The following is a 144,179-nucleotide window of genomic DNA, read 5'->3' as shown; positions in this document are numbered from 1 at the left end:
TTAGAGAGTGGAGCCATCCTTTGACTAGTCCAACTTCTTTTTTTGCCACTTCAGACCAATCATGTGCCGACTTCTTCATAATCTACATGTTATGACAGAAGAATAATCCTACTTTTATTACTCATGTGAAATCAAGCTTTTTATTTTTATACAAGGCAGTTTCCTAAGAATGTAATCATCAAAAATAAAAAGCTTTCCAATGGGCCTAATTCCAAGAGAATTTTAAAAGCAGTAGTCACAGAACCAACAGAGACACAGAACCACATGGCAAATAAACCAAATGTACACACGTATATGGTCTTAAAAAGACTGCAATTGATATGCATTAAAATCATTAATATATCAAGTTCAAAGTGTGGGAGAAAAGTATAAAACCACACAGGATCTTATGACCTGTCTGCAGGAAACAATTCTACTGGAGCCCAGGATTAGCTGAAAGAGCTTCCTAGGACAGATGCATTTTCAAGTGTGCCAAGAGGGAGACTACAAAGAAACTAATTAGCCCGTTGATCCTGTCTTATCAGGAGCATTGCGAGAAAGACTTAATTCCCCAGATAGATATTATGGAGAAAGAATTATTCAGGTGACAGATATGAAAAATCTCATTTTCTGTATTGCAGTATCTGTTCTGGACTCTCAGGAAGCAGGACCAGGTAGTTTGAAGCAGAGATACAGAAGAAGGATCGATTTTCATTCTGAAACTTTTCAGTCCCAAACAGTATCCATTAGCTTTCATTTTTGCACAAGATGGCTTTCAGCCAATGTGCATAATCCGATGTTTGTAGCACATCCATCCTTACGTAACTGTCAGCTTTGATTTCATCACCTTCCTCCTCATTACATCCACTTTTCATCTCTATAGATTTGTCATTCTGGATACTTCATACAAATGGAATCATATAGTATGTGGTTTTTGCTTCCAGCTTTTTAAACTTGTTATAATATTTTCAAGGTTTATCCATGTTGATTCATCTATGATATCCCACATTTCCTCAAGAATCTGTTAACTTTCATTTACTTGGTTCTTTTGTTTTCTCCATTCTTCGAACAGTCAGTCTTCTGGTTTGCTGGGTTTTGTTCTTTAAATTCAAATTGTTGAGGCCTCTAATGCATTTCTCATTTTGATTATTATACATTTCAACTCGAGAATTTGGTTCTCTCTCATAAACCAGCTCACAATTAAGTTCATTGCTTCCCTGGGGCTAGTAACCTCTATCTTCATTGCTGATCATCAGAACTTGCTTTATTTTTAAGAGTGTCATTAGGTATGAAGTCTCTCAACCTTTTTTTTTTATAATTGTGAAACTACTGTACAGAGGGGTTACAATTACATGAACAAGGTAATGAGCACATTTCTTTTTTTTGGGGGGGGGGTCCGGTTGTGGGGCCTGAACTCTGGGCCTGGACGCTGTCCATCAGCTCTTCAGCTCAAGGCTAGCGCTCAACTACTTGAGCCACAGCACCACTTCGGGCTTTTTTCTTTTTGCTTATGTGGTGCTGAGGAATCGAACCCAGGGCCTCAGGCATGCAAGGCAAGCGGTCTACCACGGAGCCACCTTCCCAGCCCCATTAGTACATTTCTTATCAAGCATTTTGCCTCCTCCTTTGTTTCCCTTTACCATCCCTTCCCATCTCCCCCCATCCCCACCCCTATCTCCCCAGGTGCCCCCCTCCCCCCCCCCCGTGCCAAAGTTGTAAAGTTCATTTTTCGACATAACGCTTGTATATCTCATTGTTGCAATGGGTCCACCTGTATCCCTATTTCAACAATTTGTTTTTTCCCTTCCCCTCCACAAATTATACCAACATCAAATACAGTGAAAACAGGGGTTATACTGTGGGGGAGGGACATACAAAGCAACAAAGAAATCATCTTATAAATATGTTAGAAACAATAGCAAGAAAGAAAAACCATTTGAGTCCTTATCTTGGGGTTCATTTCATCTAACATCAACTTATCTGACCGTTTCTGTTTGTCTCAGACATATACTAGTTATTGAAAATAAGGGAAACCATGGGACTATGTTTTTGCACCTGGCTTACTTCACTTAACATAATTTTTTCCAAGTCTTTCCATTTCCTAACAAATGGTGCAATGCCATTCTTTCTGATGGAGGCATAGAATTCCATTGTGTATATATACCACATTTTCTTGATCCATTCATCTACTGAGGGGCATCTGGGTTGGTTCCATATCTTAGCTATGGTAAATAATGCTGCAATAAATATAGTCGTGCTGGTAGCTTTAGTGTGGTCTTGTTTGTGATCATTTGGGTAAATGCCCAAAAGTGGGATTGCTGGGTCATAGGGGAGCTCTATGTGGAGTCTTTCGAAGAACCTCCATACTACTTTCCAAAGTGGTTGAACAAGTCTACACTACCACCAACAATGCAGTAGGGTTTGAAGTTCCTCAACCTTAACAGAAAAAGATAATTTCTTTGGTAAGATCTTCAGCTTTCTTTTCTTATGGCCGGCTCTCTTTCTGTGTAAAACCTCTATACCACTGCTGCAGAGCTGCAGTAGATATAGTTGTAATCTTCTCTCAGAGTGACACTTCTGCTTCATACATAGCATGCTGGGCAAGAACAATAGCCTCTGGTCCTCTTGGCTTTGCTTTGTCAATGTGTACTTTCTTCTCTAGAGAGCTGAGATGAGAGCAAGTGGATACCAATATTCTTGACTATTAGTGGGGCTGAGAGAAGGAAGGGAGCCTTAACTTCTTGGCTGCATTCATCTGGAATTTATTCTGTGTAATATGAAGTATGAGAGGTCATGCTAGGACAGAGCTCTACCACTTGAGCCACAGTCCCCAGCTCTGGGGGTGTTTTGTTTTCATTGTTTTAGAATTTTTGTTGTTGTTGTTGTTGTTAGTAATTTTCACCAATTACTGTTATTTCCCTGGGGAGCAGATCCAATGATCTCTTCAACACTGCCATTCTGGAATTGGATCTCTGGAATTTGCTTTTGATATTTTAACCTAAGAGGGGAAACATAGTCGAAGTTTAGTTGGGATCCAGAGAAAAGAAATAACTTGTAAGCAGAAAAGAATCTCTTGGTCATGTTACTTACCTCCCAGGATTTTGTGGTCTAGTTCACTCTGGAGTTAGACCATTTCCTGGCTGAAGTAGCAGCAGCAAAACTACTGGCAGCAGCGTCTGACAGCCCAGCACAATTGTGAGGAATGTAATGTCACAGCCAGGTTGTTCCCAACCAGGGAGAAGAAGGGAAATGAGCTTAAAGGAGAGAACGAAAAAGTAGAGTGGATGCGAGTCGTGGCAGGACATGAGTCTGGGAAATAGGAGAGGAACTGCACAAGGTCAGAATCTGGGTCTGTCAGGCAGTAGGTTTTGCCTGTAAAATATTCACTTGCGCACTTAAAGATTGTAAAGCAGTAGCATCACATAGTTATACTCTAAAAACTTCCACTAAAACAATGGAAGCTTTCTCTGCTACTAAGTCAAAGGTGGAATAAAGGGCATGAAAAACAATCAAAATATAATTATCTTTTATTTTCTAAGTATGGAAATTAATTCAGTCCAACAGCTAAATATTAGCTGATTATTTATAACATAAAAATTAGAAAAAATATTTAGTTCATGTTGGCATGCCTATAATATTGATTACAGTGTGACTATTTTAAAAATATTTTTCATATAGAGGAAAAACAAGTCAAAAATCCAATATGTAGGAAATGGTGCTGTAGCTCAAGTGATAGAGCGCTTGCCTTGAGCTGAAGAGCTGAGGGACAGCGCCCAGGCCCAGAGTTCAAGCCCCACGACCGACCAAAAAAAAAAAAAAATCCAATATGTACAGTACAACTAGTGTGTGTGTGTGTGTGTGTGTGTGTGTGTGTGTGTGTGTGTGTGTGTGTGTGTGTTGTGGTACTGGGATTTGAATTGAGGGCCTTTCACCCACTTAGCTTGCTACCAATTGAAACACATATCCAGCTGGGCGCTGGTGGCTCACGCCTGTAATCCTAGCTACTCAGGAGGCTGAGATCTGAGGATCGCGGTTCAAAGCCAGCCCGGGCAGGAGAGACCGTGAGACTCCTATGTCCAATAAACCACCAGAAAATCGGAAGTGGTGCTGTAGCTCAAGTGGTAGAGTGCTCGCCTTGAGTTGAAGAGCTGAGGGACAGCGCCCAGGCCCAGAGTTCAAGCCCCACAGCCGACAAAAAAAAAAAAACCAACAACACATATCCAGCCCAGCTTCTTGCTGGTTATTTTGGAGATGGAATCCTGTAAACTTTTTTCCCCCAACTGGCTTCAAATTGTGAATTTCTGGATCTCAGCCTCCTGAGTAGCTAGGATTACAGGTTTGAGCCACCAGTGCCCAGCTACCATTGATGTACTTCAAATGTACAAATGCATAGTGAAAGATCTGGAAGAATAACAGTACAAATAGCTTCCAAGGCATTTTACTGATGCCAAGTACTTCACATACATTATTCTGTGTTATCTTTACAAGAGGCCTTTTTGATTCCATGATATGATGCTGCTTTCTAATATACATGACAGGATTAACAAGCTACATCTTATGGAGGACCTCTATTATCTATGGGTCATGTTCGCTTAAATGTATTTACTAACTTTCTACAATAAGTGCCTACTATTTACATGATAGAAATAAAAGTTTAAGTCCATTTTTTAAATAGGCTAAGAACAATCAAACACATTCCACATGGAAATAAAAATAACATCTATATCCCAGTCTGTACTTCTAGCAATCAAAAAGATAGACTTTCTTTTCTTTTAACATAGAAGTTCTAGTTGCTTGGAAGTGTTTACAATTTAAACTCATATTATTTCCTTTTCCTGGAAAAAATGGTAACATTAAAACTATAAAATATTAAACAATTGCTGAGCTATACTTTAAAAAAAATTATAGGAGGTCAGGGAGATGTCGCTTAGAAAAAAATTAATAAAAGGCAATTCATCTCAGCAGACATTCTTCTGTAGCCCTTTTGGGATACACATACTGGGGGTAAATGCCAAGGGACATAGAGAAAAAATAGATCTAGTGTTGGACTGACTATAAGATAGTTCTTATTAATACTACAGCAAATTGACATCTTAAATATCATTCCCTGTTACTAGGAAATGGTAGAAAGCTTGTTAATTGAATGATGAAAGCTAAATTCAGAAAGATGAAAATTTGTGTTTTGTAGAAAACTTCTCCTGAGTGGAGGTCTTTGAGATTGGACAGATTATCTATTTTTCTGAGATACAATTTATTTTAAGTGAATTTTTGCTTTTAGGTAGTTTTGGTACCACAGATTTTAATTTGTCCTTCAAAAAAAAGTGAAGGAGCACTGGAAATGTGGCTTAGTGGTAGACTGCTTGCCGAGCAGGCATGAAGTCCTGGGTTTGATTCCTCAGTACCACACAGAAAAGGCTGGAAGTGGTGCTGTGGCTCAAGTGTTATAGAGCACTAGCCTTGAGCATAGAGAGGCTCAGGGACAGTGCCCAGGACTTGAGTTCAAGCTCCAGGACTGGCCAAAAAAAAAAAAAAAAGTGAAAGAAAACAACCAACCAAATGAATGTGTGTGTGTGTGTGTGTGTGTGTGTGTGTGTGTGTGTGTACACAAACAAGAGAGCAATGGGCAGTGGGGATGACAGGGAATCTAGTAGTTAGGAAAAAGTTCATTCAGGTATAGAGGAAACTATGACGTGCTTTGTTTTCTTATCAGGAAGATGGCACATACTCCAGTAACCAGGCAACAGATGTACTCGCATCCCTCCCTCCCACTCTCACCTCTCCTGCCCCATTTATAAGCACAGCTTTATAATGGGGGATCTTAAAAGTTAAGGAACCTTGAATGTTGAGAAAGGAGTCTAAGGAACAGAGGGAAAGGTTGACTTGCATTGTCAGACTGGTTTGACAAAACTGTATCATCTGCATATAAATAACTGCATAGAAATCACTGGAAGGCACATTTAAAAAAAGAACAAACTTTCACATTCCAGTCATGAGAGCACAGATAAGCACCCTCAGATATAAAATGACACAGAAAGGCTGGAGATGTAGCTCAGGTAATAGAGTACCTACCAAGCAAGTAGGAAGCTCTAAGTTCAAACTCACCCAAAACAAACAAACAAAATATGCCAGGTGTTGGTGGCTTATGCTTATCATCCTACTCAGGAGGATGAGACTTAGGGGATCATGGTTTCAAGCCAGCCTGTGCAGTAAAGTTCATATAAGATTCCATCTCCAATTTACTAGCAATATGCTGTACTGAGGGTATGGTTCGAGTGATAGAGCACCAACGGTGAGCAGGAAATCCAAGTGAAAGATCAAGGCCTGAGTTCAATACTTGGCACCAGCACATTCTCTCTCTCTCTCTCTCTCTCTCTCTCTCTCTCTCTCTCTCTCTCTCTCTCTCTCTCTCTCTCTCTCTCTCTCTCTCTCTCCTCTCTCTCTCTCTCCTCTCTCTCTCTCTCTCTCTCTCTCCTCTCTCTCTCTCTCCTCTCTCTCTCTCTCTCTCTCTCTCTCTCTCTCTCTCTCTCTCTCCCTTTCTCTCTCCCTCCCTCCCTCTCTCTCCCTCTCTCTCCCTCTCTCCCCCTCCCTCCTTCATCCCCCCCCTCTCACACACAAACACACATACACACACAGATACAGAAGAAAAAGTGCTCAACACATTTAGTTGTCAATTAAGGTACTATTTTATCCCTAGTGGCTAAAATAAAAAACAAAAAAAACACTAAGAAAAACAAATGTTAGTAGGAATGCTGATAGGTATATAAAGTGGCTTGCATGCATTCAGAGAATTGTTTTATTATTCCTTTAAATTCCAACACAATATCTACCCTATGACTGAGCTACTCAGTGTTACATATTTAGCAGAATCGTGAAAGCATATGCCTGCAACAAAGACCCATGCAAGCATATTTAAAAGTCATGTTAGTGAAAGTTTACAATGAGAAATAACCTAAAAATCACCCAAAGGTAAGTGTCTTAAGAAAATTATAGTGTGGTCAAAAAATGGAGTACTATCCAACAATAAAAAGAGAACAAATATGTGACAGATACAAAAACATACAGAAATCATAAAACCATGCTGGTACACGATTTTATTTCCTGATTCCTAAGGTGTCAGAAATCAGCATATGGTTGTGGTTGGGAAAAGAGTAAGTTGATATGTCTGATGCGGTTATATTGTCATTTATTTACTAACCATACTTATAATTCTTATAATAAAATGCTCTATTCATCAAAAACTGATTGTGAGCCATGATGAACAGGCATTTTAATTTAGAACTGTTGACTTTTAGTATATAAAAAAAATTTCTCAGAATTTCAAGGGCTGACACTGATAAACTTGACAAGATGGAAGTGATTTTTGTGGGCTGCTCCTCCCCAAGTAGCATTTGCTATTATTACCAACTGGAGAACTGAAAAAATATACTTAAAAATAAATAAGACCGTATTTCACAACCTATTTTTTTTTACTCAGTATGTCCCCAAACTCTTCTCCTAAGATGACATATAGCTCTACTTCCATTTGTTTAAAATGACCTTTAAGCACGTGACTTCTCAGGGCTAAGGATATAACTCAAAGATAGAGTGTTCACTAGCACACATGAGGCCCTGAGTTTGATCCCCAATATTGAAAATAAGTTATTAATCAATGAATGAACAAATAATAAATATACAACTTCAATGGTTTTTGCACCAGTTTATTGTTTACCAGGTTATATCCAAATTGAAGATATCACCTGATGAAAAAACAGTCAAGTAATGTCTATGTGACCAAACCATAAGATCCTGAAGAAAGAAATAAATGACTCCAAATCTCAGCATCAAAAACCAGTTATTTCAAGGTGGTCATGATGGCTCATGCTTATAGTCCCAACACTTTGGAAGCTGAGATAGGAGTATAAAGAGTTAAGCATGGACTAGTGTGACCTCATCCTCAATTAATTAACTAGTTGATTAATTAAAGGCAGTTATTTTCCCTACAGTTTCCAAGGGTTTCAGATCTAGTGCAAAGTCTCTCATAAGCATGCAGTCACCCAGGGTGTAGCCTTTGAGGACTTCAGTCAGCCTGTAAAAGCCATTTACTTCTGTGATTGTTGGAAGCTTCAGTCCCCTTCTACATTTTCTCTCCATGGGGCTGCTCACACATGGCTCCTTCCAGTGTGAGAAATCTAAGAAAACAGGAGAGTCTCCAAGAGAGAAGCTCCAGTGTCTTTTGCAATCGAATCTTAGGAGGTCCATCCCACTGCATCTGCTGTATTCTATTGGTCATACAATCCAATTTAATCAATCCTGGGAATGGATCATAAATACCATGTAACAGGGGCTTTGGGACCCATCTTGGATACTGGTTCCCATATACTATTAGCACTTAAAACAATGAAGAAGCCCCCTAAATATTTGCTATCTTGGGCTGAACCAATTAGAGCCTAGCAATTCAAATTAGGTATTGTAGCCAAGACTTGGATGGATGGATGAATTTGAACTGATCCAAGTTAACTTGTCTCATGTTGCCCAATACCTGAGTAGAGTTCATTAATTCTACTACAGTCACAAAGGAACTAAGAGAAATGAATGTGATATTTCAGCTAGTGGCAAGGTGACTGAATGTGACTATAAAACATGTGATTGACCAGACAATATGTTAATGATACAAGGGTTGTTTCACCCAATCCTTCATTTAGAATTAGACTGTTCTCCAAACTGTGAGTGGCGAGAAGCCAGGTCTCAACCTGGCATGGCTCCAACCAATCATGTTTTTTCTTCCTCCATCCCTGGCCCCACTCATGCTTGAGCATTGTGTGTCCTGGCCACTCTTCAGCTTCTCAAGTAGATCTGACTAAAGATAGTAGGGCTGGAAGAGCGCTGGAGACAGTGTGGATTTTACTCAAGGCCCTTTTCTGCTGTTTCTCCCATCCCCTTCCATGCCCTGGTAATAGCAAGGTGCTCAGTGATCCACATCATCTGGTTTCAACGCTCCTGTGCCTTCTTCCAGGAATGTCATTGCTGGTCCTTTTCTGCTTGACAAACTCCTTTTCACCTTTCAAATGTCTGCTTAAACACTGTCCCTTCTAATGACATTTACCTGACTCTCCAGGGCCTGCTTTGACTCTATAAAACATAAGGAAAGACTTGTTATTTTCTTCTGTGGCTTATTAGTGGACCTTGGATTTGTTTAAACTTCCCAATCATTCTTAATTACTCAATGGCAATTATTTTCTTACATGAGGGTAATTTCCTTCCAAAAGAATGAACTCCAACTTGAAGACATATCTTACCTCTTAACCACCTTCAGCCCTCACACACGCTCAGTGCATGGACTATACTAGATACCCAGTAAACATTTCAGCAAGGGCAACTGGGGAACAAGGAGCTGCTTATCTAGGTGTCTCTCACTAAGCAGTGGTTTGAACGTAAAACCACAATTTATGTCCTATGTCCATCCATTTGTGGGTGTTCCATTCCTCAGGTGCTATACCACCTGCTGGCTACCTGTCTTTACTACTTCCTGTGGGGATCTTGGCCTCTCCTTCTCAAGATGTTATGTGCCTAATAGCTATTCTCAGGCCTCTGCCTTCTGAAGAGTTCATTCTGGTGGCATGGAGAGGTCTATTAGTGGGGTGTGGTAATGAAACAGAGAGGAAAGTATGCTACTGAATGAATTGTCGAGCCATTTTGTGCCAGGTAACGAGGATATAACACTTCAGCTTGCTTTAAGGTTTGTATTGTTCAGGTCTTGGCAGGGAACTGGCTTTCTCCTAGATAATTCAAACAGATGACTTACAGAGAATTGAACAAGAGTGAGCAAACCAAGAAAGCTCAACGAGACTGCTACACCCAAGTCACTACAGTCCTTAAGGCTCAAGGGACCAAGGGAGGAATTAATATTACCTGAGCCTTGTAAGATCTAGAAATCCTAAAAAGGGGTGGTCACGTGTCATTCATATATAAGGCTGGGAATGAAGTGTCTCTGGCCTTTCTCTTGCTAGATCCTCTGATTGGCTGTTAATGTTACCAATTGGTTCAATCAAAATGGCTCTGGATGGGAGTGGGCCCTGGAGGGTACAGCCTGCAGGGTTTAGCTCCTTGGTACACAGAGCAAGGTAGAAACAGCTAGAGAAGGGATTGAGATTACCTCACATGATGAAATTGTACAAGTATACTTCTCAAAGGCACATAGTAGGTGCTCAAGAAATAGCCATGGTTAGTACTATAGCTCTAAGTTAGAGTTACCTGCAACTTCCTGGCATAAGCACCTCTAGGCAGCAGCCAGAGGGATCTGTTGCCAAGGCCTTGCTTGTAAGGCTTCCTTTCTCCATTCTGCTCAATCTCACAGCTGTTTCTCCTGACATCAAGGTATTAATTATCCTGTCTCTGTTCTCATCAGGCTAAATTAGCCTGTTTAACCTATTCCCAGGTTGGCAGCAAGAAAAAAATAGTAATTTCTAAGCAAGGTTCTTTAGAGAAAACTGTCCATCTGGGCATGGCAGATCCCTTTCCATATGGTTAGCATCAAGCACTTCCCTTCTTTCTCCTTTCTAATATAGTGGAACAAAATGGCCTTGCTAATGACAATGGTCTTGTGTTCTAGTTGCTGCTGTAGCATCAAATATATGAGTTCATCAGAGTTGAAAAATGTTTTCTTGTTTGTTGGTCGTGGGGCTTGAACACTGGGCCTGGGTATTATTCTCCCTCAGCTCTTCAGCTCAAGGTTTAGCACTCTACCACTTGAGCCACAGCACCACTTCCAGTTTTCTGAGTGGTTTATTGGAGATAAGAGTCTCAGAGGGACTTTTCTGCCCTGGCTGGCTTTGAACCGCAATTCTCAGACCTCAGCCTCCTGAGTAGCTAGGCTTACAGGCATGAGCCACCAGAGCCTGGCTTGAAAAATGTTTTAAAATTTTTTTACTTCACCACTGTTCAGCTCACTGTTCAGGCCTGCAGCCTTTCTTCTGCTTTGCTTTCATTTCTGTCACTCGTCCAAGGCATCAGAGAATCTGATGCTCTCTGCCCCCATTACTGCATCAAATCACTTCTGCAATCTCAGTCAACATTCCTTTCTCTCCCTTTTCCTTTTGTCTCACTTGGGTATCTTGTCACATTTCCCATTCTTCTTAACATTCATGCTGGAAGGCTGGCCCTTTAGTCTACACAGCCAGCAATCAAATAGTTCCTGCCCTTGGAGGAAACAACCTGATTAAGTACTGTGAATGAGATAAAGCCTTTGTTTCTTTGACTCCTCTTGGCCTCTGGTTTATTGCTTAGTGCCCAGCATTTCTGAAGGCTGAATGTGATCACTAACCTCCTCATGCAGTACACTAGCTTGTATAGTTAGTGTGTGCTGCAGGAAGGTCAGTGACTTGGGTATGGCTTAAACAAGCAGAGAACTAATGATTCCAGGGCAGGGCTTTACAAAGAAATCTCTCCTTACCATCTTGAGATAGAGGTAAGGTGAAGCAAGATGAAAATTCTAGTTCTTGGGGGTTGAGGTGCCAAATAGCTGAAAGTAGCAGCAACAGTTCTTGGTGGGCCTCAAAGGGACAGTTCTCTCACTTTGTGCATAGGAAGATTCCAAGAGTAGAGGGCTTGATGAAGATCAGGAAGCAAAGTTTTACTTTTCACAACTGAGTCATAGATAGTTCCCTAGGAACACAAGACGCCACTGTGTCCAGGAGGCTGTGAAGAGGTTAATTTGTACAGTCACTTCAAAGGTATTTTTCATTTAAATATTTGTTCTTTACAGGAAGTCTAAAAACAAGTTCATGTTTTAGAAATCATTTGCTTTTAATAAAATGAAATCATAGGCACTAGAATAATTCTTCTCAATCTAATCAGTATGTTGATCTCCAATGAAGAGAAAGATACTGGTGTGTGTGTGTGTGTGTGTGTGTGTGTGTGTGTGTGTGTGTGTGTGTGTGTGTGTGTGTGTGTGTGTGTGTGTGTGTGTGTGTGTGTGTGTGTGTGTGTGTGTGTGTCTGAGCTTTTTTGTTCAAGCCTAGTATTCTATCACTTGAGCCACAGCTCTGCTTCTGGCCTTTTGCTGGTTAACTGGAGAGTCTCACAGACTTTACTGCCCAGGCTGGCTTCAAACTGTGATCCTAAGATCTCAGGCTCCTAAGTAGCTAGGATTGCAGGTAGGAGCCAATGGTACCTGGCTAGATATACTTTTAAAGTTTACTGGAATTCTTTTGTGTGTGGCTCATGTAAAATAAGATGAATGCTGAGCACTTTTTATGCAACACTGTAATGGCTCAAAGAGAGAAACTTAACACATGGGCCCTGCTCTTAAAAAATTAAAAGTCTCGGGGCTGGGAAGGTGGCTCAGTGGTAGAGCGCTTGCCTTGCATGCTTGAGACCCTGGGTTCGATTCCTCAGCACCACATAAGCATAAAAGAAAAAAGCCGGAAGTGGTGCTGTGACTCAAGTGGTAGAGCGTTAGCCTTGAGCTGAAGAGCTGAGGGACAGTGCCCAGGCCCAGAGTTCAGGCCCCACGACCGGACCCAAAAAAACAAACAAACAAAAAAATTAAAAGTCTCTATGAACAAAGTTCAAAAAGTACTATAATAATTTTAAACCAGATATGACTAATGTAGTAATAAACCAAGATGGTTCAAACATAGTTATAATTTGCCTTTGCTCACAGGATAGTCATTAGGATAATTAATGAGCTTAAATAAACAAAATTCTTAGAGAAAGAAATAGAGAGGTCAATAGGAAAGGACCTACTTCCAAATCTCCAAACTTTCTCCATGAAAAAGTTCTACCATATACTCAAGGTATTAAAACAAAGACAATACTACCATTAAGGTATGAAATTTGAAAAATAAAAGCTACTCATGAATTACCTAGTATTCCTGAGTATAAAGTAGTATTAAATAGCAATCCTGAGAGTTGGTATAGTTATCCCAAGAGTGGTTAATCTAAAAATCAGCTTAAAGGAGGTAAGAACTAACAATTATCTATTAACAGAGAATGATCAGTTGTGATATAGTCAAACAGCAGAATGACAATAGTAATGAAAAGACAATTCACAACATAAAAGTATCTCTAAAAAGTTGATCAAGAATACATATGATTCCATTTATATGATTTTCTAGAAGAACTAACACTAATATATGATTGCAGAAGTCAGAACAACTCTTATATGGGGAGGGATTGATTGGAAAGGCATGAAAGAATTTTCCAGAATAACAGAAAAGTTCTCTATTTTTACTGGGATTGTGGTTACCAAATCTAAAATTACAATTATAACATCTTTGCAGATCACTGAGTATCAAAAAAGTAAATTATGTTTTACTTGCTGGATCTTACTGTTAAATGTCACTTACTACTAGAAAATATCTAGTAAATCGTAACTCTTAAAAATCAGTACACACCATTCAAAAAGCAGATATAAAAGCTTTAATTCACTGTGGGTACTTCTCTGACCATTCTTTATATTAGATATAACCTTTCACGTCTCCACATAGACAAGTCTTTCATAAGACAGTATTAATGGACACTGCACATGCATTCAGCACATGTACGGCACCAACTTTTCCTTTTAACTAATGGTATCTAACATATAGCATGAACTGCTAATACAAACACTGAACTTATATACATGTTAGGAAGTTTAAATAAAACAAATTTAAGAAGGCTAAATACTATGAAAGTTTACATATTATCAACTTTAATTCTACACATCATATCACAGTGACAACCAATTACAATAAAATCACAACTGCTTATAGATGAGAATATGTTCAGATTCTAACATCCAATTATTTTCATCTTCACATTAACTCCACACCACATAACGTTACATTTCTATACAAATTAAGACCAGCTTTCAGACTGTATATCAAACTTCTTGAGTACTAAGAATTACTATTTTAACTATGGCTACAAGACAATAACTTTAAATTCCCTGTATTTTATAGAGACATTACTCCGTTTATTACATAGAACTCTCCAGTGGTGGTGTCTGAAAATAATTCAAAATGTTATGCTACCATTCTACATATTTCATACAAAGATGAAGTCATTGTCAAAACATTAGAAATAAATATATTATTATAAACCCTACAAAATACTGCCAAGGGAAAAAAAAAGTCCTAGATGATTTAGAAACTAAACAAAACACAGCTGGATGCCAGTGACTCATGCCTATAATCCTAACTATTCTGGGATCTTAGGATTGTGATTCGAAGCCAGCCTGGGCAGGAAAGTGTATGAGACTCTTATCTCCAATAAGCTACTCAGAAAAAGCTGGAAATGATACTTTGGTTCAAATGGTAGAGTCCTAGCCTAGCAAAAGTAACTCAGGAACAATGCCCAGGCCAAGTTCAAGCCCCAGGACTGGCAAAAAAACAAAAACAAAAACAAAACAAAACAAAACAAAAAAGCCCAACAACCCCCCAACCCTAACCAAATAACCCCTCAGAAACAGCTATTCTGTGCAATCTTCCTGAGTCAATTTTCGATTGGAATAATTAAGCCAGTACTATATTGGTTTAATATTGGCAGTTCAGGAGTCCTTGAACATCTAGTTCACATCCTATAAAATTCTGAAAAGACTTCTATATGCCCAATTAATTATACAACAGAAAGCTGATCATGTTTTGTATTAAAACCTATGTGAATTTCAAGCACAGCCTTTTTTAACAGTGAATAAGGGATGGAAATATATGCATAGCTGTACGCAAATCACCATTAAACACAGGAACAAAATGCCATCTGAGGCATATTAAATAAGCTCCCAAAGCCAATTCAAATATATTTATTTTCATTTATTTTGATACAGTATTGGAAGGGACTGCACATAATTATAGAGACTGCTGCAAATAACACTTGATGCTAAGTGTTCTACTTTATCAGGCATGCACAATAGTTACCTTTTAAATTTTCTCATGTATACATCTTAACACATATATCTTAAGCTATAAATATATTTTAAAGGCTTTAGTAATTTTCAACCAAATTGTGTTAACTGACCTATAGTGAAGTAGGGAAAAACAAAAATTTCTTCCTTTATCTCAATACTAGATGGCAATATGACACCTTACTACACAAACTGATAAACTTATTTAATGTATGTCATCCTTAAGATTTGAAATTTGATGAAATCTTATCACTACTAAATAAGACAATGATTTCCTGGCAGCAGTCTGTCCACCACACACTTACAGCATGCCAAACCTTGGGTTATATAAGACTGACATGCTGGTGGCTACAGATGACAATGATCGAACATATCAGTCTCTTCGTTTTATTCTGGATATCTTTATTTTGAAGTTTTTCTTACTATAAACAAAGAATAAAACAATCTTTTTTTTACATTGTATAGGAGATAACTGATATTCACCTTTGTTGTCTTCCAGTGTGTGGCAAAGCAAAATACATTCCAATTACATTAAGAAAATCTGGAGTGGAAAGGGAGAATAGTTTGTTTTTCCATTTAAGAAAGCATTCTTGTCCTATAATCATAAAAACTTTACAAATACAGATTGCTTGGTTTAGAGTCACTTATGGCTTAAAGTACTGGATCTGAAAATCACTTCTGCTAAAATAAATACATGTGAATAATGCATAGATTGTAAATCTAGAAAATCATGCAATAAACAAATATTCTTGTGTACATTAGAATCTTGGTAAAGAGTGTGCAGGAGTGAACCATAAGTATTCCCACTTTTTACCAAGAAGAGAATCCCGCAAGATCTTTGCTTTTTGATTGCTCGAGATCAGTCTGTCAGATAATCTGATATTCTCAGGTTGGTAAGAATAATGTCTCAGGACACTTGCAATAAGAAACTGACTTGCTTCAAGTGCAGTAAGTCTGTCTAGGCAGAAGAGATGATCATGTAACCCGCTGCAGTCAATTGGGAATACTTGACTACCTAGAGTATCAAATGGGTAAATGCTTACAATGACCCACTGGAAAGGTATACTATATTGGTACACTGAAAAATTCTATCTGCCCTTGAAATTGGAGAATTGTCAGGATAAGGTCCACTCACTATTCCTGGTTTTGATATGCCCCTACAACATGAGAATTGAACTGAACTACAATGATTGTAATATCATCTCTGTACATCCGAGCAAGCTCTTCAGGAAGACTAAGCATTTTGGAAAGACGCTCATGATCAACAGTCCCAAACTCGTTGTTGCCCACAGCATGGCGAATGAGATGGGTTGCTGCATTCTGATCCTCAAATACTGAGGACATCTTGGCTCTCCTTTCTGTTAAAAGGCCATGCATCTGTCCCAAAGTTACCTTGTAGCCACCAACAGCTATCGGCTGTTGGTGATGCATACCCGTTAAGTACTCACCCACAATCCTAACCACATCCTGCCTATGCATAGTCTCCCACAACCCATCAGTAGCCAACACCAGAAATTTGTCCTGTGGCCTTAATCGGTGGTAAGTTACCTCTGGCTCAGCAGTGAGATAAGGAGGTGTGTGGTAATTAGGAGGGATAAACTTGGTGTATTCATTGTCATTCAACTGGTCTGGGCCAGATTCTATCACTCTCTTTTGAAGGTCAATGCTCCATTTGAACTTTACATCTCCAAAAGCCCTAAAAGGCATCAGCAAGCCGAGCAGCCGATCCTGTTTCACTACACTCTTGGCCTCATTCTTTGGGTGTTCTAGTTTCAGTCGTTCTATTTCTCTTTCATTCTGAGCATTGTGGTCATTAGAAAGTGTGACTGCTGACCAAGAGCCATCCTCTTCCTGCACACCCAACATGGCTCTGCTATCCCCAGTATTGGCCACATGAAGGTCAACACCATCCACATGGGCCACACAAGCAGTGGCCCCAGAAAATGCCACCCGAAGCACCAGGTAATTGAGGAAAGAATTAGGATCACCAACTTGAGCCTCCAAGGAGATGTCATTATCAAGTCTCTTGAAAGCATTAATTAAAGCCTCCTTAACATCAATATCACTTGACTCTCCGGTGTTGAGGTCTATAAGCTCTTGCCAGTAAGTCCTCAGGCTGTTAAAGTACAATTTCGATGCCTCCTTACTGAAATAATCGTTGGGATGCTTGTGCCACTGAAGGATGGGCAGCAGTGCACGACCACTCTCCACTGCATTTTCAATCTCTAGCAAAGTCTCATGGGGTAACAAAGAGACAGCAATATAATAAAAGAGTCTTTCACTGACTGCCTGGGAACAAGCACAGCCCGCGTGGCCATCGAACACCCCTAAAAGCATCCCTCTGGTCTGCAAGCAGGTTGCTGCGCTTCTCCGGTCCTCAATGGGGGCATTTGCAGGTAGCTGATTGCTATCAAATCCAAGGATGGAACTGACGTTTTTGCCATCAAATTCTGGCACTTTGAAACTGTATTCATTAGCTTTAAGGATGCTGTTGACTTGTGGAGGTGTGAGGTAAAACTTCTGTGGTGTAGAAGCATATCTCCTTCCTTGGGTATACTGCCACCAGCTCTCCTTTGGCCTACAAAAGGTAGCATATGCTGGATGGGGTGCGTATCTCAGGCGACTCTGAGGAACGTAGGGCGGTGAACAGCAGAGATGTTTGTGATGGCAGTAACATGCAGTGCCATAGATTCTGCTCAGTTCACAGTTACGGATGAGAGGGAAAAACAGTTGCGTCGGTGCTGGCATGGCATCAGAGAACAGCGGCAGGCTGGAACTCCTGACTGGGATTCCTAGAGAGCAAATTGAGACAGATGTACACAAAGAAAACAGTTACACTTTGTATTACTTAACTAGTTTTGTTTTCTAGAAAACACAGACAATCTACATACCAAGCCTTGGCGCTAGGAGGACCGATATTTTATATACACATCATATATTATTTCTACAGGCTATTTTAAGAAATTTCCAATGATTTCTGGAGCTAGGATTGAACTGTACTTAAATTTCACTTTTGTCTTTTCTTTGTATTTCTTAGTGCAGAAAAACTGCTCGGAGAGTACAAAAGATTTGGCAGGGGAAGGCTGAGGAGGTTATATAACAGTATGCCGCAGCGGTCTACCTGACCAAACACTCCTCCCCATCTAATCATTTTGTTTTGGTTTTTCTTTAGTGCCACTCCTGGGCTGGGAACTTAGGGCCTAGGTGCTATCCCTGAGCTTTGTGCTCAAGGCTAGCATTAGGCTAGCATTCTACCACATGAGCCACAGCTCTACTTCTGGCTTTTGGGTGATGAATTGGAGACAAAGACTTTCCTGCCCAGGCTGGCTTTGAACCATGATCGTCAGATCTCAGCTTCTTGAGTAACCCCAAAATTACAGGCATGAGATACTGGTACCAGACCTCACCTAATCTTTTCACAAAAGGTGTTGGATTTTGCACGGGCACTTCTCCCATTAATGAAGACCATGGGATCAATTGTTGGCATCTGATTACACATGTCTATCACAAAAAAGTGTCCACTGTATTCTCAACAGTTACATATTTATACATTATTTATAGATTATATACACAACCACTGTATTAATTTAATTTTCACTACAACATATACAGAAAACATTTTTACACAATAAAAAATTTAATATTTGGGCTGGGAAGGTGGCTCAGTGGTAGAGCGCTTGCCTTGCATGCTCAAGGCCCTGGGTTCGATTCCTCAGCACCACATAAGCAAAAAAAAGAAAAAAGCCGGAAGTGGCGCTCTGGCTCAAGTGGTAGAGCGCTAGCCTTGAGCTGAAGAGCTGAGGGACAGCGCCCAGGCCCAGAGTTCAGGCCCCATGACTGGACAAAAAAAAAAAAAAAAAAAAAAATTTAATATTTATTTCTTGTACCTCAGTGGGTGGTCTTACAAAGCCTACCTCCCTAGAACATTGTATCAACTAAACAAGCTAGGAAGGATAGGTTTGTCACCAACTGTCCAAATAATCCAGGAAAAATCATCCTGCCTCTCCTAAATTTTAAGTGAATTCATGAGAGCAGATGCTAAGGCCTCTTCTAGACTTAGGCTTTTATGGCTTTTTGGAGTGAGGCTTTGAAATAAAATGTAGATTTTAATCATTCATTACTGAATTTTAATCATCACTGCTCTTTGTGATTAAAAAAGTATGCACATAGCCCTAAAATTAGAAATTAAGTCTAAAAATTATTTTATTGGCTACCATTGCCTCTGTTTAACAGTCATCAGAGAAATATTATTTTCATTTATCATAGCCTTAAGTAGAATTCACCCCTAGAAAAATGTTTTCTCATACACTAAAAAAGGTATTGTTCTGCCTTACGAAAGAAATAAGGAGATGAGAAATAACAGCTTAAGGTTTGGAATATAAGTATTGCATTATAATTATGGTTTTTTTTAAAAAATCATATGACACAAAGCAATTTGCTGGGCATTCATGAATGAATCCATATCATTATTTCAGGTGATATATGAAATGAAAAGTCTTCAATAACATAATTTCCTGAATTTTTAAGATATTAAATCACTGTAGTCATTTAAATTATACTTTAGAAATAGTTTAATGAAGAGGGCTGGGCTGTGATCATAGCCCAAGTGGCATTGAACTTGCTTAGCACCACAGACAAAACAAGAAATGCTTTAATAAACAGAAAAGGACTAATGAAAACCATTTGCATCTTAATATCAAATATTTTTCCAAATGCTGAACATTAAGAAAAAACTTTAACATATACCACAGAGTATTATCTACACAGTAAATAACTGTCCTATCCTCTTTTTTTTTGAGTAATTTGAGAAGTGATAAGTGGAAAATAGGGAAAATGAGAAAACTAAACAGTACTCACTGATTCTTGTTTGTTTTTTAATAAGCACTGGATAAGCCATCCAAACAAAACCTCTTTTGGAAGTCGCAGAATAGAGCACTATTTTAACTGAACGAAGATGGCATTTGTTTACAAAAATTAAGACAAGATCAGGCAGTAGAAAACAATGGCTAGAATCTTGGAAATAGGAAAGCACTCTGAAATTCAATAAAAAATATAGAACTTCCAGAGGAACATGGATCTATTAGGACTAACCACTTAAATAATAGCACTTCAAACTGAATACCTGAAAGTCATCCAAAGGTTAAGTCTACATGACTGGGCCAGGAAATGTGCTCAGTTGGGCCACATGACATTGGCATCCAGATGTAAACCTTTATCTAACTTCTTAGGTTTGCATATAAAAGACACATCAATGTATTTTATGCAGTGCCATAAGGGTTTTACATTATTAAAAATATAAGATGGATTCAATCTTAATGCAAATTCCTCATAATTTTTATCTGTTATTTGTCCTTACTTTAAAATTAGGATGGAGGTAAGGAGTTGATAGATACTAACAGTTTCATTACATGGCACCTAATCAAGGAATAACAAGTACAGAAAATCTACATTTTCCTTAAATTCCTTTATTCTGACCATTTTTCTGATTTTGTAAGTGGCTGTAAAATGAATGAAATCTTAAGCAAAAGAGCTCATAATTCATGCAGCAGGTGCTTTGAAAAAAATTCAAGCACTGAAATACTCAGCTACATTCTCTCTTCAAAGAACATACTCGAGATTAAGGACAAAAAAAAAAGCAAAGAGTAAATGTTTTAAACTAGATCTTCTCATTTATTTAGGGGCCTAGCATACACAAGGACTGAGAGGCATCTAGCTCCAATGCCATTAAGAGACAAATTCTCAAGGAAGTTGAAATTCATGAAAACTCTCTGCTCTGTGGTGGTTAATGAGCATTGTATCTATATCAGTAAAAGTAATATATTCTCCCCATCAGACCAGATATCTGTAGAAGTCAAGGCACTTTCAAAGGCTTTGATAAACAATTAATGGGCACTGAAAAACTTTAGAATCTTTCTAAATGCCCTGTGATTCAACAAGAGCCTCCATGGAATAAAAACTTTTGCTGATAACCTTGCTAAAAACAGATAAGGAAAAAGGCTCTTCATTAGGCAATAAGAATAAGAAGGTACAATTGAAGCAATGCCATGTTATTTCTAACCACAATTCCACCCAAAAGTTCCAACCTATGATCCAAATATAGCCATATCATACGCAGCATCTCAATACTAGGCATATCTGGCCAATTTGGCCAATGACTAATAAAACTGATGTGCTGCAATCCAGAAGGAGCAACGAGACTCATCCATTCTTATTGATGTGCTCTGAAGAGCCCGTGCCAAGGAATCATTCTACCTCATCAATAAACCCACAAACCAAATTAAGTAGAAAATGCTAGCAGTGCAGTTATTGCAGAGCTCTTTAGCCTTGCAAAAGAACAGTAAGTAAAGGGGGGGAAAGTCCAGTTTATGTAATCTGATTGCCTTAAGCACCCTCCATAAAGATTCTGCGATTTTTTTCAGCATTTTCTGGAAATGCCTAGCCATAGCACAGATCTCCTATCTTTACATGAACGAACAAACCAGTTCACTTGAGAAAACACAAAGCACCCAGCCATCACTTGTTTTTCTTTTCCTTTTTTTAAAAAATCAGTTTCTTTCGTCCCTACCTGAAAAAAAAAATCGCACTTAACAAAGCATCAGTACCATCCTGGTCCGGGACGCCTTTGTCCCTTTTTTCCTACCAATCTCACTTCTTCCTTCCATGCCGACCTATCTCAAAGCATCCGCACACAAAAGCAGCCACCTCCTTCCTGGGTACCCGTGGCGGGTGGCGAAGTTGCATACCTACCAATTCGTCTGGGCCCGGGACACACACACATTCTCCTGTCATCACAACACGGAGCCGACAACATCCACAACCCGCGCGGACAGCAGCAGCGACAGCAGCACCGACCCATTGAAAGCAAGGCAGAAGATGCTCATTAGAGGCGGCGGCGGAGGCGGAGGCGGCGGCGGGAGGCGGGGCGGAGGAGGGGCGAGGCCGGGTTCCAGCGGGGTGAATGGGAGGGGAGGGGAGGAGGGCCGGGAGGAGGGAGAAAAGGGTGGGAAAGAAGAGGAAGCCAAACAAACCAACCCACCCCGCCGCACGGGCGGGGTCCGGGCGCGCGGCGGAGGGCGCGCGGGCGGGCGGGGGTGAGCCCCGGGCCCGCGGTGCAGCCCCCGGGCGCGCAGCATCCTCGCCCGCCCCGCCCGGCAGCGCAGATCGGGAGCCAGCGTGTGGCAGGCTGCCAGCCGGGCCGCCCCGGCCTCGGGGATGTGTGCGGGGAACCCTGCGCGGCCGTCCCGGAGCTCCCGCTCCCGCGGGTCCCCGCAGCGCCCTCCGCGCTGACAGCTGGCGGGCGGGCGGGCCCCGAGCCCGGGACCCGAGGCCGGCTCGGCGGGCCGGCCCCCTCCCGGAGCGCCTGGCGCTCGGGAAGCCGCTCCCGTCCCCGCCGGGGCCGTCGGCGCACGCCCCGCGCACGCCCGCGGCCGTCGCTCGGGACGCGCCCCGCGCACCCCAGCCCTGAAGTCCCCCCGCACAACTTGGGACCCGTGGAGGAGGATTCCGGACCGGGCGACTAGAGGCGGGGACATGGAATACCAACCGGGCACGGAAGACAGACAGCCGCTTTTTTCCCCCCCAGTGAAGTGGCGGCGGCGGCGGCAGCGGCACCACTAGGCTCCTTCGCGCAGCCCCACTCGGCTCCCCGGAGCGCCGCACCTCGCCCCCGTCCGGCCCACTCAACTCCCCGGCCTCGCCGGGCCACCACCCTGCCCCGCCCGCACGTTCAGGCCCCCGGAGCTTCCCGTGTCCTGATTGGGTGCGCTACGGAGAGTGGGCGGGGCTACCGCGAGCGGACCGCGAGCGGGCGGGCGGGGGCGGAAGAGGAGCGCTGCGCCTCGCCAGCTTTGTGACGTCATGGGGGTCAGACAATCTTTTCCATTGAGCGCAGGCCGCCCATTGGCTCCCCGAGCCCGCCCACGTGACTTCGTCCAGTTAGCGGGTGAAGGTGGGTCCGAGCGGTGCCTGGGCTTTGATGTGACCCGCGCTGCGAAGGCGTTGGTTGTGTTGGCGGCTGGCCAGGGAAGGACGAAGCGCCTAGGCTGGTCCCAGAATTTTTGCGCGCGTAGGAACGTAGGGGCGGGCTACTCCCCTGCCTAGTTGGCTTCTGCGGATGCTTGGCACCTCGGCGGGCACAGCGTGGTGTACCAGGCAGCTCCGAGGGGCCCGGCTCCCCCGCGCCTCGCCGCCTAGGTATGTGCGGACTACCCCAGGCTGGACCTGGGGAGGGACTGACTGCCCACCGACAGGAAACGGAGTTCCCTGCCGTTACTGCGGCCTGCGATGTTAGGCATGGCAGAGGATTCCAAATGTATTTTCTTCATTCATTCGTGACCAGGTCGCAGATTATAGGAGCAGGTCCCAGCAAAAGAAAGTTTGGTGAGGAAGTGTGTGGTGACGTTCTCTGACGGACTTTGAAATCGCTGCTTTCCCCTTTGTCCTGGCAGCCTTGCACAAGCGAGAAGGGCACTGGACTTGGTGTCAGAACGCTTCCCATCTATCTCAGTAATGTGAGTCATTTCCCATCTTTAAGATTCAGTTTCCACAACTGTGAGATAGTTAGGCTTAGGGCGGCAGTGGAAGTCACTGAGAACTCTGCCCTCCACCCACATATGCTCCCTCGTTATGAGATTCAGGTTTCTGCACTTACCTGCATCCACAGATCCCCAAGTGGAAACATCTTCCTTGTTCCTTTATGGAACAAACACTCTTAAAACTTCCTTGGAGATGGAAATCAGGTAGATTACTTATCTGGATAAGCTTGATCGGAGTTAACCTTATGTTTCTGCTTATTAGCTAATAAAGTTTAAAAAGTGATGTGGGCTAGATAAAAAACGCTCATTTATTAAGCTAGGTGCCAGTGGCTCACGCCTGTAATCCTAGTTACTCAGGAGGCTGAGATCTGAGAATCACGGTTCAAAGCCAGCCCAGGAGAGCTAGCTTCCCCACCAAAAAAAAAGCCAGAAGTGGAGCTGTGGCTCAAATAGTAGAGTGCTAGCCTTGAGCAAAAACGTCTGGGACAGCTCCTAGTCCCTGAGTTCAAGCCTCAGGACCGGCACCAAAACAAAAAACCCAAATCTAGTCATGTTGACACTGCTGTGAATTTTTATTCTGACTCTTGATTTTCATGTCATAAAGGAAGAACTTGATATCCCCACACTGATTATACATAACTTCTAGGTCTTCCAGGCTACCTCCTCTGTTTTCTAAATGAAGAGAAGTGTTTCTTTACCCATTCCCAGGGAACTCTTGTAGTTAGTCTAATGACTTTCATCCTCAACTGTATGTGTTCCTCTGTTTCACTTCAACTCCTTTCCTGCTTCTCATAAATTTGCAAGTGCTTTTTATTTTTCTTCACTTTCTGTTATCTCACATATCTGGTTTTTTCTTGTTTCGTGGAGGAAGCATAGGATGGTGTATCACAGAGATTAAGAGCCAAGCTGAACTCAAGCTGGTTGGGTTGAAGTCTCTGCTGTGCATCAGTTCTCTCATATGTAAGATAGGAATAAAAACTAATTCAGGGCTGTATTAAGGGAGTTGCTAAGAAAGGTAGTCAAGTGTTAATAAATTACTAAGAAAAAAAGAAAATACTTTGTATTAGCTATTATTGTTAGAAATGGGTCAGGCCAGTGTTTTAGATTATGTTTGCCTTGTTTCATAGGAAAGCATGAGGCAGGTCTCTAAGTGCAGTGTGTGTGTGTGTGTGTGTGTGTGTGTGTGTGTGTGTGTGTGTGTGTGTGTGTGTGTGTGTGTGTGTGTGTGTGTGTGTGTGTGTGTGTGTGTGTGTGTGTGTGTGTGTGTGTGTGTTGGTCGTGGGGCCTGAACTCTGGGCCTGGGCGCTGTCCCTCAGCTCTTCAACTCAAGGCTAGCACTCTACCACTTAAGCCACAGCACCACTTCTGGCATTTTCTGCTTATGTGGTGCTAAGGAATCGAACCCAGGGCCTCATGCATGCTAGGCAAGCACTCTACACTGAGCCACCTTCCCAGTCTGCTAATTGCAATATATTTTATATGCAATATATTTTATGTGCAATATATTAAGTGCAATATATTTTCAATGCTAATGTTACTAATAGAATGGAGAGTCTTAGAATGTTAGGCTATTAATTTACATGAGGAGTGTCACCTCCTAGCTCCAGTTTTGCCATCATGGAGACCAGTTAACTGAAGCTAAGAGTAAATTATTAGTTTCTACCTGAGGACCCTGAAAAATGTAATAGATTTCTCTGTTGTCTTTAGTCTACCAACATTCTCTTAACGGTTATGAATAATAAACTTCAAAATTTCTACATCCATAATAAGTGACCTCTTGAAAGTTGTTATATTAGTGGGTGCCAGTGGCTCACACTTACGATTCTAGCTACTTAGAAGCTGAGATAGGATGATCATGGTTCCAAGCCAATCTAGGCAGAACAATCTGTGAGACTCTTATCTCCAGTTAGGTTCAAATGGTAGAGAATTATTAGCCTTGAGTGAAAAAGCTAAGGGTAAGTGTGAGGCCCTGAATTCAAGCCCCAGTAGTGGCACAAAAAATATTTTAAAAAGACAGTTGTTACTTTTAAAATATTTTAAACAGTTGTTAGTAGCATATACTCAAGCCCCTGTGACATATTGACAATGCCCTTAGAGTTTTTCTTTTCTTTTTTTGATGACATGAACCCAGAGCATTGGTAAGCACTTTTATACCCTGAGCCACACCCTAACCCTTTTTGCTTTAGTTGTTCTTTAGATAGGGTCTGTCTCAGATCATGATTTTCTTACTTCTGCTTCTTGTATAGCTGGTCCTCACAGCACTTTTAATTACTTTCAGATCTCCACAGGACATTCTAAATTGTCCTTACTATAACCAAAACGTTGTTGTTGTTTTTTTTTATACCAGAATAGCCTTGCATTTCCCATCTTATTCTTCTCGCTTCTGAATGATCTGGGTATTTCTGAAAAATATCCAGGCTCAAAAACACTGGTATTTGTCACCACTAAATATAGTCAAAGGATTTGTCATCAAGATTCAATGTCAAGGTATTTCTGGAATCAGAATAAAGCCTCCCCAAAGAGGTAACTTTGAAGTAATCTTGTTTAGAGGTGTAAGTTCTGCTCTCTAGTTGCAGTTACATGATTCAATGATATTCATATTAGAAATAAGGTGCCAGCTCACCGGCAGAGGAACCAACTTCTGGTACACTGGAGAAAGTTCTTTAGTTCCCAACCTTGATTCCCTTCCAGCTAGGCCTTGGTCCTGTTGCCAGAAGGACCTGTACTTCAAAAGTGCAGTCATCACATAGTCACATGGCCACCGCCAGGGAGGGACCTGCGGCTTGCTGCTGTGCTGCAGAGACTTTTTATTATAAGAATACTTAGTGGAAGGTGTTGAGAAGTAGCACTGAAATAAAATTATTAGAGAAAGGCAAGAAAAAATGTTTTCCAAAATAGTACACACCATAGGTGCTCAGTAATGAATAAATGAACTCATTTTAAATGTAGAATTAAGTGTGAATGCTTTGAGACTATTTCATGAATAAATGAATGAATATGTCAGCTTTTATTCCATTCTTTAAGTTTTCAAATAGGTATGTCAGAGTTATATTGAACTAATTAAAGGTGAAACGCGTAAAAAAACTTTTGAAGCTAAACTGTATCTTTATAATTTCAAGATTTCCACTAATGCTTATTGGGTGGTAATCAGAGATGCATTTTTGTATAGCTAGGTTCATCACCAGTGAGCAGCAGCCGTTCTTGTCCCGACACTGCAGAATTCAGGTTATGGTTAGAACCAATTGTGGTTTGTAATGGCTTATTTCCCTTGGAAAGAAGATGATATAAATCTTTTTACATGACTACCTAATGTTTTCAGTCTGTATCCTACTGATAAATGGTACAAAATGGACAATGGGATCTACTAAATGCCAAAGTTAGTGTTCAATTCAAAATGCTACTTTTGTTTTTAGGCAGTATTAACTGGAGAAAGCAAAGTTCAAGGAGGTAAAGAAGAAAGTGAATTAAAGAGGAATGTCAAAAATAGCTATTGGAGTATAGTCCAGTTTCTCACAGGAAAATGGACTCAGTAAAATCAGAATATTTATAGAATTACTTGAGTACAATATCATGATTGTGATTTTTAACCCTTAGAGTATCTTGGTTTTGTGATATATGAGTTGATAACACAAAGACTTGAAATCAGATCCTGGCTCTCAATCTTACTAGTGGATAATCTTTCAAATTTTACTTAATGACTTTATTTTTTTCAATCTGAGGTACATTGTAACAGTTGGGGATACCATAAATGAAATGCTGAGTGATGGCTGGCAAATAATACCTCATGTTAGGTAAGTTAATTTGCTGCTGCAAACTAATGGTTTGAGACAACACCTCCTGGCCTTAATTCTTCTCCATATTTGACAGGAGTCTGAACAGGCTGCTATGAAGCATCAGCAGGGCTGTGGGTCTTTTGGATTCAGTAGAAGAGAATGTTGTGGAGGAGGGGGGGGGTTGGTAGTTTTCAAAAACTGCCATTTCTTCTTTTAAAAAAAAATCATACTACACATCAGTTTATTTTTTATTTTTTGTTTATGTGGTACCAAGGAATTGAACCCAGGGCCTCATGCATGCTAGGAAAGCACTCTACCACTGAGCCACATTCCCAGCCCCTGTCATTTCTTCTTTCGTGACTCCTTCCTCCATTTTACAACTAATGGATTAGCATCTTTGAATCATCCTTTTGACTCCTTTTGGGAGTTTTTATTTAGAATATATAATTGTTTTGTTTCAGTTGACCCAAAACTTTTCAGTGAATTTGTTAGGATATATTAATTATACAAAGGATTTCATTGTCCGTCCATACATTTAATGTGTGGATCTAATGTATTGATCAAATTTACCCCCTTTATAATGCTTTCTTATTCGCCCCTTTTTTGTAATGTTAACGGATTTATTATCCTGTTTTTATGTATGTATATAAAAATCATATTGACCATATAAACCTCTACTTTTGCCTTTTCCTTGCTTTTTTGTAATGTTAATGGATTTATTATTCTGTTTTTATGCATGTATATAAAAATCATATTGACCATATAAACCTCTATTTTTGCCTTTTCCTTGCTAGTTTCCCACCCACCAGTTCCCCTTTTACATTCTTATCTTTTTTTATTCCTTCTAGTTCTAATACTGAAGCTTGAACTCAAGTGGTATGCGCCCCTAGTTTCATAGAGCTGCTCACAACATGGCAGCTGGTTTTCCCCAGAGAAAAGAGACTCAGACAGAAGCTACCATGTGGACATACAATCTTGAAAGTGTCATACAATCCCTTCTGAGGTATTGTATTGGTCACACAAACCAGCTTTGGAGGGACTTCCAGGAAGGTCTGAATTCTAGCTAGAAGGACCTATTGGGAGCCTTTTGGAGACAGCAAGCTGGTCCTGCATGATGCTGCATTTACAGAGGCATTGAATTCCAACAGGCTCAAGTATGGTACCCAGGGTTGGTTTGATTCCTTTCATCTTGAGGACTAGAAGAATAAATATCCTAAGTGGAAATTTCTGTTTCAGGTCTTCTTCCTCTGAGCCTGTGTACAATGATCAGATCTGCTACCGTTTTATCTCTACCAACTTGGTGTAGTCACACACACTACCAAAGGGAAACCCATAAATCATAAGCTAATACTAAGCAAATAAAATAACAGCTAATATAATAACCCTTACCGCCTCTGGATTTCTTAGTACAAGAAACAATTGGGTATAATTTTACTTCCTTGTACTTTTTAAGTTTAGGGGAAATGTATAAAGGTTAAAAGTATTTCCACCCCTCATAAAGGGGAAACCTACCAAGATATTTTTAAGGGATATGATTTTACTGCATTGCTGAACTACTGCCAGATTTTGTCAGGGAAATAAATTAGAAAATGTTTTCCTGGTTTCAGGGAACTGCTGGGCTCGGTGTTCAGTTTTAGAGCACAGATTCATGACTCACCAATAAACAACCTGGATAAATGAATAAAGATCTCATTTGCTTTTGGCTGTCACCCTACCTTTTGATGATTTGTTTTATGCTTCTGGAAATTATATTTTCACTTGAAATATGTACAAATTGATGTCACTATCAATGTTTTGACACAACCCCAAACCAGTTCCTTCCCTTGAGATTATTTTTTCTGAGCAATAATGTTTACTAATTGTTATGGATTCAGTTTAAGGTCACTGCTGTGTGCTTGTGGCATTTGCATGTTCTTATAATTTTCTTTTCATCTGCAGATGTAGGTTTCCAGGGCCTGCTGCCATAGGCCAATTTGCAAATACATTGTTGAGTTTTGTCAAGAAAAAGAAACTTCTTGATACTCAACTGACTTACAAACCGATTTATTTCATAAATACTCTTAGAGTATGTGGTATTCTGTAAGTAGAGAAATGAGTAAGGCCATCTTTGTGCCTTTCAAAACTTGTGGTATAGTTAGTTTCTAGACACATATTAACAGAAATAATTAGGAAACTAGGTAAAGAACAGATGTTATTCACAAATACTAAAGGAGGAGGAGGAGTAGATTAATGTCTGCCTATAGTATGGAGAAGTATCAACAAAGCCTGCCTCCTAGACTTGGTATCTCCATATGTATGTCTCAGGATATGAATAGAATTTTTTCTGACATGTGGTAAAATGGGAAGGGGAAATGACTTCTAAAAAACAATTCCCATATACTAACTTCATGATTTTAAAAATTATTTAGCCTGAAATGATGTTACATACATTTGTGTTCTACTGTGTTTTTTTTTCTTTTTACTTCATGAAGTCATGATGCTAACACACATTATAATGTATTTTCTCAAATTGCAAAATGAAACTTGTCAACCTTGCCTTTGTCTACTCTTATATATTCTTTCATTTATTGGTTCCTCAAACCCAGAAGATTGGTAGCATGGGTTACATGTGAAGTCAAAAGGTACCCAGGCAGCTATAGAAAGAGGTTCTCGCTACTGGCCCCCAGCCACTTCATCACATCTGCATGAAGGAGAAATTACTTTGCAGGAAAGGAAAAAGTATATATGTGCTTGTCTTTTACAACTTTGGAAAGCAACTTTTGAGTGCTTTTCTTGAATGTGTTGGAAGGAGCACTCAGGAAAGGTGAGAAGAAGAGAGAAAAACTGTGCCCACGGTGGAGAGTGAAGTGGGTGGGGAAAGTTCTGCTGCCAACATGGGAATTGGTTTGGGGAGGATTTTCTACCCACCTCCCTCCATAAAAATCTTACTGTTTAGATGAAATTGGGCTTGGTGAATGTGAGCCTTCCACTTGTGTTAGATTAAGAAAAAGAACCTTGGGGCTGGGAAGTTGGCTCAGTGGTAGAGCGCTTGCCTTGCATGCCTGAGGCCCTGGGTTCGATTCCTCAGCACCACATAAGCAAAAAGAAAAAAGCCGGAAGTGGTGCTGTGGCTCAAGTGGTAGAGCGCTAGCCTTGAGCTGAAGAGCTGAGGGACAGCGCCCAGGCCCAGAGTTCAGGCCCCACGACCGGACCAAAAAAAAAAAAAAAAGAACCTTTGTATATAGGGCCTCTTCCACCTCCAGTTTTTCACAAGGGGAAGGAAGAAAGTTTTTGGATCTGTGTGTCAAAACAAGTCAGCAGAAATAGAATCTTTAACCCCATCATGCTGAAGTCTGCCTGTGCCCACGTCCTCATTGAACTCAACCTACAGTAGCAAAGCTTTGCTGCATCCATTTGCACATGAACTCTTGAACTAGATCCCTAGTTTTAGGGTATGTGTCACCTTTGAAGGGAAGGGATTCAAGGTGAATTAGTAAAAGAAAATATCAAAAGGATGCGTAAAAATTTAGGAATTCTCTACTTGAACTCTGGGAGCAGTGACCTTACAAGAACCTGTCCTAAGTTCCTCCCAACATAAGCACTTCTAGGACTGTTTAAATATCTCCTTGCAAACTTGCCAGACAACATTGTAAATAAGAGGCATCACCTCTCTTAGGCGCTTGGTTCCTAAAAGTACACTGAGGTTAGGCACGTTCCATTCAGTTCCTTGGCCCAGTCCATACTATTGTCAAGCCACAGCCGCCTATTCTGTCTACAATGGCTAATAATCCTTCACAGGGCTCTTGCAAACAGAAGTAATAAGCATGCACTAAACCCAAACTGCTATTCTTCTTGCACTTTAATTTGGGTTACTGCTGTTTCATTTCTGGAATAAGTGCCATCCTCCTGTGCCCTTTTTTCTGATGTTTATTGTCTCCTGCCTTTGAGTCTAAGGAGTCCCAATTCATGTGGACTAATTGGTTCTTTCAAGTTCCTGAAACTGCCAAGTAAGGTGCTTCAGGTCTGTAATCTTATCTACTTGGAAGGTAGTGTTAAAGTGATCATGGTTTGAGGCCAGCCCAGTTCCTCTGTTCCCCCAAAGTATTTTCACATACATACTGAGACCAAAGAAGGACACTCTTAGGAACAGAAAGGCACAATGTCTAGGTGTTATCTGATCATACAAAATATTTATTGAAAGGAACTCTAGGACATACAAGTTTTTTTTTCTTTTTTGCTGTTTTTGTTTTCTTTTTGTTATGTTTGTTCATTTATCTCTCTTCGGGAGAGTTAAGAGGAGGCATAGAAATGGAAGGGCAAGGGGTGAACAAATGAATTAGTGGTACTCACTAGACACTATGTTGAAAATGGACTATACAACTTGTGGGTGGGGTGGGAGGGAAAAACTGCAAGAGAGAGAAAAAGGGATGCTGTTGTCCAAAAAGAAATGAACTCTCCCCCCGCCCCCGTTTTGTTTGCCAGTCCTGGGGCTTGAACTCAAGGCCTAGACACTGTCTCTGAGCTTCTTTTGCTGAAGACTAACACTACAACTTTGAGCTACAGTGCCACGTCTAGCTTTTTATATTTATGTGGTACGGAGGAGTTAAACCCAGAACTTGATGCATGGCTAGGCAAGCACTTTACCACTAAGCCACATTCCTAGCTAAGAAATGAACTCTTTACTTGACTTCTGTAATTAACCCTTCTGTATATCACCTTTTTTTTTTTTTTTCGTCGGTTGTGGGCCTGAACACTGGCCTGGGCACTGTCCCTCAGCTCTTCAGCTCAAGGCTAGTGCTCTACCACTTGAGCCACAGCATCACTTCGGGCTTTTTTCTTTTTGCTTATGTGGTGCTGAGGAATCGAACCCAGGGCCTCATGCATGCAAGGCAAGCACTCTACCACTGAGCCACCTTCCCAGCCCTGTATATCACCTTTATAATATAAATAAAAAAAATTTTTAAAGTTTTTCAAGACTCCATCCTGACCAGTGGTTGAGTGCACTGGCAAATGCCTATTGTCTTCAACCACCAGGGAAAGCATAATCAGGAGCCATAATCTCAGCCATAAAGTGAGACCCTCACCTCCAAAACAGCCAAATGAAAAAGGGCCTGGAGACATGACTGAAGTGGTAGAGTACCAACCTAGTACATTTGAGGCACTGGGTTCAATCCCCAGTATTTACCACCTCCCCGCAAAAAAAGTTCCTTAAAACTTAAGCATATGTATGTGAACAGAAAATGTTCTAAAGTTTATATAGGATATCCTTATTTTGATTGTCATATGCTTAAGCAAATTAACCTAAAAACTTAAACATATGTACATGAACAAAAAATGTTCTAAAGTTTATATAGGATATCATTATTTTGATTGTTATATGCTTAAGCAAATTAACCCAAAATATTTCTAGGCAAACTGTATAGAGAAAGAATATTTGGTATTTATAAACATTATAAATTCTATCAATAGTCCTCAGACTTCCTTCTCCCCATGACCTTTAGCATCTCAGCAAGTCTTAACAAGAGGAGGAGGGAGATAAAGAGGGAGGGGGTGGAGAAAGGGAAGGAAGGAAGGAAGGAGGGAAGGAAAGAAGGAAGGAAGGAAGGAAGCAGGGAGAAAAGGGAAAAAGGGAGGGAGAGTAGGGGAGAAAGGGAAGAGAAAAGAGAAGTGGCTTCATAGGTGCAGTCACGATCTGATCTGGCACACACAGGGGTGTCAGAAGCCTGTCTGCCCTCAAGTGACCAGTGGAATTGTTGGAGAGAGAGACAGAAACTAAGAAGGCCCTCTTTATCCCTTTTCATACACTGCTGAGAAGCACATTTGTAACTAAATTAAAAGGAGGAGTCACAAGGTTACATCCCTTCTTTGGAAAAGGAGGAAAAGTCCAGTTGACCTAACCTGAAAGAGTATTACTTTTAGTATTAATTCATCTGGACTATAACCATTGGACACCTGCTGTGTGCCAAACATTGTTCTGGGCACTAGAGATAAAACAGGACAGTGACCCTTGGCAGGGTCACTTGCAGCCTGGTGGGAAAACAACACACAGAGTATTCCACAGGAATCCCATAGTGAACCAGGCCCTTCTAGCATTGGGTTGCCCTGAGGGTGGGCTTGGGGCCTTATGCACCCTGAGCATTGTGTTTAATATTCCTGCAGAGACTTAGAGAGAGAGAGAGAGAGAGAGAGAGAGAGAGAGAGAGAGAGAGAGAGAGAGAGAGAGAGAGAGAGAGAGAGAGAGAGAGAGAGAGAAGTGTTGTTATACTGATTACCAAAGCAGTAGCTTCCAGTTAGAGCAGAGAGTATGGTTGACCTCTCAGAAATGATTGCCATGGCTGTGAAGATCTATTTTTGTCCTGCTTTCTCAAGTTCATGTTCTTTGTGATAGCCAGCAAGCAAAATACCACCCTGCTGCGAGGTGTAATAGAATAAGCTCCATATTAGCCATGATACTCCAGCCTTGACATGCTGAGAAGCAAACTTTGATTTACCTAATGGAGTTTTGTGCTTTAAACATGAGGGTGACCTACCTAGGGCTTTGCTCTTTAATCTAGTTAACTTTGAGTATATCTTCTTAAGCTTCTTTGCAAATCTGAATAAAGGTTGGCAAGCTTGAATGTGACCAAAACCTGGGTACTGGTACTTGTGCTAGGAAAGCCAATGACCTTCAGATTTCTGTCAGTTGGTAGAGGAAGGTTAGTTTTAACCTTAACCTCACTTTTACCTCTTATGAAAAAAAAAAGAAAAAGAAAAACAACTGTGTGGTAAGCAACCACATGATGTTAGGTATTGCATTTCAACTATGCAATGATAGACGGAGTCAACATTTCTTTTCAACTCTGGATGTGCTATAGTAAGTAGTTAAGAAGTAGTGTTTTCTCACATACCTCCCACAGATATATTCATTAATTATGTTTGGTGAAGATTAGCTTTATATTGGAAAGATCTGGCAGGTATCATTGTAACAATCATTAATAATAGTGACTATTGACTGCAATGTTCTTCCTGAGGAGAAGCAGTGTAGAGCTAGATTAACCTCTCCTGACAAAAAAAATCTAGTCATAAGAGACCCGAGTCATAAGAGACCAGAGACAAATTCAAATTGTGGGATATTACACTATAGAGGGCAACTGGTTTGGACCCTTTAAAAATGTCATTGTTAAGTTAGGTAGACATGGTGATGTAGCCAGTCATCCCAGTACTGGGAGCTGGGATCACAAGTTCAATGACAATCTGGATCACATGGTAAGACGCTGTCCTAAAACAAAACAACAGTATTTTGAGGTTTTTAAGATAAAAATAATATGTGAGAATGCTCTAAATTAAAACAGAGCAAGGAGATGTGATGGCTGGATGATTGGTAGAATTAAAAATGATCATAAGGTAGCCGGGCGCCAGTGGCTCATGCCTGTAATCCTAGCTACTCAAGAAGCTGAAATCTGAGGATGGCCGGTCAAAGCCAGCCTGAGCAGGAAAGTCTGTGAGACTCTTATCTCCAATAAACCACCAGAAAACCGGAAGTGGTGCTGTTGCTCAAGTCTGAAGAGCTGAAGAGCGCAAGGACAGCACCCAAGCCAGCATTCAAGTCCCACTACTGACCCCCCGCCCCCCAAAAAAAATTGATCATAAGGTGAGTAAGCAGAGGAAGGAAGAAAATGAGAAAATATCCACAAAGGTCATTTTGGGGACAGTTGGAGAAATTTTTTGTATAGTTATTTTATTAGAAAATACTTTAGTACTGTCATTAAATCCCTTGGATCTGGTTATGAAGAATGGATGCTTTGTTCTTTGAAGATACCAGTGGGTGTAATACAATATGATAGATGATAAATGTGAAATACACCATGATGTTTGAAACTCAAATCATTCAAGAACAATTGAAAACATACATGGAGAGAATGACAGAGAGAAAGAAACACATGGCAAGTTATTAGTTGGTAAGCCAAGATGTAGGGAATATGTGTGCTCACTGAATTGTTCTTTCACAGTATCTGTAGGTCCCAATGAGTTCAGAATGGTGGAAGGAGACAGGAAAAGCTTATTTAAAATAAATGATATATCTCTTTATATTACCTTTATAATGACAAAAATTGAAAGAATAAATTATAGAAATCTATAATAAAACCAAAAGAAGTAAACAGACAACGTAGGTGGAATCCTGGAGGAATAAAGCCCAGGACAGTGGTCAGGACTCTGGAAAGGATCTCACACATGTATTCACCAATTATCTGACAGTGGGCTGTATTCCTCATTTCTCTATTCCTTTTTTAGGGTTGTGTGTCAATGTGCCACAAGCTGGGTGGTTTAAAACAACTGAAATTAGTTGGATGCTGGTGGCTCATACCTGTAATCCTAGCTACTCACCAGGCTGAGATCTGAGCATCCCTATTTGAAGCCAGCTTGGGCAAATAAATCTCTTCTTCAATTAATCAGCAAAAAGCCAGAACTGGAGAGATATGGCTCAAGTGGTAGAGTGCCAGACTTGAGTGAAAAAGCCAAGCCAGAGCACAAGGCTCTGAGTTCAAACCTCAGTAATGGGAAAATATATGTATATGTATGTATGCATATATAGAGAGAGATACACATGCATAATATGTACATGGTGGAGATAACCACTCCTTGCTTCTCGCCTCTGGTGGTGGCAGCCATACTGGTACTCCTTGGCTTGCCACTGCAATGCTTCACTCTGCTCTGTCCTTAGACCATGTCACCATCATGAGTTCCTGAACTTCCTCTGGGCTCCCTTCAGCTCTGAGAGTCTCAAGTTCTGAGTGTCCATCTACTCACATTCCTAAGAGATACTTGGGAAGAGAGAGGTTCAGGTCACTATAAAGCAACATGGCCTTTGGAAGCATGATCATCTAGATCTTAGCATAGTGAGGGATTTTATTTTGCTTGGCAAGCTGTCCTCTTTGTCTTCATTTTTGTTTGTCTAAATAATTTTTGCTCAAAATGTTTTCTAGGCTGAATTCCCATCCATCCTGATACCCCATAAACTCACATCAAATAAAATGTTAACATTTGAAAAGTAAAACCACAAATGGTTTCACATGTTGAACAGACCACCAGCTGAAGCACATTTACAAGAAAAAATCAAGACTCCTCTCTCTGACTGTCCTTCAGGGCAAAAAAAAAAAAAAAAAAAAAGCAAGATGAACAGAGGACGTTCCGTAATGAATAAGGGCAGCGTGTCCCTTCAAACAATCCTGAGCACCTCCTGCCAGGCCAGCTTTTGAGCACCTGGAGGAGGAGAGCCTTTGAGGCCCTGGGGGAGGCAAGATGGGAGAGAGATAAATGGGGATGAGACTCTGTCCACTCTTTCCTGATGTCCTTGTGCTTCAAAGAGAAAACTGGGTCAAAGCCAGGGAAGTGGGAGAGCGATAACATGTTCCCAGAAATCCCAGAAATCCAGGCCCACAGTCCTTAAAGTGATATACCTGCTACAGAGATGCCTCTGGCCCCTCCTCTGTTTCCTTTCTTCTGACCTCCGGTGGATACCAGGAATATTACCCAAAATAGAGAATGGTCCCATTTGGCAATTCTCTAACTTGGGAACAGTGAGCAAAAACCACAGAGAAATGAAATCCTACCCAGAATTAAATAGTGCCATTTTCTCCAACGTTCAGAAATTATTTAAATCAACAATTTGTAATTGAATTATAATGTCATTCTTATGCAAGACTGTTCTGTCACTTGCTGCCAACGCTAGGTAAAAAATACTGGGAATTCACACTGTCATTATTATTCTGGTCTTTCCTTGTCATTCCTTCAGTGGGAGTTATGGGTTTGTCAGCCTTCCTGTTATTGCTTCTTATTCCTATTGCCTCTTTTTAGTCGCTGAAAATTGCACTGTACTTGGTGGAGGCCTAGAGGTGATTTCCTTCAGCGATGTAGCAGCTGCATTCTTTATGGTTGTGTGTGACTTTGCAAGTAATCTCAATATCTTTTTATTAAAAAAATAACTCAGTGCATATGTCTCAACTTTTTTTTAGTGCATGTAGCTCTCAAGGTTGTGAAAGAATTCACTCATGTGAAGTAAAAGCACATACCTCAAGAAAGGGGCTGCCGTGACGGTGATAGAACACAGCATGGTCAGGAAGCATGTGATGATCAGCAGTGATTCTTCATGGTCACAAGTGTGGCACAGGGATTTATAATGTACAAGAAGGGAAGAGAAGACACCAGGTCTTAAATTTTATATATATATATATATATATATATATATATATATATATATATATATATATATATATATTTGTAGATGTTGGTGGAATAATAAAATTATAACATTTCAGTATCAGAAGAGAACTTAATGATTTATTTTGTGATTCAGTTATAGATGCTTATTCCATTAACCCCTGTCCCCTTTAGATCCAATTCCACATGTCTTCCACTATTCTTCCAACAATGTATTAGTTACCTGTAGCTACATAACAAATCCACGCAAAGTATACAATGGGTTGAAACAGCAGTCATTGAGTAGTTCCTGATTCTGGGTGTGCACTGAGTTCAGTTAGATGGTGGTTTTGCTGGTCCCATCTCAATACACTTGTGTGGTCCCAATCCAGTGGCCCCACACATGCACCTGGTGTATGGCTAACAGTACAAATAGGCTGTCTGCATCATATAGCACATTTTCCCCTGGGATCTAGAAGCAGCAGAAGAAAGCAGCTGCCAATGCACACATTCTTCCCAAGGCTCTGTGTCCCTTTTGTTCATGTATCCTTGTCCAAAACAAATCACATGGCAAACTTCACATGCCAGGAAATGAAGAAGTAAGGCTTCCTTTGTTGCTGGAAAGGACAGCAACATAAATTGAAGTGTGCATACATTTTTTAGATGGTCCTGTTAAATTGGCCAGACTAGTGTCCAGTTCACAATCCTCCTTCCCCAGTCTCCAAAATGCTAGAATTAGAGACGTGTACCACCTCACCTTTATTTTTTCTTAGTTTAGAAACTAGACTCCCATACCAGTAGCTCCAGTTGGTTCCCCCTGGTATTAAGTCTTGCCTGAGAATGGAAAGTAAGGAGATAGTTAATGACATGAAAGACTAGAAAGCCTCCTTAGGAATGTGAGAATTCATCCTAATGAAAGAAAAGGAAGTTGCCAGATTGTCCAAGGATGTAGCACTCTAAGTGATGCATACTGTCTCCTTGTAGCCCTTACCCTCAGTCTCCAGTCCTGTCCCCAGGGCCTGAGAAGAGCCTTCAATACAAGAACAGAACAGGATTGCAGCAGTGTTTCTAGGGAAGATGGGGAACGATCCTCATATGGATGGTGTAGAGGAGTAGAGGCATGGGGCTGCACTGAAGCTATCTATGGACCAGGTGTCACATGAGAGAAGAAGTGGGCTTATGGCAACCATCAGCCCCAGGGTGGAATGACAGGAGGAACAGCCCCAGCAGATCAAGGAGAGGATTCACTCACAAGTGCGTACCTGGTACTTCCCTTAAGGCTTCCTAGAAGGAGGAGGAATAAGTTCTATAGAGAAATAGTTTATGGTGACCACTGTCTTCATCGTATTTTTAGCTCCTGCAATGATAGTTTAAGGAACAGAGGTTAGAGTTGTTCTCTTGGGACCATCCCTACTTTGTAAACTTGGCTTCAGGCAAAAGTGTCACTGATAGTTTCGATGTGCCTTAAACTTCCCACATAGGCTATGTTTTTCTTGTCTATGTTGTTTTCAGAAGCTGCTAGGAAAGCCAGCTAGCTGCCTGACAACCAGACAGAGGACATTGGGGGCCAGAGAATGCTGCATCCTCCCCTGTGGGGTGGTTATCACTAGTCCTGTGGGATGATGGGCTTGGGTATAACCCCTTCCATTAAGGAAAGGAAATTCCTACTCCCTACCAGCTCACTGCCTTGGTGACCAGAGTAAACTTGAAAGGTCATGTTCAGGCTGCTCTGGTCACAGCCCTATACTGAGCCTGCAGCTGAAAAAAACCTAAAATTTGCTGTGGGTGGTCTGGGTGTAGTCATTTCACCTCCCTGACACTATTTATATGGATAAGTACCCTAGTTTGTAAGTTGTTAGGGAATCAAATGAGAATGACCTGTAACCAAACAGTTTAAATCAGAGCATAGCAATATAGTCAGCAATATTTTTCAGATGCATGTCTTTAGTATTAAAAAGTAGATCTGAATGAATGTTGGTAACCTGCCCAAAGTATCCCTTCCAAAACATATCCCAGGAGCCAATGTAAATCCAGACCTCTCTGCCAAATGTCTTGATACTAGAACCCAGTATAATGAAAAATTGATGCTTCCAATCTAGTGAGCCAGAGGCTCTTAACATCCTATCATCAGAAAAGAGAAAGGAAGAGGAATGTGGACCATCACATAAGAAAGGTTAGACAAACACTTAAACCAAAAGGGATGGATGAAAAATAAAGGAGGTTGACAACTAGACAGCCCCCTTTCTTCTTGCTAATAGAACCTTCCTTCATTTTTTTTACATTCTTCAGAGGCTGAGGAAAAGAGCCCTTCTGAAGTCCTTTAAAAAAGAATCTTTATTCTTCTGAGTGTAAAGAAAACTGATTTGGGGCTGGGAATGTGGCTAGTGGCAGAATGCTTGCCTAGCATGCATGAAGCCCTGGGTTCGATTCCTCAGTACCACATAAACAGAAAAAGAAGTGGCTCTTGGCTCAAGTGGTAGAGGGCTAGTCTTGAACAAAAGAAGCTCAGGGACAGTGCCCAGGCTCTGAGTTCAAGCCCCAAGACTAGTGAAAGAAAGAAAAGAAGGAAGGAAGGAAACAAAACCAGATCTGGGCACCTGTGGCTAATGCCCCAAATCCTAGCTACACAGGAGGCTGAGAGTGGAAGGATCTTGGTTTGAGGTCAACTATGGAGGAAAAAATAATGAGCAAAAAACAAAACAAAGCAGGACTGGTGATGAGGTGTGAGCGAGAGGTGTGAGAGAGAGTGGGGTGGGGAGGAGAAGAGGAGGAAGAGGAAGAGGAAAACACCCGAGGTCTCTACTAAGTGTGTGCTTCCTTCTTACATTCCAGGAGGCATCTGTTGCTAAAGCCATCTTTCTGAGGATGCCACAGCAAAAAAAAAAAAAAAAGAAAAAAAAAAAAAACAAACTTGGATTCCTGACCCTATCATGAAACCATTAAGCCTCCGAGCCCAGAAACCGGGTTTGTAACTCTTACTGTTATGTGACATAATAATTCTTTATTGCTCAAGTCAGTTGAGTCATGGTTCCTTTTACAATCAGAAAGATTCCAAAGAGACTCACTAGCTACGATTTATTTGTTTACTTTTTAATCAGTTAAAACACTCACGTGACTATCATCTCAGCAGTCAAGAAGCTGAGGCGAGAAGGATGGTGAATTCAAGGCCAATCTATATAATAGGATCCTGTCTCAAAAAAGACACAAGCGGTGGTGTAATTCAGTGGTAGAGCACTTGCCTAGCTGCCGGAGGCCCTAATTTTGATACCTAACACTTCAATTAGAAAAGAACTATTATGTTTGAAATTACTTGGAAACACTTCTCGGCATTATGTCTGAGTGGAACCTACCTCCCACCGGAGGCTGCAGAAGAACAGAAATGGCAATGTGCTGTGGTCAGGCACGGAGCTTGCCGGGATTCAGAGCTTGAGACAACACACCTTTTGGTCTTCCCACCTAAAACTTTCCTCTTCTCTGTCTAGCCTTCACATACACACTGCAATCCAAGTTAGCACCAGTCTTGACCTGAAGTGGCTCCCTTTTAGCTTCAGGAGAAGCCCAAGCTCTCCAGCATGGCATTCTAGGCTCTTCTAGATCTGGTATCATCCCTACTGATACTTTCTCATATCATGAATCCTTTATCCTTTAGCCCCAGGGCCTTTGCTTAGGCTAATCCTACCACATAGAATGTCCATTTCTCCCATTTATGTTCCTTTTGTTAAACAGTGTCCTAATAAAGCTGCCTGTCAAGGTCTCCTTAATTGCCCCTCCATCTTGTCACAATGTTTCCTCCAGTGTGTCCCCACAAAACTGGGGAGTTAGCTCAGTGGTGGGTTCTGGAGTCTTGGCACTTGAGGGTATCTTTCCAAGACTCTGGCTAATTAATTATTTAAATACCTTTATCTCCGCCCTCCCCCCCCCATTCTTAGTTACCTGCTTACTTGCCTGTGTCTCCATCTAGCTGTGTCCCCACCTTCAGGCTTCTGATGATCAGTTTACTCAGCAGAGTTCCTGGTTCTGGTAGCATCTGTAACTGATTCCTGAAGGAGTCAGTGAACTCTTTTGCCTCTAGTTACTTTTTCTTCCAAATGGTGTGACCTTGGGAAAGTTATATAACCGACATGTGACTGTATATCTGCACTTATAAATTGACATAATAACTGCTACTTATAAAGGTTATTAGGGTAATGTGTAGGGCTGGGAATATGGCTTAGTGGTAGAGTGCTTGCCTAGCATGCATGAAGCCATAGGTTCAGTTCTTCATTACCACATAAACAGAAAAAGCCAGAAGTGGCTCTGTGACTCAAGCAGTAGAGTGCTAGTTTTGAGCAAAAGAAGCTCAGGGACAGTACCCAGACCCTGAGTTCCAGCCCCAGGACTGGAAAAGAAAAGGTAATGTGTATTTTTTAAATGGTGGTATGGTGGGGGATATGAAAGAAGAGCAGTATCCCATAAATGGCCAGGAGCAAGCCACATAATAATAGTAGTAGTAATAGCTAAAACCTTTTCAATAGCTGTCACCTGCTAAGTATTTTGTACCACTATCCACGAACTCTTCCCATGGTTTCAAGGCAGCAGTGGTGCTACCATAACAACAAAACTGAGGCTGAAGTACTCAACCAGTGTATGAGAGTAAGCCTCAAAGGCCAAGCATTGGCATTTTGGCACCTATCTCTGGAGAAATGGAAGCTGCTCTCCTGGTCTCAGCCATCTTCCTTTGACACCAATTCTTAATAACACAAATGAGAGCAGGCAGGTACTGTGGGTACTGCAAAGACCAGAGGAGGAAAGCAAAGCAACCATCCAAAGAGGTGGACACAGAGCAGAAGAGAGGAAATGGGATTCAACCTTGGGCAGTACAAGCCAAGCTAGCCCCAGGGAGCTAATCCAGAGAGCTGAGGAGAGTGGGAGGGGTGGAGGCTGACAGGCAGCTAGGCGGGTGATGGACAGTAACTGAGATGCTGCTTTGTAATGTGATGAGGAAACGGGAGGCCAAGGCTATTTTCAGCAGCTCTTGCTAGAGCTTTTCATGGGCAGAACTCTTGTCCTCTTCTTTATGGTCATCAGAGGTGAGGGCACCAGTGATACACAGTGTACACAACCCTGTGTATGTGTGTGTGTGCACACACGCACATATATGAAACTCTACAAAACCTCTACATATATCTTCATTGGTGTTTTTTTTTTCTGTACTCGAGATTGAATTCAGGGCCTTGTACTTGCTGAACAAGTACTCTGCCCACAAGTCTTCTTTGAGTTTGTTTTCCAGATAGTGTTTCATGCTTATGCCCAGGCCTGACCTAGCACCATGATCCTTCTGTATCTGACTACTGAGTAGATGGGATTACAGCTCCTCAGGAATCCTTTTTAACTTCTTTCCTAATATCTGTGAGAAAAATGGTGGGCATATTGCATTTATAGACTCTGGGGTATAGATCGGAGCCAATGAGTAAAAACTGGAAAAGAGTAGTACTTGGACACACTAATAAACTGGTCCAAAGTTCCAGATCTGTTTTTAGTTCAAAACTGTTTTTTTTTTTTTTTTTTTCCTTTCCATCTAGAGGTATCTTGCTTAAAGGCTAGGAGCCAACCTTCACACCTGGCTCCCCCATTTACTTCCTATATAAACGTAATTATCCTCCCACATCTGAGTCTATTTCCCAGCTATGAAGTGGAAAGGTAATCATCTTACCTTGTGGGTTACAGAGAACATGGAAAAGGGAAGTGTGGCAGCAGGGACTAGGGTCATTCTTCCTTTCAGTCTGTCTAGATGCTAATGCATTGCAGTTCTTCCATAGGCTATTGACTAAGATGCCTTTGGATAGTGAAAATAAAGGCAATTTGAGGCCTTCTAGAGCCAGAATAAAGGGGCACAGAGATATGTGGGATTTTAGAACCTCATTTCTGTGTACCTCTGGCTGACTTTTAGGCCTGGTGCCATTAGGAGGGTCCTCACACGTGGGAATCAAGTGGGTGAAGCTCTGTGGGGATTAGGACAGTCCCAAACCACACTACCTCCCATGCCTCCGGAGACTGGGTTGCACTGTTATATGATGTAGCTGTCCCCTACAGGATACAGCCCATGGCTGTAGGACAAAGGAGAAGGAAATTGATTTGAGGCCTCTGTTCTCTAACTTTATGTGAAGACTTAACTCAGGACCTTCTGGAAACAGGATGATTCTGGGTTCACTTGGCCAGTTGTTTCCTAGAATCTTCTAGCAGGAAGGTCCTCTGGATCATCCAGTCCATATTCTCCAAAGCCTGAGAACTAACATTCCTTTTCTGCAATCCCTTGTCACAGTGAGCTCTCAGGGAGCAGAGTCAATACCCCAGGATACCTCAGAGCCTTCCACCTTAAAGTCCTGGGTAATTAGTGTCTTCAAGAATGTGGGAGAGAAAAACTAGGCAAGGAGCAGCATCAGAGAAAGGAACCTCATCTGTTATTATCTTCTATCTGCAGAACTGACTAAGCAAAATTATGAGTCAGCCTAGGGTGATCTTTCTTCTGATTCATGAACCTGATTGTTCTGTAGCATTTGATTTAGCCAATTAATCAAATGTGTACAGGCTCTGATTTTCCTGTACAAGATCTCCATAAATGGCCTAAAAGTCTGTGCTTTTGAACTGTGTGACCTTTCATCGTGGCCTTTTGTCCAGAGTTTAACTGCTGCTTTTAAAAGTGATTCCTGAGAAGCACTATAATAAAGAATGAGGCTAGCCGGGCGCTGGTGGCTCACGCCTGTAATCCTAGCTACTCAGGAGGCTGAGATCTGAGGATCGCGGTTCAAAGCCAGCCCGGGCAGGAGAGACCGTGAAACTCCTATCTCCAATAAACCACCAGAAAACCGGAAGTGGCGCTGTAGCTCAAGTGGTAGAGCGCTCGCCTTGAGCTGAAGAGCTGAGGGACAGCGCCCAGGCCCAGAGTTCAAGCCCCACGGCCGACAAAAAAAAAAAAAAAAAAAAAAAAAAAAAAAAAAAAAAAGAATGAGGCTAGAGTCTTGCCCACCCTTATCTGTACTTTTATCCAGCAGGCTTGTTTAAAAACCTGTCCTTCTACACCCTTCTTCAAAAACTTTGCTTAGCTTTGTCTGATGGAAATGCCAAAATGTTTTGCCAGTTTCCAAAGTGGCTCACAGAGAAGGCAGGGTTCTGCTGCTTAGTGTTGGAAAGCGGAGGAGCCCCACATGACCCATAACTGGGTTTCTCTGGCTTAGCACACAACCTTGTAAGCTGTACAACCCATGTAAGTGATACAACCCTCTGGAGATGAGCTTCCTTCTTCCATGCCCTACCTGGGGGATGAGATGGTACGAGGTCTGACAGAGGCTTTCTAGAACCACAAGCCATCAATTGAAGGGTGTTTGAAGTTAATATGCTGCTGTGGCTATCTGTCCTTGACTGAAACTAATCTGGAGAATTTTATATTCCCTGATTTAAAAAAAAACTTTTGTTTCCAAGTTCAATTGTTTGAATTCCAGTGGCTATGGGACAAAGCCTCTGCTTTCCCCTCTCACTCAAAATATAACAGTATTTCTTGGCGAGAAGTCTAAATTGTATCTGTGTACCCACTAGAAGCAAAAGACATTTCGTGACACCATGTCCTTGGGTTTGGAAATGATTGTCCAAATATGTCTTTTTCTCTGTGAAGTTTTGCCCCATCAAGTTGGCCACTGTGATGATCTACTCTCCTCAAAGGATGTCAGGCACTGGACTAGATTTCAGGAAGCAGGCAGAGCCTTGGAGAGGAGGAAGCTAGGAGGACTCTACCTTATGGACCAGTTCATTCACAGGGTCATAAATATCCAAACTAGAAAGCAATCTGGGCCAGACTCCTTATGTGACGATAAGAGAATTATGACAAAAATAGTAAACAAAATAGGTTCATTAATAACTTAGGAAATTACTTGGGAAAAAATGAGCTTTTATGATTTTGAGGCCAATTCTCTTGTCATTACATTATTAGTATGATATCTACATCTTCAATAATAGCTGCTGATTATTGACCAGTGAGTATATGGAGATACTGTGCTAGGCTATTTACATATATTCACTCAATTAACTTCTGCTTAAACCAGCCAGGCAGATATTTTACAGATGCAGAAAACAAAGCTCAGAAATAGTCATTGCTTTCCAAGGTCAGGGTGTTGGTATTTAAATCAGCCTACTAGAGTATAAGAAGGGCTGTGTGTGTTGTGGCTGTTGCTGTTGTTTAGATACAAAATCATACCTACATATTTTTCTTTCTTTTTTTTTTTTTTTTTTTGGGTCCGGTCGTGGGGCCTGAACTCTGGGCCTGGGCGCTGTCCCTCAGCTCTTCAGCTCAAGGTCAGCACTCTACCACTTGAGCTACAGCACCACTTCCGGCTTTTTTCTTTTTGCTTATGTGGTGCTGAGGAATCGAACCCAGGGCCTCATGCATGCAAGGCAAGCACTCTACCACTGAGCCACCTTCCCAGCCCCATATTTTTCTTATTCTTACTATTAATTTTTTGTGCCAGTATTGAGGCTTGAACGCAGGGCCTCATACTTTCCCATAGCTTTTTTGCTCAAGGTTGGCACTCTACTACTTGAACCACAACTCCACTTCCCATAGCTGCATCTTTAAAACTATTTAGAGAAGAAAAAAAATCGCCTTATCTCAACTCTCTCAGAGTCCTAGAAAACAGACTCTGGGTTGAATTGTCCTATAAAGCTCATTTCAAAGTCTAGCCTATCTTTCTGATGAGGGTAACTGAAATGAGGACTCTGAGCTCCAATGCCCTTCCACATACCAATGTTGCAGAATTCAGGCACAAATGAGTCATGAGAGAAATCTGTAGCTTTTAGAATAACTCATTTCCTCACTGCTCAGCAGCAAACATTGAAGCCAGCTACTAAAAGTACTTTTTGCCCTGTAGCATTGCTTTTAACATAATGAAACCAACCTTTGTTGCCCCTGCTGGAGTTTTCATTCTGAAGATGTCCACCCTGACGTTTCTCCTCTTGCTTAGTGGGAGTTAGGATGGGAAAGGCACTATGCCTATGTTGTCAGTTGCCAAGATAAATTTAATCATTTTGCTCTTTAATCTCAACATCTCAGCCACATTTTTTGCCAATCTTCATTAAAAAGCAGAATTCCCCCAAAGTCTTCCCATACTTCCTGTAAGTTAAGTAGCATGACTTTTTAAACTTTGAATATGGATTTAATTATAATTCACATGATCAAGATGTTAGTATTATTTCTCAGAAATACTAACATGTCTAACATACTAACTTTACACTAAACAATGCTAGGAAGAAATATCTCCAAAGCACCAGAATAAGTTCCCAAAATGTCCCCAGTACAAAATTAAAAGAGAGCGGACAACAGTTTCTTGAAGGGGTAAGTAAGGTCCTTCAAGCTCCAGTGGAATTTGGATGAAATTGAGAAGAGTAAAAGAAAGAAAAATAAATATCTTAGGGCAATGAGTCACAGTGGATTTGGGTTGGAAACAGAATGTAGTGTATGATGTTGCTCATGAAGAGGATAGTGGTGTTCATAGACACCTGTGTTTTTATATATCTGTCTTCCTCTGCCCCTCACCCAAGTCCTGGAGCATGCAGAAGGTCTTAGAGAAGCAGTTACACTCACATGTTCCCCAGCATAGACTTCTCCCAGTCTTCCTGCTGGCCCTGAAGCGGCCTGGGGTAGGATATATGATTACGCAGTCAGCTGGCCAGCCTGTGAGCTGGTGCAGAAGTTGGGGCTTCTGAAACTCCAAGGATTCAGGGCATATGTGGAGTTTTTTTTTGTTTTGTTGGGGGGTTTTTTGTTTTTGTTTTTTTTTTGTTGGTCGTGGGGCCTGAACTCCGGGCCTGGGCTCTGTCCCTCAGCTCTTCAGCTCAAGGCTAGCACTCTACCACTTGAGCCACAGCGCCACTTCCGGCTTTTTCTGCTTATGTGGTGTTGAGGAATCGAACCTAGGGCGTCACACATGCAAGGCAAGCACTCTACCACTGAGCCACCTTCCTAGCCCCACGTTTTTTCTAGTCTTTTGGGCCCTGACACTGCATGTGCGTGCTCTAAGAACTTGTGTTGACTTCTTTTCCTACATGTACTCATTTGTTCATTGTCCCTATGTACTTTCTCCCTTCCACTCTCAAGGGCCACAGGGGACATGTGCCCAGCCACAGAGAGTGTGCCTTCCCTGTTATGGTATAAGAATTGCTCCAGGTCTCATTTCCTACCCTTCCCTTGTTTCAAACCCTCCCTTGTCTGGGATTTCTAGCCACAACCTTGTTGACATCACTCCCATATTCTTCTCCCTTTCTGACTTTCATTTGGGTTCTCATCAATGCAATACTGTGGCTCTACTCCTTCAGCACTACACTCAACAGCCAAAGGTAACTGCTCTTGGGACCAACCCAATAGCCAGGCTTGAAGTAGGCCTAGAGCCCAGGCCTCTGAGGTGGGAGGAAGGTGTCTATTAATAGATATCTAAGTTCTGTTTCTGTAACAGCGGGTGGCATTGCCCTCACCTCAGGCCACTTTTAGTATCCTTGGGATACTAAAGCTTTGATATCTATGTGTGTGTATGAGGGCTTTTGCTCCCTCTTTTGCTCAGAACTATTACAGCCCCAAAAGCAGCTCTCAGTAAAGACTGATGAGAGGTGGGGAGTCAACACCCCAGGTATATCATCCTGAGGGGTGGGTTTCACACATAATCTCCCCTGGGATAAGCTATGCAATATGTTGGTTAATAATCCTTATGTTATTGGCTAACCTCTTTTCTCCATTATGCTCCTACTTCTTCCGTGGCCCCTGAAGCTCTCACATAAACAACCTGTACTCAAATCTCTTTCTCAGAGTCTGGGGGCATCTAAGTAAACAGTCTTGAGATTTGTTCCTGGTGGGGCCTGAACTAGAAAGGATAAGTAAGGCAGACTCAGCACAGCACTGAGAGAAGTGCAAAGGACCCTGAGAATAATTGCACCTAATAGGCAAGAACACTTTCACATCTCTCTTAGCAACTTTTACACACACAGTATATTCTTTCCTATAGTTGCCATGATATACATTAAATCTTTGCAGCTTATTCTTCTTGTGTTTGACCAACATTAACCTAGCCTACCTACCTCCCAACCTCTCATGACCACTTTTCTAGTCTCTGGTTCTAGGGCTTTTTTTTTTTTTAAGATAATTGCTATTTTAAAATGTTTCCATGTTCTTTAAACTGTGTGTGTGTGTGTGTGTGTGCACACGCACTTACACACACACACACACACACACACACACACACACACACACACACACACACACACACACACACACACACACACACCAGTACTGGGGCTTGAATTCAGGGCAGGAGCACTCTTCCTTAGCTTTTTTTACTCAAGGCTGGCACTCTACCATGTGAGCGCCTCCACTTTTTTGGTGAATAATTGGAGATAAGAGTCTCCTGGACTTTCCTGCCAGGCTAGCTTCCTCAGATCTTATCCTCTGAATAGCTAGGGTCACAGGGGTGAGCCACTGGTACCTGGCTTATGGCAACATGTCTTCTGGATAGGCATCAGTGCTGGGAGGGCCCAGTATACTTCTGCCATTCCTCTGCATTTACCTGTGTCTGAGCCAACCAGGACTCTTTGCTTTATGATTTTGTTTGGTTTCTTGTGCAAATACCCTGACACTTGGAAGTTGCCCACAACACTTCCGTTGGTATTTCCTTGGCAAGGATTTAGTCACATCTAGCTGCAGGGGCCAGATGCAAAAGGAGTCATAATTCTGGAGTGGCCAAGATATCAAGTACCAGAACAGTTAGTGTTCTGTTATAAAAGTAGAAAGGGAATAGAGTTAAGATAGATAGTTAGCAGTCTTGGCTCAAGTCTTGCTTATTGCCTGAACTTTGATTATTGAGGAAATTACAAGTTACTTTGTGATGTAGGATACTCAGCGTCATTCTGCTGCTAGTTCACAAAAGTGCTAACTTTCATATGAGATAATATACTCTCCATTTACTCCTTTAGAATGAATTTGGCACTTAAATAATAAGGACAATTCAATGTAGGAATGGAAGTGTAGCCTGTAATCCTAGCCCTCAGGACACTAAGTCAGGAAAATCATTCATTTGAGGCCAGCTTGGAAAGTATAGAGTGATGCTGTATCAAAAAAAACCCCGATAAACAAAAAACAAAGAAGGAATGACTTTAGCTCAATGAGAAAGCAGTTGCCTTACATGTGCAAAGTCCTAGCCATCTCTAGCAATACAAAAAAAGAAAGATGGAGGCAGGGAAGAAGGATTGGGGAGAGGGGAGGAAAGATGGAGGGAGAGAAGTAAGGAAAAGAAGAAAAGAAAGAGAGGGGCTGGGAAGGTGGCTCAGTGGTAGTAGAATGCTTGCCTTGCATGCCTGAGGCCCTGGGTTCGATTCCCCACTACCACATAAGCAAAAAGAAAAAAAAGCTGGAAGTGGCGCTGTGGCTCAAGTGGTAGAGCGCTAGCCTTGAGCTGAAGAGCTGAGGGACAGCGCCCAGGCCCAGAGTTCAGGCCCCACGACTGGACCCCCAAAAAAAAGAAAGAAAGAAAGAGAGAGAGAGAGAAAAAAAAGCCCAGGCACTGGTGGCTCACACCTATAATCCTAGCTACTCAGGAGGCTGAGATCTGAGGATCATGGTTCAAAACCAACCAGGCAGGAAAGTTCATGAGTCTCTGATCTCCAATTAACCACCAGAAAACCAGAAGTGGTTCTGTGGCTCAAGTGATAGAGTACGCCTTAAGCTGAAAAGCTTAGGGACAGTGCCCAGGCCCAGAGTTCAAGCCCCATGACTGGGGAAAAAAAGAGAGAGAAAAAAAAGGGAGGAAAGGAGGAGGGAAGGAAGGTAGAAGAGAAAGATGAAGAAATAGAGAGAAAGAGAAAAAAGAAAGAAAGAAAGAAAGAAAGAAAGAAAGAAAGAAAGAAAGAAAGAAAGAAAGAAAGAAACTGAATCCTGAAGCTTCTCTTCCGTAAAGGTCAGTTTTCTCATTTGCAATGTAAAATTTGACACGTCTTTGGCTAAGAGGAGATACTTAGAACTATGCTATCAGTGATTTATGGATTTATGTTTTTCCGGTTTTATTAGTGGTATTCTACATTTTAATCTAAAACAATGAGACAGCTAATAATTGAGTCACTGAACCTGTACTCTCAGGTTGAATGGGAGATGTAAATCCCAGCCCCAGTAATCAGTTTCTCACTGTACGTTGCAAGGAACAATGCTGCCTTCCCAGAGATTTCATGAGGATTAAGTGAGAATGTGTGTGTGTGAAAGGACCTTCATTTTCAAAGTATATCCCTGTTATAAGGCTTTGGGGCTGTAAGCAGATATCAAAGGATTTGATGTAAAGGATAAAACACAATAGTCATTGTGCTGGGGAGAGATTAGAAATAGAAGAGCTTCTTAAGTCTTACATGAATCTCAGAAGTGGACAGGTTTGTTTCTGGTATTTCAGGTCACCAGGTAAGAATTCCAAGGAGTTTAGAATCACCCCAAGCTGTCACAGGAGAGGATCTATGTCCATCTCCCACTAGGGAGAAAGAGAGGAGGACCTGCAGGGGCTGGGCTTACTCAGTGACCCTGAGCTGGGTTTGGATTGCAGATATTGCCACTGGACTATGAAATTCCAGCCCCAATGAAATGGAAGTTCACATACGCACCCTAAGCTTAGAGGGGACAGTACTGGAAATAAATGAATGAGTCACATAATGAGCTGGGAGTTAAAGAAAAATGAGATCAAAGCTAAAGGTGGCAAACAGAACCAGGGAACTTAAGCATTTCTAGAGAATATCCTCAAGTACATGTAGGCCTTATTCAGGGCTCATCTCTGAATCTTGTTCCAGAGAGTAAACGACTTTTGGTGTGTGCCCTGGACCCAGACTGAATGGTTTATGTAATGCACAAATGTATCTTGGAGCGGAAGGAAAAATTACATGTGGAACCCAACCCGCATCTGAACTGTTCCCAAGGGGGATGGGAAGGTTCACTGCTGAGAGACACCAGTGGGGCTGTTCCCCACACCAAGTCACAAGGTCACATGACAACAGTCCTGGCCCTGTCTGCATGCTGCACGTTCCAAAAACCCATGGTTCAGTTTCACTTATAAAACATCTTAAACAAGATTTAAAGGGATAGTCATGAAATGTACCCAAATGTATTATGTTTTGTTTGATACAATTTTAACTTTTGAAGGCCTTCCAACCAAGTTACCTTGCTTGGGAACAGAGAGACCTGAGAACAAAGTTTCTTGCTGTGTCTAAGCACATATCTGAACTTTATGTAATGTGTTATTTGTGATAGTTATGGCTCTGCACTGAACATTTAATAAAACCCAGGCCAGCATGCAGCCTGGGAGGAAATACTCAGAGGAGTAGTCACTACCTCTAGCACTTCCAAGATGAGAGTGGAGGTCATGGCAGATGGTGAGGCTCATTTATCCTGTTGTCAGCATAAGGGGATTCCTCTCATGGAAGTGAAGACCTCAGACTCCAGCCACCACCATTTTACATTTAAGCCATGTGAAAATACCCCCTTGTTCTGACTCCATATTGCTCCATCAATTTGCTAGAGTAATAACTAAGAGGATTAAGCAACAGAAACGTGGATTAGAAGCCCAGTATTCAGGGATCATTTTGTTAGAGCTGGCTTCTGCAAGATAAAGTAGAAGCATCTGTTTCAGGTCTCTCCTTGTCTTAGAGATAGCTGTCATCACTTCCTGTGTACATCACCTCATTCTGTGGATGTCATTCTCTGTCCGCATTTCTACTTTTTGTTAGTATGTAGGTTACATTGGACCACATTCCAATCTAAAGGCTTACTTAACTTGATCACCTCTGTAAACATTTTATCTCCAAATAACTTTATACTGAGATTTTTGGGATTAAACTCTGACATCATGTTTTAGGGAACACAATTCAACCCAGAACATTTGCTAAGGAATCTTCTAGAGATATTTTCACTTCCCTGAAGATACTCTTACACGAGAGAACATGAATGCCAGGTTACGGGAGCTCTTCTCACTAGCTGTGGATGCCTTGTGTTGATGAAATAAAAATAAAACCTCCTGCCCTCCCAGAAACACTCCACAAAAGTGCAGAAGAAAGGAAACAATTTTATAACTGAATGAGCATTAACACAAAATACAGTTCACATCCATGACAAAGATAGAAAGAAATGTCACAGTTATATAAGATCAAGTAGACACCACTCATTCCATGCATGTTCTGAAGATAAGCAATAGCAAGACCTTCATGGCACCATTTGCCGCACATAATTCATAATTAACACTTCGTGTTTGGAGAAACTGCTTTCTTTCTCTCATTCTCTAAGATGTAAAGCTACAGAACTCCTTTGCAAGCTCTTCAACTCAGGCAAGTCTTCCTTCAGGATGCGAGTCATCTATTTGAAAAGTAATGGTCAAGAAAGAGAAGCCCTTGCAGGGAGCTGATGGCTCGCTCCTGTAACCCTACCTACTCAGGAGACTGGGATGGGAGGGTCATGATTTGAAGCCAGCCCAGGCAGGAAAGTCCATGAGACTCTTACCTCCAATTAATCACAGAAAAAGCTGGAAGCTGTGCTCAAGTGGTAGAGTGCTAGCCTTGAGAAAATAAAGGAGCTTAGGGACAGTGCCCAGGCCCAGAGTTCAAGGCCCAGGACTGGCAAAAATAAGGAAGAAGGAAGGAAGGAAGGAAGGAAGGAAGGAAGGAAGGAAGGAAGGAAGGAAGGAAGGAAGGAAGGAAGGAAGGAAGGAAGGAAAGAGCACCCCTACATGCCTGGTCCTAGAGGAGATGGGGAACCTACATTTCTATTGAATTATTTGTTTTTATTTGTACCAGTCCTGGGGCTTGAACTTGGTGCCTGGGCCCTCTCCCTGAGCTTTTGTGTTCAGGGCTACTATTCTACCATTTGAGCCACAGCTCCACTTCTGTCTTTTTGCTGGTTAATTGAAGATGAGTCTCATGGACTTTACTGCCTAGGCTTGCGTCAAACTATGATCCTCAGATCTCAGCCTCCTGAGAAGCTAGGATTACAGGCATGTGCCACTGATGCCTGGCTTGAATTATTCATTTTGAATCAATTACTTTTTTTTTCTTTAAGACTTAGGATTTATTTTTTATTATCATACATTCTTTGAACACAGGAAGAAGGTTCCATTGTGACATTTCCGTACATGTGTACAGTGTACACATCAACCTCACCCTCTCTATTGCTCTCTTACCTTCTCATCCTTCTTACAACAATTTCAACAACTTTCATTGTTCTGTTTTCTTTTTTAATCGATTTGTTCTTTATTATACTGCAATCTCACTTGCCATCATTCTATTTTCATAGTCATCAATAAATTCCTTTGATCATATTGAGGCAGAGTATTTAACTTTTGGTATGTTGTGGCCTATTTTTCAAATACTACTTTATTTGGTCTGTTTTAGTTCTGTTTTTCTTTATTGTGTTTTTGTCCTATTGTAAAATTTTCATGCTAAATTAAGCAAATACTTAAAAATAATTCAACATGCAGTTACTGAAGCTATCATTTTGCATAAAGGAGAGTTTATGGGCCATACCTGATGTGATTAGGAAACATTCATACAATATTTGAAAATGCAAAGGACTAAACAGTATTACAACTTGGCAGGTCACTTGCTGAAATGCCATGTTTACTTGAGACCTAGTAGCACAGGCCCTTCACCAAATCCCATTCCTCCATTTCCTGCTATGTAAGCAAAATTTTCACTCTTTGTGAAAATTACCTTGTATTTCCCTTCACAGCCCATTTTTTTAATTCTACTTTTCCTTTTACACTTTTTTTCTGTTTTTCACAGTCTTACACTGGGCATTGTGTGCCCCAAAGCCTTTTGTTTGTAGCACAAATTCCCAACTAGAGTGTTAGGGGAAGGGAAGGATGGAGTCTGGAATGGACTACCTTGGCAATCAGAAAAAGATACATAGCAGAAATGATGCAAAGGAACAAAGAAGGCTGTAGTGATTGGGCTCACACCTAGAGCCAACTAATAGGAGCTATCTGGAGATGTCAGGAGAAAAAGCTCCAGTCCCTGGAGTCCTATAAGAGAGCCAGCAGATTCACTGTCCATTATGCCACTTGGCTTTAAAGGAAGAAGTATCTCAATGTCTTATGGTGGAGGGTAAACATGGTAATGCATTAGGGGTAGAAAGTGAAGAGATACTGAGTCTCTGATGTACTCGACGTGTCTTCAGAAAAAGGGCTGTCAGAGCCAACCTCCTTCCTGGTGATCTTTCAGAGTTACTGTGATGTGTAGCAGGTTAAGTGTGCCCACTGAAGAGACTACTTTGATTTAACTAAAAGCTCTAAGAAAATGGCTAAGTGACTTCAAGTGATTGTTATAAACCATACATATAAGCTCAAGATGTGCCAAAGGGAGAGGCAGAGCTAGCTCTTCTGGAGCACTCAAGAGGAGCTTTTTGTCAGCCATGTTGTGAGATAAACACCAAATCTGGGTAGAAGTTGGCCACACACCATTGAAAATTTCCTTTTTAAATTGTTATTATAAAGGTGATATACAAAGGGTTTATAGTTATATAATTTCGGTAATATATATCACCCTTTCCTTCACTCTCTCCTAGTTTTTCCCTCCCATCCCACCTACAAGTCGTTTAGTTCATTTTTAGTATAGTGTCTAGTGAGTACCACTACATTGTTGGAATTTTCAAGATGAAAATTTGAAGTGTGAATTTATATCCACTATCATTATCAATAAATCAAGCTGTAAGGGAATAGTATACCTTGAAATATTAGCATATAATGATATGAAGCCATTGTTGGTTATCAAGACCTTGCAAATGAAACATCCAGAGCATGATTAATAATAGTATAAATTTAATAAGTGCAAAGGAGGATGGATAATGTTAATGTAAGATCATTTTGAAAGTCGTATTTCATCTTTAACTCTTTGTTTTTTGTACGTTTTATTAATACCTATGGACAACTGTAGATGTGTACAAATTTATATATACATATCACAAATCACTGAGAGTTTTGAGTACTTTATAGGACAGGGCAGTGGATCTCCAGTGAAGACATATGTGTGTGTGGGGGGGGATGTACACACACAGTGGGGTGAGGGCAACAGTCTTGAAAATACTGAGTTCCTACCACCAGAGCTGTACAAACACAGATAGATAGACAATATAAATAAATAGACAATCGACAATCACTTGACTATATTGTAACAGGGGACATAAGTAAGCCTTGAAGAATCAGACTGGTTGACTTTTGAAGACTTTTCAACCTTGAATTCTGAATTTTCAATGTGTGTCTATGCTTCCAATGTACTTTAGTTAGCTTCGTATGTGGCGTTTCTCATTCTGCCTTTCATATATATTGACTTACATTGATGTCTTGTCTCTTTCGTTGGATTACGTTCTTTGAGGGTAGAGGTTTCCTTGTATTTATCTTTGTACTCCAAATTAGTGTAGGCATTCAATAAATGCTTGCTAATTTAAATTGTAACTTGCTATTTTGGATTTTTGAGACAGGTCTTATTGCTATTCAGCTCAGAGTGGTTTCAAACAATTCCATCTCAGCCCAGTGCTGGGAAAAGGGCATGTGCCCCTACATCCTACCTGTAAAATGTCTTTTTTTTTTTTTTTTTGGTCACTTGTGGGGCTTGCACTCAGGGTCTGGGCGCTGTGCCTGAGCTCTTTGTGCTCAAGGCTAGTGCTCTACCACTTGAACCACAGCTCCACTTCTGGTTTTTGAGTAGTTAATTGGAGATAAGAGTCTAACAGGGATTTTTCTGCCTGGGCTGGCTTCAAACTGCAATCCTTAGATCTCAGCCTCCTGAGTAGCTAGGATTACAGGAGTGAGCCACCAGCACCTGGCTTAAAATGTCACTTCTAATTAAGCAGAATATTCTCTCACATGGAATAAAATTATATATCAAATACAAGAGGAATTAGTGCAGAAGTTGTTTGCAGGCTATCTCCTTACCTCAGATGATTATTATTTTCATGGTACTGGGATTTGAACTCAAGGCCTTACACTTGCTAAGGCAATATCCTACCCCTTGAACCATGCCTTCAGCCCAGCGTTTTGTTGGTTAATTGGAGATGAAAATTTACATATTTTTCTGACCAGGCTTGCATCAAGCCCAGATCCTTCCACTTTCCGCCTCCTGAGTAGCTAGAATTACAGGCATGAACCAGTGGCTTCCAGTTATTTTTTATTTTTTTATTTATTTTGTCGGTTGTGGGGCTTGTACTCTGGGCCTGGGTGCTGTCCCTCAGCATTTCAGCTCAAGGCGAGCGCTCTACCACTTGAACCATAGCACCACTTCCCATTTTCTGGTGGTTTATTGGAGATAAGAATCTCACGGACTTTCTAGCCCGAGCTGGCTTTGAACTGTGATCCTCAGATCTCAGCCTCCTGAGTAGCTAGGATTACAGGTGTGAGCCACCGGCGCCTGGCCCAGTTATTTTTGATATTGATATTTTAGATCATGTTTGGTACTGAAATGTGCCACCATTACTAAAATTTTGTCATGGTTCAAAGAAGATAGGACTGCCCTTGATCACAAATAAGTCCTAGCCTTGTGTAGAGTTTTTCCTCACCCAATGATAATTAATCTGCATGCATTTATTAAGCAGTTATGCTCTATTTAGAGCTAGGTTGTCTCTGTGATTATTATATAGCAAATAGTAATGTGGTTTCTATTCTCCAAGAGCCAGAGTTCAGGCCAGGACATGAAGAAGCCAGAGCTAATTGTGGAAGCAGAGAATTCTGAAATCCTAGGTACTATAACATTGTAAGTTAGTTCCGACAGAATGCCGAAGGAGTCCAGGGATTGGAGGTCTTTGCAGATCAGAGGGCTTGGGGAGAATGGCTCTGAGCAGGCTTTAGGCCACTGACTGCTTATTTAGCTGGGGAGAGTGGAGTCCCAGCTGAGGGATCAGTCTTCTTTTTGATCCATCTCAGGTATTTTTGGTCTGGAGTCTGGTAAAAATGTAGGTCGCAAATCAGAAGGTTTCCTCATTAGAATGACCAGTTACAGCCTTTGAGTGCTTCCATGATAAAGCCTCAAGCTCGAGGCTTTTATCTATAAATGTTGGGGTGATATCAGCAACTCCTTCTAGCTAGAAAAATCTGCAATTGTATGACAAAAGGTAATTTTCCAATAGAAATGGAGTCGGGGAACTTGTACCGCTTGCCCGATGGTTTTGTCGAGGTACAGCCTGAAAGGAGGAGCTCAGCCTTAGAGCTGTGGCGAGGAGAATGCAGCTCGTGGCAAAGGTGGAAAGCTTCACGACAACCTGAGCAGCCAGGTGGTTCTGGTGGGGCCTCCTGTCCGGCACTGAAGGTGTCTCCAGGGTGGGTGGCCTCGGTGAAGGCTGGTGTCACTTGGCTCTGCAGTAACTACAGTACTGCTATGGAGCAGAGCCACCGAGAAGATCAGTTTGGTTTTGTCCTTTGGTTAAACCCATTTCTGCTGCCAAATCACAAGCCCTTATGGCAGAGGCCATCACACTACCTGGAAGGAAGCTTTGCCATCAATAGATCAGGGGAGCAAGCGACCACGAGCAAAACAGAAATCGGACAGCTAGGACACAGGTGAGCTGTAGGACTTTTCTGTTTGGTTATCAGGATGAAGATGCTACATAGGTAACCATAGGAGACATGTGTTTTAGCTTGATTGCTTCAGTTAGCAAATACCAACTGAGAAACTGTTCATCAGTTCGGGAATTCAACAAATTTACATTGATGTTCCAACACACCAGTGGACAACCAGCAAATGATTATGACACAGGGTGCACTCCCGCTCTGGACCACGTGGTACGCAGAGGAGAGACTGAGTCTGGCAAAGTCAGCTGGACGGAGGCTGCTTGTGGCTAGCTCAAGAATCCCAGGGAGTCTGCCATCTGTGATGTGAATAGGTTGTCTCCTCTGAAACACATGTTGGAGTTCAGTCCCCACTGTGAGTGAGTCTGATTAAGGTGCTTATAAGTGGGGCCTTAGGAAATTAGAGTTAGTAAGGTCATTGTACTATCATCCCCATGATTGAATATTGTTTTTTTTAAGAGGAGGGAAAGAAATCAGGACACTCATACTTACTGTCTCTTACTACATAATGCTCAGCATGACCTGAGGATTCTTCTATCAAGTAGACTATCACCAGATGCTGCCTCTTAAGAACCTGCTCTGGTCCGTGTGGTGTGCAGAGGTGAGACTCCTCCTGTGGTAGACGTTTCAGCAGTTCTGATGGGGTGTAGAAAGAAAAACTTGGAGAGAGCCAAGGCCTTGATGACATGGATGAGTGCTTGAGAACACACAGCTCTTGAAGCAGCCCCAGCACCACCTGGTGATGGCTAGAAAAGCAAATTCTCAGGCTTTGCCAGCTGAATCAAGCTACAGGGGTGAGGTACAGCGGTCTGCTTTTTCAGCAGACCAGCTGAAGCTTGTCTGATGTTTGTGGAAGTCTAAGAGCCATGGGCCCTACACACTTATCTCAGCCAGTAAATCTGCTTTATAGTTTCAACTGGTTTGAGTTGGGTCTTCTGTTTTCTGTGTCACTTGCACTTTGTACCAGTAAGGACTAGTTCAAGTGAAACTTTAGTTGTGTGTCTCATTGTCCCTACGAATCTGCTTAATGTTGGCTGAGCTCTTGCCTCTGGGTATAAACATTTAAACATAAGTCCTGTAATTGTAGCCATGACCAATGACTCGTCTCTCCTCCCTCCTCTATCTCTGAAAAACACTGTTCTATTTACCAACTCTGTACCTATGAGAGCAATGAAGCATTTGTCCTTTTGTGAGTGGTTTCTTGCCTGTAGCATCATGTCTTCATGATGTATCCATGCTAAAGTATGTATCAGCACTTCCTCTTCATAAAACTGAATGATATTTCTCGGTATGGAAATTCCACGTTTTGTGGATCTATTCATCAACTTGATACTCGGGTTGCTTCTATCTCTTGGCCATTAGGAATAATGGTATATGCTCAAGTCCTTGCTTTCTTTCAGGGAAATGCTTATCACAAATCCATGTCATAAATCCTTTCTTACTCCTTACTCCCTACTCTTGCAGTGAGGGGTATTGAGTGCACTGAAGTTGGTTCTGGGTACTTGAACATTTTCTCTTGCTTTCTAAGCCTCTTGTGGTTACTTTATATCCTGTTATACAACTAAAAACTCAAGAATTATTGCTGCTCACTCCCGAATGTTCTCTTAAGTGTGAGTCATAGGCTTATCTCACACAGGAAGGGAAACTCTCAAGCACTTCTGAGAATGCCAAGGGCAGGGCCCTGGAAAGGGCTTTATATGTTTTTTTTTTTAATTTGTTCATTGATCCTGCCAAATGAGGACTTTTTAAATTAGCATACACAGGTTTTATAAGCAGGGAGTGTGGCTCACTGTGACATTTCCACACACATGTACAATGGTCCCAGACAGCCTTATTTCCTCTCCCATTCTCACCCCTCTCCTCAGTTCTTAAAAAAAAAAAAACTGCAGGCCAGGCACCAGTGGCTAACGCCTGTGAATTCTAGCTACCCAGAAGGCTGAAATCTGGGGCTTATGGTTTGAAGCAAGCAGGAAAGTCCATGAGACTCTTATCTCCAATTAACCACCAAGAAACCAGAAGTGGAGCTGTGGCTCAAACGATAACGTTCTAGCCTTGAGCAGAAAAGGTTCTAGGATAGCACCCAGGTTTTGGATTCAAGCAAAAAACAAAAAGCAATTCAACAGGTTTCACTGATCTGCTTTCATATGTGCAGACAAACTATTCCCACCAGAGTCATCCTTTCATCCCACTTACTAGTCCACCCCCCACAAGAACCCTCCCCCTTTGGCATCATTGATTTTTTTAATGTGGATTAGTTATACCAGGGTATGTTTATCTTCTTTTACAGGTGAGGAAACAGCTTTAGAGAAGATAAATAACGCATCTGAGGTCCCACAGCCTGGAAGTGGAATCCAACTAGCTCTGTCGGTCTGCAGAGTAATCCCCTCATCTTTTCATCTTGTTCCAGTTTCAAACAGAGAATAAGTAAATCATAGCGTACTGGTCATAAATGTTTTCCCCAGAAGGGGAAATACCAGCATGTACCATACTAGTAAGAAAGAGTGGTCAGTGTTGAAGCTTGAACTTGATAGGGACCTTGAAGAATAAGATAAGCAGAGAATGTTCCTAGGGTGAGGACTCTACTTTAAGGTACAGGTAGGGAGAAGGTAGTTAGTATAAACCAGGAGACAGACAGAGTTTGGGCCTTGCTGAGGAAGTAGAAGGTACCTTTTAGAGAGCACATTATGCCATAAGTTTAGATTGGAGGGTTCTGTGCACATTAGAACAGAACTGCAAATCCATACTTACAAAAGCAGCAGAGCATCATGCTTACAACAGAAAGTTAAACATGAACTTGAATTCATGCCTTATCTTAATGTAAAAACCTTGAGCAAGTCATTTAAACACTTCAATCTTGTGTTTCTCATGGACAAATAGAGATGACAGCACATATACTTGAAACATTTGCTGTAAGAATTCATGATAATATATGAATGAAGTGTTATTCCAGGCCTGGCTCATAGATCTCAACCAATCTCAGAAGTGGTAGGTGTTGCTGCCAGCCACATGATTATCCTTTCTAGTGTGTGAATCTACAGGGGATCACAGGGTTGGCTGACCCTGCGTGCCATCTGGGAGACTTTTCACTAACACATCAGTCTATATTGCAGAGGGTGACATTGGAGGTGATGGGGACTATAAGGAGTCCTTACAAGTTCCTAGGAGGCCAAACTTACCTAGGAGGCCAGAGAAGGTTTGGGGCGCTGGAATGGAGAAGGAAGAGGGAACAGAGCTTGTTGGAGTATGGGAGTAAAATATTGGAAACATGCCCACATGCTTCCTAGTGAGCCAGTGGTAGATGACCAAAGGACTAAACTGAGAAAGGAAAGCTAATTATCTGGGGGCATAGGTAAATGGACATCACAGCAAGGCTTACTTACAGTCCATTCTGAACATGTTGAGTTTGGGATGATGATCGAACATTGAAAAAAAATAAGATCATTATGTGTCTGTACATGGGGGGTGAGTTGGAATGGATACCAGATTACGAAACAAATTCAGAATGCCTGGGAGATGGAGCCCAGTAAATGTAGGCTTAGCTTGAAATGAACTGACAGTACTCTTTATGTTTGAAGCTAGTCTCTGAAAAACAGAGCATTTGTTTCATTGAGGAGGAAGCCATAGAGACCTGAATACCACAAGATCCTGTGTCGCCTTCCTTCCTTTACCTAGCCCATGGAATTTCTCCACTGGACAAAGTGCCAAGTGGCTGAAGGAAGTCAGTATTATAGAAAGTTTCACATTTGCCCCTGGGGAGCTCTGATCTCTTGCCTATATATTCTTGATTTGTCTGCTAATTTACACAAAATTAATACAACAATAGTGATTCTCATGCTAGGATGCTGGCAACACTGCACATTTTACTGGAAATTCTTTGAATGGATCTTAGGTGTTAGGATATTATTCAAGACCACTGCCATACATATTTCTTGAAAATGTCCATGTGAGTTTCCCAATACTTCCATTGTGATGTATTATTTTTTTAATGTAAAATGAAATTCATTTGGTTTAGCAGTCATCATGTGGTTTTATCCTCATTGCTTTTTAGAACAAGTCTCTCTCTCTCTCTCTCTCTCTCTCTCTCTCTCTCTCTCTCTCTCTCTCTCTCTCTCTCTCTCTCTCTCTCTCTCTCTCTCTCTCTCTCTCTTTTTTTGGTCAGTTGTGGGGCTTGAACTCAGGACCTGGATGCTATCCTGAGCCTCTTTGTGCTCAAGGCTAGCTCTCTACCACTTGAGCCACAGTGCCACTTCTGGTCTATTCTGAATAGCCTAATGTAGATATGAGTCTCATGGACTTGCCTGACTAGCCTGGCTTCAAACAGTGATCCTCAGATTTCAGCCTCTGGTACCTGGCTAGAACAAGTCTTATTTCAGAAAAAATTACCTATTACAAGTTATTCTTCAAATAAAAGTTTTCTTTTGATTTTGAATCAACACTGTAAATCACAGTATTGATCATTTCTCAAAGGAACCAAAATATCCAAACATGACCCATTTATTTTAATAAAGTGACATGCATCACTACAGTAGTTGAATTCTCAATGTGAGTCCTATCATACTGTATTCAGAGTAAAAGAAGATTGAAGTGAAAGTCTTCGAGCAATGCAGTGTCTTCAAAAGTGCCTTCCACATAGGAAGGAAGAATGGAAGGAGAGATGTATTCTGCTTTCGTTTTAGGGCTACAGATGTCCAGATTCAACTTGGCTGTTGGAATGTGACCATCACTAACTTTTCTGTTTGCTATGGCTGCCTTACCATGAGCTGGCAGCTCAGGTGAAAGAGAATACAATGCTTATGGAAAAATGTTTCAGCATTATAGAGTTTGAATAAGAAAAATTTAACATTTCCCAATGGTGGGCCTTCTCTGTGTTCTCATTAGACTTGACCCGTCTCTAGCACAGAAACATGGTGCTGTTTTTGTTTACATGAGGAAGACAGCACAACTGTCTTGCTTATATTCAGATTCTCTGTATAGTTTCTGAGTCAAATGAATGTGTACACAATACAAATTTGAATATTTCATTCCATGAATGATAAGCTGGTTGACTAGTTACATGGAATTCTGAGATATATTTTTTATTATCTCAAATAATGATTTACATTGTCTCAGAATAACAGAAACTTTTGGAGACAATTAATTTGATGAAGTAATTTAGACCCACACCTGGGAGCTATGCAAACTGCTTAACTTGAGCCCTACCACCAGAAATTCTGGCAATATTTATCTTTCATCTCCCCTCCCCCCCACACCCTGGTTCAGGGGCTTGAACTCAGGGCCTGGGCACTGTCTTTGAACTTCTTATGCTCAAGGCTAGCACTCTACCACTTGAGCCACAGTGTTACTTCTGGCTTTTTCTGAGTGTTTGATTTGAGGTAAGACTCTCACGGACTTTTCTGTGCAGGCTGGCTTCTAACCACTATTCTCAGATCTTGGCCTCCTGAGTAGCTAGGATTATAGACATGAGCCACCAGCACCTGCTGTCATCTTTTTTATAATGGTCATTTCAACAGGTATGAGGTGATAGTTTACTGTGGCTTTGATTTATAGCTCTCTGATGGTTGATGACATTTTTCAATACTTGTTGACTGTAATATCTTTTGAGAAATGTCTACTTATATCCTCTGGCCATTTTCTAATAAGAGGATTGTTTTCTTACCTTTGAATGTGTTCAAATTCCTTACATATTTTGATATGAACCTCTTAGCATATGTATGGTTTGAAAATGTCTTCTCCTATTTTATTGGTTGGGTCTTTACTGTACTGATTGTGCATATGATTTTAGATTAATTTAATCTCATTGATTTAATTTTGCTTTGTCACTGCTGCTTTGGCTTCATACTCAAAAATATCTTTACCCAGTTCAATATTATGGAGCTTTTCCTTATGTTGTCTTCTAGTCTTACCATTTCATTCCAGACTTAAATTTAAATCTTTAATTCATTTTGAGTTACATTGTCCAGTTGTCTTCACACTATTTAGTGAAGAGATTATCCTGTCTCCAAGTGTGTCTTTACTAAACATCATTTGCCTGTTTAAAGCCTGAATTTATTGTTGGGTTTTCCATTGTATTCCATCGGCCAATGTGTTTGTTTTTAGATCAGTATCAAGCTGTTTTGATTGTAGCTTTGCAGTAGATGCTAAAATCAGGTAGTGCAATGCTTGCAAATTTTTTCTTATTCAAGAGAGCTTTGGCTCTTTATGGTTCCATGGGAATATCAGGATTCCTATTTTCTATTTCTGTGAAAAACATCATTAGTGTTTTGAAAGGGATTGATTTAAATCTGTAGATTTCTTTGTATGATATTATGAGCATATCAATAATATTAATTCTTCAAATCCATAAACACAATATAGCTTTCCTATTTTTAATGTCTTCTTCAGTTTCTTTCATCAGTGCTCTATAACTTTCAATGTAGACATCTCTCTCCTCTTTGGTTAAATTTATTGTTAGCTTTTTTTTTTGCTATTGGAGCTTGTTTTTTTGTTTCCTTTTGCAGATTGTGTGAGTACACAGAAGTTATACTGATTGTCACTTCTGCCTTTATATACTGCAACTTAAATGAACTTATTAGTTTTTTGTGGAATTTTTATACAATAATGTATCTGCAGGGCTGAGAAGGTGGATTAGTGGTAGAGTGCTTGCCAAGCATGCAGGAAGCTTTGGGTTCGATTCCTCAGTACACAGAAAAAGCCAGAAGTGGCTCTGTGGCTCAAGTGGTAGAGCGCCAGTCTTGAATAAAAGAAGCTCAGGGACAGTGCCCAGGCCTTGAGTTCAAACCCCAAGAATGGCAACAACAGAAGAAGAAGAAAGAAAAAAAGCAAGCAAGCAAGAAGAAAGAAACAAAGAAACAAAGAAACAAAGAAACAAAGAAACAAAGAAACAAAGAAACAAAGAAACAGAAACAAAGAGAAATGGAGGAGGAGGAGGAAGAGGAGGAGGAGGAGGAAGAAGAAGAAAAGAAAGAAGAAGAAGAAGAAGAAGAAGAAGAAGAAGAAGAAGAAGAAGAAGAAGAAGAAGAAGAAGAAGAAGAAGAAGAAGAAGACGAAGACGAAGAAGAAGAAAGAAGAAGAAGAAGAAGAAAATGTACCTGCAAACAAGGCTATTTTATTTTGTTCCAATTAGGATCTATGGCTTTCTCTTCCTTAAATTTCTCAGGCTAGGAATCTAGTACTGTACTGAAAAGAAGTGGCAAGAGAGTGTAGATTTATCTTGTTCTATCTTAGAGAAAAGACTTTCAACTTTTCATCATTAAGTAGCATGTTAGTTGTAGGTTTTCATACATGGTCTTTATCATCTTGAGGCACATTACTTCTGTACTTTGTAGAAAGTTTTTAAAAGAGTGTTTTCAGTTTTGTGAATGTCTTTTCTATATCTAATGAGATGGTTATGTTGTTTTTCTTCCATTTGTTGAAGTAGCATTTTACATCCATACATTTGTGTATGTTCAAACATTCTTGCTCTCCTGGGAAAAATCTCCCCTTGATTGTGGTGAATGAGCCTGTTAATATCCTATTTAACTGGGTTTGCTAATGTTTTCTTGAGGGCTTTAGCTTCAGTGGTCATCAGGACTTTTTCTTTTCTTATAATGTCCTAGCTTTGGGATCAGGAAAATGATGACCTCATAAAATGAATTTAGAAGTATTTCATATGTAGTTCTTTTTTGAAAGCTTAAAGAAGAGTTAGTATTAAATAAAAGTTCTTCAAATAAAACCTGGGATTTCTTTAAAAAGATAGAACCAGCGAACCTTAGCTAGACTAAGAAAACAAAAAAGAAAGCTTGCATAAGAAATGAAATGACAAAAGAAATTAATAATAAAAGAAGTCTTCCTTTGGGCTGGGGATGTGGTTTAGTGATAGAGTGTGAGCAAAAGAAGCCAAAGAGCAGTGCCCAGGCTCTGAGTCCAAGCCCAGGACTGGCCAAACAAAAAAGTCTTCCTTAGAAGAGAATCTCATTGCCTAATGGCTTCCCTGCTGAGTTCCACAATTTTCCTCCTTCTATTATTCAATAGTTTCTTTCACATGGAATCCCTTTTGTAGCATTTAAATACATTTATTTTTACCTTATTATCATTTGATCATTGAAAAAGAAGCATTAACACTTAACTATACAGAAAATAAATAAAAATGAGGAAAATAAAGCATTAAATTGTAGCTAGATAAAAATTATCTGTTGAAGGCTTATAAACTGAATCATGTTTTTTCATTGGTCAAAACAATGAGAACATACATAACTATCATTCATTTGAAGCTTTCCTCTTAATAAAAGGATTGAAAGAGAAATGTGGAGTGCTTTTTTTTTTTCATTCTAAATGAGACATATAACAAATCTTGGAGGAATTGATTCTTTTATTAGTTAATAAATTCTATGTTCACGTAGTACCCATAATGCCCTGGTATGTGATGGCTGTCCACATCACATCCCAGTTGGAGTCACATGAGTTCTCCTAGTATATGTGCAATGGCCACCCAATCAAAATAGGTGAAGATTAAACTATAAGAAGGGTAGAATTTTGACATAAAGAGATCTGAAAATAATGGGGAAGGAAAGAAAAAGTTTTTTGTGTTGTTGTTGTTGTTATGGGGCTTAAACTCGGGGCCTGGGCGCTGTCGCTGAGCTCTTTTGCTCAAGGCTAGCACTCTACCACTTTGAGCCACAGTTCTACTTCCAGTTTTTGAGTGGTTAATTGAAGATGAGAGTCTCCTGGGGACTTTTATTGTCTTCCAACCACAATCCTCAGATCTGACCCTCCTGAGTAGCTAGGATTTCACGCATGAGCCACCTGTACCCAGCTAAAAAAGATTTTTTAAATTATGTATGTATTATTTATTCATTATTTTTGTGCTAGTTCCTGGACTTAAACTCAGGGTTGCTCCGTGGTAGTGCTCTACAAGTGGAGTCACAGCTCCATTTCTGGCTTTCTAGGTGGTTAATTGGAGATAAGAGTCTCATAGATTTTCCTGCCTGGGCTGGTTTTGAACCACAAATCCTCAGCTGTCAGCCTCAAGAGTAGCTAGGATCACAGGCATGAGCCAACAGCACCCAGCTTAACTTTTTTCTTCAGTATGCCAGAAAAAGGGGGAAATAAGTACCAAGAACTTTTATTGGGCTTGAAATTCTGTAAGATTATGAAGCAGTCAACTGACATGGATCACAAATGAACGCTGTCTCAATACTGTCTTCAGATAAAGCAAAAACTGCTTGGGATGAAGGAGAGAAGACATTATGACCCTCAGCGAAGTCAAATCTGATTAGACCATGTTTTCTAAGGAAAACACTTAGTTTCTGAGGCAACATTGTGTGTGTGTGTGTGTGTGTGTGTGTGTGTGTGTGTGTGTGTGTGTGTGTTTGTGTAGCCTACTTCAGCGGTAGGAAGCAGTGGCATAGGGCAAATGACTAGAAGTACTAGATCCATGGATATTTCCTCCTGTCTTGTTCCATAATGTCAGCCCTTGTTGGCACAACCCTTCTATTTACCATACAGTGCAGTCCTATCTGTACCCACTCTTCTGTTTCTTTCTTTTTTATTTTTCTGAAGGCTGAGTATGACTTTGTCTGCATGTGCTGTTTCAAACTTGTCTAATCAATATCAGACTAAGGCTCTCTCCTTTCTTTAGAAAAAGCCATCTGGGATCTTTGATTCTGTCAGGGAGCAACTTATAATGCAGTCACTCTCCTTTCAACACTTTGCCCAGGCAGTCTCCCCTGCCAGGAACTGAAAGGCTTTAATTTTGTGAACCATCAAAGCTTTTTCCTCTACATGGTGTAGAATAACCTTCTCTTTTCAGGTCGAATCCAGTAGCCTCCCAGACCTGAGGATGTCACCAAATGCCATGTTTCTGGTGTGCAAGAACAAAGAAAAAGCCATTCAAAGCTGAGCTACATATTACATAATACCTTGTTAGAAAATCTACGACCCATAAAACACTTACCTACTCTGTGAGGTTTAAATAAAGCAGAATGGCATTCTTTTTTTAAAGAACTGCTTTACAGTTCTCTTCCTGTCAGAATTCCAATTATTCTATGACTCAGTGGGTATGTGTCTAGATTTTTTTTTTAAAAAAGGAGGGGGGGTAAGAATATGAAGAAGTTTTTAGAAGAAGTTTGTAAAGGAAAAGTTTAACAATATAGTTCTACATCAAATACATACACACTTTATTTCATGATTTGAAATAAAATTTCAAAATAGTATTTTAAGAATTGAGCCTTACTGTATGAAGGATGAACACTGTCCTGGGCACACTGGAAACACAGTATCTCATTCCTGTCAAGGAATTCACTGTCATAGGTTGTGAGGACACAGTGTTACATTTCACCTTTCTCAAGCAGTAAGACTGATTCCTTTTCCAATGGATACATTATGTATAGAGATTTTTATTTATTTATTTAGCCAGTTCTGGGGCTTCAACTCAGGGCCTTGGGATTGCCCCTAAGCCACATTGTGCTCAAGGCTAGTGCTCTACCATTCTGGCCATGGTGCCACTTCCAGCTTTTTCTGTGATTAATTGGAGATAAGAGTCTCATAGACTTTCCTGCCCTGACTGGCTTCAAACCATGATCCTCAGATCTTCGCCTCCTGAGTAGCTAGGATTAAAAGCATGAGCTACCAGCACCTCATTAATACATTAAATTTTAAAAAATAGTTTTATTATCTTTAGGTACAAAGCAGTTGCCAGTCAACAAAACAGTTTATGAATACCATGCGTCTTGATCAATGTCACCTCTTTTGACATTCTTACCCATCCCTGCCAACCTACCCTTCCCTCATTTTTAATTTTGTAGGATGTGCATTGCATTTCCTGGTGTTTATTTTGTTAACCTTCGAGTTAGCCTTTTAAAGAAATTATACTGTTTGCATTCTCTCTTGAATTTACCCTATTTCAGTTCATGCATTTGAGTGCATTTGCATACCACCTAAAGTGTTTACTTACATATTTATAAACTAATTCTAGCTTCCACATATGAGAGAAAACGTGTAGCCTTTGTTTCTCTGGTCCTGACCTCATAATTTTTTTGTTTTTGTTTTCCAGGTCCTTCCATTTCACGATTAAGGACTTTGAGGCTAAAAAAAATCAGACAGAAAATGTTAAAACTGCATGTGTCTGTGTCTATGTACACGATTCATCTTTCCTCATTTCCCAACTTTTGCACAGGCACATTTGAGTTTCACCTGTGGTGGCTGCTGCTCATCTTTTCCATCTCCACCTTGTCTTGGACCCTCGGCTGGACTGTTTTCCCCAGGACACATTCATTGGACTGTGTGCAGATGTAAGGGGCTCATCGTTCACCTGGCCCAGAGAAACTCCTATGTGATCCCTTCTCTCACTGTAGTCTGCAATGAGGTGGGACAAAGGCCACTAAAAAGGGTGCTCAGGACACAAACTGAATGGTTACATGCCACTTAGACACATGAGTGACTGAACTTTGAAGAAGTGAGAAACTTTCATTGTATATTTATTTCTACTTATTGATATAGAAAATGGGTTACATACTCACAGTAGAATATTATTCATTTGTACAGAAAAACAAAAATAAGTCATTCGTAGGAAAATGGTAGATCTGAAGATTACCATTCTGAGTCAAGCTCAGAAAGACAAACATCACATATTGTTATTGGGTTTTTTTTTTTTTTTAATCAGGTACAATCTAGAGCTAGGATAATAAGAACAAGACATGATGGAAAAAGAAGGACTAGTTTGGGAAAGAACTAGTAAGGGGTAGGAGAAGAAGAATGTGGTGGGATAAATATGTTCAAAGTTTGTTATGTGTATCTGCCTGAAAATAACATAATGAAATCCACTAAAACTGTTGAAGTGGAGGAGGAAAGAGGAAGGGAGGTTACGTAAGGATGAAGGGGTGAATATATTCATGTATATAAATGTCACAAGGAAACCTTTTGTTCAATTATGCTAATCAAAAGATTTTTCAAAACCACATCCCTGTGATTTGCATGTGTGTGTATGTGAGAGAGAGGAGAGAGAGAGAAAGAGAAGCGTTTAGTGCATCATCCATTTATAATCCATTTGGTACTCTTGTCTTCTCTCTACTTACCTTTTTCTTGCTCCTATTTTTTCTTATCCAATTATTAATCTTTCATCTTTAGTAATCAAATCAAACTGTCCTTAGTATGTCTGGGATTAAAGTTTCCATGGTGTTGAAATAATAATAAATAATCAGATTCGATTAAGTAGAAGAAAAAGGTCAACCAATGTTAACTTCTTAGAAAAAGCTTACTGGTAAAATATTTCAGGTTTTTTTTTTTTTAATTAAACATCTGTTTGAGAGCATGGCAACATTGATCTAAAGACCACACACACACACACAGCCCCGTAGGAATTGTGACAGACGTGGTTATCTTATCTTAGCACGAATGACCCAGCAGATGTGAACATGACAACAACCCTCTACCGAAAAGGAAGTCAACCAATGTCATTAACTTTGAAATCAATATTAGTCTAAGCCCTTAGCCAACTCCTTTGTTTGAATGGCCCTTTGGCTTATGGTGGACAGGCACGGACCTTGTAGAGCAGTGTCAGGCAATTACAGCAGGCCGGGAAATGGACTGGTAGTTTATGACAGGCCTAGGCTTCCAAAAGAACTAAGGTTTCAAAACAGCTTTTAAAAAAACACTCAACTACAGTGACAACAGGGTTATACCATGGGGGGAGAACATGCAAAGAAACAAAAAAACCACAAAGTACATACAAGTTCATTAAAAAGAACAGCAAGAAAAGATAAAATCTCTTGTGTCCCTATCTTGGGGTTCATTTCACTTAGCATCAGCTTATATGGTCATATATACATAGCTTTTGACCTCTTGTGCTTGTCCTAGACATATACTAGTTATTGCAGATAAGGGAAACCAGGTGACTGTGTTTTGATTCCGGTGTCCTGCATCTTGTATATATTCTTCTAATTTGGGGAGGGGAAGGGAAATAACAAAATGCTGCAATAAGGATACAGGATGACCCATTGTAACAATGAGATGTACAAGACACTATATTGAAAATGAAATTTACAACTTTGGGAGGGGAAGGTAGGAGTTGGGGATGTGGGGAAGAAAGGGATGGTGGGGGCAAAACAGGAGGGATAGCAATGCTCGATAGGAAATGGACTCATTACTTTGTTCATGTAACTGTGACCCCTCTGTACAATAGCTTTACAATTATATGTATATAAACACTCTAGGGTTGGGAAGGTGGCTCGGCGGTAGAGCGCTTGCCTTGCATGCATGAGGCCCTGGGTTCAATTCCTCAGCACCACATAAGCAGAAAAAAGCCTAACGTGGCTCTGTAGCTCAAGTGGTAGAGCGCTAGACTTGAGCTGGAGAGCTGAGGGACAGCGCCCAGGCCCAGAGTTCAGGCCCTATGACCGACAAAAAGAACAAAACAAAAACTCACTTTAAAAACTAAAAGTAACATTCCTTCCTGGTTTTGTGTGAGCTACTTTGTAAGATTCAGTTTGGCACTTTTCTTCCCCCATGCCAGTGCTTATCCCATTGGACTCTGCAAATCTATTCAGAGGCTACCAGCAGAAATGGCTTCCAGGCAATTCCACCTGGATCTAACCAGAAAAATCCAAGCTTCATTGTGCTATGTGTTGCAAACTGGGCTTTGGCATACCCATTTATTTTTTAATGGAAGTGGGGCACTTGGCTTGGACGGGTTACAAATCATTGCTTTAGGTTTTGCCTGGAGTTCACATCTATTCTCAAGAATTCTGGTCTCACCCACCCTGAGATGTTCTCATCTGAGCCTACATCACATAGCTTTCCCGAGCCCCCGCTCACAATCCCCCTCACACTCCTCCACCTCCACTTGCTTTGCTGCGTGTCTCACCGACACCTCCTCGAAATACCCTGAAATAGTATGTTATCCTGCCTACTCTTCCTTAAGCCATGACATCACCATCTACCTGATTATCCAGAGAACTCTGAGCCTACCTGCTCCCTTTCTTTACTCTTCCCACACCCAGCCAGTCATTTGCCCTCATTTATAAAATGTCCCAGCTATCCCTTCAGTGTGTCCTTCCTCTCCATCCTCACTGCCACTGTCTTGGTAAGCCTGGTTATTTCCATCGTCTCCAATCGGCTCTCATGTCACTCTGCCTGGTGGTTGTCGATCTGTTGTTGTTTTCCTTCTAAAATACGGTCAGAGTCATCATAGTTCATATTTAGTTTTAGAGTTGTAATGAACAAGTTGCTTTTGTGTGCACATTTAAATCCTACATTACTCCATCAAGATGACATTGTTCATATTCTTGTTCTTAGGAAGCCTTATGAAAAGTACCTTGACCAACAAGTGTTAAAAAGTCATAGAGCTGAGATTTGAACACAAATCCAAAGACTACAGTTTATGCTGATGATAGTAAAGTACATGAGGAAGTCCAAACCTTTCTAGTCTGAAAAAAAGATGTAGTATTAGGGTTCTTAGAGCTTATTTAGTAGTTCATGGTACAGCTCTAGAGTTATAACTCTTATTATATTGTGAAACCTTAAATAAATTATGCCAACTCTCTAAAACTTAATTTTCTTTTCTTTTTTTGTGTGTTTTGCTTTTTAAGACCTAGTTTTGCTTCATAGCTCAGGTTGGCCTCAAATTCATTGTCCTCCTGCCTCTACTTTGTGATTTCTAGGATTAAAGGCATCCTTCCCATTGCCCTCCCCGCACCTCAGTTTATTAATCTGCAAAACAATGCCAACAATAGTTTATTTGTGACACACAAAATTCAGCAGGTGAAGCCTTCTATACTTAGCTTGTCTTAAAGAAAGTGTTCAATGGACATCCCTCACCATTTTCTTTACATTTCCCCCTATTTCAAGTAGATCAGCTGTCTCTTCTCCCCTGCGAAGCCTCAAAAATCAGTTAAGGATTTGCATACATTTCCATAGTTAGATACTTGGTCAGATAAATCCAGCCCTTAAGGTCAGCAGTGGAATTTCCTGAAGTCTGGTCAATTGGTCTTCAAAGAATGTTCCCACCCACAACAGCCTGCTTCCTGGAAAATTTGCCCAGTTCTCTAGTTTTAGGTTCTCATTTCCCTGGCCCTGCCTCTTCTGCCCCCTACCACTTCTGATTTCCCATTTGCCCTCCAAGTTTGCCCTTGCTCTGGTTTTTGCCTGTCCTGATGCTTGACTCCAGCATGACAGTTACCTGACATCAGCACCATTCCCTGGGCAAGAAGGCTTTGGCTTCTTGTCTTGGCTTTCTTTGGCATCTGTTCTCAGTCTGTACATTCTATACATTTCAAGGTTCACTGTTTCCTTTTTACCAAGCAACTGGTTATTAATAATTGCTCACTTTTGAACATAAATTCCTGGAAGTTTCTTTCATTGAGCAAGTGATCTTTTTTTTGTGGGGGCGGGGGTCCAGTTGTTGGGCCTGAACTCTGGGTCTGGGCGCTGTCCCTCAGCTCTTCAGCTCAAGGCTAGTGCTCTACCACTTGAGCCACAGTGCCACTTCCAGCTTCTTTTAACTAAAATTATGAATTAGACAAAACATGCATATGGAAAATTGGCTGTTTAGTCCCTTGTTATACTGGCTGTTGACATTCAAATTTTTATTTATTTATTTTATTTTTTGGTGGGTCATGTGGCTTGAACTCTGGGCCTAGGCACTGTCCCTCAGCTCTTCAGCTCAAGGCTAGTGCTCTATCACTTGAGCCACAGTGCCACTTCCAGCTTTTTCTCCTTATGTGGTGCTGAGGAATCGAATCCAGGGCCTCATGCATGCAAGGGAAGCGCTCTACCACCACTGAGCCACCTTCCCAGCCCAGCAAGTGATCTTTTGCAAAGTATATGCTACAAAATATTGCTTAAGTTGAAATACACAGAAGGTTTTGCATCTATAAATGAACCTCTTTGTGTTTGATTCAAATATCATAGTTTTTAATGAATACATTTTCTTTAAACACTAGACATTAATTTTTCTCAAAAATCTCAATACCTATAGTTACCTAGAAACATTCTTTAGGAAATGCACAGTGTTCATCAGAATAAGTGATTATTCTTGATACCGAGGCACTACTGGACACCATTAGTGAGAATACTTTGGTACAATCTTTGCAGAAGGTAATTTGAAAATTTACATTACCTTTGAAACTATTTTGGAACATTCTCCTAAAGATATAATTACAAATAGATGTAAAGTTCCAGCTATTGTAGTTCATCTCAGTATTTAGATTAGAAGAGAAAAAACATATTAAATGTTCATGAACCCAGTAGAGAACCATTTCCTAAACAAGACACAACAGACATTTGAGTCTATTGCTCTGTGAATATTGTGTGGCTGGGCATACACTAGGAAAGAAATTCCCAATTACAGGTCAGGTCAGGTCAGGTCTTGTGACAGGCACATTCAATAGCAGGATGGGTGTTATGCCAGAAAGGGCCACTTTTCTTCTCCATTATAGCACAAACCAGAGGAGACTGCACACTCCATAATCTAAATCAGTGGTTTGAGGAAGCACGTGAATGGATAAAACATAGGAGTAAGAAACAGAGGAGTAAGAAAAAAAGACTCAAAACAAGACTAAGACAGAGCTTTTTCCAGACTCCCTCCTGAGTAGACCAGGTTCCAGGACTCCAAAGAAAAATGCTCTCTTGCACCACCTTCTGATGGCCATTTATGAGTACACCAAATACAAAGGTATTTCCTTCTCATGGACTCAAGTTCCAAATAGTTAAGATCAGTTAAGGGTTTGCAATAGGAAATAATTAAAAGGTCCATCAGTAGAAGATGGATTGGTGAAATGTTTATAGAAGATTGTTTGCTAACATAAATGTATACACACATAGGAGTGAAGCTAGCAGGCTATAGTGAATAGTCTTCTGTAAAATACAATGCTCACATATGTAGTATATGTGTATATATCCATCCCCAAACAAAAATATGGAATGGGACATCTTACTACAGAATTACTACAGATTAGATCCAGAAGCAAATAATACAGACCAGGGACCTCCTCATAAACCTTCATTTACTATGGTGAAATATATAACATAAAAACACAAACGAATCATATAACTGCATGTACATTCTGTGGTCCATGCTTAAGATATGGTTGCTGACAAACAAGATAGAGATGAGTCTGTCCTAGAGGACCTCTCAGTCCTTCTGTGGAGGTGTGGGTGGGAAGGGTCTCCTAGACCCAAAACTGACTCCATCTTTAATGCAGTGGGAGTTTGCCTTGCCCATGAGAATCAAAATACCAGTTTCCCACAAATACCTCAGGGTCAGGAAATATGCTTTGCCCCTTGAGACTCCGGGAAATGTAAAATTTGTAATTTGTTAAAAAGCACTGCAGCCCTGTTTGTTTCCAGGGGTTTGAAGATGGGCAAAGTTAGGGGGGGGAAACCCCCAACCTTTTGCCTGCCAAAGTGTAAACCCCACCTTTTGCCCACCAAATTCGTGGGCCAATTCAAACCAAAATGAAAGGTTAGTTTAAACAGCTACTATAAGGCAGACTGTAACTCCACTGGCCACCTGCCAGTGGCCTGATGCAACTATGCAATCTTGTGTGTGTGTTGCAAACCCATTGGCCGCCTGCGTGTGTCCAGGCCTGACCGCATGGATTTTGCCTTTAAAAACCTGAGCTTGCCGGGCGCTGGTGGCTCACGCCTGTAATCCTAGCTACTCAGGAGGCTGAGATCTGAGGATCGCGGTTCAAAGCCAGCCCGGGCAGGAGAGACCGTGAGACTCCTATCTCCAATAAACCACCAGAAAACCGGAAGTGGCGCTGTAGCTCAAGTGGTAGAGCGCTCGCCTTGAGCTGAAGAGCTGAGGGACAGCACCCAGGCCCGGAGTTCAAGCCCCACGACCGACAAAAAAAAAAAAAAAAAGAAAACCTGAGCTTGTGGGGTCACAGTTTCAGCTCCCGGGTCTGTGCTGTGTCCCGGGCCAGTCAGCTATCCACTTCCCAATAAAGTCATCTTTTTACATAAGGCTGTCTCTGAGTGGTGGACTCTTTTCCTGGTAACAGAGGCAGACAAACAAGTTAAAGCTGACACCATGATCAATACTATTTTCACTAGAGAACATGTGCACACCTATGGTCCTCAGCTCCACCCAGACCTGAGCTCCTCCCTGCCCTGGAGTTCCCACCATACAGCCGGCCCCTCCCTCTCTCCGCCCAGACCCACCTGAACTCCATCTACCTCACTTCCTACCCCCAGACCCTGCTGCTCCCTATAGTGGGGGCCGCCATGTGCTCTCTCTCCAGGAGAAATATGGCTCCTCTAATAAACCTTGTAATAGTCTTCCTCCTGTGCCTGCGTGGTGCTGCGTGGTCCCCTGGGATGGATGTGTCTGATCCTTTCAGCAACCTCCTTATGTCTAAAAGAATGGAATGTGGTGGCAGAAAGACTTGTGATTTTCAGCTTTACTTCCTGGTTCTGTTTTAATTCTTGAACCTGGCTTAATTTGTGAGATGTGTAATTGTTTAATTTCCCAGTTGCTTTGCTATTTATTCTGCCTATGAATTGAGAAGTGGGAGTGTTGTAGGTGAAATATGGATACTGGGTCTAACCAATGCCATTTTGACCTCACTACCATCCTGAAGTCCTAGTAAACGATGAGACTTTTCATCCAGTTCCAAAAACTCTAGCAAGGAAATACATCATTCTTTGAAAAAAAAAAAAAAAAGTTTTGCTCCAGAGAATACTTGCCCTTGGAAGTCCTTGGTGGTTCCCCTGGATAGTTTGCTTTGCTTATGTATACACTCAACTTCAGTTCCCCACCCCAGCCATGTAGCTTTTGCTTTTATAAGCTTTGTGCTAGCTGCATTCCAGGGCCGCAGGCTCTTTAGGACGTGTATCCACTTGCAGTCGCCAACCTCTTAAAGGTGGCTTCTCTGTATCTCACTGATCAAATTCCCATATAACATTCAGAGGCCCCAGCGAGATCCTAGTGCCAAGGGGGGCACTTAGGTTCCTTGAAGCCACTGGCAGACAGTGGTGGCCTTTCTACTGCTCTGACTGCCAGCCCAAGGACACCATGCCACTAAATCTTTTTTGGAATCACTCAATAAAACCTCTGGAGCTAAGTTTCTGGTTTTTCTCTGTTTCTGTTTTCTGGAGATCAATCTATCTGGACTGTTGTGAAAGGGGATTGGACACAATAAATACCACCCCAACTGGCCCTCAAGACTTTGAGACAGCAGGAGAGGCTTTTGATTTGGTTTTGGTGAGTTAACTCGTGGTGAGCTATCTGCTCTTCTTGGAATTGGATTTTGGGAATTGTTCCTTGTCAGATGGTCCTAACTAGGATATCCATCTGGTCTCATGAAGACATTTTGTCTGTCTGTCAAGCTGTGTCCCAAGTAGTCCCTCTCTCTCTATGTCTATTTGGTAGCACTAGCTTTTCTTTGTCTCACGCTGTTCTTACAGTGCCTGTACCAGCTGCACTCTGTCTCTAGACAACTGCAATCTGTCCCTAGAAATACGTTCTTCCCATAGTAAACCCACTGTCCCCCAGTGTATGCTTAAGAACGTTCACAGGGGATTTGGGGGAATCCTAGGGGAATCAGGTTAATCTCTCTGTGTAATGTAATTTGGCCTCAGTATAAAATGCTCTAGTCTGAAAAGTAGAGTAAGGTCACAGGGTGGATTAAGCTTCCTGCAACCTGCACTCTTCCACCAAGCTTACTCTCTCCATCCATCTAGGAAGTATGAAAGGTCAATCCATATGCTAATGTGTTTAAACAAAATTGTCTAAACAGATTCTGTTTTTGGTTATCTGTAAGAGATTCTGTTTGCAGGCAAAAATATTTGTTTTAAGTTTCTGTTTTGTTAACACTCACCCTGCTATGGGCAAAAATATCTCTTGTCGCTAGAATTCCAGAAAACTTATATCCAATATTCATTTTTTTTTTTTGGTCCAGTTGTGGGGCCTGGACTCTGGGCCTGGGCACTGTCCCTCAGCTCTTCAGCTCAAGGCTAGCGCTCTACCACTTGAGCCACAGCGCCACTTCCAGCATTTTTCTTTTTGCTTATGTGGTGCTGAGGAATCGAACCCAGGACCTCATGCATGCAAGGCAAGCACTCTACCACTGAGCCACCTTCCCAGCCCTCCAATACTCATTTTTTTAAACCAAGTGTACTTTAAGACCTTTGTGCGTGCGTGCGTGTGTGTGTGTGTGTGTGTGTGTGTGTGTGTGTGTGTGTGTGTGTGTGAATATGTTCAAGGTAATCTGGTATCTTGATACAAAAAACTGTCAGCATGGTATGAGAAAAAGTAGTCTTTTCCATCAAACTAAAGTGCTTCTATTTTACATTTTTCTTTTTGGTACTACTATGTGGGAGATGTTGATTTGTCGTTTCTTATATTGTTTCTGAAGCTTGTTATCCTCCCTAATTTCTCATAAGGCTTCCTTCCCAGTTTGGAGTAAAAAAAATGTTCCTAATCATATCTAATCCTGGCAGTCCAAAAACTGAATTTCCCATGACACCCCTTGTAAGATAGGACAAGACTTCAGAGGTCTCTGGCTAGCCAGGGCCATTTCCCTACTCAGCTTAAGCAGTTGCAGAAGACGGATCTTTGCCAATCAACTTTCCTTAAGATTGAGAGACCAAAGTCATTTTTCTTTTTGGAAAAATGAGGCAGTATAGATTAGAAGAAAATAGGCATGGGAAAACAGTGGTAGCAAGTTGAGTGTGGAGACCTCATTTATGAGAGATGGTTATAAGCCCAAGCCTTCTATGTCTGCCCAGTAAATCTTAGTTTTATTGGAGGAAATCTAATTACCAAAAGTTGTCACCCTGTTACATTGTCCAGGGCATCAAAAAGGGGATTTAGTAGTAAAAGTGTGCAGCTGCTGCCACTGCCTGGGAAGCTGCCTGAAAGCCAGTGGGGCCCCTAAGTATTTTCCTGACTGTTCCGGACCCCATCCTGCCATCCAAGCCAGTGTACTCAGAGGAAAAACAACATTTAGCTAAGACATTGGAAAGCAGATCTTGCCAGACAGTACGATTTTCTTACTCAAAGCTCTGGGCAGGACCTTGAGTGACCAGGTACACCAAACAACCTCCAGATGCCCTGCCTGTGCTCAGGTCAACACAAAACAGAGTAAAAAGCCATCCCCAGGAATATGGGTCTCACTAGTAGTCTAGGCTGGCCTTGAACTTGAAATTCTCCTGGATTGCAGACATCTACCACCACATTTTATTTTATTTTTATTTTTATTTTTTATTTTTTTGGGTCTGGTCGTGGGGCCTGAACTCTGGGCCTGGGCATTGTCCCTCAGCTCTTTAGCTCAAGGCTAGCGCTCTACCACTTGAGCCACAGCGCCACTTCCAGCTTTTTTTTCTTTTTTCTTATGTGGTGCTGAGGAATCGAACCCAGGGCCTCATGCATGCAAGGCAAGCCCTCTACCACTGAGGTACCTTCCCAGCCCCTACCACCACATTTTAATGTGTAACAATTGTGTCTTAGGAACAGAAAGTAGTGCTACAAAGACTAGGAATCACCAAGTGTCCTAATGATATGAAAAGGATACAGGCAACTCTTCAGTGAGGACAAAGTACACTTAACCTTGAGGTCTGATGGGATTCAAGAGCCCATGAGATTTTCCTCACACATACTGTTGTTTTTCTTTTCACTAACAATTTAAATTGTAATCTTGAATGTGGTGCTGTGGCTCAAGTGGTAGAGCGCTTGCCTTGAGCTGAAGAGCCCAGGGACAGCGCCCAAGCCCAGAGTTCAAGCCCCACAACTGACAAAAAATAAAAATAAATTGTAATCTGAATGACACTAAAGGAAGCTCCATCTTTGGATAGCATAACATAAATTTTCTTTGTGTCAAATGAGTTTTACCAGTACCACTGATATATGTGTACATATTTTTGCAGGTATAATCACATACGATTTAAATTCAGAAGTCTCATTTACAAGAATTCTGAGTGATTGGTTGCACATGACAAGCAAAAGCAGCAACCTAAGGGATGGGAAGGTGGCTCAGTGGTAGAGCGCTTGCCTTGCAAAAGAAGCAACCTAAATTATATTATATCCCCGTAAAGCAATTATCAGGCCTCCCGTGGCTGTCCTGAGGGGACTTTAGTTGCAGCTTTCCAAGGCCTTGCAGTGAGCGTGGACCTGCCATAGAACTGCTTCCGCATCATTTTTCTGAGCTACAAAGGAAGGAGGTGAGCTGCCACTGCTTAGGTCAGGTCCACTCAATCTGGTAACTTACAATATTGTTCCCCTATAGCAAAACTTGACAATGTCCTAAAAAATAAAGTGAAGCCTACTCATTGAAAACTAACAATTCCTACCCTAGAAGCTTTACAGAAAAGGAGCAATTGTTATTAAAAATAGCTATTTCAAGCCAGACACCAGTGGCTCATGCCTGTAATACTAGCTACTCAGGAGGCTGAGATCTGAGGATCACAGTTCAAAGCCAGCCCAGCAGGAAAGTCCGTGAGACTCCTCTCCAATAAACCACTCAGAAGACCGGAAGTGGCACTGTGGCTCAAGTGGTAGAGCGCTCACCTTGAACTAAACTGCTGAGGGATAGCGTTCAGGCCCGGGGTTCAAGCCCTATGACCAAAAAAAAAAAAAAAAAAAAAAAAAAGCTATTTCACACTCTAGAAGGTCAAGAAGGTCAAGAAATCAGGCTCTGTTTTGCCTAAGATATGACTACAGATGGCTTTGATGATAGTAGAGGTATTTGCAAGGCACATCCTATGAGGAGAGACTTTTGCCAAAAGACAACTGTTTTGTAAGTAAAGCTGAAGGAGGGTGGGCTTTAGTGATTAAAGGAGGGGTAGATGGATCTTCCCTCTGATCTAGACCCCTGGGCCTAGCCCATCTCCAAGCAAAAAGGACTCTGAGACAAGTCCCTTTTCCCTTACTTTCAAGCAGTTTGCTTTCCCTTAGCCCCTTCTTTAAAGACCGACCAGTGTGTGTGTGTGTGTGTGTGTGTGTGTGTGTGTGTGTGTTTCTGTGTGTGTGTGTGTGTTTCTGTGTGTCTGTGTGTGTCTGTGTCTGTGTGTCTGTAGGTGCACATGTATGCATGTGCGTGCCCCACTGCTAGGGCTCAAACTCAAGGCCTCGTTGTTCTTCAATGTGCATGCTCATGGCTGGTGCTCAACCATACATCTAGCCCTGCTCTTTCTGGTTAATTGGAATTGGTGTCTTCTGGATTTTTTTTTAGCCTAGGTTGGCTTCAAATCTTAATCTGCCAGGACTCAGCCTCCTGAGAAGCTAGGATTATAGGAGTGAGCCACCAGTGTGGCCAGCAGAGTTAGAGAGGTTTTGAGTTACTGCTGGCAGAGTGGCATAGAAGCCCTGGAGACTTCAAGAGGGTAAATGGTAGGGCAGAGAGGTCCCAGTAGCATAGCAGCAAGCTAGGGCCTCAAAGGAAAGACAAAAATATAAATCTTGGGCTGGGAAGGTGGCTCAGTGGTAGAGCACTTGCCTTGCATGCCTGAGGCCCTGGGTTCGATTCCTCAGCACCACATAAGCAAAAAGAAAAAAAGCCGGAAGTGGCACTATGGCTCAAGTGGTAGAGCGCTAGCCTTGAGCTGAAGAGCTGAGGGACAGCGCACAGGCCCAGAGTTCAGGCCCCACGACCGGACCCCAAAAAAAAAAAAAAATATATATATATATAAATCTCCCATGGCCAAAGGATGAGAACAGCAAGGTCTGATGTTCATTTTCTCCCATCTGTGTTATGCTATAGATATCCTCTTCATTATAGATTCACAGCAAAACATAGTGTTGTCTAATGTTAATAGTTTAGACAATGATGCAGGGCAGGGCTCAGGTATGAAGTGATAGGAGCAAGAAAGGCATATTGGAGAAACAGGAATTCAGCACCATTCAGAGTGAGAGATCCAAATGCCAGAGTTGACATGTCAGATCCACTAGTCCCTATACACCAAATAGAGAAAATAACATTGAATGTCAGAGAAAGCTATCAAGGCATAGGCAAACCAGTGTATCTTCAGCCATCTTCAGGGTATAGATGCGAGCTTTAGCTTTAAATAAACTGGAGAAAGGGAGAGAGATAGCTGCCTAAGTATTAAACAGTCCTGGTCAAGGTGTGGCCTGGTTGCTTATTTTAGTCTTTGTTTTGGAAAGGAGAAGTTGATTCTCATTTTAATCAGGATAAACAAATCATGTTGCCTGGTCTGTAGGCTGTTTTGTGGAGGTTCTATTGTTCCTTGAGGGCAGTTTGCTCCTTGTGATTGCAGACAGAATGACTTAGAGCAAAGACACATACAAAATGGAGGCAGAGCTGGCTCATGCCTATAATCTTAGCTACTTAGGAGGCTGAGATCTGAGGACTGCGGTTTGAAGCCAGCCCAGGCAGAAAAGTACCCATGAGACTCTTATCTCCAATAAACCTCTCAAAATCTAGAAGTAGCGCTGTTGCTCAAAGTGGTAGTGTGCTAGCTTTAAGCAAAAGAGCTCAGGGACAGAGCCTAGGACCCAAGTTCAAGCCCTACAACTGACAAATAATAATAATAATAATAATGGAGGCAGGCATGCCAAGCTTTTTTCAAACTACTCTTCACTAATTCATGGTCTAAGTAGGTAGGCAGTGCTTTTGAGTGAAAGCAATTTTTAAGCACATCTTACAAGGTTATTTGAAGAATATAACCCAATATAACATGCTTTCTCACAAATTGCTTTCCCAGTGTAACATGTATCACATATGTGGGCACATGAACACACACATGCGCAGCATCCACAAATGCAAAGCCTATCAGGCACCCTCAGAACTACCAGGAGGAAGGAGATCTGGAAGTCCATTCTCTTCTGAATGGTACAGACAGGACGTTGAAAGGCTTGTAAATGCCTTTCATGAAATGTAGGATTCTTTTTTTTTATTATTATTGTTTTTTTATTGTGAAAATACCGTACAGAGGGGTTTCAATTACATGAGCAAGGTAATGAGTACATTTCTTAACAAGCATTGTTGCCTCCTCCTTTGTTTCCCCTTACCCCCCCTTGCCAAAGTTGTAAGGTTTGTTTTTCCACATAATATCTTGTACCATTCATTGTTGCAATGTGTCCACCTGTATCCCTATATAAACAATTTGTTTTTTCCCTTCCCCTCCACAAATTATACCAACATCAAATACAGTGAAAACAGGGTTTATACCATCAGGGAGGGACATACAAAGCAACAAAAATATCACCTTATAAATGCATTAGAAACAATAGCAAGAAAGAAAAACCACTTGAGTCTTTATCTTGGGGTTCATTTCGCCTAACAACAACTTATCTGACCTTTTTTCTGCTTGTCTCAGACATGTACTAATTATTACAAATAAGGGAAACCATGGGATCTATGTTTTTTTGGGCCTGGCTTACTTCACTTAATATAATTTTTCCAAGCCTTTCCATTTCCTAACAAATGGAGCAATGCCATTCTTTCTGATGGAGGCATAGAATTCCATTGTGTATATATACCACATTTTCTTGATCCATTCATCTACTGAGGGGCATCTGGGTTGGTTCCATATCTTAGCTATGGTAAATAATGCTACAATAAACATAGTTGTGATGGTAGCTTTAGTATGGTCATGTTTGTGATCATTTGGGTAAATGCCCAAAGTGGGATTGCTGGGTCATAGGGAAGCTCTATGTGGAATCTTTTGAAGAAACTCCATACTACTTTCCAACGTGGTTGAACAAGTTTACACTTCCACCAACAGTACAATAGGGTTCCCTTCTGTCCATATCCCTTCTAGCATCTGTTGTTGTTAGAGTTCTTGATTATAGCAATTCTAAGAAATGTAGGATTCTTGAACTGAGTATTGGCACACATCTGTAATCCCACTAATGAGGAGACTAAAGAAGGAGGATTTTGAGTCTAAAGCCAGCCTGGACAATGCAGAAGTTCCAGCACACCAGCCTGGGCTATATAGTGAGACCCTGTATCAAAACACCCAAAGAAGAAACAAACCAAGGAAGGCAGGCAAGATGGAAGGAAGGAGAGGAGGAGGGAAGGGTTGAGAAGGGGAGGGAGGAAGGGAAGAAGTCTTCTCACACAGAAAGGACACACTAGGTCTTTGTGTGAGTCCTTTCTAGGATGCTTTCACTTAAAAAGGCCAAAGAAATGTCTAGTTCACCTACATGGGCTGTCTCTATTATCACGGAAGGAAAGAAGGAAGATAGGAGGAATATTGGACATAGTGGCATATGTTTTGTAATGTAAGCTACTCAGGAGGCAGAAGTAAGAGGATGGCACTTTATAGCCACACATACGAGAGTACTGGGCAAGGCTCTGAAAAAAGAAGCACAGAAGAAAAAAAAAGGTTTTCTATTAGCAAATTAAAACTCAGTTGGCTAAATTGTTTCTTGAGAGTGGAAATTTCCCACTATAATAGAAGCTACTTTTTTCAACTGTTGAAAATGTTTTTCAACAAACTTCTCGTTTAAATTTCCAAACTTCCTCTTTAAGTTAAATTTACACCTTATAATCGGGGCCATTCCTTTGTCCCCAAGGACTCTCTGAGTAGTTTCTAAGATGGATGCTTTCATTTACAAGTCCAAAGAGATGCCTCCTTCACCCTCATGGGCTGTCTCTCCTATCATGGAGATCGTTTCCATTTAAATGATCTAGTATTAGAGGCCTCTTATGCTCTCCTATTTAGCATGTGTAACGAGCCCACTAACTTACATGGTTATGACAGGGGCATTTATAGTCGTTTGTTTTGTGGTTGTCAAAATATTAGGTCAGCCACAATGCTATGCTCATCTGTTGCTCACTTAACCTAGTCCAGGCATGTGGCTGACGACTTTATTCCTGTTATCTCCTTCCATTCCCCCATCTTGTAGCAGGTGTTATGGGGTTCCATGAATAAGGAAAAGGTTCATAGAGATAGAAGGGTTGCTGAGAACCACACAACAGAGCAGAGATGTGGGAAATTCAGAGCTAAGTCTTTCAGAATTCAAAGCTTTTGGTCCAAGCTGCAATTCATTCTTCCCTTTTTATAGCTTTATGATAATCAAGGGGAACTGAGAAATCAAGAGGAATAGGTTTGAAGTTCTACTTTGATTCATGTCAAGTACTAAAAGAAGTCGCATGCATTTCTGAAATCATATCCCTTTACTTTTTTGAGGAAAGGTCAGAATTGAGGTGGCCAAGTAAATCACAGAAATAGTTAACATGTCCATTTAGGGCCAAAGTATAGCTCTGTGATAAAACATTATGTGTAACATACACAGGACCCTGGGTTCCATCCCCAGCACTCATTTTTTAAGGCATGCATGAGAAGGCAGTGCATGTTTATTAAGTGCTAGGAAACAAAGTGCCATGTCAACATTGGCTACAATTTTTTCTGATCAGAGTTGGCTTGAATTCTAAAGCACAGTAAGTGACCTAAGAGGAAACACAGCTCTATGACTCATTTTTAAGCTATTTTTTTTTAATGCCCTGGTCTGCCTCCAGCTGTTCTGTTCCTTAGTTCTTCACAAAACTGGCTGCACTAGGCAGGGGTCAATGTGGAGCCGTGCAGGAACCAACAGCTGACCCCAGCAAGGAGCAGGTTCAGACGATTGCCTTTGGCTTTGTGTTCTGAGCTAGGTTTTTCCTCCTTCTAGATAAGGATCCATCGATTTGTGTGTAATGATGGCTTTGAGAGAGACTCAAGAAAATGAGAACTGTTCAGTGTGTCCAGCCATATTCAGCTAGCTATGTAATCCAAGGTAAAGCCAAATTTTGCTGATTTCTTGACTTTAGCCTACTAAAGTCTGTTTCTGGCCCTGTAAGATAATTTCATGGCCAGGCAGTGGTAGCTCATGCCTACAATCCTAGCTACTCAGGAAGCTGAGATCTGAGGATCGTGTTTCAAAGCCAGTCCAGGCAGGAAGGTCTGTGAGACTCTTATCTCCAATTAACCACTAAAAAACTAGAAGTGGTGCTATGGCTCAAGTGGTAGAGTGCTCACCTTTAGCTCAAGAGCTGAGGGACAGCATCCAGGCCCAGAGTTCAAGCCCCACAACAAACAAAAACAAACAAAAAGATAATTTTGTATACGGCATTATGCCTCCAAATTGTGGTGCTGTTACCGAAGTGCTTAGTGTTCTTGTATTTACTTGTTGTTCATTCTTTTCCATTCAATCATTAAGCTCTATGAAAGTAGAGGCCATATATTATCCATGTATACATCCTCAGCACCTAGCACAGCACCTGGTACTTGCAAACCTCTGAATATATATTTATAAATTATGCTTGAGAGGAACACACAGTTATGACAGCATAAGACCTTACCTAGGGGCTCCTCATTATGCAGATAGTAACCCTAACTAAAATACCTGCCGGTCATTCCTTCCTTCCAGATGTGTCTCAGACCCCTGGGATAAGACAGTGGCCAAAACATACCTGGCCTTTCCATCAATGAAGAGTGCAGAACCGCCCCAGGTACTCATGACTTAGGAGCTTCTTTTTCTGTTACATAGTTGTGCTCAGGTGTCTAATATGAAGAGTAGTGGTGGAAATCTTTAGTGAAAAATCTTGTTTATATTTGCTATGTCATTTGTAAAAACAAAAGATTTATGGTTGGAAAGTGTGTATAAGTAAGTTGTTTATATATGTTCAAATAGTTATGATGAGGGTGCATTAACAAGCAGAAATTCAAAATAATTTGTGATGTTATAGGTAAATTCCACTGTCCCCCAAAGGAAAAGAAACAGATCCAAATTGTAAGAGACCAGGACCCAGTAGCAGGTCCACAGCTCTCTTAGATCAAGTGACTCTTTTTCTTTTGTTTCTGGTATGAGAATGAATACAAGAAATTTAAAAAAAAATTAAGTTTTGGGGCACCAGTGGCTCTTGCCTGTAATCCTAGCTATTGAGGAAGCTAAGATCAAGGTTGGAAGCCAGCATGGGCAGAAAATTCCATGAGATTTATCTTGAAAATAACTAGCTAAAGCCACGGTGAGTGTGGCTTAACTGTTCGAGCACCAAACAAGTTCAAGGCTCTGAGTTCAAGAAGTACAAATACTATGTAAAGTATCATGCATACTTGTACATTTGAGAAAGCATTTATAATTTTGCTTAATATGGAGGCTTTAGTCTTAAACTTTAAAGGAAGTGCGCTTCATGGTTGCTGAAACTTTATTGACTTTTTGTTGTTGTTGTTGGTCATGGAGCCTGAACCCTGGGCCTGGATGCTGTCCCTCAGATCTTCAGCTCAAAGCTAGTGTTCTACCACTTGAGCCACAGTGCCACTTCCAGCTTTTTCTACTTATGTGGTGCTGAGGAATTGAACCCAGGGCCTCATGCATGCAAGGCAAGCACTCTACCACTGAGCCACCTTCCCAGCCCCTAAATTGACTTTTGATAAAGTTTAAAGTTGGAACATTAAAATATGTAACATATAATAACATGATATGTATGTTACATTATGACAATGTGAATCATGGTATATAAGAAAATGTCATATAGGAAATATCATAAGGACATTACATACTATGGACAATAGCTTAATTTTAAAAGATTTTCTTTTTTTTCTTTTTGCTTATGTGGTGCTGAGGAATCGAACCCAGGGCCTCATGCATGCAAGGCAAGCGCTCTACCACTGAACCACCTTCCCAGCCTTAAAAGATTTTCATGTAAATATACAGTTTATTAAAATAAGAAATGGAGAACTCCATAATCGTTAGATAATTTGCTCCGTTTTTCTGAGGTACCATGACTTTTTCCTAGGAGATAAATGACAGTATATTTCTAATTTTTGCATTCAATTTCCAAACTAGATTAGAAAGACAGCACCAAGTTATCTGAGCGGCCCAGCACTCTGGGCTGTAAAGGGAGAGACAGCGGAGAGGTGTCAAGGGAGGGAAGAGAGAGAGGTAGGGAGAGTAGTTTCTCGGGGATCTGCAGCAGTGGGAGCTTTGCCAGAGCTGAATTTACATAGGAATGTTGAGCCCAGTCCTCAAAAGCTTAGTGTGCATTCTACTGCCATCTGCTGTCATTGCTGGGTTAACACACAAGATGGGCTTCATATCTCTTTAAGATTTGCCAACAGTCCAGCGGAAACTTACAGATAAACTCTACTCATCCTTGTAATAAAAGTTCATCTGTGCACACTTCCAACAATACATAGTTTAACTATTTTAGCTGTTTGGGTGGTTTCCTAGTGGTATAATTTGCATTTTCATGATGATTGATAAAATTACTTTTTCATATAATCAAGTCATTTGGAAACTCTCTTTACTCATTTTCCTATTGAGTTGTTTGTCTTTTCTACGACTAAGCTACACCCTCAGCCTCCTGTTGTAAGCATACTTTATTGTTTTTTTTGTTTTTTTTGTCGGTTGTGGGCCTGAACTCTGGGCCTGGGCACTGTCCCTCAGCTTTTCTGCTCAAGGTTAGCCCTCTACCACTTGAACCACAGTGCCACTTATGGCTTTTTCAGGGCCTCATGCATGCAAGGCAAGCACTCTACCATTGAGCCACCTTCCCAGCCCCAGCATACTTTAATATACACTTTTTCACAACTCCTTGAGTAGCAAATGAAGGGTATTATTTCCCTTATAGACATGCAGAATGAAACTCTATGTCAAATAGCTTGATCCATAATCCAAAAGCACCTAAGAGGGACAAAAACTTTTCTTTAAAACCAAATGACTCAGGTTTCTATGACTAAACCTGAACAGTCCCTAGTAAGTTATACTGCTCACTGACCTATGACTTAAATTTATTCTCCCTCAGGTAATACTGCCCAGTATTTACAGACAACAAGCAGGACACATGCTCCATGCTTACAAGCTCTGGGAAGATGAAGTGGGAATGCTTTCCTTGCATGAAGGCCAGCAAATACCACAGAAGCAAGCACATCAAGCACATCAATCTCTCCTAACAGGCTTGTCTGCAGAATATTTTGAAGGTGGATACAGAGTGCACAGCAGCTTAAATGACCCTCTGTAGAGTTTGTGTCATTATGAAATGAAATGATGAAGACAGCTAGCAAATATTTCTAGGCAATCATTAAAATTAGAGATGGGAGCTACTTAAGTTGGCAAAAGGTAATAGACTTGGTGGAAAATTATGGATCTAGAATTTAAATTGTACAATGTGAGAAAAGGAGTGGACAGTGTGTGAAAATCTGAACACACTATTTAACTTTGTATTTAACCAAAATACAAAGTAATACTGTTCAAAACTAATTTAGAATGATTTTGAATATCTTCTCTGCTTCCATTTATCAGCAAATGGGCCACCTGATTATATATTTTAAATTTTGCCATTTAAAAACATTTCCACTCATAGGAAATTATCATGAATAAATAAGGCCTAAATTTCATTCATATGCTCCTGAATGGATGCTTGAAAAATCTATGCTGATATAGATATACTTATTTGTCTCTGCAGAGACAAATATTTGTCTCTGCAGAGACAATTAGGTATGTCTGTAATGCTTCAGAAACTGGAGTTTCAAAGACTTTATTGACTCTTCCTCTCTTTGTCTCCTCATTGATCCTGAAGATCCAGGGAGCAGTGACAGACTCAGCTCTGGTAATGGCGTCCTGCCCTATTCCTGAATGCTAGCTCATTCATCAAACAAGAAACCAAACTCCAAATGCTTTATTATGCATTTTCAATTCATAAATATAAGCAGTATTTACATTGCATTGTACTTAAGTATTGATACAGCATCAATGTAGAAAGCAGTAAGAAATGTTTTGGGAGTTCATGACTATCATGTTGAAGGCTTTCAAGTATACAGGAGACTATGAAAAGAATTAAGGGTGTATGTTGAAGAAAAAAATGTGAAAAATTATTAGCTATATGATAACCATATTTTGACCCAAATTTCTTTCATATTAAAAAAATGAAGCCTAATGCTTTGAGTAAGTTTCCTTGTCAATCTGACATGATACTTTAGTTATTTATAATCCTTAAACATAATTGAACAGCATAACTTTGAGAGAGTATTCTTAAAATACTAAGAAATTAAAAGTGTAAAAAAACCTACATGAGGAAAAAACACTACACATTCTAGTAGAATAAATGTGTGTATTAGATATGCAGACACACTTCTTGGAAAGAATATTGTAACCTTCCAGCTCAGGTGTGCAGCGGAATGAATAGCACTGTTCGTGAGATATCTGACAGAGAATCTCAGCATTGCCCAATAGACCAATAGGGGGGGCAGGAAGAATGAGGTAAACTGAGTCAGCAATAACACATTTCAAAAGTTAAATGCAAATTGACAATATATCTGTCAATATTTATTTACCCATAAATAGAAAATATTGAACTGAAAGCTAGTCTTAAATGTAGAATCTAATTATTTTGCCAGTTGTGAGGAAATGTAGGCAAACACAGCTTTGAAATTATCTACAGAGACAAATGATGGGGATGAGTTTGGTTATTACTAAATGTGTTTTGCTGAAAGCGATGTTTATATTTTTGCCCCACTGTCAGTGGTAGTTTGTTATTTAGTGAAGTATATACCAAACAATGTGAAACAATATTTTATACCATGACACATCATATTTTTCCCCTTCCCTCACATCATATTTTTACAAGATATAAAAATACATCTTTTGGTTAAAAAAACAGAATAATTTGTATTAAATTTTTTTAAAATATGGCAAACTAGTAAGACTTTTTTCTTGTCACATTATACTGAGTCTTTAAACTACCTAGTAAATAAATTAAATCAGAAATCTTTGATCCACCAATGTTTTGGTTGCCAAATTCTTTTGTCCTACTGTGTTACGAATAAATCTGAACACCTGGAAAATTAAAACAAGTATAATGAAATATTTATAAAGAAAATTAAATATGTACATCACTAAAATATCTAAATTAAATCCAACTGTTTCTTTTCATGTATCAGACATCTAGAATCTTATAGTGACACATAAAATTATTTCAAGACTCTCATTAGAGACATCATGTTACATAATATCAAAATCAATGTAAAATTCATTTAAAAATATTTTTATGAGTTAATAATGCAACTCTCTGTCTTCACCAAAATATTTGGAAAGGCAATTTTCTTCTAATTCTGTAAGCTATAAAAGCGTTAAAAGAACCTACCTCATAGGGACAGAATATGTTCATAATTCTAAATCTCTAACAAGGCTGATAAATTGCATGCTACTGACTTATATACTTCTTTGACACAGTGGAGAATATTTGGGTACATTCACAATTCAAACACTGAGTTGTCTCCCTTGAACTAGTTCAGAGATTTCATCCCTAGTTACTTATGATCCACACAGGAGGGATACCTGAGATACAAGCTGAAGGGACTTTGGAGTGCTGATCTCTGAGCTACATCTCCAGTGAGAACAGAACCGTCATTAGTGTTCATTGCTGGTATCTAGGAAACTGGTAGTTAGATTATCTTCCTACCAGATTTTGTTCACTCACCAAGCAATTTATGCCCCCCACTCTAGCATTTCACTGACCTAAAGGTCAGAGTGCAGAATGTGGCCAACTGACCTGTCATTCCTTCTTATGCTAGGGTTAGTTATATCCTAAGCAAATTCCTACTGTAAGTCAGTGATGCTACTCTCTGCTAGGAAATAAATACCTATTTCTCCAAGATATTCCTTTTTAAATAAGCCCAGAAAAAAAAATAAACTTACCTCTTGTTGTAGGTATGTAAGAAAGGCTGCTAAAATAAAATTTTGGCAAGCCAAATCCACAACACAGAAGAATAACAGATCAAAAGTAAGAAGGGTGGCTTCATTTCCATAATATAGCATACTGCTGAAAGAATAACTTTCATCTGTTAAAAAATCATGACGTATATTAGAAATTAAAATTGCTAGTAGTGTTAAGTATATAATCAGTATTTTCCAAAGGCCAGTTAATGAATATCCTTATATTCTTTTTCTCTTTCTCCCCTCACTTTCTTTCCCCTCCTCTTCTTTCCTTTCTCTTTGCCACGCCGACCCCAGTAGAGTCTGCTTAGCATGGGAAACCATCTATCAGACCATGATAGGGGCCTCGAGACCTATCTCTGAGTTTTGGGACTTCACCGAAGTCTACCTCAGAGAATGGGGCTTTACAGAAACCTATCTCCAAGTTTTGGGACTTCACCGAAGTCTACCTCGGAGAATAGGGCTTCTAAGAGGCCTACTCCTGGGAAAAGGCTGGCAAAACCCCTGGAAAAGATGTTTTTACTGTTTCTACTGCTCATTGTACTTACTCATTGTCAACGTTCCCTTATTCAAAGCTCTTTAAGAGTGTTGACGACTCCAATATCTGATGAGTGTCTTAAAAATATGACTAACTCACCAGAGTTAAGTGCTACCCTGAAACCCCTCTTATGGAGGCTAGTAGACAAGCCATAAGCAAATATAAAAGTATTGGGGGTTTCACAAAGTCACTCCAGCAGAAGGAATTGTAAGAAATTTACAAGAAGCTGTAGGCGCGGCTAGAACAGAAAGAATGTATGGCAATTGCTGAGATAACTACTTAGGAGAAAGAACTTCCTCATTTACTAAGAGACTTGCTAAATCTAAGCCTCCGTGGTGCTTACTATTAAAGAAGGAACAGGAAAGATCTTAATGGGACAGTTAAGGCCTCTAAAGAATAAAGTAGTGGTTAATTGGTGACAATCATCGAAACCAATTGTATTTCTTAAAAATAGAGGTAAAGCCGGAAACAAGTGCCTATCAGGCGACCAGCTGGTGACCGCCCAAGAATGAAGCCCTGCAGCAAGATTATGTAACCTTTTGCCCTTTCCTTTGGAGACTTTTTGCTATAAAAGTTTGTTATCCACTGCATTAAATCGCACTCAGCACTCAGCATCCACTCCTAATGTGTGTGAGTTGTCTGTTTGCCATCTCCCCGTCCTATTCCAGGTTCCTCCCCTAGGTATCCTCCGTCATCCCGACAGAACCCGGTCCGCGGCACCTCTTTTTGTTTTTTCTTTTTTTGGTGTGTATGTGGGGGCTGGGGGAGGTACTAGGGTCTAAACTCAGGGCCTTGTACATGCTAGAAAGACAATATACCACTTAAGCCATGCCCTAATCCTTTTTGCTTTAGCTATCTTTCAATAAGGTCTTGCTTTTTGGCCAGAATGACCTGGACCATGATCATCACTTTTCATATTATAATTTTTTTGGCGGGGGTTGGGAGGTGGGGGGTGGAGACAGTACCAGTACTTGGACTTAAACTCAGGGTTTTGAAATCTTGTTTAGTTTTCTGGTTCATGACTGGTGCTCTACCCACTTGAGGCTGCCTCTAGTCTGGCATTTCGCTGATTATTTTGGAGATGGAGTCTCAGTCTTTTCTGTCCTCAATGGCTTCTAACTACCATACTAAAGTCTTAGCTTCCTGGGTAGCTAGGTTTATAGGCATAAGTGTGTGTGTTTGTGTGTGTGTGTGTGTGTGTGTGTGTGTGTGTGTGTGTGTGTGTGTGTAGCTAGGTTTATAGGCATAAGCCTGTGTGTGTGTGTGTGTGTGTGTGTGTGTGTGTGTGTGTGTGTGTGTGTGTCTGGGTAGCTAGGTTTATAGGCATAAGCCTGTGTGTGTGTGTGTGTGTGTGTGTGTGTGTCTGGGTAGCTAGGTTTATAGGCATAAGCCTGTGTGTGTGTGGGTGTGTGTGTGTGTGTGTGTGTGTGTCTAGGTAGCTAGGTTTATAGGCATAAGCCTGTGTGTGTGTGTGTGTACCTATAATTGAAACATACATTTATATATTAAGAATGATGGAATTAGAAATGAGAGAAGTCATTTTTCTATACTTCCATGGATCAATGTAGACATCTAGCAGAGCAAAAATTTAATTCTTGTTTACAGGATAAAGAGAAACTCCCTAACATGTCAGAAAAAATGTTTGGGATATGGTATTTGTCCTTTTTACCATTGGAGCACTCTTCTTATACTGTGTCCCACTTCAGATTAAGCTATATAAAATCTGTAAAGTGATTTTTAACAAGTTTCCATTATGCAAAATCAATGATTTTAGAAAAAAGTTTAATAATATACTTAATATTTTCCTTAACCCTCTTCTTTGATAAAATAGCTAGTTAGCTGGGTGGTGGTGGCTCACTCCTGTAATCCTAGCTACTCAGGAGGCTGAGATCTGAGGATCATGATTCAAAGCCATCCTAGGCAGGAAAGTCCATGAGACTCTGATCTCCAATTAACCACCAGAAAACCAAAAGTGGTGCTGTGACTCAAGTGGTAGAGCTCTCGTTTTGAGCTGAAGAGCTGAGGGACAGCACTCAGGCCCAGAGTTCAAGCCCTACCACCAACAAAAATAACTAAATAAATAATAGTTGTTTATTTTTTTTCTCTAAGACAAAGTTCAAAACTTATCCATGTTGCCTATGGTGGCTTTTCTCTGACTAGCTTGATCTGTATTCTCCTTTCTGTCCTTGGCATAATCTGTACCTGTAGCCAGCTATGTCAGCACACATGGTGTACAACACAAGACCAAACAATGGAGAAGGGACTATTGGCCAGTGTCTCTCAGGACTGGCTCATCTGCCATGCAAGACACATGGACAAAATATATGTAAGTCACACATGGACACAATATATGTAAGTCAGGACACTGTAGATCAGTATCATTCTTACCAACCTATATACCAGGTTGCTAGTCACATTACAACTGGCATATATGCTACCTTTCTGGTGTTTATAAAACCAAGTTTAATCAATATTCCTGTCAGAAATACCAGTGATTTTGAAGAACATGGGAGAGTAAAAAATTAAATGGAAGAGCACCAAGCCCAGATTTCAAGCAAAAAGAAAAAAAAAAGAAAAACATGTTTTAAAGATTAATCTAAATTGTGTGTGTGTGTGTGTGTGTGTGTGTGTGCGCGCTGGTCTTGGGACTTGAAGTCAGGGACTGGGCACTATCCCTGAGCTTTTCTGCTCAAAGGCTAGTGCTGTACCACTTGAGCCACAGCTTTACTTCAGACTTTTTTGGTGGTCAATTGGGATAGTGGACTTTCTTGCCCTGAACTTCCTTGGTTTTGAACTGTGATCCTCAGATCTCAGCCTCCTGAACAGCTCATATTATAGGTATGAGCCCTGGTGCCTGGCATCAAATGTTATTTTTTTTTCCTTAAGTGTTTCCTATTTCTTACTGAATATACATTGTAGTAAAATCTGAATTTCATGTTACTTTACTCTTTTTGAGGCCTACTGATCATGAAATTCAGCTTTCTTGCTGAATCTTTTGTATTTTTTTCTACTACCTGACATAATAAAATGGAACACAGAAAACGACTACTAGTTTCATGAAGTTATTATGTGTCCTTTGTTTTCAGATGAAATTTTAGAAATCACAGGAAAAATAATTATAGTACTTTTCCTCTCAAACTTTGAAAATAGTATATGAGCACTTGAAGGATACCATTGTAAAAGATGCTTTTTTCCATTGGTTCCATGAACTCCATTCCAAGAATTCTTTCAAGAAGCAACTTATCTTTTATAAAGTAATCCATTTCCTTATGAACCTAAAATGAGAAGTATCATGTGAGAAAATAGTGAAGTAAGGGTTTTCCAACTAATAAAAAATCAGAAGTAGGAAATATGAAAGTACACATGAATTTACTATACTAGGATTTATAACAAAATCTGTTTTAGGAGTATCTTTTTGAGATCTACTGGTCATGAAATTCTGCTTTCTTGTTGTATCTTTTATATTTTTTCCTGCTACCTGACATATTACTATTGCTTTAGAATTAGCTTCAAACTTAATTGCCAGCAATAGTATTTAAGATCTGATATGCTTAAAATCACTTACAACATGCCTTTCAGGTATACAAAAATAATACAATAATAAGTAATAAAGTTATTAACAAGTAATAATACAGGGAAGACAATAATGAGTAATAAAGTCATCTATGTAACTCAGGTTATACCATATATCAGAATAATTTATCCAGTTTAAAAAAATCTGCTTGGCACACTTCAATGATATCTATGTTTATTAGCATGGTAATGTGCTAACAAATCTTAATACAGACCTATTTTAAGAGAATCACCATTTACTAATAGACACATAAAATAATAGACTTAATATTTCCCTTAACCTTCTCCTTTGATCAAACAGCTGTTTATCTTTTTCTTTAAACCCAGTTCAAAACTTATCTATGTCATCTTTTATGATGGCTTTTGTCTGTCTAGCTTGATCTGTATTCTCCCTTCTGTCCCTGGCAAATCTGTTCTTGTAGGCATCTATATCAGCATACATGGTATACTAAACAAAACCAAACAATGAAGAAGGGATTGTTGGCCTGTTGTCTTTTATATAATCTAACTTTATTCCTAAATCAAACTGTTGATGATTATATTGTATGTGTGCCTGCACTCATGTGTTTGTGGTGTGTGTGTTTGTGTATGTGTTAGTCCTGGAGCTTGAACTCAGGGCACAGATACTATTCCTGAGCTTTTTTGCTCAAGGCTAGTGCTCTACCACTTCAGTCACAACTCCAGTTCCAGCTTTTTGCTGGTTAATTGGGAGTCTCATTGACTTTCCTGCCAGGAATAGCTTCAAATTGTGATCCTTAGATCTCCTCTGCTTCCTGAGTAGACAGGACTATAGGCATGAGCCATTAGCACCCAGCAAGACCATATATATTAAAGATATAATTCCCACTTAACTTTTAAAAAAAGTGCATTCGATCCTAGCTTAAATACAAATGTTGACATACATACATGATCGATGAAAGAGCCCAGAAATTTATTCATCATATGATATGCTTTTATACTTTGCTCAAAAGTATTTGCTGATGAACTCAATAATCTTGCAGGGCCATTTTTCTAATATAAAAAGAGAAACAAAAAATCATAACATGTCTTACATTCTTGGTATTTAATGACATTAAATACTGACAAAATATGTCTGAAATGTACTTTATACAAACCCTTGTTAATATCTCATGAATTCTGTCATAGTGTTGTCTCATCTGGCTAGAAACTGCAATCTGGAAAGTCTGACCATCTGTGTTGGGTACCAAACCTCTCTGGCTACACAAATTTTCCTGAAAAGATAAAGGATTTAAATTTTAAAAAATTAAAAAACTGCCTATCTCAAAAAGAAAATAAAACATTTTTCTCTTAGTTGTTACACATTATAAGACTCAGAAGCCTAGTAAAATTTGGTGACAATATTTGAGACAATATTATCCAAGGATCCTATTTTCTTCCAGATTTTTACCAAGTTCTACTTTTTTGTAAAACATACTTCTCTTCAGATCTCTATATCATCTCCTTCACTCTGTTCTACTTAAAAAAGAAAAAAAGACAACTAAGATCATTGTACATTGATATTCTTGGTTTTATGATTAATCTCATTACTCACTAATGTATACTCAAAAGTCTAGTCTTAGAATTATCTAGATTTATAATTGCAAATGGTCTTTTCATTATCTAACCACTTGAATTCCAAAAACAAAAAAACAAAAAAACAAACAAACAAAAACAACCAAACCAACCAAACAAACAAAATATAAAACCCATACATAGTGATGAAGGACTGAATAGTGAATATTATGCACCAGATATCCATTTTGGGTCGCCTTTAAATACTGACAACTACATATCCATAGCATTTTGCCATACCAACCCCACCATCTAGCTGATTGTCATTGATGAACTGTTCCTCCAAAAAGTTTAATCACCTACCCAACAACTTAATAGTCTCCTTTTCCTAAACCTAATCTGTGCTTGATTTTCTCTTATTTTAAATGACTTTTTTTCTTGATCAAGAGAATACATGCTAGCTACTGTATAGAATTTATGAAACTTTCAGAGCTACAAAAAATTGCTATAATTTCAACTTTCAGAGCTACAGTTATTTTAAGGTCTTTGATTTCCTGTCTTTTCCTAATGCATACACATATGGATAGAATAAAAGAAATCATGCTGATTTTTTTTTTAGCCAAATATATTCTGAGCATCTCCCCATGTCATTACATCTTCTATAAAACATGTAGTAACGACTAATTAATTTATTTAAGGTTCCCTAATTTTTACATATTTTTCCACTTAAAAAGAACCTCTGTGTTAGAGACCCTAAATCCAATTAGCTGATCATATGGCTAATTTTTCTTTTAAGTTAAATTCATAAAATGATAAAAAGATCATGAATTCCCTTTTGGTCAAATGCTTTCCCAAGGTTTGTAAAATTTATTCTGACAGCAAATGTTTTGAAGGTGCCCACTGTGTCCTAGATACTTTTAAGCATTAGACTGGTTTTTTGTAACTTTGTTGACTTGAAGAGGGAAAACATAACACTTTTTTTTTTTTTTTGCCAGTCCTGGGACTTGAACTCAGGGCCTGGGCACTGTCCCTCAGCTCTTCAACTCAAGGCTAGCACTCTACCACTTGAGCCACAGCGCCACTTCTGGCTTTTTCTGCCTATGTGGTACTGAGGAATTGAACCCAGGGCCTCATGCATGCAAGGCAAGCACTCTACCACTAAGCCACTTTCCGAGCCCTATTCCTGAGCTTCTTTTGCTCAAGGCTGGCACTCTACCACTTGAACCACAGTGCTGCTTCTGGCTTTTTCTGTGTATGTGGTATTGAGGAATTGAACCCAGGGCTTCATGTACGCTAGGCAAGCACTTTACCACTAAGCCACATTCCCAGCCTAATATATCACTTTTATATTAAGTTATTTGATTATGACTTAATTTTTTTTGCATTTACTGATTTCTTCTGTTTCAGTCTTTATTTCTTAACATCTGTCTGATGTTTTAGTTTAGTGTTTTCTTATTGATTTGCTTAATTTTTAATATAGCTATTAATATCTGCCATATTTGTTATGAGTATTTTTCTAATTTTTATCTTTATAATTGATATGTTTATACAGTATATTAATATAGTAAAAGACAGTTCATATTCCCTTCTTGGTGCTTTCTATTTTCTATGCTTTTTAAGTCATTACTTAATCTGAAATACTGTTTTCTACATAGTTTTGATTTCAATTTTTATTATTTAACCTTTCAAGCCTGAGTATAATTTCTAAGCAATCTAGTTCAATATATTAAATATATTCTGAGATGTCATTACCATATATAAAAGTCTTATAAATTATACATATTATATATATAGCCTCTGAATCACTTAATTCCATTCCCCCCTCTCCCCCAGGCCCTTTTGGTGCAGATACTGGGGCTTGAACTCAGGGCCTGGGTTCTGTCCCTTAGCTTTTTGCAGCTTTAGTGCTACACCATTTGAGCCACACTTCTGTTCCCAGCTTTTGCTTGCTTTGAACCTTAATCCTCAGAGTAGCTAGCATTACACGCATGAGCCACTAGCACCTACCTCTCTTGGTTTTTGTTTTTAAGTGTAACTTGTTCTTTTAAGATTTTTACTATGGAAATTCTCAAATGCACATATCTATCATTCAGTTTCAATATTATAACATTTTGTTTCATGTATTCTCCTGAGTATTTTAAGAGAATTTAATTTTCTTTAAAGGATTTTATTTTAGAGAAACAATTATAGGTAAGGCTGGACTCAAATTGATGATCCTCCTACTTCTGCCTCTTGAGTATATGATTATAGGTTGTACCACTATGCCCAGTTATGAGCATAATTTTGTGTGTATGTGGAAATGGGGTTCAAACTTAAGGCTTCACACTTGCTAGGCAGGCACTCTACTATTTGAGCCATGCTTCTAACCCTTTTTGTCCTATTTTTTTTTTTAATAAGGTTTTACCAAGGCTCTGGACCTCAGTCCTCCTAATTATGTCTATTTAGCTGAGATGACAAGTACATGCCACCATACACAACCTATTGGTTTAAAGGGAATATGTCATTAACTTTTTTTTTTTTTTTGTCAGTCATGGGGCTTGAACTCTGGGCTTGGGCGCTGCCCCTGCACTCTTCAGCTCAAAGCAAGCGCTCTACCTCTTGAGCCACTGTACCACTTCGGTTTTCTGGTGGTTTATTGGAGATAGGAGTCTCACGGACTTTTCTGCCTTGGCTGGTTTTGAACCATGATCCTCAGATCTCAGCCTCCTGAGTAGCTAAGATTACAGGTGTGAGCCTCTGGCACCCAGCTATGTCACTAACTTTTTGCCTGGACTGGCACAGGACTGTGATCTTCTGATTTCTACCTCTTGAAGATATAGGATTACTGGTATGAGGCACTGCACTCAGCCTTAGATTTTAAAGCAGACTCCAGATCATGCTATTTAAATCATTTGTAAATTTCTAACTAATAAGGACCCTAAAATTAATTAGTTTAATATAAGTCCAATACATTTTTCAGATTTTTTTTTCCAAAGATGTTTGTTATAGGATCTGAATCAGGATCCAAACAATTTCTGCACATTGTATTTGTTTTTCTACTTCAGTTTCTCTTAGTATATAATAGCTCTCCTAACATCACCATTATTCCTCTTTTTATGCCACTGATTTATTTGGAGACACTGAGCTACTTGTCATTCAATGCAACGGATACTCTGGATTTGGCTGAATGTTTCCTACCATGCTATTCCTTGTATGTCCTAGAAAATGGTGGCAATATCTAGATATATTTAGGAGCAATTTTCTTAGGCAAGAATACTTCATGGATGATGTCATATTCTTCCTACTTTATCATATCAGAAAGTGTATGTTAGTTTTCCTTATCTTTACTTATAAAAACAAACTCAATCAGTGTATGTAGATGATATCAACCTTCATAAGTTCCTTACTCTCTTGTTTTAGTATCCAGATGACCTACATTCACTAATCCACAAACCATTACAAAATGGTAATTTTCTTTTCTTTTCTTTTTTTTTTTAATTTAATTTTATTTTATTTGAGAACATACTGTACAGAGGGGCTACAATTACATGGGCAGGATAATGCATACATTTCTTACCAAGCATTGCAGCCTCCTCCTTTGTTTACCCCTCACCTCCCTTCCCAGCCTCCCCCCTCCCCCCACCCAAAATGGTAATTTTCTAATTTAGAATTCCTCTTACGTTTTATAATGAAGACCTTTCATGTATTATCTGTTTACCTTAAAACGTAGTTCATATAGATATTACTAGATTCCTATCTCTTACCAATGTTCAGGGTAATAAATTTGTATCCTGACAATTTTTAAAAGTGACCTTTCAAAAGTGAACTTTACCAATCAATGTTCAGGGTAATGAATTTGTACCCTGATAACTTCCAAAAATGAGAATTTTTGGGGCTGGGAAGGTGGCTCAGTGGTAGAGCGCTTGCCTTGTATGCCTTAGGCCCTGGGTTCGATTCCTCAGCACCACATAAGCAAAAAGAAAAAAGCCGGAAGTGGCACTGTGGCTCAAGTGGTAGGGTGCTAGCCTTGAGCTGAAGTGCTGAGGGACAGCGCCCAGGCCCAGAGTTCAGGCCCCACGACCGGACCCAAAAAAAAAAAAAAAGAGAATTTTTATGTTGTTAGACACTTTGTATTCACATACTCTTTTGTAGAAAGGGAATTTCTTTGTACAACCACTTAAAGATAACAAAAAATTTTTTAAAAAGAAAAAAATGAGAATGTTTAAAATATGGTTATAATTCCTAGATTAAGAAACGAGAGCATCTTCAACAAACTAACAAAGATAGAGCATTCAAGTCAAGTGCTGGTGGCTTATATCTGTAATCATAGCTACTCAGGATACTGAGATCTATGGTTCAAAACCAGCCTTCAATTAATCACCAAAAAGCTGGAAGTGGAGCTGTGATTTGAGTAGAAGAGTGCTAGCCTTAAGCAATAAAGCCCAGGGACAGTTCCCAGGTCCTGAGTTTATGCCTTGTGACTACAAAAAAAAAAAAAAAAAAAAAAAAAAAAGAATGTTCATACCGCTTCTCTTTTAAGATTCACATTCATTTCTTCCATGTTCGTATCTGCATGCCCGTGTACAGATCTACCATGAATGTAATATCCAAAACATCTGTGGGACAACAGAAACACTGATATCTATTTTTTAAAAAGAGGAAAAAGGAAAATTAGAAACTCATCTACAAACCAATAAAATCAAGTTTTTCTTAAAATTGCTTCTTCTCATAGACTAAACTCTTGGGAAACATAGGAAAAGTTTAATGAAGTATAAAAAACAAAAAGGATTTTTTTGGAAAGTAAACATAAGTTGGGCACCAGTAGCTCACACCTAAAATCTGAGCTATTCCGGAGGTTGTGATCTGAGGATCATGGTTTGAAGCCAGCCTGGGCAAAAATGTTTATGAAAGTTGTATCTCCAATTAACCATCAAAAAGCCAAAAGTAGAGCTGTGTTGAACAATAAAGCTGAGGAACTGTGCCCAGGCACTGAGTTCAAGCCTCAGGGCTATCACAAAACAAAAAGAAATGAAAAAAAAAAGTTACGTAAAGGTATTTCTCAAGAAAGGAGGAAATTTTGATATATGAAAAATTTTCAAGAGTCATAGGATAAATAAACTATTTGGCCGCAGAAGAAATTCATAATTAAGAACTGCAAATAAAGAAGTAAAACCTAAGGCAGCTCATTTTAACCAACTTTGGAATTAATAGCCAGTGGAAAATTAGACTAAAAATTCAATCACACCAAATTACTTTTAAAACCTCTCTTAATGTAGTCATTACACTCAAAGGGCAAAAAATAATAGGTTCAAAATAAAGTCAGAAAGTACTTACATTACTCATAGAGCACAAATCTACAAACTGTCGAATTTTATCCTCTATGAATCTCTCATAAAAGGCAGCAAAGTACACAATCTGAAACATTAAGCCAAAATCATGCTAATTAGCTTCCAGATTTCAATTTTCTTTTATAGCCACATTGTTGTATTTTAAGAAGAAAGAAGTTCCAAATAAGAACACAGTGTACTCAAATGTGGGAATGAATAAATAAGTACATGTATAGAAGCTGATTATTGAGGACACTTTCCTAAACACTTTTTATTTATTTATTTATTTATTTATTTATTTATTTATTTATTTATTTATTTATTTATTTATTGCATGTGTATGACAGTACTGAGGCTTGAATTCAGGGCTTGGTGCTGAACTCAAAGCTGGCGCTTTACCATTTGAGCCACAGCACTAGTTCTGGCTTTATACAGCAGCATTCAATGTTTAAAAAGAAAGGATATCACCAAAAAGCTGAAAAGACTAAGCTTTAGACAAGTCTGTGAAACTATAACCAGTTGATAAAGGAAGTCCCAAGGATATCTGAAGAAGATACTTAGAATAATCTTAGAAGTGAGAAGCAAAAAATGCAGTTACACAGTGGCTTCTCAGATTGCAAGCTGGTACCCCTTTCTCCTTAGTACTAAACCTGTCCTTTGAATGGGCCACATTCTGCTGTCATTCTGCCAGTGCAGCTCAGCGTGACCATGTGACCAAGCCCTGACACTTAAACAAGGGAAGTAGGATCATCTCTCCCGCCTTCCTCCTCCATCTCCATCAGTTGTTATGGATCCTGGGTTCCATGCAGCAGGGAGCTGAGTAGAGTAAAGCTGGCTTCTGGTCCTGACGGCAGCACCAGGCCATTATTTCAGCCCAGTACTGCTAACCTCTGCTCTTCTTTGCCATGGAAAAATAAAGTTCTCTTTAATTTCAGCCATGTCTATACTGATTTATTTTTGTAATATTTAACCAAATTTGAAAAGTTTTAGGTGCACTCCTTTAAGCTCTTTACAACCAGATATATCTGTGATACAGTCACAATGTACACTGGTATACATACAATATAGTTCCTTACTATTGTATTAATGAAAACATGACAATTCATGTTGTTGATCCTGTCTTACTTTACTGCTAATTTATTTGTCCTACTTTTGTGTTTGTTACTCACCAGCTCTTTTGTGGGAACCCTGGAGTCTGTGGGACTGTGACTGGCTGCAGGGGATTTGACAGTGTGCTTGAAGTATAAATTATACCACTGGAAAACCCTGGTAGTATGGTTTTTTTTTAGTCTTATGTTTAAAGACACAGGATTATGAGCATTTGACCTTTTGCAATATTCCTGTCAGAAGACAGAGTCCTGTATGTACTGGATCCTGACCCACACTGCTATGTGCCTTCCTGACTTTTTGTCATCTACCTTGGAATGTGACCTTTTTTCTATTTTCCTGTAACTCCCTTGAGTTTGCCAGGAGCTAATTTGAATGTATAAATCATAGGTTGGAGGTATGGCTTAAGTGGTAAAGTGCCTGCTTAGCAAGCAGAAAGCCCTGAGTTCAAACCTCAGTATCATCACACACACAAAAAAAAGGGCCAACCTTGAACGTATACATCAGAGGGAGAGGGAGAGAATTTTGCTTAACCATGTCAGTCAGTTAATCCATCCTTTGTCCCATGGTGGTATTGTATTATTACTTATTTAATATTAAAATTACTAACTGAGATATTGCTGCTTGAGCATTTCTTCATCTATCTACTGCCCTGGAATCTGCTGGTTTGAAGAAGTACCCTCTTTTAAGTTTGAAAAAGAATTTACACTATACAAATAAATAGCGATATACATATATACATACACACATACACACATACACACACATAGAGAGAGAGAAAGTTAGAGAGAGAGAGAGAGAGAGAGAGAGAGAGAGACAAGGGGCTATCGTGTGTCTAGAAAGCTGCAGACTCTGAAAGATCTTTCAGAGCACACATTACTGACAATGTAAATACTGAAATCAAACTGCCTGGCTTCAAATTCTAGTTCAGCCAATTACTAATTGCATGGTTATAAGCAATTGTTTAACCTTCCTGAGGTTCAAGTTTTCTCACTTGTAGAATGAGGATGAGCCTATCTATAAGGATCAATGTAAAAGGTAAATAGCTAATATGTATAAAGTAACTAATACAGTGCCTGAATTTCATTCATTATAAGTAATTATTATTACTGCTTCTATAAACATTCTGCTATAGAAATCAGAAAATGGATCAACAGTTGAAGGTAAAGACTTATAGAGAGGTAGCATTAATTAAAAGTATAATTTCTTGTTACCTGCATAATTCCAATGACTAGCCAAAGAGCAATAGACACTGCATATCTCAAAATGCGGCTGTAAGGAGCTAGGTAGTCTGATGAGTTTCTAGAAAGACTAGAGGATGAGTCCATTAATGCTAAATTCTTGAATCCCACAACCTGGAGTAAAAAGAAAAAAAAAATATAAATATCTAGCTCTTTCTGCTGTTTGTGAACTTGTGTAACTTTAGTTTTTCAAGGTAAAGGAGTAGAAAGTTCCATTTTCTATCTGTAAAGTCTCAGTATGATTTTAATGAATCTAATATATTGATTATAAAACTTATTTTTCAAATAGCCTTTAAAAACATTGCTTCCCAAAAGATGTATGTGAGGTAATAGGTATGTTAGTTAGCTTGATTTAGCCATTCCACAATGTATACATACATTAACTTATATTGTATACTGTAAATGTATATAATTCTTGTCAACTTAAAAAAACAGCACTACTTCAACTGAAGTTTGCAGTATTTTAAATCATATTCAAAATCCCTGGGGATACAGACATTCTTCTACTCAAAACAGAAAGGGAAAAAAGAAAAAGAAAGAGGAATATAGAGAAAAGAAAGAAGGCAGAGTAAGAGTTAATAATTAATACATAACCCTATTAAGGCAAATAGTTAGGTACATGTCACCAATGTAAATAGGTGACAGGTATATTTCTGTCCTATTCAGTACTGAATACTACTCAGAATGCTATTTTTTATAATTCCAACCATATTCATAAGGTAACTATAAATATAATAATGTTTTAATGCAGAACATAGTCCAAAGTAGGTGTTCAGTAAAATTCTTTTGAAAAATATCATTCTTATGTTGGTTCTAACACAGGAGAGAAAACATGGATCCTTGGGGAGAGTGAGTTTTGAAAGATTAGACACAGTAGATGTTTGATATCTGTGGTTGCATGGTTCCAAGGAGAATACTATGAATGTTTTGAGTGCACAGAGCTCAGTGCTGCACTGCAGATGCTTGATTCATTTTTCCCGGCTGCTGCTCAACTGTCCTTTAACAAATCTCCAATCTTCATTAAATTTCACCATGCTCTTGGGGGCATACTATCACAAAGTCAAGGAGAGGGAATACTCAGAGGACCACACAGAGATTTAAACACAACTGCTACAAGATGGGACTGGCAGAGCTTCACAGCATCAGGTTGGATGTTCAGGTGGGGGCTTAACACTTTTAGTTTTGAAATCTTTTTGACTAAAAAAAATGATTAGTTGTTTTGCCTGTGCTTGATGAAAACTGCATGCCATAAAATAAATGAGTAAGGCAGGTTTCCTGTATCTGGCTTTATCTCAAAGCTATAAAATCAAATATAATCCCTAAGGGAGATGAACACTGATATTTTACGTAAGTTCCGAGGTGGGGGTGGGGGAGTTCTGAACCAAACCAGTGGTTTCAAAGCTACTCCATGAATTTAAGAACAATCAGATTCACGGAGCTAGAAAGTAGCATCATGGTAAGGAGGAGCTGGGGTAAGAAGGGCATGAAGAGCTGAAAAAGAACGGTAGTGGGAGTTGTGCTCAGCCATACAAGTGCAGTTATATACACTTAAAAATAGTTAAGCTTGGAAGCTTTATGTTGTAAGTATTTTACCATATCTTACTTGTAATTTTTTTTGTGTGTGCCAGTCCTTGAACTCAGGACCTGGGCACTGTCCCTGAGCTTCTTTTGCTCAAGGCTACTACTTGGGCCCAGTGCCATTTCTGGCTTTTTCTGTTTATGTGGTACTGAGGAATCAAATCCAGGGCTTTATGCATACTAGGCAAGCACTCTACCACTGAGCCACATTCCCAGCCTCTTACTTGTAAGTTTTTGATTTTTCTTTTGTGGGAAGGAGAAAAGGATTGAAAAGAAAGGCATTACAATTTTCTAAAGGGCCTGAGCATTCTTGCTCATTACTGTTTTCTGCTCAAAGTTGGTGCTCTACCAATTGAGCCAGCTTTTTGCTGGTTAATTTGAAATATGAGCTTCACAGACATTTTTTCCTTGAGTTGGCTTTGCTCTGTGGTCTCAGCCTCCTGAGTAGCTATATTACATGTGTGAACAACTAGCACTTGATAGTATTGTTTTGATAACAATTTTCAACCTGTAGAACACTCTTCCATGAACACTGTTATAATTACATTAACATTTAGAAAGTACCAGTAAGTTGCACTTAATTTTGTAAAACAGTTTATACCTCCAAAAAGAAGAGGACAGCAAGTACTTGAAAGAGTGGATTAATTTTTCTCACAGTCTGAATCTCATTCCATTCATTTGCTACAAAGTACGTTCTCCAAATGCTCACAGGAACAGTGGCACTCCGAACACCACCTTCACCTGGTAAGAGAGATAAAATTAGTAAAATTAGTAAAATCTTTTTTCATTTTTGTTCTGCAAGGGTAAAAAGGGAATTCTTGTACAAATGTTTATTTCAATTACCTTCAACAGCCTTAAGAACTTTTCCTTTAGGTCGCTCCCAATCAATAAAGAATATATCTATGGTAATCTGGGATATGAGTTTATGCAAAAATTGCAGCGCCTGAAAACAACATACAAAAAACAAAGTATTAGTATTAAGCCTATTATGAAACCAATATTTATTCTTTAAGAAAGACACAGTGATGACAAGAGTACATAAATTTTACAAGTGACTTCAGATGGAATTCTAATACCATTAGAGGACCACTAGATTCTCATATCATCCAGAATCACCAAACTTGTAAAATTGTCATATGCCTATTAATTTACCTTCCCTTTTTCTCTCATTAAAAGAGATTAAAAAACACAGAAGACATTCTTTGATAACTGACTCTTTCTTCCCAAAGTTTTGTAGGTTATCTGACTTATTTATAAGTAAAGGTATTTGTAAGTAATTTTAAGTAATTTACTAACTTTAATTGAAGTTTTATTTTATTTTATTTTTTTTTTTGGGGGGGTCCGGTTGTGGGGCCTGAACTCTGGGCCTGGGCGCTGTCGCTCAGCTCTTCAGCTCAAGGCTAGCACTCTACCACTTGAGCCACAGTGCCACTTCCGGCTTTTTTCTTTTTGCTTATGTGGTGCTGAGGAATCGAACCCAGGGCCTTGAGCATGCAAGGCAAGCGCTCTACCACTGAGCCACCTTCCCAGCCCTAATTGAAGTTTTATGATGTCCTCTCTTTATTTTTTTCTATCTCTGGTATAGACATTCCTAATATTTTTAAATGTTGTCGAAACATATGATTGCCACTTATAGGAACATGTTTAAACTGAGGCATGCTTCCTGTTTGCATTATTTTGGTTAAAGGGAAAAAAAAATCTAAGTAGGAGCCAATGACTCTCCCCAAGGAACTCCTTCTTCAATGGGAAAATCAGAGACCTACCTATTCATTACTATACAGTGGGATGGGAACAGAGAGGCATGGGAAGAGCCTCATCTACTACAACAGAGAAGGGAAGCTGGGAAGGAGTTGCCAGAGGAAGAAGAGAATGAAAAGAATATGGAGACAAACAAAATGTCTAATTTTAGCACTTTATCTGGAATGTTACTTTTTTACCCATAAAGAACAGAGACAAAATTCGTGCCTGGAAGCATTTTGTCCCATTATGTAACACATCATTAGATTTTAAAGAAGAAAATTATACACTGAAATACCATTTTATCAAAGTAGCTACAATTCATGGTAGTCAAAACTTGTCCTGAGCTTCTTTGAAAAAATTACTTCAGACAACTTATTGAATAATATATGTAAAGGTGCATTTTCTATTGTAAAGTACAATAATGCATGTGCTTCCTTTCAAAACCAAAGTTAATTTTATTACAAAGATTTTGAATGTATCGTATTTGTCAAGATTTAGTAGTTTATTAGCAGGCCTTTTACATTTGGTAAACTTCCCTTTGAAGCTTACCTTCAGAGCAAAAGCACATCCCACATAAGTAACAAAACGTTCTTCTTGAATTGACATTGGTAGCAAAACAGAGACAGACTTCTGTGCCTATAATTAAAAGTTCTTGGTCAATAAAACCACAACAGATTTTTGTTAAACACAATTTATAAACCACAGAAAGCACAAAATAGGGAGCTGGGAAAGTCCTTAATAAATGGCACGCTCGGGGAATGGTGAGTTTAGGATCTGCCTTGGAATTCTTGTTCGGAAAATAGCCCCAAATGAACAGTTTCCTTATACCCGTGTTTTCTCTCATATGTGGAAGTCAGATCTAAATTATCAACAAATATGAAAACATACAGGGTCATATGCATATACACATAAACATACTGCCTAAAGTATAAGAAACTAACTTACAGTTCAACATAATGAATACCAGGAAGATGAAACATATGTTGTCCAGATGGAGGGAAGGGACAAGGGGCAATGAGGGCAGATGAATGGAGAGAGAATGGGTGAGTGAACACAGCCATAATATTCAATGTACACATGTGAAAATAGGTAACTTGAGGGTATGTGTGGGCTTGGGAGAGATGGGGGAGAATGACGAAAGGGGTAATACCGATCAAGAACTATTTATTATTACTGATCAAGATGTACTATACTAATAAATTGATATGTTGAACTGAAAAAAATAGTTCTCTCATAAACAGCGTTTGCCAGTTATTCAGACATTGTTATTTAGGTTAAATTTAGAAACTCACTCACTTTGAAGAAAATAAGCCAATAAAGACCTGTTCCCACTGTGATGATAAAAAACACATTGGCCAGATCACCAGCATAGTACATCAAGAATTTCATCACTGCCTGCAATTAAAAAAAATTATAATGGTTAGACTCCATCCATTTACCATTTTTCCAAGTAATATTACTTTTAATAATATTTTGTCCACTAATTTTCTCAAGCCTAAAGCCTTCTTTATTAATCTATGTATCATAAATTATATGGACCGAGTCCTCTCCTGCACATACCTTTTGGATCCTTACTTTTCATTCCATTCCCAGTAGTCTCCTTTCACCCTTCTAATCTTTCACTAAGAAAGTGGAAACTGCTTTCAAATTTTTTTTTTTAATTTTTAATTTTTATTTATTTATTTATTTATATTGTGAAAATACTGTACAGAGGGGTTACAATTACATGGGCAAGATAATGAGTACATTTCTTATCAAGCATTGTAGCCTCCTCCTCCTTTATTTCCCCTTCCCATCCCTTCCCATCCTCCCCCCGACCCCCCCACCCAATCCTCCCCCCACCACACCAAAGTTGTAAAGTTTGTTTTCGACATACCGACTTGTACATCTCATTGTTGCAATGGGTCTACCTGTATCCCTATTTAAACGATTTGTTTTTCCCCTTCCCCTCCACAACTTATACCGACATGAAATACAGTGAAAGCAGGGGTTATACTGTGGGGGAGGGTCAAATTTTCTTTTGGTGGATATCTGCACTACATCTATCTTTCACATTTGCACCAGACTTGGTTTTCTAAAATTAAAATTGGATTATGTTACTTCCTTTCTTAAAAATATACAATAACTCTCTTCATTTTAAATATAAATTCTTAAGCCATCAGGTCCTTTATAATGTGGACCCAAATTAGCTTTTTATTTAGCTCTTTCACTAATTTTAACCACTTAGTGATTAATTACTCTATATTTAAATCTCAAATACTTTGGGGATGAAAGGAGCATTATTTTTCCCTTTCTATCTCGGGCAAACTCTCATGATCCCTGAGGGCACAGACCTCAGAGATGTGTTTGCTTTCTGATAGAGTGCCAGGCCCTCAGACAGTAGGTCCTCAGTGACTATTAGGGAACAAATAATTCAGCATACATTTCAAGTTTTTGGAGAGCTTTTCCTGACTATTTCAAATATCAAATCAAACCCTCCTGCTCCAATTCCTTAGCACATGGCTTTGGAGTTAAGATACCCTTGTTAAAGAAGTTACCATGTAGCCTTTCTCATGATTTTCATCAGTAAAATGCATATAGTAACTTTTGTTGGAAAAAGCTGAATAGAAAATTTAACCTCTAACTTATTTCAGCATGTATAAGATGGTAGTAATATCATTAATACATAGCTTCATAGCACTATTGAAAGAATTAAATGAATCATATACATAAAACTTTTAATATTCCCTGGAACATGGCTAGGCATATTTTGTTTTTAATTTAAAAAGACTAAATAATGCGTTGGGCATGGTGGCACACACCTGTAATTCTAAATACTCAGGAGGATTACACTTTGAGGTTAGCTTAGGCAAGAGACTTTGTAAGATCCTATCTTAAGCAATATAAAACTGGGCATGGGAATGAGGAAAGGGTGACATTGTCCAAAAAGAAATGTGCTCTTTACCTGACTTATGTAACTATAACCCCTCTGTATATCACCTTTATAAAAACAATGATTTTTTTAAAAGCTGGGCAAGCACTTACAACATGTTATCCCATCATCCCAGCTATGCAGGAAGTATACATAGGAGGATTTCAGTCTAGACCAGCAGAATAAAAAAAAAAAAGATTCTATTTTTCAGGGTGGTAGAGAGGTCTCAGGTAGTAGAGAGCCACCAAAGTCGATACAATGAACTTGGAATATTTTGGGGGTATTAAGATAGGAAAATTTTCCTTAATATGACAGTAAAATCAGATACGATAACAAAAGAAAAAATAGGTATGATAATATCAAAATTAAATGTGTCAAATTTGTGACACAAATTTGAAATGTGACAATAATCAAATTTTATCGATAAAGGGCCACATGGATAACAGGTAATTGGAGAAAATAATATCTTGGAAAAAAAGCATCTAAAACCAAAAAGGGTAATATTTATTAAAAGTCTTTCATATAAACAAGAAAAACTATAAGCCTAACTGAAAAAACAGATAAGGGGTCTAAATAGGCAATTCACACAAAGAAAAACTCAAGTGATTGAAAGATACGAAGAAGGCAGGGACTGGTAGCTCATGCCTGTAATCCTAACTACTCAGGAGGATGCAGTTCAAAGCCAGCCTAGGCATGAGAAGCTGTGAGACTCTTATCTCCAATTAACCACCAGAAAACTAGAAGTAGTGGCTCAAAATGATAGAGCTGTGGCTCAAAATGGTAGAGCACTACTAGGCTTGTTCAAAAGAGCTCAGGGACAGCACCTAGGTCCTGAATTCATGCCCCATGACTGGAAAAAAAAAGTATATGAGCAGTGGCTCATGCTTGTAATTCTAGCTATTCAGGGGGCTAAGAGCTGAGAACTGAGTAATTAAAAGTAAGAACCTTTTCTCCAATTAACCACTCAGAAGCTGGCAGTTGATCTGTGGCTCAAGTGGTAATGCTAATCTTGCTCAAAAAAGGTCAGAGACAACACTCAGACCCTGAGTTTAAGCCCCAAAACAGACACCAAAAAAAAAAAATACACACACATATAAAAATACAAAGAATAATAAGAGACAGTAAAATCAACAGTGGTATAATGACTATTAGCCTGGAAAAAAATGAAAAGGTTGGCAGAACATCACGTGTTAAGATGGGCAAAAACTAGAATGTATCTCAGTGGGAATGTAGACTGGCATATAACACAATGGGAAGAAAATGAGGTGTGTATGTATATATGCTATGATTTAGCAATTCCTATGCAATTTAATTTACAACTCAAAGAAATGTAAAGCAACTTTCTTACTCATCTTCTATATCTTTTGAAAAGGGTCCAAAGTAATTTTTATGAAATACAAGTTATTTTTTAAATTCCTGTGATACCTGTAAATCAATTATAGGACTTCCAATGCGCCTCTTCCACCCTGCTGTCTTCAAAAGAGATGATAACACAGCTAGTCCACCTAACACACCCAAAGCAATCTAAAAAAAAGGAAAAAAAATTAGAATTAGTATAATCCCTCTCATCAGTATTTAAAAATACTGTAAATAAAAAGTAAGAAGTGCATGCTGGGCCCTGGTGGCTCACGCCTGTAATTCTAGCTGTTCAGCAGGCTGAGATCTGAGATCATAGTTCAAAGTCAGCCCGGGCAGGAAAGTCCAGGAAATTCTTATCTCCAATAAACCACCAGAAAACCAGAAGTGGTGCAGTGGCTCAAGTGGTAGAGCGCTAGCCTTGAGCTGAACAGCTGAGGGACAGTGCCCCGGCCCAGAGTTCAAGCTCCTCGGCTGACACACAAAAAAAGGAAGTGCTTGTGTTGGTGGTTTGTTCCTGTAATCTTAGCTACTCAGTAGGCTGAGATTGATGTTTGAAGCCAAGTGGGCTGAACAAATTAGAGGTTCTTACCTCCAAATTAACCAGCAAAAATCCAGAGCTGTGGCTCAAGTGCAGTGTACGAGCATTGAGCAAAAAAGCTCAGGGACTGCACCCAGGCCCTAAGTACCAGCACAAAAGAGAAAAAACAAGTGTTCAAAGAATGGCACAGTTGGGGACAGTTGTAAGGCCACAGGATCCATGGTAGAGTTTCACTGGCCAAATCTGAGGAAATTTGAGCAAGAAAATGAACAGTAATTGATTATAATCACCTAAAATAAATATCTACAGGAAGTAGTGCTGTGGCTCAAGCGGTAGAGCGCTCGCCTTGAGCTGAAGATCACAAGGACAGCGCCCAAGCCCAGAGTTCAAGCCCCATGACCAACAAAAAACAAAACAAAACACTTATTAATAAAAAAAATCAACATGTATATACTACTTTAAAGAAATAACTGAATAAATAAATTAAGTGGGCAATGGGAAAGCAATGGCATTTCAATTCATAAATATAAGTGGAATTAGGAAAACTTAAAAACATGATCAGGCAAATATCACATAATACTTTCTGCAGGGAAAGATCATTAATGGATGCTAAAATTAGAAGGCAAAATAATAAGCAGGATATTTGCATAATTTCAAAGTATCTCATGAGATACTGGTTAATTACAAATGGAATAATATGGATAAGAACCTTGCAGAAACTATCTTAGCCATAGGAACAAAATTATTATCACCACTAATAAATAATAACATCAAAGGTCTACTGAAGTACTTCGATGTGTGTGCGTGTGCGTGTGTGTGTGCGTGTGCATGTGTGTGTGTGTGTGTGTGTGTGTGTGTGTGTGTGTGTGTGTGCTTGCCAGTCTGGGGATTGAACTCAGGGCCTTGGTGACAGTTGTATCTGAGCTTTTTTCCTCAAGTCTAATGCTCTACCACTTGAGCCACAGTTTCACTTCCAGCTTTCTTGGGTAGTTAATTGGAGGTTACAGTCTCACAGATTTTCCTGCCTGGGTTGCCTTTAGGTCTTAGCCTCCTCAGTAGCTAAGATTACAAGGATAGGCCACCAGTGCCTGGTTCTTTTTTTGTGTATGTGAACTCAGAGCTTCAACTCCATCCCTTACTTTTTCACTCAAGGACAGGGCTCTACCATTTGAGCTACAGCCTTCTTCTGGCTTCTTGCTGGCTAATTAGAGGTAAAGGGCTAGGCTAGCTTCAAGCCTCTATCTTCAGAGCTCAGCCTCCTGAGTAGCTAGGATTATAGGCATAAGCCACTGCTACCTGGCAATATTAATTTCTTGATTACAATCACTGTATGATTATCATATAGTATGATATATGGTATATATACATGATATATACAATGTCAGTATTAGTGTTGGTCAGAGCAAGAGTATATGGCAAATACATACTTTGACAACTTTCTATGTATCTAAAGTTATGTATCTTTTTATTAGCTTGAATTAGTTATATGGAATTATGCCTTAATGAAAAATAATGTAAACATTTTAAAAGATTAATATATACTCACATCTGTCTGGACATAGGCTTCTCCTTGATTCATTTCATATTTGACTGAGAAAGAAAGCTGATATTTAAAAGAAAACAAATTAGCCTTACTGAAATTATATAACATATACATACTTTTAATATAAAAAATAAATTTGTAGATGGATGTCTTTCTCACTTAACCTTCCTCAAAGCATTATGGGACCTGTGAAATTGAGAGAAAGAACTAAGTGTGCATAGCTAAGACCTTTCCATGCTCATTCGGGATCAGCCTTTAGGAGGTACAAGGTGTCTCTCTGGTGTATACATGCCCTCGCAGGCATGGAAGCCCTTCTATGTTGTAGTGAATTGGGGCTGCAAGTCCAAACATTATTCTCATTATTTACTTTAACACTACTAACTATAAAGCTTGTGGTTTTAATCTCCTTCTGCATGTTAAGTGTATCCCTACTCAATGGGCTTTAGATTGGTGAACACACATATGCCCATTTATAAATCTTTTGTGTCTGGTTTACTTATGCAAGAAGACAAAAGGCAAAGTGTTCCAGAAAGGACAGGAACAGATGTTGCATATCTTATCATGCCCTGGTCTCTAACAGAGATGTTCAACTACTTGTGAGTCTTCTACTGAAAAGTTTAATTCATTCTTGTATTATTATTCTGAGGATCCATAAGAATTCACCTTTTACCATTAGTAGTTAAAACTAGTAAGACTTGACAATAGGGTTTGCTAAAAACTTAAAAAAACATTGTTGTTTGACTATTATGTAAACTACATCAGCTTTATGTTTACACTTAGAAGGGCACTGATTAGTAAAGAACTCACCTTCACAGACTGGCTATTAGGATCTCTGATGTCAATGTCACTGTAGGCAATGGTGATTAAGGGAGGGTATATGTTTCCATTTTTTGTGTTGGGTACAAGGTAGATGCTATTTACAAGAAAATACAATTATGAATGTTTCTAGGCCTGTAAGCATAATTTATCATTTCTTTTACATGCAATATAGGTTGTCATGATGATCTCAGAACTAACCAGTGAATAAGACCTAGAAAAGATTAAATATAACAATATTACCTAATGCTTTCTTTTTTTTTGGGGGGGGGGTCCGGTCATGGGGCCTGAACTCTGGGCCTGGGCGCTGTCCCTCAGCTCTTCAGCTCAAGGCTAGCGCTCTACCACTTGAGCCACAGTGCCACTTCCAGCTTTTTTCTTTTTGGCTTATGTGGTGCTGAGGAATCGAACCCAGGGCCTCTGGCATGCAAGGCATGCGCTCTACCACTGAGCCATCTTCCCAGCCAATATTACCTAATGTTAAGTGGTCAAAACTTTAATATTAAAGTATATTCTCTGAGATCAATTAGAAACTCTTTTGAGGAATGTGTTTAGTTCAGTATTAGAGTATTTGTCCTTATCAAAACAACAACAACAAAAAAAAAGAAAAAAAAATACCAACCCAAAACACAAAGAGAATTTTTTGGGTCCAGGTCTAATAAAACTTACAAAGGAAATTACTGAAACATTGTAAATCATCCTTAAAGAGTAGTGGTACATGAAGCCATTAGAAAGGCAGATAATATCCTGACTTTCATATAAGATTCTTAAAAAAAAAAAAGTGTCACATCTAGCACCAATTGAGGTACAAAGCAGAGTACATTTTACCAAATATATTCCCTCAGTACTATATAGTAAGTGAACTCAAAACAGAAAGTGCTGGCATGGTTTCATCAAGAACAAGTCAAGCTTGACTAGACTTTATTTCATTTTTATTAGAGATACTACACTAACAGAATGAGGAAATATTAAAACCACAGTACATTTGGATTTCAGTTGGATTTCAGTTGCTGTTATTCTTATCTCATAAGGTAACTTTTGAGTCAAAGTAACAGTGAAAAAAAGAAAAGTGTCTATTGAAGTGCTTTAAAGTGCTATACACACACACACACACACACACACACACACACACACACACACAAACACATACATACATATATATCAATCTAAATTGCTTTTCCTAAGGATATTCACAGTATACACAATAATATACTAGAGTGAGAATCAGTTATGATTCAGTGAGAGAAATTTTACACTGGAAAAGACAAGAGAGCCTGGGCTTCTACTCTAAGATTGCATCACAGTTGAGTATCCTAAGAAAGGATGTAGGGAAGTACTGTATTGCTAATTAACTTGGGTCAACCTAGAACAACAGCCATGAAAGGAAATGAGAATGGGAGAGTGAACTGCTAACAATCATCCAGAAGGCTCAAATTAAGATCCACACTTCAGCTCACTGGTATTTACCTTCTCTTCCTTTTTTGTTTGTTTATGTTTTTGTTTTGTTTTTGTTGCCAGTACTAAGGCTTGAAATCAGGGCCTGGATGCTATCACTGAGCTTTTGTGCTCAAGACTAGTGCTCTCTACCACTTGAGCCACAGCTCCACTTCCACCTTTTGTGGTTAATTTGAGATAAGAGTCTCACAGACTTCCCTGCCCAGGCTGGCTTGGAACTATAATTCTCAGATCTCAGCCTCCTGAGTAGCTAGGATTATAGGTGTGAGCCACTGGTACCCAGCTTCTTCCTCCATTAATACATGTAGTTAAGTCTAGATGAAGTATGACCTAACTCTACATGTTTTTCTGTCATAACACCTTTTCCCCATTGGGTTTTCACCTTTATTGGTCTGTACATTCTAGAAATACCTAAGATAAGGATATGTATTATTCCAATTCAATTGTCTCTGCTTTTATCTGATAATTACTGAAAAACATTTTCCATTTCCGTTATGATATTTTCCTATGCACTTCAAACTTAATTTAGTCATTAGACATTGGTTTACCTCAGTGATATTTGGGTAGCAATTCGAACTACTTTTGGCTGATTCCCTAGGTCATTTTCTCGTCCACTCACTGCATCCACTAAGAAAATACGCCGAGTAAGAAGCCACTTGTTAGGACTGCTATCTTTTATTAAAAAAAAAAAGAGAGAGAAAAAGAAGATTGCATTAAAAAATACTCTAGAATTGGTAGATGGCTCTCAAGAAATTTTTTGAACACATTTAAGATAAAAAAACAAAAGCTACTGTTATAAGAAATTATTGACATCTTTATCTCACTTGAATGTCTTCTAAATATTTGAATTTTTTAATCAATTGGATTTTATAGCATGGATAACAATGAAAGAAATTAATTAGTCCAAAAAGCAGATTAAGAACAGCTTGAAGACGGGGCTGGGAAGGTGGCTCAGTGGTAGAGTGCTTGCCTTGCATGCCTGAGGCCCTGGGTTCGATTCCTCAGCACCACATAAGCAAAAAAAAAAGCCGGAAGTGGCGCTGTGGCTCAAGTGGTAGAGCACCAGCCTTGAGCTGAAGAGCTGAGGGACAGCGCCCAGGCCCAGAGTTCAGGCCCCACTACTGGACCCCCCCCCCCCCAAAAAAAAAAAGAACAGCTTGAAGAAAAAGCCTCGGGCTGGGAATGTGGCTTAGTGGTAGAGAGCTTGCCTTGCATTCATGAAGCCCTGGGTTCAATTCCTCAGTACCACATAAACAGAAAAAGCCAAGTGGCTCAAGTGGTAGAGTGCTAGCCTTGAGCAAAAGAAGCTCAGCACCAGTGCCCAGGCCTCTGAGTTCAAGCCACAGGACTGGCAAAAAAAGAAATAAGAAAAAGAAAAAGAAAGAAAAAGCCTCATTTTGGCCTGGTGCCAGTGGCTCACACCTGAAATCCTAGTTACTCAGGAGGCTGAGATCTGAGTCAGTGAGACTCTTATTTCCAAAAAACCACTCAGAAAACTGGAAGTGGCACTGTAGCTCAAGTGGTAGAGCACTAGTCTTGAGCTGAAGAGCTGAGGGACAGCACCCAGGCCTAAATTTCAAGCCTCACAACTGACAAAAAAAAAAGAATCTGCAACCTTCAGTTAGTGGTTTATTAAATTATGCAGGTGATTTATTTACTGATTTGTGATCAAATAAAGTATAGTATGTGAGATGTCTTACCTTGGTTCACAAACATTGAGTTGTATTTCAGATTTAGATTTAACACAGGCACGGCCCAAATATTTTGTTGTTGATTTTCATCAGTATATTCAAGGTAAATATCATAAAATATAGGAGTGGGAAAGTCAGTTAAGATCTTAGACATAGGAATCTCACACTGGAAAATAAAATTAAAAATAAAAGTATCACAACTTTTAAAAAGCCTACTTATTATATTTGAAATTTCAGGTTTTCAAAATAAAGTATATCTATGTGTGACTTCTAAAACATGAATTCGCAAATATGATTCTTTTTGAAGGGGAAAAAAACCCAATGCTCTCAAACTGTAACAGTATAGAATTGCTCTGATCTTGACCTCTAGAGCACATATGGAGAAAAATAAACCTTCATTCCCAATATTAAATGCACATCAGTGCAGAGGTTTTAAAACCATTATTGTCCAATGTAATAAAATTTCAGTTCTTTTGATGGACAATGTCAATGACTTGATTCCCTTTAGTAGAGCTAAACTATTCTCCACTGCTTTCTACAAATCTATGGCCATGTATTCAGAGTAATCTACTGCAGTTCCCAATTATGCTATACCATTCTTTCTCTGATGTTGTAAATGCAGATTCTGCCTGACATTTCCTTATAGGCTGAGTTCTGTTTAATGCAGAACTCTATAATAGTCATTATAGAAGCCCAAGAATCACTTAACTCTATGAACCTTTGTATATTTACCTGAGAATTGGTATCTTATACATATCCATGGCACAATTTTTTTTTTTTTCCGTCAATAGTGGGGCTTGAACTCTGGGCATGGGTGCTATCCTTCAGCTCTTCAGCTCAAGGCTAGCGCTCTACCACTTGAGCCACAGTGCCATTTCTGGCCTTTTCTGCTTATGTGGTGATGAGGAATCAAACTCAGGGCCCCATGCATGCAAGGCAAGCTCTCTACCACATTCTCAGCCCTGAAAATTTTTATATTTGCCAATACAGCTGTTTTGCCTACTAGGCTATGAACCTGAGGCCAGGTTATATGTAATTACCATGGTTTCAAACCTAACAGAATATTTACTTTACAATTTATCTGATGCAAGACTGCACAAATTATCTAATCTTACTGAGCACCATTTCATTATCTGTGAAGAACAGATGAGAATCTCACATAGATATTTTATGAATCAAATGGGACAATGTACACTGTATTGGGTACTTAACAAGTATTGATTCTCCTAGCCCATATAAACATACAATAACAGTTCTTTTATAAAATGAAAAAGTAACATATAAGCTATTTCTAACAAAAAAAAGTTAGTTCATTTTCATGACAAAATTGTAGAAACTATAAAACAAAAATAATCCTAAATAAAGCCACCCAAGACAACCACTGTTAAAAAAGTTATTTATTTTCTTCAACTGGTTTTCATGATGGTATTTTAGGTTGTGGTTTTGTTCTATGTATGTATATGTGGTATTTTATCAAGAAAACATTTTTATTCACTACTATATGTCTTTCAGATGTTTAATGGATAACAATATTTCTTTATATTTGAATTTCAAAATGAAAAGTCATGCAAAACGAAGAAAGGAAGGGGGAAAATAAGAGGGAGAAAAAAAGATGCCTCTTCATTTGTTATTGGAGGTTAGTTCGAGTGAAGATACTAAAAATAAGGTCATGTTTTTAACTATTCAAAGTATTCAAAAGTATCATTACTTTTCAAGACCTGTAATACTAAAAAGAGTAGATAAATAATTGATTATGAGAACATGAGGATGTTTAAGACCCTATGGATGACAAGGAACTCTCTTCCTCCTGATTAAATTAGTGTTTTCTGTGAACAAATAATAATAAACTATAATAATAATATAGTTTCTTCCCTACTGAGTTCACTGGAGTTCAAAATTTCATATGCCATTCTAATTGTTGCTGATACATTTTCAAAAATAAAGACAAAATGCAGATTGTCCACTGTAGTTCAAACTTACATTTTGTTGATAGGTTGTTCCAAAAGAATAAGCAGCATTTAGTCTTGTCTCTGTATCTGGACAAAGCTTTAGCAAAAGAATACAAGTGATAAATATTTCTTACAAACATTTTCTTTGCTTAGAGTCAAGAGTTTTCTAGATCCCACATGGATATATGCTCTAACACTTACATAATGTAGTAAGGCTAGGAAAGCTAAGGGAAATATCTGTGTTATATTTACAGTAAAAACTTTAAAAAAAAAAAGGTTTAAGAAATTCCTATTTAAGGGATCAGAAAAAAAATTACCAGTGGTTTGTAATTGAGATGCTAGCAATTATCTAGTCTTTAGACTTTGTGTTTGCATGAGGCATAATTAAAAAGTATTAGTAATTCTTTAGCTAGAACCATGCTCACCTGTAAAATACCTCCTTCTAAACTTTGCCACTTGAGAAAATTTCCTCTTATATCATAGGAAGCAGCAACAAACTTCAGTTTTGTGTTCTGAGTAAAGAAAAACAACAATAAAATAGTCCATTTAAAAGCAACATTATGTAAGATATTTTTATTTTTACTTTTTTAAATTGAAAAATAAATTCAATTATTTTCACACCTAAGAGAACTGTACTTTTTTAACTTAAAAATTATTACTTCAGAATTGAGAGACAGTATTAGGGATAGAAATTTCCTTTCAAACTTATTAAATAGAGAGAATTGAACGTGGGGCAAAATATCATTCCTCCATTCTGGCAAGTTTAAAGGGTAGAGGTAGGGCTCAGCATGGTGGCTCATGCTTGTAATTTAAACTACTTGGGAGGTAGTGAGAAAGGAAGAATAACATTTGAGGTCAGCCACACCAAAGTTAGTTATCTCAACAACAAACTAAAAAAGGAAAAGAGCTGAGGACATGGCTTAGTGGTAAAGTTTTCAATTAACGAGCACAAGACCCTGGTATAATCCCCACAGTAAAAGGAGGGAGGTGGATTATAGCCTATAAAGTGCTGGGTCTTATCACAGAGACTCATGAAATATAAGGAAATATTTCTTAAAATTAAGAATAGAGATAATTTTGTATTTGGTGGTGGAAGTTCTCATCTCTAGTCCACAACTTACTAATTGCTGCTACAATCCAATAACCCAGAGCTAACTATATACTTCAGAAAGATAGCTATCTGCTCTTTAGTTCTTATGAACAGCTGATACCTATAGTTTTGTATCTAATTTTTTAAAATAACCTTAAAAACTTAAGAATTGTGATTAGTAACTTTATTAGCTTTGTAAGTTGCAAATCAAAATGTAGCTATCATTTACTGATTTAGACACTTGTACCTGGTTTTGTTCTTTAAAACTGAAATTTCTAGGAAGTGGGGTAGTACTGAGTACTTGAGGTGCCAATCCAAGCTTGTCTCCATAAAACAGCCATGGAAGATTCTGTCTCCTAAAAACAATTACATTGGTTCTAATATGAGAAATATCTCTTATTATTAATCTTCATAAAAGTAACTGTGCTGCATTTGATTCAAATGGCAGTTTTCCCAAAATATCCTCACCAAAATGGAATCGAATGAACAGTACTTAATCCAGCAGTATTTTCAAAGATATACTGAAACACTCGGCATGCATCAAATGTAGTAGCATCATAAGAATTCATGTTCATCACACAAATATTTCCGAGAGCTTGACAAGATGTTAGGTTGGCATACATCTACAAAACAACAATGGCAAAGAAACATAACATGATATTAATTGTGTAATCAAGAGTTGATATGAAAAATAAGCTAATTTTAATTTTAGTCATTGTATTAATTCTTTTTTTATTTTCTTGCTTTCAAATACCATTCCAGTAGCTTTGGTAGAAAAGAAATGCTCCATATAGGCAAAAGGAATAAGTACTTTAATTATACATTTTTAGGCTAAAATACAAGTAACTGAAAGAATTTAGTAAAATTTAGAACATGAGCTTGGCACCAGTAGATCATGCTTGTAATCCTAGCTACTCAGGAGGTTGAGATCTGAGGATCATGGTTCAAAGCCAGCCCAGGCAGGAAATCCTCCAATAAACCACCAGAAAATTGGAAGTGGTGCTGTGGCTCAAGTGGTAGAGTGCTAGCCTTGAGCTCAATTGCTGAGGGACAGTGTTCAGGCCCAGAGTTCAAGCCCCATGAACAACAAAAAAAAAAAATATATATATATATAAAACATGAGAATTAAAAAAACTATTAGGTAGAGGGGCTGGGGGTTTAGCCCAGTGGAAGGGCGCCTGCCCGGCGTGCGCAAGGCCCTTGGTTCGGTCCTCAGCCCTGGACAAAACAAAAAACAAAAAACCAAAAAAAACCCCAAAACTATTAGGTAGAATATTTACATCTCAAAGAAGAGTAGAGTTTGCATATTTGATTTGACAGATATAATCAAATTCATTTTGTATAAGCACTTTGTTTTATGAACAACCAAACAAGATCAACTGGGTGTGTTAACCTCTCAACTTCTCTCAACTTTCCCTACCAGGAAAATGCAACTGTCCAAAACTTTAGAGTGAACTAACTTCTTTTCCTCTCTCTATCCAATTCACCTGTAAATCCTATTGGCTCCATTTTCTAACTATGAAGATAGGCACTTCATTCATTTCTATGGTGCCATTTTGTTCACAGTTCTATTCTCCCTCACTCAGATTATTAAAACAATATTCTCAACAATGGAAACTGCTATGTCCATACCCCAACAAAATCTGTTCTCCATGTATAGCAATACTTTCAAACCTGAAGTAAGATCATGTCTTCCTTTGCACACAAATTCTGTTTTCAGAGGAACCCCCGATCCTTCCCAGAGCCACTTGCTACACTTCTGCAATCATCACTTTCCACTTGCCCAATTCAGTCTGCTTCAGCAGACTGAACTCTTGGCTCTGTCACCTTTGGTCCTGATGTGGTGTCTGCTAAGACCATTCTTCCCCTACACATTTCCATGGTTCATTTCACTTTTAGGTCTTTGCTAATAATACATGCCTGTCCTGACCAACCCTACCTAAAAACAGCATACCTATACTCTTTTTTTTTTTAATGTTCTTTACCCTGATTGTCTTCCAAGAACTTAGTACAATTTGACACTTAAGACTATTAACTCTATGTGGAATTCATTTTTCTGGTTTTTTTTTTTCCTGGAGTATCTAAGCTGATGGAGAATAAGGCCTGCTATACACTAGGAATCAATAAATGTTTACTAATTAGCAAATGTTTACTAAGTGACTTTCCTCAAACTGTCAACTGCTGCCAGATAAGCCTAGAGGTGTCTATTTGTATAATATGAATAATTGTTTCTTTACATACTCTCTTTTTAGCCCACCAGAAAGGCTTTATTTTTCCTATAAAATATTCTATCTATGTAGAATATAATATACTTAGAGAGAAAACTTTTAGGCTAAGAGTGATGCTTACGTGGTAAAGCACATGCTTAAAAATCTCCAGGTCTGGGGCTAAGAGTGATGCTTAAGTGGTAAAGCACATGCTTAAAAATCTCCAGGTCTGGGGCTAGGAAGGTGGCTCAGTGGTGAAGTGCTTGCCTCACATGCATGAGGCCTGGGTTCAATTCCTCAGCACCACATAAACAGAAAAAACCAGAAGTGGCTCAAGTGGTAGAGCTCTAGCCTTGAGCTGAAGAGCTGAAGGACAACGCCCAGGACCAGAGTTTAAGCCCCATGCCCACAAACAACAACAACAACAACAAAAAAAAAAAAAAAAAAAAAAAAAAAAACCCTCCAAGACCTGGTTTAAATCTCCAGTACAATAAAAGAAAACTGAGAGAATTTTTATCTGGGTAGAAAACAGCACCACAATTCTTCAAAGAAAATAAGAGTGTTTTTAAAAATTCAGACTTAGGGGCTGGGAAGGTGGCTCAGTGGTAGAGCACTTGCCTTGCATGCATGAGGCCCTGGGTTCGATTCCCCAGCACCACATAAGCAAAAAGAAAAAAAAAAGCCAGAGGTGGTGCTGTGGCTCAAGTGGTATAGCGCTAGCCTTGAGCTGAAGAGCTGAGGGACAGCGTCCAGGCCCAGAGTTCAGGCCCCACAACCGGACAATAAAAATTCAGACTTACCGAACATGCAGATGCGGTTGATTGCAAATATTTTGCAAACCATTCTGAATTTAAAGATATACCCTGTGAAGGAAAAATAAAGTTTAAAGTTCGAAGGAAGACTCAACTCTACAGTTTAGATTACATTAATATGTATATTGCTAAATGAAAAATGACTAATGAATCTTTCTTAATGCCAGTAGAAAAATAGAATCTAATGGAATTTTAAGAATTAAGTCTAATTAATATGATTTATTACAAACTGGACTGCAAATGAAATGAAAAGAAAAAAATATGTAATTCAAAACAACCACATGTGCCATTTCACTTATGGAAAAACTAAAAATGGCAAAAAAAGAAAAAAGGAAAGAACAGAACAAATCTTGACTAGGTTAACATTTGGTTACATTGAGTGAACATTCTGAGTGGTTAACATTTGCTGTTTACAGTTATTATAAATACTTTTCTTTTTTTAATTAATTTTTTTTTGCAGGTCATGGGGCCTGAACTCTGGGCCTGGGTGCTGTCCCTGAGCTCTTCAGTTCAAGGCTAGTTCTCTACTGCTTGAGCCACAGCATCACTGCTGGCCTTTTCTGCTTATGTGGTGCTGAGGAATCGAACCTAGGGCCCTGTGCATACAAGTCAAGCACTTTACCACAGAGCCACCTTCCCAGCCCCTGTAAATACTTTTCAAGATGACATATAACATCTGAGAAAAATGATTTCTAAGGAATGATTTCTAAGAAATAGAATATTTTACAGAGTAATTAACATTTAAAATCTTCCAAAAGGTGCTTCTCAAGCAATAGAGGATATCAGGATCACTGTTGGAACATCTTTCATTCCAAACTGAAATCAAACAGATTCTCCAGGATAAAACAAAGACTTACAGGCCCGTAAACCCAGTTATGTGGAGGTGGAGGTCTAAGGTAAAAAGCAGTTGTCTGAGGCTGCCACAGACAAAAACTGTGAGACCTTATCTGAAAAATAAATTACAACAAAAAAGAATGGCTCAAGTGGTAGAGCACTTGCTTAGCAAAGCCAAGGCTTTGAGTTCAAACCCTGGTAACACACACATACACACATAGGGCTGTAGATTCTCTGGCTAAGAATAACTGCTTTAATCTATACATCTTTCTAGGAAAAAAAAGCAAAAAACAAAAACAAAAAAATGAAACACACTAAGAACACATTACAGTAATTAGACATGAACAATCAAATTATATGTAACTTGGTACCATATCAAAGAAATGTAAAATAAAAATTGGAAGCACTATTTTCATCTCTCAGGTAAATAATTCTATCTTATGAAATTAATAAATGTATAGAAGAAAGCTTGAAGATACTCATCTAAACAATGATAAAAATGGAAAAGCAATGGCAGAAGGACTTGTAAATGTAGGCAAAATGGAGCCACATACAATGAGAGGGTTAAAGCTGCCCAATCATTTCACTTATACTCTAAGCCAGCAATTTAGAAATACTTCGGAAAAATCTAAAACTAAGGCTCTATACCACACTGGAAAAGATTAAAGGGACTTCTAAATGATTGGGCATCTCAGACCATGTAGGAAAAGCAAAGTGATTCAACTTGAATTACTTGAAAAAGAAAAAGAAAGCAAATTAGTGACAGTCAAGTTTGATAATCACACACTAAGACTGGGGAAGAATGCCCAGAAGACAAGCATTTTATTATAGAGGAGTCAATTTTCAGATGATCTCAGAGCTTTCTATGTAAGCTCTTGTTTTAGTATGTATTTTGTCTTTCTGGAACTACTTGGTACTTGTTTGTCACCCCACCAGACTACATTGAAGAAAGAGACTTTTTTTAATTTATCAAGATCCAGATTCTACCATCTCAGTAGCCTCACACTCTTCCCAATCACTCCTACTTCCTTACTGATGATACTGCTACCCTGCTGACTACCCCAAGATCTGCCTAGGATTTGTGAGCTCCTCAGTTCCAATACATTTACACCCCAGAGCTAAGGTATAGTTCAGTGGTAGAATGTGTGCCTAGCATGCACAAGGTCCTGGGTTTGATTACCAGCACCACAAAAAGGAAGGAAGGGAGGGAGAGAGGGAGAAAGGAAGGGAGGAAGGAAGGAAGGAAGGAAGGAAGGAAGGAAGGAAGGAAAGAAGGAAGGAAGGAAGGAAGGAAGGAAGGAAGGAAGGAAGGAAGGAAGGAAGGAAAGAGAAAGACATACTGTTAAAATCATACGATGATAAAAATTCCCTGCAGTGCTGAAACAAACTCCCCCTCTTTATATGGAAGGGAAAAAAAGATAAACCTATTTCTGGGAAGGTAGAAGTAACTGAATTGAGAAAGGAAGGAAGGAAGGAAGGAAGGAAGGAAAAGAGAGAGGGAGGAAGGGAGAGAGAAAAGGAAAGAAGGAAAGCAACAACCTAATTCAACTACTTTTCCTTTTTTGACCTAAGCCTTGTTACCATCACTGTTTGCTGAAAAAGCTCTGTCAGTTCTCAGTGCTCTCATCTATAAAACATGGAATCTGGATGAATGGATAAAAAGAGTCACAATTTCTTCTAGGTGCCACTTATAGGCACTGCACTGTAAGCAAGTATAGTATCTGATTTACAGATAATAAACTCAAGTTTAGAAATGGTAAGTAGTCCAAAGTCCAAGGACACAAAATTAATCATTGGTAAATCCAGGGATAAAATCTAGAGTCTGTGGAGCTCTAATCTATAATATATTGTTTTGTTTTGGTCAGTCCTGGGCTGAACTCAGAGCCTGAACACTGTCCCTGAACTTTTTTTGCTCAAGGCTAGCACTCTACCACTTGAGCCACAGCACCACCTCCAGCTTTGTCTGTGTATGTGGTACTGAGGAATCAAACCCAGGGCCTCATGCATGCTAGGCAAGCACTCTACCACTGAGCCACCTTCCCAGCCCTATATTGCAATTTTTTTTAAATTTAATTTTATTTTATTTGTGAACATACTGTTCAGAGGGGTTACAATTACATGGGCAGGATAATGCGTACATTTCTTACCAAGTATTGCAGCCTCCTCCTTTGGTTTACCCTTCACATCCCTTCCCAGCCTCCCCCCTCCCCCCAATCCCAATCCTTCTCCTTCCCCCTCCTTCCCCCCGCCCCCGATATTGCAATTTTTATAGGACCTACATTGGACATTTTCAGTTTAAACAGTGAAATTCACTGGAAAAGCAAGGAGCATAGACAAGCTAGCACTATACTTATAAATTATAAGGCTGAGCTAGAGGACTAATATTTCTTAGGTTAATTCTGTTTCAAAGTGACATACACAGAAATACTTTGCATTTCAGCCTTAAATTAACCAAAGTAATGCAGAAAAAGTCTTCATGATTTAACAAAATAGCAAAGCATACTTACAAGCTTTCCTTGACGTACTGTTGAAATTATACGTTGATGAAAATTCCCTGCAGTGCTGAAACACAATCCCCCTGTCTTTATATGGAAGGGGAAAAAAGATAAACCTATTAATGAGAAGGTAGAAGTAACTGAAATGAGAATATATACTTTATCAATGTGATTATCCTTACTAGAATGTTTGGTCCTAAACATGCACAGGACTTGCTGGTATTGATGAATGTTGGACCACATCGGACACACCTGTTTGACATTAAAAAAAAATAATTTTGAATGGGAGCATGGTTCAAGTGGTAGAGCATGTGCCTAGCAAGTATGAGGCCCTCAGTTCAGTCCTCAGTACTACAAATTTTTTTTAAGTTAGTAAATTATAATATACATATTTTGAGAACTACTAGTCTTCCTAAATGCCAATAAAACAGATTAATTCACTATACTGTTACTTAAACAAAATAGCAACACTGATTTACTTTTATATCATTTTTGTGTTGTATAAAACAATAAAATTAACCAATAGTAGGATTATTTTCCCAACTATATTCATGGGAATATATACAATGAATAATACTGAAGTGTACCCATGGCAAAGTCAACCAAGTTACAAAAGAGCCTAATAATCTCATATAAATTAAATCAATTTTTACAGGTAGTTACATCAAATATACTTTTTGTTGTTGTTGTCGGTCATGGGGCGTGAACTCTGGGCCTACATGCTGTCCCTCAGCTCTTCAGCTCAAGGCTAGGACTCTACCACTTGAGTCACAGTACCACTTCAGGTTTTCTGGTGGTTAATTAAAGAGTCTTATGGACATTCCTGCCTGGGCTGGTTTTGAACCAAAATTCTCAGATCTTGGCCTCCTGAGTAGTTAGGATTACAGGCATGAGCCATTGGCACCCAGCTTCAAATATACTTTTCTTATTTTATCTGCCACAAAGTAAAAAGGTATCATAAGCTAAAAAGATGAGTATTATTCCCTCTTGAAACCTATTCTTAAATGTATTAGGCTTGGGAAGTATTACAAGAGAAAAACCTCGGGTTTAGTAGGCAGTTTTGGATGCTGCAACTCAGGTCAATCTGTTGATACTTGTAAAATAATATAATGTTACAATGTTATATATTACTATTTCTATGTAACATTATTATATATAAAGGAAAGGTTCAGCACCATATTTGGGGCATAATTATACTTTAGGCTATATAAAAACTAAATAATAACAAACAGAAATAACTAACTTTTGCTAACTTTTGTGACTTTTGTGACTAATGTTACACTGTACTAAGAACTTACCGGCTTTTTTTTTTTTTTTTTTTTTGGTGGGGGGGATCCTAAGGCTTGAACTCTGGCCATTGTGCCTGAGCTGGGTCGGGTCGTGGGGCCTGAACTCTGGGCCTGGGCGCTGTCCCTCAGCTCTTCAGCTCAAGGCTAGTGCTCTACCACTTGAGCCACAGCACCACTTCTGGCTTTTCTAAGTAATTTATTGGTGATAAGAGGTTCATGAAGTTTCCTGCTTGGGCTGGCTTTGAACTATGATCCTCAGATCTCAGCTTCCTTTGTAACTAGGATTACAGGCATAAGCCACCAGTGCCTGGCTACCCATTTATTTTTTAGTCATTACTCTTCACAAAGTGGGTGGTACATTTCCACAAAGGACTGGGACTTACTGAGCTACTAATGTCAAACAACTATAAACTTCACCAAGATTTGAACCTTAACCTCCCTTCTGCTCTGGGCCTCAGCTTCTTCATATGTTAATATTTACCTCTACCTTCCTTTGGATCATGAGTAACAAGTGATATGACAGGAAAATACTCTTCCAAAATGCAAAAAATGTAAGATGATAACAAATATCAATCAATATTAATATATATTTACAATAAATTACAAAAAGGCTGGGAAGATGGCTCAGTGGTAGAGCTCTTGCCTTGCATGCCTGAGGCCCTGGGTTCGATTCCCAGCACCACATAAGCAAAAAGAAAAAAGCCGTGGCGCTGTGGCTCAAGTGGTAGAGCACTAGCCTTGAGCTGAAGAGCTGAGGGACAGCGCCCAGGCCCAGAGTTCAGGCCCCACGACCCGACCCAAAAAAAATAAAATTAAATTAAATTAAAAAAATAAATTACAAAAATGTAAGGTGACACTAATAAAGTCAGCTCCTAGTGTATTACTAACCTGTTTCCTAAAGTGTTTGCTTCTGTGAAAGAATTTTCACTTTTGTCACAAAGCTCACAAGTTGCTTGGGATAACAATGTTCCATTGACATTTCTTTCCACTAAAACAATTGAGAAGTAAAATTAAGATATAATGCATAATAAACAGATAAACTTCTATTTACTCAGAAATATTAAATAAACTCACTTATAATTATTAAAATAATTATCAAAGCACATTGTTTACATAATAGGCATGTCAAGCAATTACTATAATAAAAGTATAGAAAGGGAAAGTAGTCCCCATTCCCATATGAAGAAATAAAAAAACTAATTTTCCAAGTTATAATAACAAATCAATTAACATTTTTCTTCAAAAATTTCCTACTGTCATGATGGGATGTGGAAACAGTATTTTTAGGGACTGCTCTAACTTGAGGGGCTTCTGATAATGCCTATTGAAATCTTAAATTCAAATATTCTATATAGCATTACAATTTCCTTTTCAGATATACAACCTACAGACATACTTGTACATGTGTATAAAGATATTCACTGAGGCATTATTTGTTAGAAAAAATCAATATCTAACAGAATATCTAAAGAGTTTCTCTATGCTGTAAAATACTGTGGAAGGGCTGGGAAGGTGGCTCAGTGGTAGAGTGCTTGCCTTGCATGCATGAGGCCCTAGGTTCAATTCCTCAGTACCACATAAGCAGAAAAAGCCAGAAGTGGCAATGTGGCTCAAGTGGCAGAGCACTAGCCTTGAGCTGAAGAGCTGAGGGATAGCATCCAGGCCCAGAGTTCAGGCCCCACAACTGACAATAAATAAATAAGTAATAAAATAATAAATAAAATACTGTGGAAAAGATGTAAAAGAATGATATAGTCATAACTGGTAGCACATGTCTGTATTCTTAGCAGACAGAAGGCTGTGGCAGGAGAATTGAGAATTCAAGGTTTGAGGTCACCCTGGGCTATATGGTCAGAACCTATTTCAAGGTTTTTTCCACTCTTACCCTTCTACACTCAGTTCTTCATGCTATAGGCAAGATTGTTACCAGTTTCTTATGAATCCAGAAATAGGTTATGCAAATGTAAGCACGTACACATATACATAATTATAAGTACTCAATAAATATTGGTGGATAAAGGAATAAATAATGCCTCTTCCTTTTCTGTTCAACATAATTTGGATTTCTTTCTACAGCAAGATGTGGAAAGCTATCTCATTATTTTCTGTGGCTGCATTCTTTGCCACTGTATACATATACCATAGTTATCTCCTCTTGATAAGAATGTTACATTGTTTATAATCTTTTTAGGAATAATGCAGCCTCAAAACCTATGTATGCATACCCTTCTTCAGACATACCATTAAATATCTGAATGAGAAATTTCTAGATGAGCAATGATTAAACAAAGATGGCCTGAATTTTAAAATTTGGTAAATGTCAATTTGTTCTCCCAAAAGGTTATACCAATTTCCAATTGTTTAGTAATATATGAATGACTACCTTTACAAAAAAATGTAAAGACCTGTTAAGTTAAAATCTAATTTCTGTCAGCAATGAGGGGAAAAAGCTGAGAGTCCCTGAGTCCAAGCTTCAGTATAGGCATGGGTAAAAAAATTTAAATAATATTATAAATCACCAAACTATTTAATGTTCATTATAAACAAACTCAAGTAAAAAAATCACCACCACCATTTTATTAAAAAAAAAAAAGTAATCTTACCTAAAATTTGTCCAGGGGGACATTGGCATTTTCCTTCTGCAGTTAAGTCACTAGGGCAAGAAATACAGTTCCAGCCATCTTCAGTAACACCTTTCTAAATTAAAAACAGAACAAAAACTTCTTAATTTTTTGGGATCTTTTACTCTTGCTTAGCTTTTCTGATCAAAACTAGCACTTTATTACTGGAGCCACTCCTCCGCTTTCACTTTTTTTTTTTCCATCCTGGGGCTTGAACTCAGTGCCACTTCCAGTTTTCTGATTTTTTTTTTTTTTTTTTTTTTTTTGTCGGTCGTGGGGCTTGAACTCTGGGCCTGGGCACTGTCCCTCAGCTCTTCAGCTCAAAGCGAGCGCTCTACCACTTGAGCTACAGCGCCACTTCCGGTTTTCTGGTGGTTTTATTGGAGATAGGAGTCTCACGGTCTCTCCTGCCCGGGGCTGGCTTTGAACCGCAATCCTCAGATCTCAGCCTCCTGAGTAGCTAGGATTACAGGCGTGAGCCACCAGCGCCCGGCTCTGGTGGTTTTTTTATTGGAGATAAGAGTTTCACAGAGGGCTGGGAAGGTGGTTCGGTGGTAGAGCGCTTGCCTTGCATGCCTGAGGCCCTGGGTTCGATTCCTCAGCATCACATAAACAAAAGCTGGCAGTGGTGCTGTGGCTCAAGTGGTAGAGCGCTAGCCTTGAGCTGAAGAGCTGAGGGACAGCGCCCAGGCCCAGAGTTCAGGCCCCACAACCAGACCCCCCCCCACAAAAAAGTTTCACAGACTTTCCTGCCCCAGCTAGTTTTGAACTGTGATCCTCAGATCTCAGCCTCCTGAGTAGCTAGGATTACAGGTGTGAGCCACCTATGCCCAGCCAACTTTCACTTTTTACTGGTTAACTGGAGAAAAAAAACGTTGGATTTGTCTGCCCAGGATGGCTTTGAATCAGCACCCTTACATTTCAGCCTTCTGAGTAATTAAGATTATAGGTATGAACATGCAGAAAACTAAAAGTGGACCCCAGCCTATCACCATGCACCAACATCAACTCAAAATGGATTAAAGACCTTAACATTAAACCTGAATCTCTGAAACTACTGCAGGAACTTCCTGAACAGAGTCCCAGGGTCACAACAAATTGGAGAGAGACTTGACAAATGGGACTACCTTAAAATAAAAAGCTTCTGCACAGGGCTGGGAAGGTGGCTCAGTGGTAGATCGCTTGCCTTGCATGCCTGAGGCCCTGGGTTCGATTCCTCAGCACCACATAAGCAAAAAAGAAAAAAGCCAGAAGTGACGCTGTGGCTCAAGTGGTAGAGCGCTAGCCTTGAGCTGAAGAGCTGAGGGACAGCGCCCAGGCCCAGAGTTCAGGCCCCACGACCAGACCCCCCAAAAAAAAAAAAAAAAAGCTTCTGCACAGCTAAAGTTATAGCAACCAAGCTAGAAAGACAATCAACTAACTGGAAAAAATATTTACCAACACTGTTTCAGACAAGGGGTTAATATCCAATATATTCAGGGAACTCAAGAAACTAGTCCCTCCCAAACCCAACAAACCAATTACTAAATGGGCAAGGTAACTAAAGAGAGATTTCTCAGAAGAGATACAAATGGCAAAGAAACACATGAGGAAATGTTTACCATTCCTGGTTGTGAAGGAAATGCCAATAAAGACAACCCTGAGATACCACCTTACCCCAGTCAGAATGGCCCACATCCTAAAGTCAGCCAATGACAAATGCTGGAGGGGATGCAGAGAAAGAGGAACCCTATTACACTGCTGGTGGGAATGTACACTTATACAACCATTTGGAAAGCAGTCTGGAGGGTCCTCAGAAAAAGCTAAATATTGACCTCCCTTATGACCCAGCCATACCACTTCTAGGCATCTATCCTGAACAACAGGAACAGTATACAAGAACACAAGCACCTCTGTGTTTATTGCAGCACTGTTCACAATAGCCAGGATATGGAAACAACCCAGATGTCCCACCACAGATGAATGGATCCAAAAATTGTTATACACAATGGAATATTATGCACCTATTAGGACAAAATAATGGATTTGCAGGGAAATGGATGGATCTAGAAGAAATCATGTTGAGTGAGACAAGCCAAGAGCAAAGAGACAAACAGCACATGGTCTCCCTGATAAGTGGATGTTAAAATCCAAAACTTAAGGGGATACGACAAAATTAACAAGATTTAAGAAACAAAGGACTTCCACTCATCTGGTCAAATCACTACTAAATAACTCCATGCTGCTGATCACATATATGGTATACATGCGCACACCAGAGGGAAACCAGGAGGACGACACAGAACTAGAGGGAATCAGGGAAAAACATACAACAGCAAGGACCCATCAGCTGCACTGGACATTGATCAAAATGAACTAAGCAACTCAATGGCAGCGATGGGAGGAAAGGAACGAGTGGTAAACAGGGAATAGCTGATGCTATGCAAAACAAAAGAAATGTACATATCACCCAATGTGGAAGAAATAACTGTATTGCAAAGCTCATAGAACTCATAAATGTTATAGACCACGATAGACAATTTGCCCCATGAAAATTAGAATGTGTTTGTGACTTTAACTAAGCATCACTATCCCACAATACTGTGAAATTTGGGAAATTATGTAATCACTTAATCACAATAAAGAACTTGAAAAAAAAAAAAGATTACAGGTATGAGCCACTGCACCTAACATTTCTCTCTTTCTTTTACTTTTTTTCTTTTTTTTGTGCCAGTCCTGGGGTTTGAATTCATGGCTTGGGTACTGTCCTTAAGCTTGAAGGCTAGAGCTCTACCACTTGAGACACAACTCTCCTTCCAGCTAACTGGAGATAAGAGCCTCATAGAATTTCCTGCCCAAGTTGGATTTGAATTAAGCTTCCTGAGAGGCTAGGAGTAGGTGTGAGCCATTGATGCCTGGCAACTTTTTTCTTAGTAGATCATGTAAGTTTAAAAAATTTTTTTAGTCAATTTTTCATTCATAATATAAATGATAATAAAATTCAACAAGATATGACAAACAGAGTTGGCTGATAGCTTTATCTTACCTCTTCTGAAATATTCTATATTTAAAATTTTAAGGCTGGGAGCCGCACCTGTAATCCTAACTACTCAGGAGGCTGGTATCTGAGGATCATGGTTCAAAGCCAGACCAGCAGGAGAGTCCGTGAGACTCTTATAAACCACCAGAAAACTAAAAGTGGTGCTGTGGCTCAAGTAGTAGAGCTCTCACCTTGAGCTGAAGAGCTCAAGGACAGCACCCAGGCCCTGAGTTCAAGCCCCAAGATTGCCAAAAAAAAAAGAGTAAAGATTCAAGAATATTAGTTTTAAAATTTTAAGTTATGATTCAGAATGAGTGAACTTTATGACCTATAAATTATACAAGTAGTTAAAATCAATTTATGGGACTTTTTCCTTTTAGCCATAAATAAATTGTACACTACTAAAGGTTTGTGGTAATGTCTGACATCATTCAAAATTGAACCTCTTATACTAGATGGTGTAGGAAAAACCTAGAATATTACTATTAAGTTACAAATATGTAACTAATATAATGGTAAACACAATATAATGCCATAAATTATCTTAAATTTTGGTTGAAAAAAGAAGTAGACATGAACTTTGCTGCCTGGATTGGCTTCAAATCAGGATCCTCAGATCTCAGCTTTCTTAGTAGTTAGGATTACAGGCATAAGCCACTGGTGCCTGGCTAGGATCATTTTTATTTTTATTGGTAGCTTTTTGTCAAGTTCTCAGCTCAGACTATTATTTCCAAAAATATCAAAATGACAACCAGATATAGCCATAATGAAGACCTTTAAATCGGCCCAACTAGTAACTTTCCATTAAGTTTTCAGATTTATTTTAGTCTGACAATGAGAAGAAACATTACTACAAAAATCAGAACTATCACTCAGAGCATTTTTAAAAATGATCAGAAAATGTATTTTAACTGAGAATTATCCCATATAATAAGTATTATTTACTATTTTTCCCCCAAATTATATAATGACATGCAAGAAAACAGCAAGACATAATTTAACTATTTATTGATGCAGTTGGCATTACACAAACTACTTTAGATACCATTATGAACATCAATCCTCAAATAAAACTGTTGACACAGTAAATCTATAACACTGACTTAATGTGTACCAATGAATATCCTTAGTTGTTCCACATATGTGATATTTGTCTACTTTCCTTTTAACTGAATTACTTTATGAGGAAAAATTAAAAGTACAAATTTTTAGGCCTTGTTTTGTTTACAGACTAAACATTAATGAGATATATTTCTGTAACTTTTTTCTAAGTTTACTTTTCAAAATATATTCTAGTAAGTATAAAGTTAGCTTAATCATTTTAAAGTTTGTGGGAAATGAAGTAAATGCTATATTGAAGTTAAAGACATTTATTACATCTCCCAAAAAAGTAACTTTAAATTCTTTCATACCATGTTTTCCGGGCACTTTTTACAAGTAATGGCAGATCCTCCAAGATTAGAGATCATCTGAAATCCTGGTAGGCAAACACATGAAGTTCCTAAAATGAAAAGAGTCAAATTTTTATTTTATTTTTTATTATTTTATCAGTCATGGGGCTTGAACTCTGGGCCTACGTGCTTTCCCTGAGCTCTTCACCACAATGCTAGTGCTCTACTACTTGAGCCAAGAGCCAATTCTGGTTTTCTGGTGGTTAATTGGAGATAAGAGACTCACAGACTTTCCTGCCTGGGCTGGCTTCGAACCTTGATCCTCATTTCTCAGCCTCTTGAGTAGCTAGGATTACAGTGTGAGCCACTGGTGCATCAAAGAGTCAATTTTGTACTTGAGAAATAAAAAGAATCTCCAACAGAACTTTCTTTGCATGTGCCAGTCCTGAGGCTTGAACTTGGGGCCTGGGTGCTGACTCTGAGCCTTTCTTTTTGTTCAAGGTTAGTGCTTTACCATTTGGAGTCATAGCTCCACTTTTGGCTTGTTAGTGGTTAATTGGAGACAAGAAAATCAGACTTTCTTGCCTGGCTAGCTTTGAAAGGAGATCCTCAGATATCAACATCTTGAGTAACTAGGATCACAGGTGTGAGCTACCAACTGCCCAGCAGAACTTTTAATAATTCTTAAAATCCTGAGAAATTGTACTACATATTGGTTAACAGAAAAATTCTGGAGGGCTGGGAAGGTGGCTTAGTGGTAGAGTGCTTCCTGGGTTTGATTCCTCATTACCACATAAATACAAAAAAGTGGCGCTGTGGCTCAAGTGGTAGAGTGCTAGCTTTGTGCAAAAAGAAGCTCAGGGACAGTGCCCAGGCTGTGAGTTCAAGACCCAGGACTGGCAGAAGAAAAAGAAAAACTCTGGAGCCAATATTGTCTGGTTTCAAAATTCTAAAAATTAGACTTCTTGAGTTCCAGTCTTAGTTCTCCTACTTAGCTGCACCACATTGAGCAAGTTAGAGTTTCTTTCTCTGTATCTGAAGAAAATAACAGTATTTATTACACTGAATTCTATATTATATGTAAAATTCTTAGAGATATATCTGGCAATAGTGGGTATCATATTGTAATATTTAAGTTAAAGCAAAACTAAATTATTAAAAGCTATTTAACTTCTATTGAAAAAAAGAAAAATATACATTTATATCATTAAACCATAAACATTTAATTCATTTTAATTCAGTCTTATTAGGAAACTTAACTTCTCTCAAATAAATTAGCCTCTGTTTCTTTTTTTTTTGTTTTGTTTTGTTTTTTTTGTCGGTCGTGGGGCTTGAACTCTGGGCCTGGGCGCTGTCCCTCAGCTCTATCAGCTCAAGGCGAGCGCTCTACCACTTTAGCTACAGCGCCACTTCCTAGCCTCTGTTTCAAAAGGTAGTCAGTACACATTAGAAGATAATTATTCAGCTGGGCATAGGTGGCTCATTCCTGTAATCCTAGCTACTCAGGAGGCTGAGATCTGAGGAACACGGTTCAAAGCCAGCTGGAGCAGGAAAGTCCGCGAGACTCTTATCTCCAATAAACCACCAGAAAACCAGAAGTGGAGCTGTGGCTCAAGTGGTAGAGTGTTCTCCTTGGGCTGAAGAGCTGAGGGACAGCGCCCAAGCCCAGAGTTCAAGACCCACTACCGACAAAAAAAAAGATAATTGTTCGGCTAGATAGACAAGGATAGCATGATAGCATTCTCTACGGGGCTGTTTAAGTGGAAACATTACTCATGGGAGCCTATGTAGCACAACACATACAGTTATCTCCATTCATAAATATGAAACAAATTAATGTTCATGTTAGAGATTGAAATATTTTCTCATCCATATTTCCTAACTTGGACAGCATAATGTGCACTGCGCAATGACTTCAAAAGGATATATTAAATCTGAAAATGTTAATTCCATGGATGGCTAACTTAAGACTGAAAACATTTTAAGACTTTCACTTATGGGAAAAGATGTATTATTATGGGAAGTTTTAGTGAGAACCGAGAACAAATAGTAAACGTTTTAGGAGGAAAAATAAGCCCGATTTATAAAGATTTTAAGAGCAATCAGAAACGCTGCACAGTAAAAGTGAACACAATCTTACTAGGAAAACTATATACAGGAAATGCATGGGCTGAGACTGTGAGGGTGGACTGGTGAGTTCTCCCAGTTTCCATTTTGGGTGACACCAACCACGTCCCAGCGTCCCTGGGCTTCAGTTTCGTTAAATGTTCAGTAAAGAGACTGGACCAGTCATATGTAAGGGGTTCTAAATTTCGGAGATCTACAAGGCAAAATGAAGGGATACCAACGTTTATAGATGCTACTTCCCATTTCCTCTCTCATCTTTCCTGTCACTAGTACAAGGCAGGGTGTTACTTTGGTCAGGTCCAGCCCAGAATCATCTCACCCCGGGCATCTGGCCTCTGGTGGGCTCCACACGGCACACAGGAGAGCGCAGAGATATCGAAATACTGGTCGTGGCCGCAGGACTCCGGCTTCCGGAAAGGAAAGGAGAAGGCCTGGGTCAGTGAGACGCGACCGAGGACCATGAGGAGGAACGCAGTCACAGCCCTGGCGGATAAGACGGACCAAACCGCCATGGCTACCTCAGCCCCAGCGCGCGTCTCCATGGTACCCACACCCGCAACTGCGCAGTCGCCAGGTTCCCGTCAGGCGCTGCGGCGACTCCGCCAAGCTGATTGGATAATTCAGGTTCCGGGAATCCCGGCTGACTGGTTGGTTGCTAGGCTACCGGACGCGCGGGAAGGTGCTGCCTCCCAGAGACCCAGGCAGGCACCTATTTAATCCTTAAGGAATGCCTTGCAAGGCCGAGACTCCGGAAACAATAGCACAGCAAAGGAATATCTGATTAGAACAACTAAACCAAATCTAAGAACTGTTATCTAGACTCGCTGGTGGCTCAAGCATATTTAATCCCTGCTATTCACTGAGGCTAGCTGTTCCAAGAGAGCTCCAGCAAGGTAAGTCCTGGAGACTCTCATCTCCAATTAAGCGCGCGCACACACGCCAAAAGTAGGAATGAAGGTATGGATCAAGTGATAGAACACCTAGCATTGAGCAACAGTTAAGGGGGGCAGAGTTCAAGCCCCACTCCAGGCACCAAATAAAAGTAGTTTTATGAAACAATTAAATAATACTTATATCAGAATATATCCACACTATGCAGTTTTCTTGGGAAATAAATGTATGTTGACAAATGTTGGGTTTAAAAAGCAAAATAAAGACCTATAATGTTTACAAATGCTAGTTCTCATTCTCTTCTACTCTCTCCTGTCACCTGCTGTTGCTCTTTCATCTCCCTTTCTATTTCTTTTATCTTCCGTATCTGGGCTGTCTAGATACTACCCTGAAAACTATCCCTCACCCTTGAGAGGTGAAGGACTGGCACTAAGAAAAGGGAATTACTGACAACATTTTTTTGTTGTTGTTTATCATGGGATTTGAACTCAGGGCCTGGACACTGTCCCTAAGCTCTTTTTGCTCAAGGCTAGCACTCTATCACTTTGAGCCACAGCTCCACTTCCAGTTTTCTGATGGTTAATTGGAGATACGAGTCTCAAGTGTAATAACCAGGGGAACACGATAATCAGCTTTGCCCCCTCATCAACGTGGTGGACCCCTGGCTCCCTGGAAGGGGCAGGGCATCAACAGGCCAGCCTCACTGCTCTGCAGACCAGGCCACTGGAGGGGTCTCTAGAGACTGACATTGCTACCCCCCCCCCCGGGCATGTCACCGATAGGGGGACGAATGTACTGCTGGACAGGGTGAGGTGTCAAGCCCCGCATGGACAGCTTGGGGGAGGGGCATGAATGGTGGTTGGAAACCTTTAGGCAGATGAAACTGTGAGTCCTGTTGGAGTGAAGAGAGTGCGGGAGGAGAAAGCCTGCCACAGCAGAGCAGGGCAGGCCTGTGGAGGCAGGGCATGCCTCTTCAAAAGGTCATTCGGGGCTTCCTGGAGAAGGATCTTCCTCTAGAGAGGCCTGTGGAGAGGCACCAACTGGAAAGAACAGGGCAGGCCTGTGGAGAGTGGAGAGGTGTGCAGAGGAAGAAGGAAAGAAAAGGTAAAGCCTTCCCCTTTGATGTTTGGAGGTTTGTAGACCAACTAATAAAGGTCGGGGCTGCCCATTGGAAGCATGGAGGTTTTGTGGTCGAGGCTGCTCTTAGTTCTGGGTATCTAGCTCAGTACAAGGTAGTTGTAGGCCCCTTTCTGGTGTAAATAGCGTAAATAATTTTTTGTCACCTTTAACTGTGCCTCGAAGGATTGTCTCCGTCTTTAGAGGTCATAATTCAAGGAAGGACTGGAAATATGGCTTACTGGTAGAGTGCTTGGGTAGCATGCATGAAGCCTTGGGTTTGATTCCTCAGTAACACATAAACAGAAAAAGCAGGAAGTAGCACTGTGGCTCAACTGGTAGAATGGTAGTCTTGAGCAATAGAAGCTCAAAGACAGTGCCCAGATGACTTGGGTTCAAACCCTAGGACTGAAAAAAAAAAAAAAGTCTCAAGGATCTTTCTGGCCAGGCTGGCTTTGAACTGTGATCCTCAAAGCTCAGCCTCCCAAATAGCACAGTTACAATTTTGAGGGCTTAGGGTACAGCTCAGTATAAGGGTGATTGCCTATGATGAGCCAGGTCCTGGGTTTGATCCCTGGCACCACAAAATATCTCGCTGATTTAAATATGCAATATTGTAATATTACCATAGCTTAATAACTGGGAAAAATTGACTTTCCTTTGAGACTTTTGTCTTTCTACTTTCATTGTTTTGAACCTAGAAAATAATGTGCTTAAAATAAAATAATCCTGGGCTGGGAAGGTGGCTCAGTGGTAGAGTGCTTGCCTTGCATGCATGAGGCCCTGGGTTTGATTTCTCAGCACCACATAAGCAGAAAAAGCTGGAAGTGGTGCTGTGGCTCAAGTGGTAGAGCTCTAGCCTTGAGCTGAAGAGCTGAGGGACAGCCCCCAGGCCCAGAGTTCAAGCCCCAGGACTGACAAAAAGAAAAAGAAAAAGAAATCAGCCTAATTGTTTTTTAAAGTAAATCTACATGTGCCACAATGTTGTATTGCAAGGAGACAACCTTGGAGACTAGCTTCCAAATATTTTGGTAAAAAAATTAATATTTAAATCTCATTTATGTTTTGTTGTATTTATTCAGATGATTGTTGTATTTTAACTCTCACTTTCTCCCCCAATAAAATAACCTGGGGGGCTGGGAAGGTGGCTCAATGGTAGAGTGCTTGCCTTGCATGCATGAGGCCCTGGGTTCGATTCCTCAGCACCACATAAACAGAAAAAGCAGGAAGTGGCACTGTGGCTCAAGTGGTAGAGTGCTAGCCTTGAGCTGAAGAGCTGAGGAACAGCACCCAGGCCAAGTTCAGGCCCCATGACCAGCAAAAAAAAAAAAAAAAAAAAACCAATAAAATAACCTGGAACATTTGAAGCTATATCATTTAGAAATATTAACTTGATTTTGCTTTCCCAAGAAAGTACAAATTTTGCAATAATAATAATAATTTGTCCTTTTATAATCTGTGTGTGTTTAATGGATGTGGAAAGTGCATCTAGAGAAGTTAGATAACTTATTTACCATTAGGCCTTCCTCAAAAAAACAGCACACAGCAATCACTATCTATGACACAGAGGTGTATGGTCTGAAATCTGTTCCTCAAAGAGAAAGTCTAAAAATATAAATATGTTTAGCCGGGCGCCGGTGACTCATGTCTGTAATCCTAACTACTCAGGAGGCTGAGATCTGAGGTTCGTGGTTCAAAACCAGGCCGGGCAGGAAAGTCAATGGGACTCATATCTCCAATAAACCACTAGAAAACCAGAAGTGGTACTGTGGCTCAAATGGTAGAGCGTCACCTTGAGCTGAAGAGTACAGGGACAGTGCCCAAACCCAGAGTTCAAGCCCCACAACTGACAAAAAAAAAAATAAAAATAAAATTTTTTTTGAGTAATTGCTGTGCTTGTTGCAGTGAAAAATTTAGAGAGAAAAAGACATTTTTCTGTTGTTTTTTTTGCCAGTCTTGAGGCTTGAACTCAGGGCATGAGCACTGTCTCTGAGCTTCTATTATATTTGCTCAAGGCTAGCACTCTACCACTTGAGCCACAACGTCACTTCTAGCTTTTTTTCTGTTCATGTGGAACTGAGGAATTGAACCCAGAGCTTCATGTATGCTAGGCAAGCTTCATGTATGCTAGGCAAGCTTCATGTATGCTAGGCAAGCACTCTACCATTAAGCCACTTTCCCAGCCCAGCATTTAATCTTTCTATATGAAAGACTGTGACTACATAAGTATTAATGAAGACAAAAAAGAAATATTGTCCAAATAGGGACTAAGCTGTAAAAGCAGTAAAAGCCTTTCTATGGGTGAGTTTTAAATCTAGTTTTCTTTGATAAAGTATATAACGTTATATACTCCATGGGAAGGTTTTAGAGCAATAATATTTTCTTATTGCCTACTGTGTAACTAAAGCAATAAAAACAGCTCCTATGTACCCTTATTTTCTATTTGTACCACATTCTGCACTTTGCTAGGCACTTAACATTAATCTTAATTCTTTAGAACAACATTTTATGGAAAGACTATTCCTAATTGGGAAAAATGGCTATCAAAAAGTTAAGTTTTAGGAGATGTTGAAACTAGACTTTTATTTGGTCAGGCCTAAAATTTGTCATCTTTCCACTGTATTAAGAAGCTACTCTATGGAATGTAAATAAAAATGGACACATTCCACAAAGTGATACTGCCATTATAGACCACACACATGTAATTGTCTAAGACCATTGGCCCAATGAGAGTTTGTCTGTAGTCAAGGACTTGAAATATACAACCACAGTTAAGTTGGACATAATGGCAGATACTATGGATTGATTTATATAAACTGTGATGACAGCAGAAAAGAATGTTAGTAAAGGCATAATTTTGAAACTGTATCATCAGGAGTATTTTCGTTGCAAGTAACAGAACCAGGCAATGTCAGCTCTTTCACCATAGCTTAATCAAAAATAAATACAATTTGAAGGTGTTTGTATAGCGATGTCAGATAATTATCTCTGCAGTTTTCTGGCTTTCCCCCTTAAAAGTGCAGTATGACTGCCATTTACCAGATAGCAACATTCAAGTTTAAGACAGGAAGAAAGACAGAAATTGAACCAGGAAAACAAATCCTTTTTCTAATCAGGAAAACAAATCCTTTCTCAGTAATATGTCTTGGACTAAACTCCTTCCATGGGTCATTTTAATCGGCTAACAACCCTAGTATCAAGAACTACAACTATTTTCATTTATCAGGTTTAGAAACATGCCCAACATTACCCAATTAAGATTCATTAACAAATGCAGAAGATATTGATAGATTATAATTTAATGACAATTTAGAAAGAAGCAGACCAAAGACAGTGAGAGAACAGGTTCAAAGACAGTGAATACCTAGTAGGAAATTGACACTGGTCCATGGCTTACAATATAAAAATAAATCTACTCAGCAATGATGATTAAATGAAGGCAAAATTTGGCATTAAAATCTTAAGACTCAGTTTGCAATTTGCAGAAAAAATTGAATTGTTAGCTTAAATGTAGGAGCTGCTTAAATATAATGCTGTTCCTCTTCATAATAAAAATGCTGCAGTAAGGTCAAGAAGCTAAAAATGGAGAAAAGTCTTTGATTTGGGTAACTGGAGATCATTAGTTACCTGTTAAAGTGCAGTTCCATGGTAATGGTTGGGATAGAAGAAAACCGCAGAGCTGTATTGATACAAAATAAGCACCAGATTTTAAAATTCTAAAACTATATATTGTGATAAAGGCAAAAGAAACAACTAAGCAAGAGAATGTTTTTAGGGATAAGGCAATATGTAAGTCAAAAGAAACTGATCAATAAAAGAACAGAGATTCAAAAGAAAAAAAATGGAGAAAAGTAGACTTTTCTCTTGATCAGGAAGGAGCCAAGGTCTTACATCAAAGAATCATTAGAAGATGCCTCAAAGGGAATATCATTTTTTTTAAGTCTGAAAAAAAGAAATGAGATGAGTAAAGCTG

General features: G+C 39.6%; 2 protein-coding genes and 1 long non-coding RNA gene across 10 annotated transcripts; 1 reads left to right on the top strand and 2 right to left on the bottom strand.

The window, feature by feature from the left end:
* Positions 1–8,795: 8,795 nt before the first annotated feature.
* Pdp1 (pyruvate dehydrogenase phosphatase catalytic subunit 1) lies at positions 8,796–22,545 on the bottom strand. 6 transcript variants are annotated; one of them, XR_011365657.1, is made up of 4 exons: positions 21,587–21,742; positions 16,388–17,631; positions 11,408–11,652; positions 8,796–9,087 (listed from the first exon to the last, which is right to left on the bottom strand). XR_011365657.1 is itself a non-coding variant. In XM_069991068.1 (3 exons), the coding sequence occupies exons 1-3, from the start codon at positions 21,693–21,695 to the stop codon at positions 11,620–11,622; spliced, it is 1,386 nt and encodes a 461-aa protein (XP_069847169.1). In that variant the 5' UTR covers positions 21,696–21,742; the 3' UTR covers positions 11,207–11,619. The 6 variants fall into 6 exon arrangements, 5 of the variants coding, with proteins under 5 accessions (XP_069847169.1, XP_069847166.1, XP_069847170.1 ...); XM_069991068.1 differs by lacking the exon at positions 8,796–9,087 and having other exon boundaries at positions 11,207–11,652; XM_069991065.1 differs by lacking the exons at positions 8,796–9,087; positions 11,408–11,652 and adding an exon at positions 22,383–22,545 and having other exon boundaries at positions 13,363–17,631; positions 21,587–21,621.
* Positions 22,546–22,730: 185 nt separating this feature from the next.
* Positions 22,731–29,625, top strand: LOC138805859 (uncharacterized). 2 transcript variants are annotated; one of them, XR_011365656.1, is made up of 4 exons: positions 22,731–22,787; positions 23,178–23,349; positions 27,093–27,164; positions 27,995–29,625. It is a non-coding gene; the product is annotated as an uncharacterized lncRNA (long non-coding RNA). The 2 variants fall into 2 exon arrangements; XR_011365655.1 differs by lacking the exon at positions 22,731–22,787 and adding an exon at positions 22,794–23,032.
* A 38,794-nt stretch (positions 29,626–68,419) lies between these two features.
* Tmem67 (transmembrane protein 67) lies at positions 68,420–138,743 on the bottom strand. 2 transcript variants are annotated; one of them, XM_069991061.1, is made up of 28 exons: positions 138,519–138,743; positions 136,094–136,182; positions 131,645–131,738; positions 129,930–130,029; positions 127,935–128,004; positions 127,765–127,839; positions 124,412–124,474; positions 121,873–122,027; positions 121,652–121,760; positions 120,740–120,826; positions 120,346–120,411; positions 118,375–118,531; positions 117,223–117,346; positions 115,211–115,316; positions 114,407–114,463; positions 112,389–112,487; positions 109,349–109,447; positions 108,602–108,688; positions 107,156–107,255; positions 106,914–107,053; positions 104,708–104,848; positions 102,394–102,474; positions 101,585–101,701; positions 96,684–96,800; positions 96,475–96,579; positions 95,168–95,270; positions 91,440–91,582; positions 68,420–68,944 (listed from the first exon to the last, which is right to left on the bottom strand). In XM_069991061.1, the coding sequence occupies exons 1-28, from the start codon at positions 138,739–138,741 to the stop codon at positions 68,930–68,932; spliced, it is 2,922 nt and encodes a 973-aa protein (XP_069847162.1). In that variant the 5' UTR covers positions 138,742–138,743; the 3' UTR covers positions 68,420–68,929. The 2 variants fall into 2 exon arrangements, with proteins under 2 accessions (XP_069847162.1, XP_069847161.1); XM_069991060.1 differs by lacking the exon at positions 68,420–68,944 and adding an exon at positions 89,407–90,578.
* Positions 138,744–144,179: the final 5,436 nt, after the last annotated feature.

This window comes from Dipodomys merriami, unplaced genomic scaffold (genome assembly GCF_024711535.1).
Source record: "Dipodomys merriami isolate MVZ:Mamm:240054 unplaced genomic scaffold, mDipMer1.0.p SCAF_4, whole genome shotgun sequence".
NCBI lineage: Eukaryota > Metazoa > Chordata > Mammalia > Rodentia > Heteromyidae > Dipodomys > Dipodomys merriami.
This window is presented reverse-complemented; position numbering and strand designations above follow the sequence as displayed.

Coding starts and splice junctions, on each gene's coding strand:
- Tmem67 (XM_069991060.1), bottom strand. CDS start 138,741: ATGGAGACGCGCGCTGGGGCTGAGGTAGCCATGGCGGTTTGGTCCGTC. Junction 120,827..121,651: donor GTTTTAAAGAACAAAACCAG/GTACAAGTGTCT, acceptor TTCTTTACTCAG/AACACAAAACTGAAGTTTGT. Junction 109,448..112,388: donor GTCCTATAATTGATTTACAG/GTATCACAGGAA, acceptor TTTTAATTGCAG/GCAGTGATGAAATTCTTGAT.
- Pdp1 (XM_069991064.1), bottom strand. CDS start 21,695: ATGGGTCGGTGCTGCTGTCGCTGCTGCTGTCCGCGCGGGTTGTGGATG. Junction 17,632..21,586: donor TCCCGGGCCCAGACGAATTG/GTAGGTATGCAA, acceptor TTTGCTCTCTAG/GAATCCCAGTCAGGAGTTCC.